We start from the raw sequence: 121,808 nt of genomic DNA on the forward strand, positions 1-121,808 counted from the left end.
AAGGGGTCTATCCATCGAGTGTCATCAGTTCAATGGTTTCTAAAGAAGGGAATTCTGACCGCATTAAATAGGACATGACTGGGCGGTCTATAGAGTGCTGAACAATGACGCATTGGCTCAATGGGTAAAAAAGAAGTGAATTCTGACCTCAGTAAATAGGACATGACTGGGCGGTCTATAGAGTGCTGAACAAGGACGCATTGGCTCAATGGGTAGATATCGGTTTATAGTGTACATGTTGCTAAGCTCATTTTACCTTGTACACTTATCCATCTAGCTCATATCTCCAAAATTAGCTCATGTAGAACGTGCCCTTTAATTATAGCCTGCCGACCCTAGCAACGTGTCTTTCTCTAAGGCTAAAGATCTATTTCCAGGTGACTTTAAAAAGTCAAACATTAGTGTATATGTTTCTGAACAATACATCATTTTGTTGAGTAATTGTTTTTTAACGATTTACATATTAAAAAAATAATAAAGTTGTGTGGGGGTAACTCCGCCTACCCCTTTTGTGACGTCAACCGAGGCAGACTTTGCCTCGTTCGAACATCTAACACACGTACGTGCAAGTCGTGAGTTTGTACGTTTCGAAAAAGTTTTTGTCTTTTATTTTTCCGGCAATGTCGACCAGGTGTATTGCTGCTGGATGCAGCAAAACAACTAAAGATGGTGTCAGTTTGCACGTCTTTTCCAGCGCTGTGCAGCAAACACTCCGAGCCGTCGTGCTTCGAGAATCCGGAATACACTACACATTTTGACATGAAGAGAAAAGTTCTTTTCTAAAAAATGACGCCATCCCAACAATTTTTTTCCAGCTAGTGGGGAAGTCAAAGAAGGTACCTGAAGACGTAACGAACCTAAAGGAGCATTTGCCTAACTTGAAAAAATCAGGTATTGTTTCAACTTTACTTGCGCCAAGCGTCACTATCTTGTGTTGGCACTGAATGCAATTCATCGCGCCTCGATTGACGTCACGAACAGCGCCCTCTCGGGTCGGGCTTATTTTCAAATTTGTAAATAACACAGAAACTAATTTTTTTAAACCTTAGTTTGTTGGTTTAATCATATTCCACTCATCATAACACATAATTTAGTGACAAAAGCTTTATTTTGACAAAATACCACTTCCAGGTGACTTTAAGATATAGGTCCTGTAGGGTCAAAACGCCAGGCTGTTTTGTTGCATACCTTAATAATTATGTCATTTCTGGTGAGCAGTTTGAAAACAGCTAGTTCTATTTTAATTAGACCGATATAAGATGTTGTTCGCACGTTTTCATTATGTTTCATTTTCTAACTGAGGTTTAATAAACATTATTAGTAGATGGATTCGAAACACAATTTGTTTATTTATTTATTTATTTATTTATTTATTTATTTATGTATTTATTTCTTGTTGGGGGGGGGGGGAGTAGGTCGCTTCGGTGCTACCCACACACTTTCGTCTACGCTACAAAAAAGGCAAAATCCTAAATTAATTTCGTGCCCAAAACTTTTCCATTTTAGTTCTACCGTGGAGGTAGAACGTTCCCAAAACCTTGCATTTTGTTCTGACCAGTTTAAATTCATACTATATTTTTTTCTTTTGATACTGTGGAAAATAAATTACCATTGAAACTTCACTTTTGTTTTCTCCTATGCAGCCAGTTTCTAATCTTCTGTTGCTCCTTGTGTTTTTTTTTTTTTTTTTTTTTTTTTTTGGGGGGGGGGGGTTTCTGTTTTTATATTTTTAGCTTCTTATTATTATTTTTAACATTGAAAGAAAGTTATTAATTTTGAATGTTTGTTTTATGGAATGATATGCAGGAGTATGTAGCGCCATCAGTTGCCACGTCTGTTACAGTGTTGATGAACCTGACACCGATTATTGTGGGATGGTGAAGGCGGGGGTGGATAGCGCTGAAGTGACTGGTAACGTGTCTTATACTGACGTCACGTGCGATAAATACTGCATTGTAAGTCTATTCTGGCTAACATACTTAAACTTATTTTATCTTGTAAACAACAACAACAACGATAACGCCAACAAGAGAACTGAAGTACGTTAATTGTTCGTTGTTCAGACGGAAGGTGTCACAGGGAAGTCTGGCCTCCGGAGATTCTGTCCCCATAATAAGAATTTAACATGGGCTGGATGGTGATTCAAAAGAGGGCGCTATAGAAGTAGTTTGTACAGTTCGTTGTACAATGGGGGTGAGGGGACAAATAATATATTGCTATCGTGCCTATTGTTGGACGAAAACAATGTTTATAACACTTCTTTGTACTTTTATTGTTAGAGAATTGTATTTAGTTTTCTGATGGCCATTGTTTTGGAAATTTCCTCTGGTTGTGTTTAATGAGTTATAATTTGTGATGACTTGATATTCTGGCTTTATTTCGATTGCCGCAATCTTAAAAAAGAAGAAGTAATTTCAGCATCTATAAAAGTTCAAAATGTGATTTCCTAAACCCTCATTTATTTTCAAACTCCTTATATCCGAAATCAAGTCTTTGTAATTGCATATAAATCAGGTCTGAGAGTTGGGAAACATTTCTAAGTCATATGCCCAGTTGTCCTATTTTTCTCTTCTCATCTTGATAATAAAAAGTAAAGCATCTAATCTCTGAGCATGGGTTGTTTTGAATTCATATAATTGTTACCACTCTTTTTTTTTACAGAAAGTAGAAGTCACCCTTGGGTCCAAGTTCAAAGACAATCCCAATTACTTACAGTCCGCACTTGTAGCCCGCACGTGTGGATCCCAATGCATCGACCATTGTTACCCAATTACGAATCCGTCAACGTATGTTCAACAGGAGGTGTGCATCAATTGTTGTGAAACGGATTTGTGTAACGGAGCAGGCGCAGTGAACTTTAACCTTTCTGCATATGTTGTGCTGATTTCTATTGTGTTTTGTGTTAGGATAATGAGTTAGCATTGAAGTTTGTATTTTACAAAAGTTTTGAGGCGTTGTAAATACATGGGAATAAACATAGTAACTTATTAGTATGAAAAGTACAGCCCTTTATCACTCCATTCCAACTCATTGTAACCAAACTGAGGCTAAACGAATTAATAGTCAATGATTGTTGGCATTAATTATTACTGTTATTGGAAACATGGAACACGACCAAGATGGTGACTGCGTGATAATGGTCTATTGTGCTGAAAGTGCTGTATGGGAATTCTGTGGACGCAAGGTGGCAGCAGACTTGCCCAAAAATCCACTGTTTTTACGCATGCTCAGACTACCTAACCTACAACTACAAAATGGAAATATTATTATAACTGTTGCCCCAAAGCATTCAAAAGTGACATGTTTTATCGCGTTTTAAACCATGGTGTAAAGAAAGGATGGTGTGCAAATTAAAAATAAACAAATTCAAACAAAAAGAACAAACAAAAGAACATAACATTAAATAGAAAATCTTTTAATTCTTATCAAAAAATATTCACATTTGACATTTGATAAGTGTCCCATTCAAAGTAATAGTCCCACCCACGTGTCTCCTACCATTCATATATAAAGGTGTATGACAAAACATATGGCTTGTGATTTTTAAACAATTGTTGGAAACGTTACATCCCTGTCACAGATGTGAATCAATTCATGAATTCTAATTTGTCTTAGTTTCTGTTTTCGCTGTAGTTTTTAATATTAATCGTATTGTCATTAGCATGCATGTGAGTAACTATCCATGAAAAACTACGAAAAGGGAAAAACGGGCAAGAAAAAAAGAGGAAAAGAATTCAGATGAGTTTTCAACTAAGTATGAGTTTGTGACATTACTCAAACTTAATTTATAACATTGGCAACTGGCTAAGTAACATTGGAGCCATTGGACACTTTCGGTAAACAGTATTGTTCAAAGGCCCACACTCTTCGTGTATCACAAGAGTCGGGAGACAGGAAAACCCACCCTTGTTTACGCCGTGTCATGACATGTGTTTAAAATAAATCCGTAATTCACGATATCGAGAATTCATATTGTTTTAATGTTTTCTCAAAAAAGTTAAGCATTTTATTTAATAATATTTCAAGAGGAATCGTTCGCCATTACCTTCTGTCAACCCTGTAAGTTATTTGTAAATCTGTGAACTTTTATGTTTTGTTCTGTTCCGAAAGTGTACAGTGGCTTTAATACTATGTTTATTTGAGGGTATTCTTTCCTAAAGTAAAAGGCAGTGTAAACCTTCGGTAATTGCCCCCAAATGTTAATGACCACAACATCTTACTTTGTATACAGCACTCACGTGCTTCGAATGTTTTAAATCATTGTTAGAAATAATAATCAAAAGTAATGCAGTTTTAGAGAGAGAGGCCATTTTCACCCTTGAAGGCTTCAGGTATGAAGCATTTATTTCTCAGGCATCGGACAGCACACATATGTTATGTGTGTGCTGTCAAATGCCTGAGCAACAAGGGTGCAACACGTTCTTTTTTTCCTTCTATATTTTCTTGCAACTTCGACGACCAAGTGAGTCAAGTTTGTTATGTAATGCATATGTTAAGATACACCAACTGGTGTACTGGTCTTTGACAACGACCAAAGGTGTCCAGTGCCTTTTGGGGTAGCTCAATTAGGGATTTACAAATTCTGGTGCATTATCAATATTGTTAGGAGACTGTGACAGAGAAGTATGTTCAAAACAATTTTACAAATAGAAATAAATTGGAACTGACAAATATAATTAAGTTGAAATAAAACAAATAAAGATAAATGTAAAATGATAAACAAACTTGAAGGACTTGTCAATTAATTATTTTATAATTTTAAGTTGAACAAAGAAAATTGACCAGCGCAAGAGTTGAACCAGAGACCTCTTAACGTACAGGCACTCCACAAACTGAGCTATGTTAGCAGTATCTTTATTTTGTAAAATTATTAGTTCAGGGGTGAGGGGTGACAGTCAGATGTGGTTTATTACTTGAATTATTTATAAAAAAATAAACCACATGGGTAACTGATTGGGAACTTGTTTTAATGATTTGGGGTTGATAAAAGAACAATCGACTAAGCAGGATTTGAACCAACTACCTCGATCTGGATTCAGATATTGGCATTCTACCAACTGATCTTTGATCAAACCCAAGTCACTGGAATTATAATCACAGAAATAAAATAAATACAATTGAAAAGGAATCATGATGAAGAAATAGAAACTTTAAAATAACAAACAAATTCAAACAACAGAATTTTTTTAAATGCTAACCCAAAACAAACAATACAAGCTTATAATTGTAACTTGTTTGATAATTGGTGAAATTATTTGTTTGTAGATTTTGAGCAATCGGTGTTTATCAAAGGTTGTCTGACAGTGACACCCTATTTGTTTACTATTGATATGTGTAGAGTAGATGGAGCCATATTACGTTCCTGTTTTCATGATTAGAGCCATGTTGCAAAAAGTTTTGCTAAACTTTCAAGTTTACATTTGTAAGTGAAAACATATTAAGCAAGTACTCCAAGGGGCACCAAGGCAATGACAAGGGGCAATGGAGACTCTATTGGCTCTGTGAAGAACAAGACCTAACCTCATTTCCATTTGATACAATCTTGTGATATTCAACACTGGTTCCATACAGTCATTTTAATCAGTGACAATAATTTGACCGGACCGGCGAGAAAATTGTCATTTAACAAGCAGGTACTATTGTATCTACAGTCCTATAGGTTACAGCTCTAGGCAGTGTGAGCCTCAATCGGTCCATGGTCAGTGATTTCAGTGTCCAGCCAGTAAGCTCAAGACAAGGTAAGTCCAGAGGTCTTGTTTTTTGTTCAATTCAACAAAATGTTGAGTTTAAGTCTCACAAATATCTTTCAATCTTGCCGAGTATTACCCCTAAAACAAATAAATAGATCATCTCTTTGTGTTTGTAAAAACAAACAATTTGATGATAAAGCTGTGTTCTCTTTTTTATTCTAGTCTCTTCTTATTTTGATTCTGGTCTTTTGAATAACATCCTGGGCAACGAGTCTGAGCTTCAAGTCCTGTAGTCTTGTGAATTTCCCCCCAAATTTAAGCCCTGAGAAAGATTATCTACAACAAGTGGGCCACTTCTTACGCTCCTTGGTGGTATGCTTAAATGTCTTTCAATAAGTTGAGCCAGCAACTTTTAAATTCATCCAGACACCAAATGAACTTTCTGATAAGATCATAGGCCAGCTATGGTCCAAAAAATATTACAATTTAAGACAATTATGAGTGACAGGGTTTGCTGTCATCATAGAGGTAAAAATGCAGGGAGACCCAAATAGGGCCAACCAAAGGTTTAAAGTCATATGCCATTGTCTTAGTGTAGCTGGAAATGGTAAAATACATCAACTTCCAGGAGGGAGGTCTTGTGTCTTTAAAATATCCAACAAAACTCAGGTATAAATCTTTGGGATTGCTTGAACCAGATCACACCACAATTATGTAAAACTTTTTCAGAACACATAAACTGTTTTGCTCCTTAATGAAGCTTCAAATCAGTCTTGCAACTACATGTACATGTATATTGAAACAGAAGTGCGTAATTCCCTGCTTCCATAAGCGACAATTCTTGGCTTGTGGTAAGCACAGCCATGAAATTAAGGGCCCTCACGGTTCAACAGCTGTGTATAGCATTGCCCACAATGGATGTGGTACTACAACATGTCTCCATGCATTTCAACAGCTGTGTATAGCATTGCTCACAATGGATGTGGTACTACAACATGTCTCCATGTATTTCAACAGCTGTGTATAGCATTGCCCACAATAGATGTGGTACTACAACATGTCTCCATGTATTTCAACAGCTGTGTATAGCATTGCTCACAATGGATGTGGTACTACAACATGTCTCCATGTATTTCAACAGCTGTGTATAGCATTGCTCACAATGGATGTGGTACTACAACATGTCTCCATGTATTTCAACAGCTGTGTATAGCATTGCCCACAATGGATGTGGTACTACAACATGTCTCCATGTATTTCAACAGCTGTGTATAGCATTGCTCACAATGGATGTGGTACTACAACATGTCTCCATGTATTTCAACAGCTGTGTATAGCATTGCTCACAATAGATGTGGTACTACAACATGTCTCCATGTATTTCAACAGCTGTGTATAGCATTGCTCACAATAGATGTGGTACTACAACATGTCTCCATGTATTTCAACAGCTGTGTATAGCATTGCCCACAATGGATGTGGTACTACAACATGTCTCCATGTATTTCAACAGCTGTGTATAGCATTGCTCACAATGGATGTGGTACTACAACATGTCTCCATGTATTTCAACAGCTGTGTATAGCATTGCTCACAATGGATGTGGTACTACAACATGTCTCCATGTATTTCAACAGCTGTGTATAGCATTGCTCACAATGGATGTGGTACTACAACATGTCTCCATGTATTTCAACAGCTGTGTATAGCATTGCTCACAATAGATGTGGTACTACAACATGTCTCCATGTATTTCAACAGCTGTGTATAGCATTGCTCACAATAGATGTGGTACTACAACATGTCTCCATGTATTTCTAGCCCAATGTCCTCATCAACACAAAGTGTCATACCCTAATCATTACCTTATTTACTTGGTTGCCATGAGTACAGTTTGACTTGCTTATCAGTAAGAGCAGCCAGTAGGTTGTGTGCGTTGTACTGGAAGGGACAAACATCTAGTACGGCTGAGTTTATCACCAGTTTCTGTACCTGTAATCCAGTTGTTGTATCCCAAATCAAGGCCTATGCAAATGAGGGTTAAAAGGGGGAAGGATACTATTAATAAATATTAATAATAAAATAGTAGTAACTAGTTCTTATATGGGCATTTCACAATAACGTCTCAATGTGCTTTAGTGCCATGGTCTTCAGGCCTATTACATTTCTTAAACCTTTCTCAGCTTCCTGGGATTATACAATTTCAACCTCTAACCTTGCAATTTATACCCCTAGGTGAAGAGAAGCAAACATCTTCCTTAAGGACACAAGTGTTATGACCGGGATTCAAACCCACACCCCGATGACTTAACCACCAGAACTTGAATTTGATGCTCCAAACCACTGGACCATGACACTCAAATGAAGACATAATTGGTTTATTTATTTCAGCAGATTCAATTGTTTTGTTGACTCTGAGTAACGGATATGAGCGCTATACTAGAAGCAACTATTATTATTGAAACTTGTTGAAAAAATTACTGTTCTGGACAGAGTTCTAGAGTTCTTTTAAAATAATTATTAGCAGCATGGCATGATGAACTTCTCCCAGACTTTACCCTAACCTCGTTATGTACTATGCTGAAATGGGTAGTTGAAGTTATGTGTACTTACTGAAGTAGTAGCCTCATCCCCAGAGCATGCAAAGAGTTGATCAGATTGGCAAGGGCTTTGATACAATGTTGAACGAGATAAAACCTTCATTGTTGGACCACCATAGAAGGTTTGGACTGGATGACAGGCTACTACCCTGCTAGATGTAGATTGTCCCTTCTCATGCTTTAATTCACACATCTACAACGAGGGAACAATCATAAACAAAATAAAGCACCCCACTAAACCCTGGTTCACACATCTACAATGAGGGAACAATCATAAACAAAATAAAGCACCCCACTAAACCCTGGTTCACACATCTACAACGAGGGAACAATCATAAACAAAATAAAGCACCCCACTAAACCCTGGTTCACACATCTACAATGAGGGAACAATCATAAACAAAATAAAGCACTCCACTAAACCCTGGTTTACACATCTACAGTGAGGGAACAATCATAAACAAAATAAAGCACCCCACTAAACCCTGGTTCACACATCTACAACGAGGAACAATCATAAACAAAATAAAGCACCCCACTAAACCCTGGTTCACACATCTACAACGAAGGAACAATCATAAACAAAATAAAGCACCCTACTAAACCCTGGTTCACACATCTACAACGAGGGAACAATCATAAACAAAATAAAGCACCCCACTAAACCCTGGTTCACACATCTACAACGAGGGAACAATCATAAACAAAATAAAGCACCCCACTAAACCCTGGTTCACACATCTACAACGAAGGAACAATCATAAACAAAATAAAGCACCCTACTAAACCCTGGTTCACACATCTACAACGAGGGAACAATCATAAACAAAATAAAGCACCCTACTAAACCCTGGTTCACACATCTACAACGAGGAACAATCATAAACAAAATAAAGCACCCCACTAAACCCTGGTTCACACATCTACAACTAGGAACAATCATAAACAAAATAAAGCACCCTACTAAACCCTGGTTCACACATCTACAGTGAGGGAACAATCATAAACAAAATAAAGCACCCCACTAAACCCTGGTTCACACATCTACAATGAGGGAACAATCATAAACAAAATAAAGCACCCCACTAAACCCTGGTTCACACATCTACAATGAGGGAACAATCATAAACAAAATAAAGCACCCCACTAAACCCTGGTTCACACATCTACAATGAGGGAACAATCATAAACAAAATAAAGCACCCCACTAAACCCTGGTTCACACATCTACAGTGAGGGAACAATCATAAACAAAATAAAGCACCCCACTAAACCCTGGTTCACACTCCCTCAGAATGCCAATGTTATACAAATGTTGATGTCACATGGCTGTTTTCGCAGCGAATGTTTCGCAGGAGCTCAGCACAAGTTAACTGATTAACTTTTCATTGCAAATTATTGGTGGCGTCAAAATTTGTATAGCCTTCAGTACTTCTTTCTGTATCAACTAAATTTTGCTTTTGTATTTACTTCACATCTCTATTAACTTTTGCTTCTCTTGTGTTTTCATCGCTTAGCGCATAGGGACCTCTCTGTGATTGTGATATGCGCTCTACAAAAGTGGTTCATTATTATTATTATTATTATTATTATTATTATTGGAAGAAAACTTGCAAACAATTCAAAGCTAATAGGCAAGCTTGATGCAGGCCTTGAATTTAGATCTTGAAGAGGCACTTTTCCTCTGAAGGAGCATTTTTTATCTGGTATGGGGCACTTCTATGAGGAAAAACTTATGTATTTGAACCTTGCATGGGGCACCACAGCAAAAGCACAGGGCACTACGGCAAATGTTGTGGGTGCCGTGGGTTAATTTGAGGCCTGTTGATGGTCTAGTGGCACTTCTAGTACGGCAAATGTTGTGGGTGCCATGGGTTAATTTGAGGCCTGTTGATGGTCTAGTGGCACTTCTAGTACGGCAAATGTTGCGGGTTCCAATCACACCCGAGTGTGTAGGTTTTGTTTTTAAAGAACATGGATAAATGCACAGTGTACACAGTGTTTTTATACATGGGAATAGGGGTAAAACTTACCACATGTCTTGTCATAGTATGGTTCTTGTTGGGTCTGAATGATGCTAAACAATGCCGACTCTTATTACTAAAGCTAAGTGAAGTGCAGATACCATCCGCTTGTAGGAGATGAGGTTTGAATTCTAGTTCCGATGTCTGTTCCCAGAATGACATACCACCAAGAGATGCCATGAGTAAACCACTACAGCTGTAGAGAAGGGACACAAGGAGTCTTAGTTTATATCAATTACATCAATAGAAACATCTGGATAATAACGATATGAGGAACTGGTCTTCACTGTGCGTAAATTACCAGGGCCAAATTTACCGTTAGTAAAGAGTTGCATGATTTGTTTTTTTTATGAGATATTGCCCAACTTACACTTAACTGATTTGGGCTACCAACCCAAATCAACTGTCACCAAGCATGCCAGGGGCATGTTGCCACCTACTCCTGGGGCTGAAATAGGGTTACCCCATTTACAGTCCGTAAGGATGTAGGCATGGGTATCATCCACTAAGAGCCACCTACTCCTGGGGCTGAAACAGGGTTACCCCCGTCACAGTCTGTAAGGATGTAGGCATTGGTATCATCCACTATAGGAGCCACCTACTCCTGGGGCTGAAATAGGGTTACCCCTTCACAGTCCGTAAGGATATAGGCATGGGTATCATCCACTAGGAGCCACCTACTCCTGGGGCTGAAACAGGGTTACCCCATTCACAGTCCGTAAGGACATAGGCACGGGTATCATCCACTAGGAGCCACCTACTCCTGGGGCTGAAACAGGGTTACCCCCTTCACAGTCCGTAAGGATATAGGCATGGGTATCATCCACTAGGAGCCACCTACTCCTGGGGCTGAAACAGGGTTACCCCATTCACAGTCCGTAAGGACATAGGCACGGGTATCATCCACTAGGAGCCACCTACTCCTGGGGCTGAAACAGGGTTACCCCCTTCACAGTCCGTAAGGATATAGGCATGGGTATCATCCACTAGGAGCCACCTACTCCTGGGGCTGAAATAGGGTTACCCCTTCACAGTCCGTAAGGATATAGGCATGGGTATCATCCACTAGGAGCCACCTACTCCTGGGGCTGAAACAGGGTTACTCCCTTCACAGTCCGTAAGGATGTAGGCACGGGTATCATCCACTAGGAGCCACCTACTCCTGGGGCTGAAACAGAATTATCCCCTTCACAGTCTGTAAGGATATAGACACGGGTATCATCCACTCGGAGCCACCTACTCCTGGGGCTGAAATAGGGTTACCCCTTCACAGTCCGTAAGGATGTAGGCATGGGTATCATCCACTAGGAGCCACCTACTCCTGGGGCTGAAATAGGGTTACCCCTTCACAGTCTGTAAGGATGTAGGCATTGGTATCATCCACTATAGGAGCCACCTACTCCTGGGGCTGAAACAGGGTTACCCCCTTCACAGTCTGTAAGGATGTAGGCATTGGTATCATCCACTATAGGAGCCACCTACTCCTAAGGCTGAAACAGGGTTACCCCCTTCACAGTCTGTAAGGATGTAGGCATGGGTATCATCCACTAGGAGCCACCTACTCCTGGGGCTGAAACAGGGTTACCCCCTTCACAGTCTGTAAGGATGTAGGCATGGGTATCATCCACTAGGAGCCACCTACTCCTGGGGCTGAAACAGGGTTACCCCCGTCACAGTCTGTAAGGATGTAGGCATTGGTATCATCCACTATAGGAGCCTGGTTGGTTGTGCAGAATGCAATACCTATTACCTTCCCACTTGTTTACAAATAAATTATGGTTTAGAGTGCATTGCTCAAGTGTCTTAATGACCGAGATTCAAACCCACACTCTGCTGCTGACAACACCAGGGCCCAATTTCATAGAGCTGCTAAGCACAAAAGTTTGCTTAACATGAAATTGTTGCCTTGATAAAAACAGGATTACCAAACAAATTTCCATATGGTTTTCAGGATAAGCAAACGAAGGCTTAACACCAGTAATAAGCGGTATGCAAAAAATGGAAATTTGGTTGGTAATCCTGTGTTTTGTCAAGGAAGAAATTTCATGCTAAGCAAATTTTCGTGCTTAGCAGCTCTTTGAAATTGGGCCCAGAGCTTGGGTCCTATAAACTACACCGCTCAGCTACAACAAGCCATGAATGCTATTTCATTAATCAGACTTACCCAAGTGATGCATCTGCAGCTTTAGGTACGTAAGTCAACGCCACGATGGGACAACGAGAATTATCCAGAGATAGTTTGTGAACCTCGCTAGCCGTCTGTCTTGTATCATAGACTAGGATAGAACCATTCTGGAGACCAGCATAGACATAATTCACATCGGATGTATTCCATGTACAGCTCCATACTGGTGCCTCTGTTTTATATCTGCAAATAGTCAGTTCCAACATTACAGCGTGATATGTCAAAGTTCAAATGGCAAGAAAACCTCCCCTATACCCAGTAATTACAACTGCAGATTTTAACAGATGTTAAAATTGCATCTGGATAAAGAGCATTATTTAGTTTCCCCTAACACCAATGTGTGTTAGCACTGTACACTCCGTGCTTTCCTGAATCTTGTCCAAAAAAAATCTATTGTGATGTAGTGTGTAAGACAACTGCTTTAGAATTGGCAAAGGTTGTGGCTTCAAATCCCGCCAGAGTTAAATGCCTGTTGATATTTTTTACAGGACTCAAGAAAGTAAAAAGCAAATAACTGCAGATTGTGAAACAAAGAAAGAAGAAACATAGAATTGTCACATGAAACAGAAATCAGGGTAGGAGTAAAAAAACAAAAAAGGATATTTACGTTTGCACCACGGTATTACTGACGAGACTTGTCATTTTCAATGTTTTATCGGTGGATCCGGTCAGCATTAAGCCATCATTCCTTCCATTGAATGTTAATGATCTGATGACTGAGGTATGAATTGGGACATATTGTGTGCAGCGATGGTCAGTAGCGCTAACCTGTCATAAGAAATAAACAATATAGTCATTACAGAAGTGATTTTGTGACTCACAGGCCTCAAATTAACCCAATGCCCATAGAGCAATCGCTGTGGTACACTATGTGCTTTTGTTGTGGTGACCTCTGCAAAGTTCCAAATTTATATTATTTCAAATTTACATTTTCTTGATAGAAGTGCCCCTTACCAGAGGATAATTGTTGTGCCCCTTTAAGAAACAAGTTCAAAGCCTAGGCTCATCCATCAAGCACACCAGAGCTTTAGGAGCCTTGGTGCCCTTTTGGCTGCTGGTACTTTATGTAAGATTTGGCCTGCGATAGAATCTTACCAGATTCCATCAAACTAACAGGCGTCGATTTCACCAAACTCTTCCTAATTTAGGATTAGTCTTAGGACTTAGGACAAGTTCAGTTTCGTATCCCAAGACGTTAGGACACATTGGACCCACCCTAAGTTAAGACAAGATACTCGTCCTACCTCGAGATAGAATTAATCCTAGCGTTTTGTGGAATCAGCTGCAGGTCTTTCAATAACGGATCAAACCAAAAAAGAGTAAAATAGGAGAAGATACTACTCTTACCTTTTTAACTCCGAAACCAGGGAAGAGTTGGTTTGGTGAAGGCATTGATACAACAAGCGCATTGTTAAAGGAATCAAAAGACATCACACGACAATTGCCACTCTGAAATCAAAGTCAAATATATCAATATTTACAAACAGATATCCTAAGTAAAATAAAATAACAAATTATGTGTAAGCGAAAATTGCAAAAAGAGTAAGCAAGATGTAAAGTAGAGTGTCAGTATATTTTAGATGGTTTTGGTGATTGTTTAGGTACATGTAGAAATGTTGGTCTGAGCATTAAGAATGAATAAACTTCTGGCTTTTTATTCTGCATCAAAAAAGTTTTGACATCCTGCTGTTATTGGCACTGTTTCTGCACACAACATATTTACGGATGTGTAATTATCAATACGAGTATTATTTTAAAAACTACTTTTATTTTTTTATATTTTAGGCAGATATTTATAAAATGGTATAATAATAATAATGATTAACAATAGTATTTTTAAAAAACTTTTTTAAATTTACCAGTCAGTTTTCCCTTGTGGTTTATTATTACTAAAACTAAAATGTTGTTTGCCCTTAGTTGTTAGTATGATCTGCTTCCCAGGTTGTATCGTTAACCTGGCAACTGTTCATGGCAGCTTATGATTGTATGGCATCTGACTAGTACATACCCTGAATAAAGATATTGACAAAATAGGCTAGATAGCTCAGTTAATCCGAAGGCCGTTGGTTGAAATCCCCCGCTCTCATAAATTTGTCTTTGTATAGTATAATGGTCCTTGAAGGAATGTTGCAATAATTTACACGTACCTGTGATATTTGAATGGTTTTGTCTAAGACGTATTGTCCTCTAGCTGGGTTCATACCATCGATCCGTTGACTGGTTGAAGATTGGGGTTTGATCGATGACGATGATTGCGATGATGAACTGGTAAAGACAAAAGAAACTCATTTCAAAGATTGGCTTAAAGGCAGTGGACACTATTGGTAATTGTCAAAAACTAGCCTTCACAGTTGGTGTATCTCAACATATGCATAAAATAACAAACCTGTGATAATTTGAGCTCAATCGGTCATCAAAGTTGAGATAATAATGAAAGAAGAAAACACCCTTGTCACACGAAGTTGTGTGCATTTAGATGGTTGATTTCGAGACCTCAAGTTCTAAACTTGAGGTCTCGAAATCAAATTCGTGGAAAATTACTTCTTTCTCCAAAACTATGGCACTTCAGAGGGAGCTGTTTCTCACAATGTTTTTTATACCACCAACCTCTCCCCATTAATTTTCACCAAGAAAGGTTTTATGCTAATAATTATTTTGAGTAATTACCAATAGTGTCCACTGCCTTTAACTTGAAGGGGTTTGAGGAAGTTGCCTTTGTTGTAGGATTTATTTGTATTTTTATTTGAGTGAGAAATTACCTTGTTCTAAAAAACTACATTACTTCAGAGGGAGACGTTTCTCACAATATTTTATACCATCAACAGCTAGCTCTCCACATGCTCATTACCAAGTAAGTTTGTATGCAAATGTATTTACAGTAATAACCAAACGTGTCCATTGCCTTTTAATGTCTGAATGTTCAACTAGCATTACTCCCTCAGTATGGCGTGTTGAAGCCGAGCAGTTAAGAGCACCAGACTTTAAGCTCTGGTGTTTCTGTTAAGCAGAGTGTGGGTTCAAGTCCCAGTCATGACACTGTGTCCCTTAGCAAGACACTTAATCATTATTACTGCATCTTGTGGATGTGAAATGCACATATAAGTCCCCAGTGCACTTATCGTAAAGAGAAAGGATTCGCCCCGGTGTTCGTGGTTTGAATGGCTGCATATTGGGACACAGGACCTTGTAAAGCATGACATGGTGCTAAGTGAAGGAATTGGTCTTATACTTGAAAACCGTGCAGATAAATACTAAACGTGGAAGCACCTTGAGCATCAATGAGTGACGGATGAAAGTGCTAAACTATTAATGCTTACCTTCTGATACGATCTTCTTGTGATTTGAGTTGACCTTTCAGTCGGTTCATTTCTTCTACAGCTAGACGATATCTTAGATTAGCCTGAGCCATTTCAATCTCAGCTTTCCTTCTCACTTCCTAAAATAGACCAAGAATACAAGACTCATTTGAAAGGCTGCATTTAAGTGAGGTTTGTGGTAGCACCATGTTTCAATCTCAATTGAAATGTGTTGGTTCTTAAATGTTCCAAGAATACAAGACTCATTTGAAAGGCTGCATTTAAGTGAGGTTTGTGGTAGCACCATGTTTCAATCTCAATTGAAATGTGTTGGTTCTTAAAAGTTCCAAGAATACAAGACTCATTTGAAAGGCTGCATTTAAGTGAGGTTTGTGGTAGCACCATGTTTCAATCTCAATTGAAATGTGTTGGTTCTTAAAAGTTCCAAGAATACAAGACTCATTTGAAAGGCTGCATTTAAGTGAGGTTTGTGGTAGCACCATGTTTCAATCTCAATTGAAATGTGTTGGTTCTTAAAAGTTCCAAGAATACAAGACTCATTTGAAAGGCTGCATTTAAGTGAGGTTTGTGGTAGCACCATGTTTCAATCTCAATTGAAATGTGTTGGTTCTTAAAAGTTCCAAGAATACAAGACTCATTTGAAAGGCTGCATTTAAGTGAGGTTTGTGGTAGCACCATGTTTCAATCTCAATTGAAATGTGTTGGTTCTTAAAAGTTCCAAGAATACAAGACTCATTTGAAAGGCTGCATTTAAGTGAGGTTTGTGGTAGCACCATGTTTCAATCTCAATTGAAATGTGTTGGTTCTTAAAAGTTCCAAGAATACAAGACTCATTTGAAAGGCTGCATTTAAGTGAGGTTTGTGGTAGCACCATGTTTCAATCTCAATTGAAATGTGTTGGTTCTTAAAAGTTCCAAGAATACAAGACTCATTTGAAAGGCTGCATTTAAGTGAGGTTTGTGGTAGCACCATGTTTCAATCTCAATTGAAATGTGTTGGTTCTTAAAAGTTCCAAGAATACAAGACTCATTTGAAAGGCTGCATTTAAGTGAGGTTTGTGGTAGCACCATGTTTCAATCTCAATTGAAATGTGTTGGTTCTTAAAAGTTCCAAGAATACAAGACTCATTTGAAAGGCTGCATTTAAGTGAGGTTTGTGGTAGCACCATGTTTCAATCTCAATTGAAATGTGTTGGTTCTTAAAAGTTCCAAGAATACAAGACTCATTTGAAAGGCTGCATTTAAGTGAGGTTTGTGGTAGCACCATGTTTCAATCTCAATTGAAATGTGTTGGTTCTTAAAAGTTCCAAGAATACAAGACTCATTTGAAAGGCTGCATTTAAGTGAGGTTTGTGGTAGCACCATGTTTCAATCTCAATTGAAATGTGTTGGTTCTTAAAAGTTCCAAGAATACAAGACTCATTTGAAAGGCTGCATTTAAGTGAGGTTTGTGGTAGCACCATGTTTCAATCTCAATTGAAATGTGTTGGTTCTTAAAAGTTCCAAGAATACAAGACTCATTTGAAAGGCTGCATTTAAGTGAGGTTTGTGGTAGCACCATGTTTCAATCTCAATTGAAATGTGTTGGTTCTTAAAAGTTCCAAGAATACAAGACTCATTTGAAAGGCTGCATTTAAGTGAGGTTTGTGGTAGCACCATGTTTCAATCTCAATTGAAATGTGTTGGTTCTTAAAAGTTCCAAGAATACAAGACTCATTTGAAAGGCTGCATTTAAGTGAGGTTTGTGGTAGCACCATGTTTCAATCTCAATTGAAATGTGTTGGTTCTTAAAAGTTCTCAGAACCTCACCAACAATACTCAAAAGAGATCTACAAATTGTACCAGCGAAAAACTCATCTTATTAGGTGTTCGGCCAACAGCCGAACAACTATTGTTATTGTTCTGGTTTTTTGGGGTTTTTTTTTTCCTCGTCTTCTTCTTTCCCTGCGAACCTTCTCCAGCAATTTTAAACAAAAGTAAAGCTTGTACAAACTTAAAACTTACTATGTGTACATAGGCAATAGTAGGTAGATGAAACCGCCACTTTTTTGGGAATGATGACGATGACGTCATGGCAAGGTTTGAAAAACGAAATTTGCTTTTCGCTGTATCTCAACGAATATGAATGCTATGATGTTCATACTTGGGCATCGGATAGATAAAGACTTGGACAACATTTGAAAAGTTAACGCCAAAATCGTATGACCTTAACTTCTGGTCGTTACCCTGGGTCAAAGTTTGAGCCTTTAAAAAAAAGTAAAGCTTGTACAAACTTAAAACTTACTATGTTCATAGGCAATAGTGAGTGGAATAACCCGCCACTTTTTGGGAATCATGACGTCATTGATGACGTCATGACAGGGTTTTTAATTTTGAAAAATGACCATTTGCTTGTTGCTGTATCTCAACGAATAGAAAAGCTATGATGTTCATATGTCAGCATCGGATAGATAAAGACTTTGACAATATTTAAAAAGTTAACGCCAAAATCGTACGACCTGAACTTCCGGGTCGTTACCCTGGGTCAAAGTTCGCCTTCGTGTATTTTACATCAACAAAACAACTTTTGAGCTTTTAAACAAGAGTAAAGCTTGTACAAACTTAAAACTTACTATGTTCATAGGCAATAGTGAGTGGAATAAACCGCCACTTTTTGGGAATGATGACGTCATTGATGACGTCATGACAGGGTTTTAATTTTGAAAAATGACCATTTGCTTGTTGCTGTATCTCAACGAATAGAAAAGCTATGATGTTCATATTTCAGCATCGGATAGATAAAGACTTTGACAATATTTGAAAAGTTAACGCCAAAATCGTACGACCTTAACTTCCGGGTCGTTACCCTGGGTCATAGTTCGCCTTCGTGTATTTTACATCAACAAAACAACTTTTGAGCTTTTAAACAAAAGTAAAGCTTGTACAAACTTAAACGTTACTATGTACATAGGCAATAGTGAGTAGATGAAACTGCCCACTTTTTTGGAATGATGACGTCATTGATGAGGTCATGACAAGGTTTTTAATGTTTAAAAATGACCATTTGCTTGTTGCTGTATATCAACAAGTATAAAAGCTATGATGTTCTACTTGGGCATCGGATAGATAAAGACTTGGGAAACATTTGAAAAGTTAACACTAAAATCGTACGACCTTAACTTCCGGGTCGTTACCCTGGGTCAAAGTTCGCCTTCGTGTTTTTTCCATCAAAAAAACAACTTTTGAGCTTATCTACGGCATAACTCAAGATTGAGATGGATTTGAACCTTGAAACTCAACAGATAGTTGAACCTTCAAAATGACGTTATCGGGTATTAAATAACAATAAAACAACGTTTAAAATTTGTAAAAATCATATGGCGCAAAAGTTTTTTGGGGAATTCCCAACAGCGCTCTCTTTTTACCCACCAAAGAGGGCGCTGTTGATTATCAAATCTGTGTACAGCATCAAGTGCAGGGGTGAGCTAGATTTTTAAAGGGCTTTCATAAGTTGCAAACAAAAAACCTGATGCCAATCTCACACAAACATATTGCATTTGTGAAGAAACAAGGCGTTCAAAAGTGTGACACAAGTTTAACTATAAAATAACGACACATTGTATAAAAAACATCTTTATGGTTCAATGTTTTTGAATTACGTCATCACGTAACGTCCAACCGAACACCGTGTTTTTGTAATTAACAAAAAACACTATGTCTAGTTATTCTTAGTACTTTATATTTTGAATTGATAAATATGAACGAACCTTTTCTTTTTTGAGATCTTCAAGAGCTCTATCTCTCTCTGTAGTGTCAAGCGTCTTGAGTGATTTACCAGCAAAGATGACTCGAATATCAGACTTCTTGGCTTTGGTGTTACATTGAGGACACTTAGGAGTTGATTTCAACCATTTCTCTATACAGCTGGATGTATAGAACAATCTTGAGGTTAACAAAAATAATTTGACACCTCACAGTGTTGAAAATGTCTGTCCAGAAAAATTTAGTGTGTACACAAGTTATCCATGTGAAGTGGTGTTCTAAACATAATCAGTTGACTGCTATGTATTAGTCTCAGGCCTTGACATAACCAATCATACCCTCAGCAATTAGTGTGGTGCCCTGTGCGTTTTGCTTCACACAGTTTAAATACAAATTTTCTCATAGAGTGCCACCCCTTCCCAGACGAAAGTTACTGTGCCCCTAGTAACCCTCTTACCATCGGTGCCTTTTTTTAACAAGTTGATACACCATTTGAAACCATTCAAGTGAACGGTTTTGAATGGTTTGATAACTGTGCACATAGTTGGTTCCCCAAATGGTTTTGAACGATGGTGCAGCTGGTACAGAATCCTATGACGATTGTTTTAAGTGGTGCTTCATCAAGGATCCCACTTTGTCATGACTGAGTGATAGCTGGCTACGAGAATATTTCTGAGAATTTCAATTACACTACACTCTAGGCTTACCTTTTGCCAAAGAGATGTCCACACTTTAGTGAAGCTAAACGATGCTCTCCGGAGTTTGTCCAGACCTCATAACAAATTATACACATTTGCTGGAAAAGAAACAACATTGTCAACAACATTAAAAACATGGTAATACAATTTCTTCAATAAATATTTCATTCAACAAAGCGCAGATTTTAAAAACCTTATTATTTTTTGATTTGGCAAACTGAAATTCGAACCGGGTGCTGGGAAGAAAAGTTATGAAAACTGTCAGGGCCTGAATTAGGGGGGGGGGGGCCCAGACATGTTTCAGAAAAGAGCCAAGTTCTGGCCTGAAAATTTTGGTGGAAACTGATGGATACAAAAATTACAGATGCTGTTATCGGACTTACTGCTTCTTCATCATCACTTTTATCATCTCGACAACTTTTAGAGTCTGATGTAATGTTGGTTTGGTTTGTAGAGGTACTTGGTCCCGGCAGATTTGCTATCGATGACGAAGGCCCTCTAGAAGATGTTGCTATTTCTTCCAATTCCATCGGTTCCTCATCAGTTGCAAGATCAACGACATCAGAGTCACTTCCATCATCGTGATCAATAACAATTTCTGCAATTCGACGACGGGCTGGGCGCTGTGCGAGTACAACGACGGTCTCTGATTGGTTGGATAGTAACTGCGATAGATCAATGGTTGCCGGGTGTTGTCGTTCATCGTCATCATCGAGGGAATCTAAAACTATCCGGTTGCGATGATTAGGAGCATGAATCACCTCTGAGGCTTCTTCATAATCCTGTGGTTCTGATTGGTTTGTTGGATTAGCATCTCTTGAAATGGAGATTTGTGATTGGTTGCTTTGAGACAGGGAATGAGCATCTGGCAAAGGAATATGAAGAAGTGATTGGCTACTTGTTGATGGAGCCTCAGTGGTTCTATTTGATTGGATGGTTGATGTTCTTGGTGGGTGATCATTTAGAAGTGATTCACTATTTTCATCTCCTTCACTTCGTGGAACCAATGACCATGCTACGGCATCTGGTGGTTCGTCAACAGGTCTTAGTTCCTCCGGTTGGTGAGATTCTAAACCAGGTTGAGCGACTCTTTCATTCTGAACTATCGGATGATTAGATGTTGCTCCAACATCATGAGTTCTTTGTTCATTTGATCTCCTTAGAGGGTTAAGAGGTTGTGATGCAAAGAGCTGGGTTTCTTCCTCTGCAATTGTCAGGGCTCTAGTTTGTGGTTGGTGGCCGAGCTCTATCGGTCTACTTAAAGGTACACCAGACCTTTGTGGGATGTTTCCTCTACCCTCATTCCTTGGGTATAACTCAGTATCTTCATCCTCTAAGCCGGTGTCACTTGTGTATTCATCCAAATCATTGTTGATTGTGGTAGAATCCGAGTCATACTCGGTGATTTCTTCACTGTGTGTGCCAGTAGATGGCTGCTCCACCACACTGGCCATCCTCATCTAGAAAGTCTGGATAAGAGACAACAAAATCATTAGTAAAAATGTTTTTAAAAAAAACAATTAATAATATCAATTTTTATACACAACCAGAATTTCACCTTAGTGGTCAACTGCTTGTCAAATGTGAGTGAAAACAGTGGGTGGGCGTCTGGGCGAGTCAAAAAACTTCCTTTTTGTGGTCATGCCCCCTTACAAAGTTGCCTTTCCCTCTGACAAAGTTGGCCCAAAACAGGATGGGAATAATGTTGTGGTGTGCGACTTTGTAGGTGTAGTTCTATTTAGTAGGCGACTTCGCTGGGGGCGCTAGTTGACTGGTTTCACGAAAATTCATATATGTAAGATTTATAAAACTTAAAAGAATAAATTTGAATGTGGGGGGGCCTAACCCCAAACTGCTACATTTTTTTCTCCCTTTTTTTTTCTCAATGTTTATGCGGTAACCCTTCTTTCTCAGGTTAGAAAAAAATTCAGTGGTTTTGGAGTTAATTAGCGGCGGATAAATTGGTGGCGACATGCGAAAAATTATCCCTGAATAAAAACATGTCCTTGCTTTGATTGGTTGGGAACAAAGTTAAAGTCAAGTATTTTATAGTTTCTTACATTTTTAACATAGTTAATCTACAATATACAAAATATTTAGGTGGTGATCCTTCATCATGTGTTCGTTTTAACCCTAAAATCGCGGTGCGGTCTTTAAAGCCATTGGACCCTTTCGGTAAACAGTGTTATCCAAGGACCACACTTTGTGTACCACAACTTCTATATCAAATAACAAACCTGTGGAAATTTAGGCTCAATCGGTCATCGGAGTCGGGAGAAAACAACGGAAAAACCCACCTTTGTTTCCGCGCGTTTCGCCGTGTCATGACATGTGTTTAAAATAAATCCGTAATTCTCGTTAACGAGAATTTATATTGTTTTGCTGTTTTCTCAAAAAGTAAAGCATTTCATGGAATAATATTTCAAGAGAAGTCTTTCACCATTGCCTTCTGTAAACCCTGTAAGTTATTTGTAAATCTGTGAACTTTTATTTTTTTTTCTGAACCGAAAGGATCCAATGGCTTTAACGTCATTGCGCGCGATGTAAATGTCCACTAGATACAAAGTTACATTTTCTACTTGCCAAACATCGACTCTCCTCCCCGGTGACAAAAATTTAGAGATAGGTAATGCTCCACCGATAAGTTGTACTTTGCAAATAAAAAAATATATATTTTTCTTTTAATCAAAACCAAAAAAATTCACAAGTGAAGTGATCAATCCTAATGTAAAACAAACTTCGAGAGCTCCGACGACCAGCAGCATTATGTACCGGTCAATGGTCCACTGAACCCAGAGTGTCAACAATGCAATGGTGACTACAGTCATGCAGCAGCTGGACTAGCCCAGGTTGGACTCCTCCGTTGCAGGCAACTACAGCTGGACAGACTCTGTAGTTAAGTTAGTGTTTGTTAACTGACAACCGAGACAAACCCGGTCCGTACTAAAAGCCGACAACGCCGACAACAAGTCCAGAGCGTTTATTGGCCATTTTGGAGGTATTTAAAACTTGTTGGCGGCGTGTTGGCGGCGTTGTCGGCTTGTTGTCGGCTTTTATGAGTTTTAGCATGGAGCAATAAACTAGGATTGCTCCATGGTTTTAGTAGGACCCAGACAACCGAACAGAAATAAAATAGTTACGTAAAAAGGATACATTTTAACATTGAAATGATTTGATACCAAACGTTTATCATATTACTCTTGCCTGTAATTTTAAGTTAAGAAGAAATACACCAAAGAATGACACCTATTAACAGGAGAGAAAGGTGAAATTGATAATACAATTGAACGAATGAAAGCAAAATAAAATCACCAAATCCAGACGATTTCAACTCCCGCGGTTCCAACCGCGCCAGCCACAAGACCTTCTCTCCAATGAGGGCGCTATGCAACATTAACTGGCGTCTTGGCCCTTTTCGAAATTATGACTTTGACTCCGCCGGTCTACCTTTTCACTGACTGACCAGAAGCCTGAACTTAAGCAGATAACGTAGTTTCGAAAAGGACCTTTGGCCGCCTGCGATGTGTTTGTAGCGCCCTCCTCAGTTGACACAGTGCAAGAATTAAGATGGCGGCCCCCATGCCACAGAAAAAGTTTTATCGACAACGAGCTCATTCTAACCCACATTCCGACCATTCATTTGAGTAGTAAGTATCCTCCTCCCCTTACCAGTTTTCACGCTATTGTGCCTTTTTCTTAAAATTGGGAAAAAAATAATGACGCCTTATATCAACCGATGCCCTAATTACGTTCTTTTGTTAATATGAAGTATGCAAACATATATTAAAACTTGATGGACATTGAAATGTTCACACTACACACCGATCTTCGATGACTTCAACTGGCCCCATTTGTTTTGAGTATTTCCTGTTTTCACGGCAAACAAGAAAGCATAGTTTCCCGGTGAAGCCATATATGGAAGAAACATATCTACAGTGACTACATCTACAACACAAGTGTTCTTTGAGACTCTCCCTCTGGCTGTGTAGAGTAATACTATACTCTTTTGCCAGCAGTTGTCTTCGTTTTATTCAAAATATTGTTTTGATGAAATTTTAAAATGACCATGGTAATTTGCAAAAAATAACAAAAATAAATAATTAAAAAAAAAGTGTGAATAATCATTGGCTTTCAAATCTGATTTTTATTTATTTTTCCCCCTTTTTTTTCTCTTAAAATTTATAATAAAGCGTATATAAATAAACAGTGATAATTGAATCAACAAGCTGATCGTTTAAATTTTAATATTAATAATAATATTGATCAGAGGGTTAAACAAAAAAATCTCCAAAAATGTTAGAAAATGATGTAAGGCACATGGCTTCTTTAAGCCTCTATTTTTTTCAAGAATGCTCAGCAAAATATTCAGTCACATGGTTTGATCATCATGATTTGTGAATTGAAATAGTATTTGATGAAACTTTTTCGGTGGGCAAATATTTTTATATGGCCTCAACATTATGACATATTTTTGTACCTTGTAGAAAAGCCTAAAATACCAAACTTTTTGCATTTACAAGTGCAAATATCCAGTGGAGCCTTACGTGTTTCTAAGTTTGGTCAAGGGAGAGGAGACTCTTTGCTTGGCAAATAAAACCACACAATTTTTATCTAGGGACTGTTAACATCGCGCACAGAGAGGTAAAATATTTGCCACGATTTATGGGAAACCTCGAAAACAGGACCTCCTACGATACATGTATACTTCATCAAATCAGTATCCACCGAAAGCTGAATATTAAGTTTGGGCGGTGATCGCATGATTAGATACACAAACAATGGTCAAAATGGAGTCAAAATTATTCCTCAAAATTTAAAATCAAATTAGGTCCTCGTCTAATTTCTACAGCACTGACCATGCCGACTGTGTGTGTAGTGTGACTGTGGTGGGTTCTCATCAAATAAACAAAGCCTGATTAGCATATCTAGCTAGATGAGGAAATGATCATCAACTGATCAAACATCATCAGACGATGTTTATGTCTGATCAGAGTGCTATGCGGTACTAGTAGTAGTACTTAGTAGAGTAGAGGGGCCTTACTCGATTCCTAGCCTAGCTAGTAAAGTATTTCCTGAAGCTGAATCCTAGAACTATATCGGTTCCGGTTTCGTTTTGCTATTGTCTCCGTTCGCGGAGGCGATGGCGGAACGAAACCGAAATAGTTCTATGAGTACTAGACTAGAGCCGAGGGGCCTTATTAAATTAATTGGATAACTTTCCGTATCATCCATATGGCGCCACCACCTTTTCAATTCACTCATTTTTACAAAAAGGGATATCACAGTTACACAGCTATTATCGCATAGGACTAGTAATCGTCATGCGGTCACATGTCAGGTTTTCATTATTTTTCTTCTTGTTTGTAACTGATGGAGAAAATGGAGTGGAGACGATAGCAGAACGAACCTCATACACGTACATGCACATACAGGTAGTTCTAGGTAGTTGAAGAGTAGGGAAAATGGTGGTCTGACTCAGACCCAGTGACTAATGTCAAAATTTTGAAAAAAAGGAATCTAGCGCCCCAGTCACTGGGTCTACGACTCCAGGTCTGACCGACACAGAATCTCATCATTCTCAAAACAAATTATTTTGATAAACATTTGTATTTTATTGTAAGTTTCCTTCTTTGTAGCCCCCTCAGACCAGACGAGATGGACTGGAGTCAAATCTATCCAACTTTCTTCTCTTCACCAAATGATAAAACTCAAGTAGCAAATGGAGACTCTTCAGCCAAAGTTGAGTTTCTAGATGTTGGATGCGGATATGGGGGACTCCTTGGTGAGAAGACATTAATACCTATTACCAAACAAATAACCGGTAGCAAGCTTGTTAATAGGTTCCTTTGTAGCTCTTCAAATGAAGGTTTGATGATTTGGGTAGGAACATTTTAGCAAAACATGTAATGGCAGGTAACAAGCAATGGAGAGCTGATTATAGTAGGTTAGATGACTCCATCTGAGGTAAACAAAGTTTTTGAGAAAGAAGCAATTTCCCCCAAAATATTTTATTTGAGAAAGAACTGAAGTCTTTCTCGGACATCTGCAAGCACACTAATTTGTGCAACATCTCTCAACTTCAATGACAAATTGAGCTCAAATTTTCACAGGTTTTTTTATTTTATGCATATGTTGAGATACACCAAGTGAGAAGACTGGTCTTTGACAATTACATGTATCAATAGTGACCAGTGTCTTTAATTAAGTGAGAATACTGGTTTTTGATATTTATTTGATATATTTATCAAACATGTCCGGTGTCTTTAATGTTACTCTATTTTCCTTTCTTGTCTTTAGTTTCGCTGTCGACGATGTATCCAAAGACACTAATGCTCGGTATGGAGATACGGATGAAGGTGTCCGATTACGTTCAAGATCGAATCAAAGCTTTGAGACAGAATCAAGAAGGTTTATATCAGAATGTTGGCTGTCTCCGAGGGAATGCTATGAAACATCTTCCAAACTTCTTCTCTAAAGGACAGGTTAGAGCCTTGTTTTTTAAGCCTTTGAGAAAGACTCTGCTAGGGTCAAAATGTCAGCCTGTCAGGCTGTTAAGTATATTTTGTATAATATAACAAAGGTCCTTTCGGTTGGTGAGGGAATCAGTTTACAACAGCAGATTCTGTTTTATAAACTAATTGAATTATATTATATTTAAGACTGATTAATTATTGCAAAGAAAAAGAAGCTCAATAAAAGTAATGTTTTGGTTGGGGAAAAGATTCATAAAATGTAGAAGTTAAATTGTAGGAAAGAATAAGTATAGTGTCCGCTCATTCCACTCACTGTCATGTTGAATATTTATGTTTTGTTTTCCAGATTTCTAAGATGTTTATTTTATTTCCTGATCCACACTTCAAGAAAACTAAACACAAGTGGAGAATTATTAATCAGACCCTTTTGGCGGAGTATGCTTATGTTATAAAAGAAGGGGTAAGTTTCATGGCTATTCGACCTATCCTGAGCAGGGGTGTAGTGAGTAGGGGCAGTTTCATAGAGCAATCAGAATAAATTGCTTTATAACAAATTTCTGCTAAGCAACATTAAGAAGGATACCAGTCACATGTTCTCTTTGTGTTTCAGCTGGTAACCTTTTTATTGGTAAGGAAAGCTTTGTTTTGTTTTGCTTAGCTATTTTTTTTTGTGTTTAAGCAGCTCTATGACATTGGGCCCTGGGTGTTTGTGGGTGGGGTGGGGGGGGGGGGGGGCTGGGTGACCAGTTGCAATATTGAGGGTGTAGCAACCAGGGAGTGCAGCATCTGGGGTTTGGTGACCAGGGGATGTGGTGACCAGGGGGTGGGGGTGGGGTGTTGTTGTGACCAGTTGCTATATTGAGGGTGTAGCGACCAGGGAGGTGTGGCGAACAGAGGGTGTGGGGTGTTGTGGTGACCAGTGTGCTGCAATATTGAAGGTGTAGCAACCAGGGAGTGTAGCGTCTGGGCGTGGTGACCAGGGGTTGTTGTGACCAGGGGGTGTGGTGGGGTGGGGGGTAGTGGTGACCAGTTGCAATTTTGAGGGTGTAGCAACCAGGGAGTGTAGCGTCTGGGGCGTGGTGACCAGGGGTTGTGGTGACCAGGGTTAGTGGTGGGGTGGGGGGTAGTGGTGACCAGTTGGCGTATTTTTTTTCCCTAGGACGAATGTGGGCAATTAACATAAAATGGACGTGTTTTTGCCCGGAAAACACACTCGCGCATGCATTAGCTTTAGTGATGACCGCAAGGGACCTTTGGCCACTGGTGTTAGTATGTCAATGTGGTATGAAAATAGTTGTGGTAAATAAATGGGGACCACACAACCTGCTTTTCTTCTACTTTCGCTTCACACAATGGTGTACAGGTTGTGATGAACCAGTCTGGCTCCCATTTCATCCTACATGGTCTAACCAAGGAGATATACCATCCATGGTCTATTTTTAAACTGGGCACATTTGGTAATTATTGTCGAAGACCAGTATTTTCACTTGATGTATCCCAACATGCATAAGATAACAAACCTGTGGAAAAAAAACATTATTTTTGTTGCATAATTTTGTGTGCTCCAGATGCATAAGTGCTGTTTGTAATGCAGTGTACTATTAAATTTCATCAAAAAACATTAGGGTTCACAACCGTTCATTATGACCGTCAGTCTATTTTCATAATTGCCCTCCCTCCCCCTCCCAACCATATCCAAACATATCATTTATCAGGCAATCAAGACTTGGCAATGAAAGCAAGCGCGACGCATTTTATGGACAAAAGGTAGAGCTAGTTGTACAAATACGCAGTTTTACATGGTACATGGTACAAAATATAGGTACATGTACATTGTACATGTAACATGTGTATGGGGGATGCGTGTATTTGTACATGTTTAATATGCGTGAGTGTATTTACACAACTATTATTACGTCGAAGTACGCATGTGCATGGGAAAATGTATAGTTAACTACGCCCATTTATGTAAATTGCCCACGTTCGTCCTAGAAAAAAAAAATACGTGACCAGTTGCATTATTGAGGATGTAGCAACCAGGAAGTGTAGCGTCTGAGCTGTAGAGGATGTGACATCCCAATTACTTCCATCACTCAACATTTTGGGCTTCATTTTGCAATTAAAACTGTGTAAGGGAATGCTGACTAAATGCCCTGTAGTTAACAAGAGACAGGTGACCTAGTCTAAATGCCCTGTAGTTAACAAGGGACAGGTGACTTAGTCCACTAAATGCCCTGTAGTTAACAAGAGACAGGTGACCTAGTCCACTAAATGCCCTGTAGTTAACAAGGGACAGGTGACTTAGTCCACTAAATGCCCTGTAGTTAACAAGAGACAGGTGACCTAGTCCACTAAATGCCCTGTAGTTAACAAGAGACAGGTGACCAAGTCTAAATGCCCTGTAGTTAACAAGAGACAGGTGACCTAGTCTAAATGCCCTGTAGTTAACAAGAGACAGGTGACCTAGTCTAAATGCCCTGTAGTTAATAAGGGACAGGTGACTTAGTCTAAATGCCCTGTAGTTAACAAGGGACAGGTGACCTAGTCTACACATTTAAGTTTTGAATTTATTGTAATGAATGACAAAATGTTGCTTGTATACAGGGATTGTTGTACACAATAACAGATGTGAAGGAGCTTCATGAATGGATGTGTCAACATTTAAATGAACATCCATTATTTGAAAGGATCTCTGACCAACAACAGGTACGATACAAACTTTATCAAACTTTCAAATAAATTATTCTGTCATCTTTCTTTTAGAAAATAATTTCCTTCTCTACATCTTCCATAGATGCAAAAACAAGTCCAGTTCGTTGAATATAATTTCTTGGATTTGGCTAGGTATTGTAAACGAGGCTTATAGACTTGCTACTTCATGGGGCTATTGAACTCTGAATAATTTGTTCCTGTCTGGTAATCTTTGAGTTTGTTCTCTATCCTTTATTGTAGACTGAGGATCCAATCACAGAGCTGCTTGGGAGTTGTACTGAAGAAGGTCAAAAGGTCACTCGTAACCATGGAGACAAATTTCCAGCCATTTTTCGACGCATCCCCGATAACTATTCATGACAAAGTGTTGGACAGGATCTGAAATTAAGTTGACTTTAAATAGACACAAAGGCTGTGTGATACTCTTGATACCATTTCCAAATTTACTGACCATTTGAAAACATTCAAACTGCACTTTTTGTATGGTGGCAGAACTGTACACATAACTAAAACTCTACACATGTGTGTGCTGTGTAGATGCATTCACTACATGCTATCATATTGGAGGCTGTCATAGTTAATGTATCATTCATAATGATATTGAAGGCTGTCATAGTTAATGTATCATTCATAATCACTGTGGATGATAATGGTCAGACAGTAGGAGGGTTGACAGTGTAGTGTAGATCTATATACCACACTATATTCCAATGATACAAGCTGGTAACCACATGAATTTGCCGAGCACAGACAAAAAACCTGCATCATAGAAACAGGTTACCAGCCACAATGCCTTAAAGTTTACATTATTATACACATGTCAAGTATATTCTTTATCATAATTATACATTTTTATTCATACTCATAATTTGCCGATAGACATAATGTGTATAGTGGCAAGTACTAAACTATATTAAAGTTAAGGTTTTGTTTCTTTAACCAGAAAGTGATCAGAAATAATTGTTTTTTAATTCAATGTATCTGAGACATGTACAATACGTGTGTGTCACATGTCTGCCATTATGTATTTACTGCCACAACGCGCTAAAACCAAACTGGATGGTAGTGAATGGAAAGACAGTAGGAGGGTTGACTGTTAACTGTACAGATGTATTCATGGTGTTTAAGTCAAAACTATAGAATTGAATGGTCAGAAAGTAGGAGGGTTAAAGTGTTTATCTGACACTGAACTTAATGACATTCTAATCAAGTAAAAACATGTATTAACATTCTTGCAAACCTCATGGTAAATGTCAAATAATCTGAAGAGAAATAAAGATTATTTTTCTGTTTTACTCTTTCACCAATGTGTATATTTGCAATGTTTAACCTTGCAGAGTTCTGTTAAATAATCATATGTACTTTTATTTGAGTGGGATTCAAACCCATGCACTTTGTTCTTCTAGAGCAGATGTCTTACCTACTAGACCACCAACATTGCAGGTAGCTATTGATATTCATGATCCCTGATGCAAACATCTACTAGAAATAAAGATGTGATAGAAAGTGATTCTAATACCAATGGAACAAAGTGATTTTTTAAGGTAATTGTTACCAAAAATAAACAGATAAAAAAGTCAAATGCCTCTCAGTTCTCAATACATTAATATTTGTTTTTTCTGAGTCTCATTTAACCCAAAAGGGCCTCATATAATATTATAATAATAATAATAATAATAATAATAATAATAATAATAATAATAATAATAATAATAATAATAATAATAATAATAATAATAATAATAATAATAATAATAATAATAATAATAATAATAAACAGGCACAAAGGAAAATGAGATCTTTCTTTTGCATGCTGTGATAAAATGAAATAATAATAATAATAATAATAATAATAATTACCCATTCTTATAATCGCGCCTATCACCATGAGGGCCCCATGCGCTCTCAGTATTGTTTCCTACAAGGTATAATGTGAAGCTACGTTAAGAAGTTTGAGACCTATTCCTTAACATAATACCTTGTACAATGTAATGATTTACAAGGTGCTGTAGCGCAATATGCAGCCACAACTGTTTATGGCAATTTTCTACCAATGGCTTACACTAAGCTACAGCCTCAGTCAGAGCTGAAGCCTGACCCAGAGCCGAAGCCTGACCCAGAGCTGAAGCCTGACCCAGAGCCGAAGCCAAAGGTTTGTAACAAGGCCAATACATGTATCTGTACACATAGTATTAATCTATCCATAGATTCTATCTACAGTAAGTTGTACCTCCTTTCCAGTTTCTTAAAACCACCCTACAGTGGGTGGGAGGAGGGGGGGGGGGGCGCTAAAAGTTTGATCAGAAAATGAGTGTCACTACTTAAATGCACTGGCCACATTTGGTGAATATTCAAATTATTTGAAGCCATTTGAAAGCACACAAATTGATTTTTTTTCTTCCATTATTTTCTTGCAACTTCAATGACCAATTGAGCCCAAACTTCAAAAGTGTGTTTGTGTTAATTTATGCATATTGGATACACCAAGTGAGAATACTGGTCTTTAACCACTACCAAGGGTGTCCAGTGTCTTTAAACAATGATCAAGATGGACAGAACCAAGTCTTTCTTTATCTAATTGCCAAAGTTAAGAATTCAGAAGGACTTGGGAGAGTATAAAAACAACAGCACATGTTCTCAGAGTGTCAGGGTTTCTGATCTTCCAAGTCCAATCAGTTGAGTGTCTAGTGACACGGGAGAAAAGAATATAGGAGGATTGAGGTCAAAAAACTTCATCTGGATTTCTACATTATATAACTTTAGTTTGGAGTTGGCAATAAAGTAATTGCATCGGTTTTTTTGTCGCAATTATTGGTTATAATGGAATGCACTTTATGTACTCTACTCAAATGTTACAAATTTGTACAACGTAAACATTTTTAAAAAGTATGACATGGTTGATTTTTAACCAAGCAGAGGGGACTCAGTCTAATTAGATTGATGATTTAAAATTCAGTCATGGTTCTTCTTTCTTTGTCAGCCACAGTATTTCTTAGTAAAGGACACCGCTATGAGTGCAACAAGAATAGAGGGGCATGTCCAGGGCTTAATTCCATGAGGTATGTTTTAACATAAAAACTTACTAAGCACAGAACAGTCTTGATGAACAGAACAGAACTTACTACCAAGCAAGTACCGTATCCACCATGCATGAACTGTATACATTATACCTACACGTCAATGCATGTGGATGCGCCCACATATGCACGGACGACCGAAAGAAAGCTTTCCATATCCGTGTTTTGATTGGCCAACTGAGGTGAGCTCAGACCAATCAAAACAAACCCAGCTACGGTAGCTTTCATTTACTGCATTTATCCAATGCTATCATTGTACCCAATGGAATCACTGGATCTGAATAGCTGGTACCTGTCTTTGCAGATAAAGACAGGGGCCCAGTCTACCGGATGGCAGGTAAATCATCAAGTTTCAGACGTTTTGGGGAACATAACATCAATCCTATAAGCCTTTTTGAGGTATGGCGGACGTGATACGCGCACGACACACACGGGACTGATGCCAGGCTCACCATGTTGGTGGTCATTAGGTTTATGTGCAAACGCTGTGTCGCCTAAAATGCGCACTTCTCTGAATAAAATACGTTCTATTTCTATGGTCAATACCCACAAATTTCCCACAACTTTACAGTTGTAGCGTTGTGTCAGCCATACCTCAAAAAGGTTTATTGAAAGTTCCACATCGCAAAATCACAGGGCCATTGGTTCATACTGCATTGTGAATTTAGTATGCTGGGCTGTACTTCACACAGCTGCTTTTAAAGTAGAGACTTTCCATGCTATTTTAATCACAATTGTTCTGGGTTTTTTTTCCAGGTTCAAAAAACATTAATCAGACTGAAGTAAGAGAAAATCATGCCTGTATCATTTGATTGTATTGCACTTACCAATGTGCCCGTCTATAGTGGTTTAATGTAGAGTTAGAAATAAATGGCTACTCACATGTCTACCAATGTACAAATTGGGAACCAGACCAATTACCTTCCTGCCTCACTTTGGCGTACATGAGTTTCAATGGAAGATGATCACATCATGGTAACTACAGTAGACTGGTCCCCAGTCCTGTCTAGGTTGTGTCTATTAGAGAGAAATGTTTTCTATTTTACTGGTTCAAACTTTTGTGTCTGGAAATTTTGAGGTTTCTTTGCCTTGTCAGGTTTCCGCCACAGCGTGATTTCCTGTGGAGAGAAAACAAAAGATACTCAATTTAAAATATTCTGAAATTTTTGAGTTAATGATGGCTTACTTCAGAGAACAGATCACTGAGCAGGGTTTTGCACACTGAAGAAAGAACATGTTTTTGTCTAAAGCTGACATAATATCGGGTCAATGTTTCTCATCTTACACAAAAATGCTCCCTGCAAATCATTGTATCACAGCGTGTGCTTGTTCTAATGTATACATCCGGGCTACTTTAAGCGAGAAACAAAGTTTTGACAATTTGTAACTTGCAAAAAAATGGTTAACGGCCTGACGTTTCGACCCAAGCAGAATCTTTCTAGACGGCTTTTTCATTTAAGCCACCGAGAAAAACTGCTAAGGTGGAAAAGTCAGGCCATTCATTTTGTTGTTTTTATTTATACCATAGGTCCTTTCCGATGGTAAGCAGTTTGCAGTCAGCTAATTAAATTTTCTCATTTCTAACTTACAAGTGCATAACAAAGATAAGTGCTGGTTTAGGAGACAAAAAGTATTTGCACTGACACAATGATAAACATTTGGAATTCAACTCATAGACTACATAGGTAATTGCTGGCTTTGACCCAATTTCGTGGAGCTGCTTAAGCAGAAAATACTGCTTTAAAAATTCTGCTTAGCAAAAATAAGCTGAATACCAGCCACATACAGTACAGGTGAGATGGTATTTCTGTTGGTAACCTTGTTCTGGTAAGCATAATTTTGTTGTGCTTAGCTATTTTTTGTGCAAAGCAAAAATAACCAGGATACCAGTCACAGAGAGTACACGAGAAATGGTATTTTGTTCGGTAACCTTGAACTGCTAAGCATTATTGCAGACATGCTTACCTGTTGTTTGAAGTATCTCCTTTCTTCCTCATCCACCAGGACTAAGTTAAGATAGTAGCGAGTAGAGAACTTCTTATTAACATCTCGCATCGTTGGAGTGAGTTCATAACCAGATAGGAAGAGACGGATTGGAATAGACTCACCTACATCAAGACAAATCAATCAATCAATCAATCAATCAATCAATCAGTCAATCAATCAATCAATCAATCAATAATAACACAGACTAAGTTAAGATAGTAGCGAGTAGAGAACTTCTTATTAACATCTCGCATTGTTGGAGTGAGTTCATAACCAGATAGGAAGAGACGGATTGGAATAGACTCACCTACATCAAGACAAATCAATCAATCAATCAATCAGTCAATCAATCAATCAATCAATCAATCAATAATAACACAGACTAAGTTAAGATAGTAGCGAGTAGAGAACTTCTTATTAACATCTCGCATTGTTGGAGTGAGTTCATAACCAGATAGGAAGAGACGGATTGGAATAGACTCACCTACATCAAGACAAATCAATCAATCAATCAATCAATCAGTCAATCAATCAATCAATCAATCAATAATAACACAGACTAAGTTAAGATAGTAGCGAGTAGAGAACTTCTTATTAACATCTCGCATTGTTGGAGTGAGTTCATAACCAGATAGGAAGAGACGGATTGGAATAGACTCGCATACATCAAGACAAATCAATCAATCAATAATGAAACATTGTCATTTGGACAGAGGCAGCATATTCTTGTGAGAATTGTGGAGGGGGCTTTAAGATTGAGTTGTCATTAAGTCTTGGAGGTCACATCTCAAGTCTTGGAGGACACGTCAATTAAAGGTGGACTGTTGTCATATTCATAACAAGTTGTGGCTGTATTGGGTTATGAACTCTAACCAAATTACTGCACATGTACATGTATGCGGCTGTTCCCGCTGGCTGGTATTCGATCTTGAACATTCATTTAAAACCTTGCACGGTCGTTGCCATGCGATACTATAAAACTATCTCCACGAAGAGCCAAAACTTGCTATGAATCTGAAAACAGTCCCCCTTAAATTGATTTTGGGTTCTGTTCACAATTCATTAAAGGAACACGTTGCCTTGGATCGGACGAGTTGGTCTATAAAAAAAGCGTTTGTAACCGTTTGTTATGAAATGCATATGGGTAGAAAGATAATTTAAAAGTAGAATACAATGATCCAACCAAGTTTGCCTCGAAATTGCGTGGTTTTCCTTTTACTGTGCGAACAAACACGGTCGGCCATTTATGGGAGTCAAAAAATTGACTCCCATAAATGGCCGACCGTGTTAGTCGACGAGGTAAAAGGAAAACCGTGCAATTTCGAGGCATGTTTGTGTGGATCATTGTATTCTACTTTTACAGCATCTTTCTACCCATATGCATATTGTAACAAACGCTTTTCAAAGACCAACTCGACCGATCCAAGGCAACGTGTTCCTTTAACTTACCTCTAACTGGTGCCCCATCCATGATTTCATACTTAGCTATGGTCTCGTTTTCATTAAAAGTGTTGGGACCTACAAAGAAGAAAACACAAATGAGAAGATGAGCCAATAATAAGCAGATCTGCAAAATAAGTAACTGTGCTAAATCATGCCATTGCTACAAAATTGATAGTTAAGGCAACTTATGATTGCCCGAGAACTTTTTGTATTAATGGATTTAACATCAGTATATTACTTTTATTAATGGTCCAGATTTAACCTTATAAAACTTATTTTGCATTCAAAAACATTATTGACCCATTTCATGATGTTCAGCACACTTACATCATCTGCCAATCTGTCCACTATTTTGGTAGTCAAAATGTACACACAAGATCTGACTCCCAGAATAAAATGGCTTAATGGTAGATTCGCATTTTGCAGACGTGCATTCTGCAATGTGCAGAGGTGTATTCTGCAATGTGCAGAGGTGTATTCTGCAATGTGCAGAGGTGTATTCTGCAATGTGCAGAGGTGCGTCCTGCAATGTGCAGAGGTGCATTCTGCAATGTGCAGAGGTGAGTTCTGCAATGTGCAGAGGTGCGTTCTGCAATGTGCAGAGGTGTATTCTGCAAGGTGTATTCTGCAATGTGCAGAGGTGCGTTCTGCAATGTGCAGAGGTGCGTTCTGCAATGTGCAGAGGTGCATTCTGCAATGTGCAGAGGTGCATTCTGCAATGTGCAAAGGGTCAATATGTAATTCATTCTTTAATTCAAGTTCCATTATTTATACACTTTCGGTACAGAAAAAAAAAAATCACAGATTTACAAATAATTCACAGGGTTTACAGAAGATAATGGTGAAAGACTTCGCGTGAAATATTGTTCCATGAAATGCTTTACTTTTTGAGAAAACATTAAAACAATATCATTATCAATTCTCGATAGCGAGAATTACGGATTTATTGTAAACACATGGCATGACACGGCGAAACAGTCGGAAACAAGAGTGGGTTGTCCTTTATTTTCTCCCGACTCCGATGACCGATTGAGCCTAAATTTTCACAGGTTTGTAACTTTACATATAAGTTGTGATACACGAAGTGTGGGACTTGGACAATAATGTTTATCAAAAGTGTATAATGGCTTAAATGCAACAAGATAAAAGATTGTAATAAAAATAAACAGAAAAAACCCAGTACATAAACAAACTGTCAATCAGTACAATCAAAAAGATGTGATTTAAAACATGTGCCAGACACATACAATCTGAACAAGATGAGGGCTGGTGAGGGAGTTAAAGGAACAAGTTGCCTTGGATCAGACGAGTTGGTCTTTGAAAAGTGTTTGAAATCGATTTTATGAAATGCATGTGGTTAGATAGATATTTTAAAAGTAGAATATAATGATCCACACAAGTATCACTCGAAATTGCGTGGTCTTCTTTACCACGTCGACAAACACCATCGGCCATTATGGGAGTCAAATTTTTGACTCCCATAAATGGCCGACCGTGTTAGTTCGTAAAGTAAAAGGAAAACCACGCAATTTCGAAGCAAATGTGTGTGGATCATTGTATTCTTCTTTTAAATTATCTTTCTAACCATATGCATTTTTTAACAAACGGTTACGAACACTTTTTAAAGACTAACTTGACCGATCCAAGGCAACATGTTCCTTTATCAAAGAATACGACAAATATTAAGAAATGAAATAGGGGGCAAATGCCTACCAACCTGATCCTGTTGTTTCTCGCTTGATGATAGCAAGCTCCATGTGTTTAATCTTGATTCGTACCAGTAAGAAATAGATCTTACCCACTATAACGTCCTTCAGGTGGTATCTGTACAAACACAACATTTTAAGGGATGGTAAAACATTGGAAATGAACTACTATTGTTTTTGACTGTTGTTCCGAACTATATTAGTATTTTGTTCAAGTCTATGAGTGCAATAAATAGTCTCACAATATCATACATGTACATGGTACATATACTGTTCAGGCTAGCATTGCCGATTGCTTGGGTTTCTTCTGTTTGTACTGTTAGTATTGTTTTGGACACCCATTGCTCCTAAGTTCAGTCAATACAAGATCGGACAAGTTGGGCAGTCTTGTCTTTTTTAATTGAATAGTAATACCTCACTGTGTAATGTATTGAGGAAAACAGTGTTCAAATAGTGATTCTGACTTTGATTATGATAAACATCTTTTTTGGTTTGTACCCTTACACCTATGTGTGCTAGCACTGTACACTCAGTACTTTCCTGAATTTTGTGCACAAAATCACAGAAGTCGGGAAAGAACATGTACTGAGTAGGCCTTCATGTATACATTTTTGACACAGAACTTGGGAAAGTACCGAGTATGCTGTGCTCACACACAAAGTAATGGGTAAAACCAAATAATGTGTAAATATTATCGATGTTTGGGGGTGAAGTCAGAAGCCATTCCACCTGTAGCTGCTGTGTTACCAGGGATCAAACCAAAGTTAACAATAACAACATGAGAAGTGACAGCAGAGAAATCACCTTAAAAGGAATGCAACGCTTATTCGTGTTTACAGTCTCAACGACCTCAAGTACCAAACTTTGAGTCATTAACCACCGCTTCCTTTCAGAACCAACACTACTGAAAAATTGTATTTACAAGGTGTTACCGCAAACCTCTAATAATTTCCCTTACACCATGCAAAGTTTATGGTGTTACCGCAAACCTCTATTAGTTTCCCTTACACCATGCAAAGTTTATGGTGTTACCGCAAACCTCTATTAGTTTCCCTTACACCATGCAAAGTTTATGGTGTTACCGCAAACCTCTAATAATTTCCCTTACACCATGCAAAGTTTATGGTGTTACGGCAAACCTCTATTAGTTTCCCTTACACCATGCAAAGTTTATGGTGTTACCGCAAACCTCTATTAGTTTCCCTTACACCCTGCAAAGTTTATGGTGTTACCGCAAACCTCCAATAGTTTCCCTTACACCCTGCAAAGGTTATGGTGTTACCGCAAACCTCTATTAGTTTCCCTTACACCATGCAAAGTTTATGGTGTTACCGCAAACCTCTATTAGTTTCCCTTACACCATGCAAAGTTTATGGTGTTACCGCAAACCTCTATTAGTTTCCCTTACACCCTGCAAAGTTTATGGTGTTACCGCAAACCTCTATTAGTTTCCCTTACACCATGCAAAGTTTATGGTGTTACCGCAAACCTCTATTAGTTTCCCTTACACCATGCAAAGTTTATGGTGTTACCGCAAACCTCTATTAGTTTCCCTTACACCATGCAAAGTTTATGGTGTTACCGCAAACCTCTATTAGTTTCCCTTACACCCTGCAAAGTTTATGGTGTTACCGCAAACCTCTATTAGTTTCCCTTACACCATGCAAAGTTTATGGTGTTACCGCAAACCTCCAATAGTTTCCCTTACACCATGCAAAGGTTATGGTGTTACCGCAAACCTCTATTAGTTTCCCTTACACCATGCAAAGTTTATGGTGTTACCGCAAACCTCTATTAGTTTCCCTTACACCATGCAAAGTTTATGGTGTTACCGCAAACCTCTATTAGTTTCCCTTACACCATGCAAAGTTTATGGTGTTACCGCAAACCTCTATTAGTTTCCCTTACACCATGCAAAGTTTATGGTGTTACCGCAAACCTCTATTAGTTTCCCTTACACCATGCAAAGTTTATGGTGTTACCGCAAACCTCTATTAGTTTCCCTTACACCCTGCAAAGTTTATGGTGTTACCGCAAACCTCTATTAGTTTCCCTTACACCATGCAAAGTTTATGGTGTTACCGCAAACCTCTATTAGTTTCCCTTACACCCTGCAAAGTTTATGGTGTTACCGCAAACCTCTATTAGTTTCCCTTACACCATGCAAAGTTTATGGTGTTACCGCAAACCTCCAATAGTTTCCCTTACACCATGCAAAGGTTATGGTGTTACCGCAAACCTCTATTAGTTTCCCTTACACCATGCAAAGTTTATGGTGTTACCGCAAACCTCTATTAGTTTCCCTTACACCATGCAAAGTTTATGGTGTTACCGCAAACCTCTATTAGTTTCCCTTACACCATGCAAAGTTTATGGTGTTACCGCAAACCTCTATTAGTTTCCCTTACACCATGCAAAGTTTATGGTGTTACCGCAAACCTCTATTAGTTTCCCTTACACCCTGCAAAGTTTATGGTGTTACCGCAAACCTCTATTAGTTTCCCTTACACCATGCAAAGTTTATGGTGTTACCGCAAACCTCCAATAGTTTCCCTTACACCATGCAAAGGTTATGGTGTTACCGCAAACCTCTATTAGTTTCCCTTACACCATGCAAAGTTTATGGTGTTACCGCAAACCTCTATTAGTTTCCCTTACACCATGCAAAGTTTATGGTGTTACCGCAAACCTCTATTAGTTTCCCTTACACCATGCAAAGTTTATGGTGTTACCGCAAACCTCTATTAGTTTCCCTTACACCCTGCAAAGTTTATGGTGTTACCGCAAACCTCTATTAGTTTCCCTTACACCATGCAAAGTTTATGGTGTTACCGCAAACCTCTATTAGTTTCCCTTACACCATGCAAAGTTTCAAATCCTACTTAGAATCTAAACCTGTTTAACAAATTTAAGGTCTGGTACCTGTACTTACTTTGATTTATTGTATTCAAACTCTATGTGAAGGCAATCTTCGATACCGACCTCCATCTTAATAGATGAGTTGACTTCCGGATAGTGGGAAAGAGTGTGAACCAAGATGTCCATTTCTTTCACTGTGTCTGTTAATCGCTTTGTAATGGTCACTCGCAGGAAATAACTGCAGGAACAAAACAAAACCAGAAACAAAAATAATATTATATTATGAAGAAATGTTTCCTAGAGCAGAGCAGAGCACTGCTTCCCTCTTTAATAGGGGTTTGCTGGCAAAGTTCAAATACCTGACACTAGTCAAAATTCTATCAAACGCTACTGTAAGCTACTTTAATTCTACTGCCATTAATTTAAAGAGAGGTTCCCAAAGAGGTTAACTCTCCTTTAAAAATGACATATCATAGCATGCAGGTTTGATTAAAATCCCCCACCCTCGCCCCACCCCCTTCCCCACCCACCCTCGCATAATAACTTACCGTAACCGAACATTAGCTCCAGTGTAGGACTCGTAGGGTTTTTCAACATTCAAAAACTCATATGAGTAATTGGTGGATTGAGTGAGTTCTCCTGGTCTAGCGAGCTCTTTGACCAATGAAGTAAACTCATGGTGGTTGCCTCTGTCGTAGTACAACTCTGGAAATAAAAACAAATGCTCAGAGTAATTTACACTTAACAGTAATAAATTAAAAATTGCATCGGGAAGTAAGAATATTAATGTTGGTGTTACCCAAACTGTAGTTTGTAAGACACTTATTAACTCTGGTTTTACCATAGTTTGTATACAAATGGTACATGTAAGACACTGCTCTAGAGTTGCAAAGGTTGTTGGTTTTTAATACCAGATTGACAGATTGACAGACAGATTGACTACAGTTGGACTTCAACCTGCCACCTCAGGCAAGTGCTCTACCAATTGAGGTAGCTTAGCCCAAACGTTTTTGTTTTCCTTATTTTGTCATAATCTTTGTTCAGGGTGCCATTCTGAACTAATACAACTTTCTATTAATTTGTTCTCTTGGCTTCGTCTCAGGAAAACGGAACACTCAGGGATCACTCTACAACAAAATCCAAAACCCAGAGTACACGAGTTTGATTCTGGTGGTATGAATGATCTAAAGTACAAAACTACATGTACTGTAGTCTACAGTCAAAAAACATGCACTATGGATTCTGTAGGGTTACCAACCTGCATTATCCCAGATTTACTAGTCACAGATTTAATACTCACCAATTTGTCCGACAAACTCAATCCGAATCCCTTGGTGCTCTAATTTCCTCCCTTTCAAGTTTACATTGACTTTCCCGGTGATTGATTCTCCGTCATAAAACAAGAAAAGCCTTTCTTTCTTTCCATCTTCTGTTTTTATTTCTGCTTGTTTACGAGTTGCAGAATCGTCCAATACGATGTCAATATCGGCGCCTTGACCGAACCCCAAGAAACTCTACGGGAATAAAAAATAACAAATAAAAATAGAAACGAGCTGTTTTGATAGCCATGATGATATTGAAAACTTAAAGCGAGATATGAACTGGGCATAAGAAACTTTTAGAAAACTCTTGATTGGGTTACCTTAAAACTCTATTGAAACACAGTAACCACTATTGGTAGTCTGTAATCCTACTGACATGACTGATGCCTTATAACTGAAAACAAAATCTGTTTTTATATCAAATAAAGCAAAGAAAGGTGTGTTCATTGTCCAACCACCTTTATGTTCAGGGATTGTAAATCAATGGTAAATTTTAGTATTTTCTTTGCTTCTCAATAAATCTATGGCACCTTGGTAACAACTACATTACTTTATCTGATAAAAACAATGATGCATTGCATTGAAACAAAATGTGATCATGAGGTTGTCTGTAGCATATTCCTCTCTTTCTGTCTTGTCTCACTGAAAAGTCAACTGAAATTTTCCAGGTCCTGCCACCACCTTTTCATTCGTTATAAAATAAAAAAGAGTGAAAAGGTAGTGGCAGGCCACAATTCCTTTTTCAATTTCAGACTTTTTGAAACATTTTCATGTGTAATAAAATATAAAATAGCGTCCCAGCCAGTCTTACCAAAATGGGTTTTTATTCCTTTTTGTCAAAATGAAAGAAGAAGTGGTGGCAGGATAAGGACAGTTTTCTTGACTAATTGCTTCAATTTGCTTTTTAATAAAATAGTTTACCACATGCACAAGAATAGTTTCCAAACAATTCACTTTATAATTATTTCAATTACGGTGACAATGTAGTGATACTGATGAGTGATGGATGATACAAGAAAATGTAATCAATTATGTGAACATGGTGAACAGGCCTACCCTACAAAAAATACAATGAACTTATGAATTAACTAAAAATTACAATTACAATATCAAATTAGGCCTAAACAAATATTCACAAGCAAATGCAATCATACGATAACAGGAAAACAAAAAAATGAAATAAAAAACCAAAAGTAATAACACAAAAACTTACGGAAAAGTTTCCGTATGGCGCCACCACTTTTTCATTCGATATGAAATAATATAGTATCTAATTTACCTCAATGAGATATCCCTTTTTGTAAAAATGAGTGAAAAAGTGGTGGCGCCATACGGAAAGTTATCCAAACTTACAAATAATGGCCAAATAATAACCAACCATCATCATCAATCTGACATGGATGATCAGGCAGGAGTGTGTTTTGGCAACCCCAACCAAAAACGGTTTCGGTTGTTGGTTGTCGAGTACGCCCCCCCCCCCCCTAACAAAGAAAGCAGTGTTAAGCAATTATATTAGGAGGTGTAATTGAACGAAAATGTTACGGCAACACAAATGTAGGAATATAAACTACACGATGAGGAACAAACACAGAACATTTAAAGCACTGTCCGGATACTGGGCAAAACATTAGCATCAATAAGGACTGTCATTGTCAATGAATACGCAACACAAAGTCACAACACAATGTCTCGACATGCTTTGCAAACAATTTTCACACAAACCTCAAAATCCCTCATAAATTCCTCCTTCACTACCCGGGACACCAAAAAGTCCCAATTTTACAATAACTACTTACCATTTTCTTTGCTTTTTAGCTAACCAGTGAATCTCACTTCCTATGCTTCGATATCACGCAAAAAAGTGGGAGGTTTCAGTCGAGATGTGAAAAAATTGCGCCCTCTAGAGTTTAGATAGCCCAACACACTTCTGAGGCCATCGACCTCTACCAGATGATTGATTTCAAGACTTCAATAAGTATTTCTAAATCTGATGGTGTCTCGAAATCAAATTCGTGAAAAATTACTTCGTTCTCGAAAACTTCATTACTTCAGAGGGAGCCGTTTCTTATAATGTGATCAACCTCTCCCCTTACTCGTTAGCAAGAAAGGTTTGGAATAAATAATGAGAAGTGTGCGATCATTCGCAACTGCGTTTTGTCAAAAGAATTAAGTGAAAACAAGGGAAACAAGAAACTAATACTATTATTCCGTTGAAATGCTCTCTCTCTTATTAATATTATCAGCACCAAAAGCATAACTGACCTGGGTACGAGTTAGATCAGTGACACTGTTTCTCAAAATGTAACAAAAAAAAACCGATGTAATAATTAATTTTTCAAACGATCCTCGGGATTTTGCTTTCTCCCAATATTAACCTATTAGGAATATTTTATTTTCTTTTCCTGGAAGTAAGCAAAATTCGTTGCCCTGATTTATACACACGCCCTCTTTAACAAAGTTGCATCAATCCGCTTTGATTTTGTAAAGGTAATGAGTAACATTGCTCATTCCACGTGATCGCCCGGCGCACGTTATAAATAAACTTATTAAACTTACTGAAAATAGTTAGTAACGTAAATAAAACCAGAGTAAAACGATAAGTTTATTTACAACATTTCACGTTACAATGAACTCGGACTCGTTCGGTGCAGCCAAAGGCTCTCTTGTGACCTTTTGGGAATAAACAAGAAATAAAACTGCCCCCCCCCCCCCTTTGACCTGCAAAAAGTAAGAAAAAATAATTACTAATTTCTGCTAGCAGAAAAATGAAGATTTTGGGGAAAAAAAGGTTTTTACTTGAAAGTAAATTCTCGTTTTCAACTTTCAAAAAATTTGAAAATAATATTGCGTTGTCCACTTTTGATCCTCCATACCTGACCAAGAAGTATGAAATGGAAATGATTGACGTACATAATACGGTATAGGTAATGTGCTGGTATAGGTAAGGTGCTGGTATATGATTAGTAAACTAATGAGAATACCATTTTTATGAAGATCCCCTGACTTTTTGGGGATTATACGATTGGGTTTTTTTTTTTAAGAATTAAAATTGCATCGTTTTAAGTCTTTTTTTACCTAAAGAAAGTGTACCATGCCACGAACACGATCATAGTTAAAGGCAGTGGACACTATTGGTAATTACTCAAAATAATTACGAGCATAAAACCTTTCTTGGTGACGAGAGGTGTCCACTGCCTTTAAAGCCATTACACACTTTCGGTACAGAAAGCCAAACAAAAGTTCACAGATTTACAAATAATTTACAGGTTCACAGAAGGTAATAGTGGAAGACTTCTCTTGAAATATTATTAGTCCATGAACTACTTTACTTTTTGAGAAAACATTAAAACAATATCAATTCTCGATAGCGAGAATTACGGGTTTATTTTAAACACATATCATGACACGGCGAAACGTGCGGAAACAAGAGTGGGTTTTCCCGTTATATTCTCCCGACTCCGATGACCGATTGAGCCTAAATTCTCACAGGTTTGTTATTTTATATAATAATAAGTTGTGATACACGAAGTGTGGGACTTGGACAATACTGTTTACCGAAAGTGTACAATGGCTGAAATCTGATTCGTTTAAAAAAGCATTATTATTGCTTATCTTAACTAATCCATCGCATGCAACTCACAGTCTATGAATGTTTAATAACGATTTCACTATCTTTTGAGAATGAGTATCTGGGAACAAATAGTAGGGATGACAATCTTGCAATGACTAGTTAGAAACCGCAAAGTTTAAGTAAGTCACATTTTGGGTGCCCTGTTGGGTTCCCTGTATGGGTGAGATTAGATTATTATTTTTGGCTTTTCATTATTTTAATTATCCGTGTAAACCTTGGTACTCTGAAAAATTTACCCAAAGGGTTCATTACACATACGCTGATGAAACCTTTTAGCGACCAAGCAACTGCTACCGCCAGAAATCTTACATTATTGGTCAAAATAATTAGTAAGACCCCTATCCTTAGGGTTTAAAGGGCATAAAATACATGTTTATTTGTACTGCAGCCACAACTCGTCCTTTTCGATTCGATACATTATGTTCCAATGCTTCCCAGCATTAGATAATTCGGGAATTATAAGTGAATTCTTTTTTGAAACTGGGAGTAAAAAAAGAAAATGTATTCATCCTTTGTCCTAAAACGCACGGTAAAGAATTCATATTGAGGCCCTTTGCGCTGGTAGGTTTAGCTTAATGAGGATAATATCTTTATTGGATTGTATAATGATGATCCATATAACCTTATAGGATTATTTCGAACAATTTCATGGCATTTTTGCTGGTGCCTGAGGAAATCTCCTTCTCATACATAAATTTAACCATAATTAATAAGTTTGTTTTATCATAGAGCTTATCGCAAATACCGGGGCGCGCGCGTAAAGCTTGGAATTAGGTGCATTGTGGTCTTGCTGGTATCAAAATTTGATCCATATATATCCCACAATGCACCTCATTCAACAGTCTGCGCTTGCGCATTGGTATTTGCGATAAGGTCTATTCACATTGCGTTACAATACATAAAGTGCTATGGTTTTACTCAACCTTAATGCATAATGAGCTCAACCTCAATGCATAATGAGCAACAACAACAGTAGTCTTGGTGCAAGACGTTTCTCGTTTCCCTTTTCACGCACACCGCGGCCAATTCACCAACAGCGCCCGCACCGACTCAATCCGCACCGACTCACGTGACCTAGTTCACTCACCGCTCCCCCGGAGAAACGGGGGAGCGGTGAGTGAACTAGGTCACGTGAGTCGGTGCGGATTGAGTCGGTGCGGGCGCTGTTGGTGAATTGGCCGCGGTGTGCGTGAAAAGGGAAACGAGAAACGTCTTGCACCAAGACTACAACAACAGACGAAGAAAAACATGGTAACGTGCGTTGGTAGCGCTAGGTTGGTTTAGTCGGTTGCTGGTTATAGTAAAACATTCAATGTATAGTAATTATGACAACATTTTACATTGGTTTATCCCTGGTTGGTTACTTTATTTCCAACAAACTCAAGGCTTTCTGTGCTTGTGTGGTCGTCTGTGTGTGTGTGTGATACTTATACCATGGAGGAAGGAAGAGAAGGAGCTCGAACGAAGGGACTTCAAAAGTCGAACCCGTGGTACCGCGGTCGTTTAATGACAATGGGCGACCAGGGCCCAATTTCATAGAGCTGCTTAACGGTCGATTTTGTGCTTAACGGGTGCACCTAGCAAGTTTTTCATTTCATAGCCTTGCTTAAGCAAGTTTTTTGCTTAAAACGGCGAGGCAAGCAAGCAAAAAGGGTCCTTACAAGCCCCATTGCTTAAGCACCCTGTTTAAGCGCCAGGCCCAGTTTCAAAGAGCTGCATCCCGTAACGGTCGATTTTGTGTTTAACGGGCGCACCTAGCAAATTTTTCATTTCATACCCTTGCTTAAAGCCATTGGACCCTTTCGGTTCAGAAAAAAAAAAAAAAAAAAATCACAGATTTACAAATAACTTACAGGGTTTACAGAAGGCAATGGTGAAAGACTTCTCTTGAAATATTATTCCATGAAATGCTTTACTTTTTGAGAAAACAGCAAAACAATATAAATTCTCGTTAACGAGAATTACGGATTTATTTTAAACACATGTCATGACACAGCGAAACGCGCGGAAACAAGGGTGGGTTTTTCCGTTGTTTTCTCCCGACTCCGATGACCGATTGAGCCCAAATTTTCACAGGTTTGTTATTTAATATAGAAGTTGTGATACACGAAGTATGGGCCTTGGACAACACTGTTTACCGAAAGGGTCCAATGGCTTTAAGCAATTTTTTTTGCTTACATAGGTAAGCAAACAAAAAGGGTCCTTAAAGCCTCTATTTTGCTTAAGCACCCTATTCACACAGCGCATAGTGCAACACTCATTCAGACGATGTTATTGTGCCGGTGTGGTGGTTTCAGTCTTCCGCCGTGTTCAGTTTTCCGGGTGACGTAGTCGGACATATCAGCACGTTGTTCGAACGGTTTTAGCTTTCCGGCGTGTTCAGTTTTCCGGGTGACCTGTCAGATACCGCCGCGAGCACCCAGGCGAGTACTGTTGTTCTCTTAGCAGTGACCCCACATTGTTTATTATTACGATTCTTTTCTGTGTAGTCACATAATGTATTCATGGGTACAACTTTAGGCAGGTCACACTCTGCTTGCATAAAAAACAACTCATACGATCCACGCGTTTGCCGCTAGTTGTACTCGACTCGTGGACGCCGCCATCCAGCTACAGGAGGGTAACGGATGATTCAATACGGCACTAAAAATGGACTACATGTACTTTCTTGCTGTGCGCAGGCTTCGCATGACGTAATGCTACCGTATTTGGTCATTCGGAAAACTGACCACAGCGAAAAGTTGAAACCGCCACACCGGCACAGCGGTGATTGTACGTGCGTTTGTATGGTAGGTGTAGCGAATAAACGAGTGTCTAAAATGCTTCAGAATCATGATGTACAATGTATTATCTTCTTGTTTACTTTCAAGATAGTGTGTAACAACATGCTTCCGAGCAACAGTAATCAAGTTTACTTTTGTTGTTCCTGACCCACATAAGTTGTTCTTTGTTGGTCTGTCCAGTTGTTTCCTCAGTTGATTTACTCCCCATGCCTGCATGCTCCTCTTCAATTCGTTCCTGTTTTTGCTCATCTAGTTGCCCTCCTGTCATGTTCTGTTCTGGGTTTTTATTTCTATTTTTTGTTTTTATATTTATTGTGTGCTTTTTGCTGGTTTATTTATTGTAATCGTTATTATTTTGATTGGTTCGTTGCTTTTCGTTTAACTTTTGCTGTACTTTTTGATGTACTTGTATTTTTTGAGGTCAAATAAATAATAATAATAATAGTAACAATAATAATAAACCTTTCGAGGGGCACTTTGAACCATTACAAATAATACATATCAGACACAGAAGGTGATGAATTTTTGTTTATCACCACTCGAGTGCACTCCGCATTGTGCGCCATTTTGACAGCACCTTCTTCTTTTTCGCTTAAGCAAACGATCTAAAATGTTGCGCGCGCAGTTTGTTTACGTGCTTAATAATAATAATAATAATAATAATAATAATAATAATAATAATAATAATAATAATAATAATAATAATAATAATAATAATAATAATAATAATAATAATAATAATAATAATAATAATAATAATAATAATAAGACTTGTAATGCGCACATATCCACCCTGCTGGGTGTTCAAGGGTGCTTAAGCTAGCAACCGCTGGTGAAATAGGTTTACGCTTAAGCAATTTTTGTTGCTACGTTAAGCCAACATATTTGCTTACCGTTAAGCAGCCCTAAGCCATGCACACAGTGCAAAATACACTGCCTTCTTCTGTTTTGCTTAAAGTCACCTTGAAGTGGTATTTTTTCAAAATAAAGATTTTGTCCCATGTGTTTTGATGAGTTGAATGTGAATAAACAGTTAACTAAGGTTGCAAAAAATCAGTTCTTATGTTATTTAAAACTTTACGAGTAGACCCCGACCCGAGAGGGCGCTGTTTGTGACGTCAATCGAGGCAGACTTTGCCTGTAATGCGTAGAGTAAACACAATTACAAAGTACATGTACGGACCAAGTCGTGAGTTTGAAATGTACCAACTCACGACTTGGACGTACATGTACTTTGCACGTGTGTTTACTATACGCATTGCAGGCAAAGTCTGCCTTGATTGACGTCACAAAAGGGGTAGGCGGAGTCAGCCCCCTAAACAACTTTATATCTTTTTTAAACATATAAATCGTGACAAACAATTACTAAAATAAATTGTTTTATTGTTCGTAAGCATATACTCTTATATTTGAAAGGAAAAACAAATTTTCAGGTGACTTTAAGCAAACGATCTAAAATCTCCGCGCGCAGATTGTTGCATGGAATCCGAATGGTTTTAAGCAATTAGTTTTGCTACGTTAAGCGAAAAAATTTGCTTACCGTTAAGCAGCTCTATGAAATTGGGCCCTGGCGTATGTGCTGTTAGATTTTTCAGCTGCATTTGACACTATCAACCATGAGCATCTCATCCAACGTTTATCTTCACGCTATGGAATTACGTGTTCGCATCAACAATGTTAAATCAGATCGCCATCATCTCTGGTGTGGTGTTCCACAAGTTTCTGTAGCTGGGCCACTTGAATTTATATTGTTCAGTGCACCCTTGCAAGACCTCATTGCTGCCCATGGTATTTCTAGTGTTGCTTACGCTGACGACACCCAGCTTTACATTACATTTGATCCAGCTGATCGCGCTTCTGCCATTGCAAAAGTTAAAGTGTGCATTCAAGATGTCAAATCTTGGGCGTTGTCAAATAAACTTGCTTTGAATGACTCAAAAACTGAGATTTTATTTTTGAGATCTCGTTTCGCAAAAAAGATTTCGCCGCCAACAGTACAAATTGCCCAGTCTGTCATTGAACCATCTGAATTTGCCCGTAACCTCGGTGTTATTATGGATTCATCATTGTGCATGAGTAGACATTGTGATAATGTTTGCAAAGGAGCTCTCATGGCTATTAGGAAAATATCACAAATTCACCGCTACCTGGATGAAGCAACTACATGTACTCTTCGTCTTGTTCATGCCTTCGTCACTACTAGACTTGATTCCTGCAATTCACTTCTGTATGGACTCCCCGATAAAGATCTTGCTAAAATTCAACGTGTACAGAACACTGCTGCTCGCCTCGTTTCTTGTCTGCCTCGTTCTCACCATATTACACCTGTACTAATGCAATTGCATTGGCTCCCAGTTAAGTTTCGAACAGTTTACAAAATTCTACTGTTAACTTTCAAGGCTCAAACATGTCAATCTCCTGCTTATTTGTCTGAACTTGTTCATCATTATTCCCCTACTCGGACTTTACGATCATCTCAACAGTCATTGCTTTCTGCTACTAGAGCTTCTTCCATTTTGTATGGCCACAGATCTTTTTCTTACGCCGCACCGTTTCTTTGGAATAGTCTTCCTGTACATATTCGCCAAGCTAATACTTTACAATGTTTTAAGTCCTTGTTAAAAACTCATTTGTTTAAAGCTTCTTTTTTGTAATTTGCCTATTTGTATCTTTTATCTTTCTCTAATTATTTATTTGATTGTTTCTTTAATGCGCTTAGAGGCTTTTGCATTAGGCGCTTTACAAATGTCTTATTATTATTATTATTATTATTATTATTATTATTATTATTATTATTATTATTATTATTATTATTATTATTTCATTTTATCACAGCATGCAAAAGAAAGATCTCATTTTCCTTTGTGCCGGTAACTCCTCGAGCCGGGCTACGTCCCGTAGCCTTAGATCTCAAGGGTCTTTCTCAGGATCCTCGCTGTTCCCAAAAGCGCTGCCTTCTGTAATAGATCTACCCTCACATTTGTCCCTATTTCATCTAGATGTTTCCCCAGTGCTTTGGGAATGGTGCCAAGTGCTCCAACCACCACGGGGACTACTTTTACCTTTACCTGCCAAATCTTACGAAGTTCCCTGGCCAGGTCCTGGTACTTCTCGATCTTTTCCATCTCCTTCGAAGCTACCCTTATATCACCTGGCACCGCTATGTCAATGAGATGACACATCTTCTTCGTCTTATCTAATAGCACAACATCCGGACGCCTATGTTGTATAACATGATCGGTCTGAATGTTAAAGTCCCATAGGATCTTCACCTGGTCGTTCTCTACAACTTTCTCCGGAACATGGTCGTACCATTTCGCAAGTACTTTGACACCATACTTCTTACACAGATCCCAGTGAATCACCTTGGCCAGCTTGTCATGTCTTCCTTTGTACTCCGTCTGGGCCATCTTACTGCATTCGCTAACAATATGAAATACAGTCTCCTCTGCTTTATTGCACATTCTACACATAGGAGAGACGTTTGCTTTCTCTATCCTTGCCTTCATTACATTTGTCCTTAGAGACTGGTCTTGCGCCGCAGTAATCAAGCCCTCTGTTTCCTTCTTTAGTTCTCCACTCTTTAACCAATTCCATGACTTGCTGCTGGCCACTTCCTCAGTACACCTCAAGAACCGGCCATGAAGTGGTTTGTTCCTCCAATCTTGATGTCTTTCCTCCTTCCTTTCCCTGTTGTACTCTTTCGGCCCAACTTCGTCTGCCCTCGTGTACCTTTGTGCAACTTTCAACAAGCTCTCCTCGGTCCTCCTGACATGACAATGCAAGCTTCTGCACTCGATGTTAACACTGTCCGCCACGCTAAGCAATCCCCTTCCGCCCTCTGACCTCGGAAGATAGAGTCTACTAACATTTGACCGCGGGTGTAGCATGCGATGCATGGTCATTAGTTTTCTTGTCCTCCTGTCAGTGACATCTAGATCTTCCTTAGTCCACTCGACAATACCCGCACTGTACCTCATCAAAGACACGGCCCATGTGTTAATCGCCTTAATCATGTTCCCCCCGTTTAGTTTAGACTTCAAACATTTCTTTACACGCCTGATGTATTCTGCCTTCAGCCTTACCTTTGATTCCTTGTGAAGGACATGGTCCGGTTCAAGTACACCAAGATACCGATAACTCTCCTCCTCACCCAAAGCCCTCAACTGTGCACCATCTGGCAGAGCAATGCCATCGGAATGTACCCTCTTCCCCCTCTTCATGGTCATTGAAGCACATTTCTCCAGACCGAACTGCATCCCAATGTCATCACTGAAAATCCTGACGGTCTGCACCAAAGAGTCGATCTCGGCCTCATTCTTCGCAAACAACTTCAAATCGTCCATAAAAAGCAGATGGTTGATCTTACATCCGTCCTTCTTCATTACATAACCTGCACTCACCTTCCTTAGAATCATCGACAGGGGCATCATCGCAAGAACAAACAGCAGCGGAGACAGAGAGTCACCTTGGAAAATACCTCTTCTTATGCATACCTTGCCCAGATTATCATCGTTGGCTGTCAGATTTGTTCGCCACGTCTTCATGCTCTCACCTAAAAGACGTTTTACTGCATCAGCCACTCCAACCATATCCAGACATTCCATTATCCATGTGTGCGATACCATGTCATACGCCTTCTTGTAGTCAATCCACGCCATTGCCAAATTAGTCTTTCTGCTCCTGCAGTCCTTCAGTACAGCCTTATCGATGATAAGTTGATCCTTCGTACCTCTGGACCGCTTCTTACAGCCTTTCTGCTCCTCCGGAAACAACTGCTGGTCATCCATATGGCGATATAGGTCTTCTGCAATCATACTGGTCAAGAGTTTATACATCACAGGTAAGCACGTGATTGGTCTATAATTACTGGCAATGTTACCTTTCTTGACATCCTTCATGATCAGCACTGTTTTTGCCTCAGTCATCCAAGATGGGACCTTACCCTGTACTAGACAGTCTTGCAATTGTAGGGCCATTCGCTCATGCAAACTACGGAAGTTCTTCAACCAGTACCCATGCACATGGTCCATACCCGGGGCTTTCCAATTTGGCACCTTCTTTATCTGTCTCTTAACCTTGTCCACGTCAATCTGGAACCCTTCTTGCTGTTGTACCCCTCTCAATTCATCTTTCACATCTGTTAGCCATTCCGCTTGTCGGTTGTGTTTTACTGGTTTGTCCCAAATACCACCCCAGAAAGTTTTTGCCTCTGTTGGTCTCGGAACCGCTTGCGTGCTGTCAGCCTTCCCATCCAATTCCTTAAACAACTGACGCTGATTGGTGTTAAATAATCTATTCTGGTGAAATTGTCTAACCCTGTCGTCATACCTCTTCACTTTTGCAGCCTTAGCCTTAACCCTTTGCTTAATCTCCTCTATTACAACACTCACACCCTTACGTTTGACGTTGTACTTTGTCATAATTGTATTCCTTAAGTCTGAACTATTCAATAAACCCTTATTCATTTGTTCTATTCTACTGAGATCTCTTCGCAAATCTTTAATTTGACCCTCCAGCCGACGTTTCCACCATGGTGTACTGTTCCCTTGTTGAGACACCTCTACCCCTAACTTTTCCCCTACTACAACTGCCCCTGCAAAAATAAGACGGTTAGTTTCCGATAAATTATCCGTACTTACCGACCCAAGGACTTTACTTACCACGGCTGACATTTCTGTCAGCCTTTTCCTTGGGACCCGGCGCAAAGCTGGAATACTCCACCCGTTTGACCCCTTCGCCGCTTCCATCACCTCTTGAAGCCTAGCCTTAATCTGCACTTCCTCCTCCGTGAACTCTACGCCCCCCTCATCGTCGATGCCATCATCATCCTGACCATTTCGCAACCCTGGCTGGTTCACCTCATCTTCACTCTGTGAGCTAGCAGCAGCCGCCTCCTCCGGTATTTGGTGGTTAACAATATCTGTTCCATCACTTTCAGCTTGTACTATCCTCCTCATCTCCTCAATTTCCACATTGGTTAACCACTGGTTCCGTTTGATAGTACTTATCTGGTCTGCAAGACGCTGCTCACTAATCTCAAACATTCCTTTATCTTGCCATAGGCTTATCATTCTCCTTCTGTATCCTCTCTTGTCCGGTTCACTCTTAATATAACAGTCCATCGCAATTTTGTTATCGTTCTTACTCCATTTTCTCCTGGTTCCACCACGAATCCCGTTGTGAGCAGTTTGGATACGATCTGGTAGCACCTGCTCAGGCATACCAACCAGATCGGGTGAAGGACTTCCTCTCTGGGAGTTTGTCACTCTTTCACCGTTGAATTGATGCTCCACAGCACTCATTATTAACATCACAAAATTGTGAGAAAGTTTATAGTTTCAGGGAGAATTACATACAGCAACGCTGTAGAATATCCAACCCTACGAAGACTTAACACTGGTTGTAATCAAGATGTTCCAAAGGACGCGGATGATGCGCGCCTCCGTTCACTGATTCAGTACACACGGTGCGGTCTACGTTGTAGAAAGTTTTCCGAATACGAAAAAAAAATCCAACCTTTTTCCACCAAAAATAGCAACAAGGTGTTAACTAGTTGCCTTCAAACTTACCCTGCGGTGTCTACCAAGTAGTACCAACAAGGAGTTAACTTTTGGTGCAAAACAAACAGCGGGAAACAATATTTATCTTCTATAAAATCGAGAGCCGATCTGAAGCAGTGTTCCTTGTCTCGTCGCCATTATCGAGAATTATTATTATTATTATTATTATTATTATTATTATTATTATTATTATTATTATTATTATTATTATTATTATTTCATTTTATCACAGCATGCAAAAGAAAGATCTCATTTTCCTTTGTGCCGGTAACTCCTCGAGTCGGGCTACGTCCCGTAGCCTTAGATCTCAAGGGTCTTTCTCAGGATCCTCGCTGTTCCCAAAAGCGCTGCCTTCTGTAACAGATCTACCCTCACATTTGTCCCTATTTCATCTAGATGTTTCCCCAGTGCTTTGGGAATGGTGCCAAGTGCTCCAACCACCACGGGGACTACTTTTACCTTTACCTGCCAAATCTTACGAAGTTCCCTGGCCAGGTCCTGGTACTTCTCGATCTTTTCCATCTCCTTCGAAGCTACCCTTGTATCACCTGACACAGCTATGTCAATGAGATGACACATCTTCTTCGTCTTATCTAATAGCACAACATCCGGACGCCTATGTTGTATAACATGATCGGTCTGAATGTTAAAGTCCCATAGGATCTTGACCTGGTCGGTCTCTACAACTTTCTCCGGAACATGGTTGTACCATTTCGCAAGCACTTTGACACCATATACTTCTTACACAGATCCCAGTGAATCACCTTTGCCAGCTTGTCATGTCTTCCTTTGTACTCCGTCTGGGCCATGTTACTGCATTCACTAACAATATGAAATACAGTCTCCTCTGCTTTATTGCACATTCTACACATAGGAGAGACGTTTGCTTTCTCTATCCTTGCCTTCATTACATTTGTCCTTAGAGACTGGTCTTGCGCCGCAGTAATCAAGCCCTCTGTTTCCTTCTTTAGTTCTCCACTCTTTAACCAATTCCATGACTTGCTGCTGGCCACTTCCTCAGTACACCTCAAGAACCGGCCATGAAGTGGTTTGTTCCTCCAATCTTGATGTCTTTCCTCCTTCCTTTCCCTCTTGTACTCCTTCGGCCCAACTTCGTCTGCCCTCGTGTACCTTTGTGCAACTTTCAACAAGCTCTCCTCGGTCCTTCTGACATGACAATGCAAGCTTCTGCGCTCGATGTTAACACTGTCCGCCACGCTAAGCAACCCCCTTCCGCCCTCTGACCTCGGAAGATAGAGTCTACTAACATTTGACCGCGGGTGTAGCATGCCATGCATGGTCATTAGTTTTCTTGTCCTCCTGTCAGTGACATCTAGATCTTCCTTAGTCCACTCGACAATACCCGCACTGTACCTCATCAAAGACACGGCCCATGTGTTAATCGCCTTAATCATGTTCCCCCCGTTTAGTTTAGACTTCAAACATTTCTTTACACGCCTGATGTATTCTGCCTTCAGCCTTACCTTTGATTCCTTGTGAAGGACATGGTCCGATTCAAGTACACCAAGATACCGATAACTCTCCTCCTCACCCAAAGCCCTCAACTGTGTACCATCTGGCAGAGCAATGCCATCGGAATGTACCCTCTTCCCCCTCTTCATGGTCATTGAAGCACATTTCTCCAGACCGAACTGCATCCCAATGTCATCACTGAAAATCCTGACGGTCTGCACCAAAGAGTCGATCTCGGCCTCATTCTTCGCAAACAACTTCAAATCGTCCATAAAAAGCAGATGGTTGATCTTACATCCGTCCTTCTTCATTACATAACCTGCACTCACCTTCCTTAGTATCATCGACAGGGGCATCAGTGCAAGAACAAACAGCAGCGGAGACAGAGAGTCACCTTGGAAAATACATCTTCTTATGCATACCTTGCCCAGATTATCATCGTTGGCTGTCAGATTTGTTCGCCACGTCTTCATGCTCTCACCTAAAAGACGTTTTACTGCATCAGCCACTCCAACCATATCCAGACATTCCATTATCCATGTGTGCGATACCATGTCATACGCCTTCTTGTAGTCAATCCACGCCATTGCCAAATTAGTCTTTCTGCTCCTGCAGTCCTTCAGTACAGCCTTATCGATGATAAGTTGATCCTTCGTACCTCCGGACCGCTTCTTACAGCCTTTCTGCTCCTCCGGAAACAACTGCTGTTCATCCATATGGCGATATAGGTCTTCTGCAATCATACTGGTCAAGAGTTTATACATCACAGGTAAGCACGTGATTGGTCTATAATTACTGGCAACGTTACCTTTCTTGACATCCTTCATGATCAGCACTGTTTTTGCCTCAGTCATCCAAGATGGGACCTTACCCTGTACTAGACAGTCTTGCAATTGTAGGGCCATTCGCTCATGCAAACTACGGAAGTTCTTCAACCAGTACCCATGCACATGGTCCATACCCGGGGCTTTCCAATTTGGCACCTTCTTTATCTGTCTCCTAACCTTATTATTATTATTATTATTATTATTATTATTATTATTATTATTATTATTATTATTATTATTATTATTATTATTATTATTATTATTATTATTATTATTATTATTATTATTATTATTATTATTATTATTATTATTATTATTATTATTATTATTATTATTATTATTATTATTATTATTATTATTATTATTATTATTATTATTATGTGAGTTTGCGCGTGCGCACTTGGTTCTTCACTCAACCATAGTGTCGTATGTCGTATGGATATAATACAGAAAAAACAACTTTGTTGAGTAGGAATTGAAACTTTGCATGGTGGAAGTAAGATATAGAAAAGTTTGCGGTAACACCATGTAATAACAATCTCTAAATGAGTTGGGGTGGTTCTGAAAAGAACTCATTTAGAGATTGTTATTACATGGTGTTGGGTGGTTCTGTAAAGAACCGTTGGAGTTCCAACGGTTCTTTTTAAAGAACCGTTGGAGTTCCAACGGTTCTTTTCAGAACCACCCCAACTCATTTAGAGATTGTTATTACATGGTGTTACCGCAAACTTTTCTATAACTTTGTTGAGACCTGATAAAAATTGTGTACACTAGTTTGTGCCCACCAAATCGAAAAACACAATTGAATACCAATCGCCCTTGTGTGCAATACCCAAATTTTGAACCACCGCTAGTGACCGGAAAGTCACAAAAAATGTAAACATATGCCATGATGTTTCAGTGAAACACCACAAACGGTAAATGAAAACGTGTATTATTCACAATTCTTGTCTCCAATGATTCAACTTTACACGAAGGCAACGGTGCAGAGCGGCGGTACCGCACGTTCTGAAATGAGATCTAAGTCCTGCTCGTTAATCGGCCGTCCAGCTGGAGGTCTCCTATCTTTTTCCACTGGTCAGACAAGGGCATTGTCAGGGTATTCTTTTGTTACTCTGCGGTTTTGCGGGTCGTTCGAGCTCTGTCCATGTTTACCGCCTCTAAACTCAGGCTAGACTTGATGAAAAGTCGTAAGGGGCCACCGTACTATTGTCTGCCTTATGCAACAGTCACAGTGTGGTCGAGCAAGGTCGTAGGTATAGCGCGTGGCCACTCTGCTGACTCACACCATGGAGGAAATTCTAATTTATTCCTCCATGCTCACACACACGTCATACTGGGATCGAGGGATTGGTTAAATCATGGGGAAATTGCTTATAAAACTTTCTATCGCAAAACGTCACATGCACAGCCTGCCTGAGTTAAGTCTTGAAGTCAATACGGTAATTTGTTAAGCACTGTGCAGTTGCAGGCTGTGCATGTGACGTTTTGCGATAGAAAGTTTTATAAGCAATTTGCCCACAATCAAATCCCAGTGGTTGACTTTAGACCCGCCCACTTAAACAAGGCCTTTGCATCATACAGTTGAAACTATTATTACAACGTGTAGTTAGTGTTTTTAAAGTGCGGTACCTGTACTGTTTATAGGTTAACCTAGTACATGAAGTATATTAAACCAGTCTACTGTACGATTAGAAGTCAACCTCGTACTAATACGATCCCCCAGTTGTTCGAATCCTCTTTCCGCGTTTTGCCGGGGGTGACTAAAGAAGAGTGGTAACCATAGACGTGTCTGTGGTGGTAACGACGTGGTTAATTGCTGCACACACACATGCGATTTTAGATATAACAACAACCCCGAGTAGTTAAAGTTGTACTGTACCCAGTTAAAGTTCAACAAAATAACCGTAACCAACCGATATTTCATTAAACACTGCACCAAAGAAGGCAATAACCCTGGCTTGAAAGATGGCACGGGTTTCGTTTTCATTGCAGAAATGTGTACTGCGTTTGTGTCGTTTTATCGTTTTGACCGAGGTGATTTTCTCAATCGTGGCTGTTGATGATGCCACGTCGACGGGGTCACGCAACGCGATAGACGGCCAAAGGAAACGACGAAATGCCGCTGAGCGTGACGAGAACACCGTTGCACTTCTAAGTTCGGAGTTTTTCATCGAGGAAATTGTCAACACTTTTGGTTTAAATGGAAAAATTAATCAGGAGCAATTGCAGGTTTTGCTACAACGAGTCGGCGCTGAGGTTTGTTTGAATTTGTTTGTTTGATTTGATATTTTTTATACTTATATACTATATATATATTATACTATATACTAAATAATGTACTATATACTATATACTATATATATAATATAGTATACTGATTTTGTTTAAAAACCCATAATAATTAGATCAACAGATTAAACTTGATAAAACAATATTCATGAAATTGATGAAAAACACTTTTTTTCTGGTTTATTTATGGATGAGAATGAGAGTTTTTCTTTCTATATGTAAAATGTTGGATACATCATACTGTCAAAAAAGAGGAATCATTTAAACTAAAATACAAGTATGGACACCATGAATGTTATGCCTGATGGACATGAGTGCTCTGAGAGTCCACTATATTATTATTATTGTTATATTTGACTTTAAAATTACATAAAGCTTTTACCAGCACATTTTTTTTTAAATTATCAGGTATAACTACAGTGTAATTCACTTTCATATAGGCATATTATGATCAGGGTCAAACAATTGACTTTTTATTTCCCAAAAGGCCTTTTTTTTTAAAAGCCATTATACACTTTCGGTAAACAGTAATGTCCAAGTCCCACACTTCGTTTATCACAACTTAGGCCAAACAAAATAATGTGTGTTTCCGGTTACCCGACCGACGACCCTAGAAAAACACGCCGACCCTACGGAATTTTATACATTTACAGACGAAATAAAATAAAACAACCCCGATCCCACTCCCTGTTTGACAAAATACCGCACGATTTTAACGTTATTATATTTAATGTTTCCTTTTTTCTAAAATGTTTTCACATTTAAAATAAAGCATTAGAAAATACACATTTTCTTACGAGAAAAGACGTCGTTGATCCATGGTTGATCAAGTACTACAGACGACGTGTGTAGCGTGTGGGAGGTCGCAGCATGCATTTTACACGTGCGAGTTCGTAATGCTAGCAATCTGTTAATTGCGCTGCTCAATCTTGAGATTGCACAACAGATGTTGATTGAGCAATGTACGCCGACGAGCTGCGCTACGCCTTCGCATTTGCGCCGTCTGGAAACCCGTTAAAATTCCCACGTGACACGTCGAGTCTTGTCTCAATGCGTTTATTGCCGGTTGGCGTAGATTTTACCAGTAGAGGGCGTTTTATCTCACTGTATAGACCTTATTGCAGATAGCAATTTTGAACAACTGCGCATGTGCACGCAAAGGACTGTGGGAAAAATTTGGCACCTCGCTCAAAAAAGTAAACAACGTTCAACGTTCGTACACGATCGACCGGTTTGCAAAATGGATGTGGCAGGAGTGACCGAGAAAGAGCTGCTTGATAGAATAAATAGTTCTGCCATAGACGAACTAAGGTAATCTTTAGCTAAAGTGAATGTGCCAAGACACAGTAGTTAAAGACAAACTCCAAAGGCGACATTTTTTCGCGATAAAATTACTGTTTTTAGGTTTGCCCGTCTACGTCTGTAGGGCGTCTGACATTGACAAGGTCAATGGCGAGAAGTTGCAACACGGATCAGGGACCCTCTCCCGCAACCATCAGTCACCCTCGAGGGATCGGAAATAACAACCAAAACTTCCCACCAGTGACTCCGATTTGTGCTGATAAATACTTCGACAAAAGCATGGACGACCTCCATGACAAAAGTAAGAAATTTGTTTCTGTTACAAAACAGAGAAACATTGCCAAGGTCATGATGATCGAGGACTGTCATGACTGTTTTACAAAAAATACAATCATTTCTTATTCCTGGTATAGACTAGAGTCTAGATATAGCTCTATGGATAAAGCCCATCAATGGTTACATTGTCTTGATTCGATTGTATCTGTAATTGGTTATGATAGACTAATAAAAAGCCATATTGAGAGGACTATGTATACAGTAACTCGCTTTTATATTCTTTATAAATAATAGGCTATATTTGTACATCTGTTAAACCTGATGCTAAATTTATATACTGATAGGTCTCATTTTGTAGTTTAAGTGGGGGAAAAGTCATTTCAAACCTTGCCATCAAAGAAGAAGTATTGTGAGCACTTAAATGTGATTCTCTGCAAACTCTGCATCTTCAAAATTTGGATTTAAATTAACAAGTAAGTAAACTGGCACTGTGGTCAGGTGGTTCAGGGCCCACTAATAATGGGTTCAGTACTGCCAGAGGCAATTTGTAATGTATTAAGCTGTCTCATGACTTCACAAAGCCAACATTAAAACGATTGATTTTTATTAAGCTGCAGCCAACTTTGGCAAACACGTCATGCATGTCAGAGTCCTTGTTCACAAAAAGACTCTAGAAGAAGGGTCAGACTATCTGCTACACCCACAGGTTGGAATAGAATCTAAAGATGACTGCGCCATGATAAAACTGCAGCTATGTATATATAAAACCTGTGACAAATTCTAGTTTGTGAATGCTATATCATGCATGTTGTGAATTTAACTCCCGGGTTGGTGTGAAAACAATTGTTCACAATCTAACCAGCATCTGTAATTATTTGACCCATTTTATGGTGAGAGTTTAAAGGTTTCATTAATAACTGTGGGTACACATAATTTAACTCTTGCTGAAAATAAATCCAAACTTGTCACACTTTTTGTTCCATATATTTGTTTACAAACAATTTTTTATTTACAAGTTCCATCCTTTAATTTTTTTCCTCAAATATTTAAATTGGTAATATTAACTTTATAACACACTTGGTATTTTCATGGCCCCTTAAAAACACTTACATTGCAGTTTACTTCACTCAATTATTATCTACCCTTGTTTGCCTCAGGTATTGTTCATGTTGACTGTACTGAGGCGGTTAACTACAACCCTCTAGATCTTTGCAATTGCAACCCTTGGTATTATTTAAATCTTTGCATTATGAAGTATTATTGTATGATTTAAGTAACCAGAATAAATGAAGCTTTAAACTCTTCAAGACAGTGGAAATGGACGTTTGGACAGTGTTATTGTTTGTATTGTAAACTTCTACTTTCTCTGAGAATTGTAGCCTACAACCGCAGGACGCCACGCACAGGCATATTTAGAAGCACTTGCGATACCTTAGGTGTTTTCAAAGCCCAACAGCCGACAGAACGCTTGCGTCACAGTTCACTCTGCAATTAACATTTATGTCTTCATCGCCAATTTACGTGTCATCAGTCAAAAATGGCCTCAAGAGCATGAAGACACACACACACAGTCACACACAGCCTTTAGTCAATTCAGAAGATGGTCAGTGAGCTCTCCTGCAGCAAAAGAAGTAGGATGTGGTTGGTCGAGTCCACAAAACAACAGTACAGATCACATCTTTGGAGTGAACACAGAACTGGGAAAATAACTGCTTCCAATATGAGTGCTGTCACGAAGCATGTTGATGCACAAGTAATTATCTGAAAGATAAAGCAGACAAAAACTAAGGGAATAAATGAGTGGTTACAAGTTCTTAAAAAGGCGTTTAAAACAGGCAGGGTCGTGGTCGTTCAGGCCTTGTTTCCTCTTTTACGTATCTTATTTGATGACCTGACATGTGTTGCATTTTAATGACTGAGACAGTTTTCGGATGCATTGTGTGGTGTGTGCGTAGTTAGTCTTGGTGCAAGATGTTTCTTGTTTTGCTTTCACACCCAGCGCGGCCAACTCACCAACATCGCCCGTAACGGTGAAACATCTAGCACCAAGACCAGCGCATATTATGCATCTAAACATATCCGAAAACAACCGGTTATAAACAGCTCCAGCTGGTCTTTATCACTCGTTAACTTTAAACACTCCCACCCCACGTGAAGCGCTCTCCACCACAACAGGAATGCAGTAGTGAAACTGATTGAGGTATTTATGAATGATCTTTTGCCTTGGAAATCATTACCAAATACTCTGCCCTGAAAGTCAGTCATGACCAATATGACTATGAGCTAATTAATGAGCAGTATCATTATCAGAATATTGATATTATATTCTGAATATAATATCAATATCTGTCATCTCTAAAAAATGTTGAGGAATATATAATTGAATAGGCCTATGTTTCTTTCTTAGTTTCTACCACCAATCACACATACAATAAACATCTAGCCTATACAATACTCAATTTGTAGCCTACAGCTTGTTGGGCTTGACATGCTTGATGATTTAATCATGACCCGGTCATGATTAAATCACCAACAAGCTTTATTGATATTTTATTAAACTATTTTGTGTTCATTCAAAGTAAAAAAAAACATGCATGGACCTAGGCCTACCTACGTATGTACGTACTTCTTCCGTTGAGTCGCAAAGCACACTGGTCCGATGGCATTATTGTCGTAGTTTTTTATATTAATAATACACATCTGACATGGCTAAATAAAGCATGGAGGTACACCCATTCGTGGCTGAAACTGTCTTCCGCCACAGAAGCATGACCGTCCACCACAAACAATGTCAATGTTTACAAACTTATTGTTTACACAAAAACTTTGTAGAACACGTTACGTGACGACCGTATAATATAACTGGAGGTGCAAAATATTTCCCACGATCCTTTGCGGGACGTCGGATTTTTGCTATCTGCAATAAGGTCTATTGCAATGTTCCAAAACGACTTCTAGCGTTCAATGTTTCTTGTATTTTGTTGCCGCACGCAAAGTAACAACGACTACAGGCGTAGAATCTGCTTTTGTGTTACGTGAAATTTACAGACCTCGGAACGGTTGCTTTTTGGGGCTTATTTTATGTGTCATTTTAAGAGATTTTCGAGTCGAACTTGGACATCGTTGAATTTACATGCAAGGGCAAAAATATCTTTAACATTTGTTCCTACCCTAAGTTTTGAAGCAATAAAATAATTCAACAAAATAAAATGTGTTTTCGTCCCTACCGACCCTAATTTTTTGACCGGTGTAATAGGAAACACATATATTATTTTGTTTGGCCTTACATATAAAATAATAAACCTCTGAAAATTTAGGCTCAATCGGTCATCGGAGTCGGGAGAACATAACGTGAAAACCCACTCTTGTTTCCGCACGTTCCGCCGTGTCATGACATGTGTTAAAATAAATCCATAATTCTCGCGTACGAGAATTAATATTGTTTTTATGTTTTCTCAAAAAGTAAAGCATTTCATGGACTAATGTAATATTTCAGGAGAATTCTTTCACCATTACCTTCTGTAAACCCTGTAAATTATTCGTTAATCTTTGAACTCTTTTTTGTTCTGTACTGAAAGTGTATAATGGCTTGAAGGTCTGACTTGCAAAAAGAATCATTTATTTCTAAATGCCTGAAATATTGATTAAAACTATTGTCACTGAACATTTTTAGCTTTTGAACATATTTTACACTAAATCACACCTACATGAAGAAATGTTTTGTGACCAATGTTTTTCACATTAATTTAAGGTCAAATACTCATAATAACAAACTGAACCAGATTGAGGTTTCCTTTTTGTTTTACTGATTATACAGTATCTGCTCTTGCGGCTATCGTTGTGCGCTTAAAAGTGTCGTCAGCCACTGACTGCATTGTTGGTATCCAGGGTTGCCCACAGTAACAGACTGCAAAGAGTAGGCCTCCTATAAAACACCATTTTACTTTCTTAATTCATGGACAAACTAAACTGAACTGTGTCAAGACTTACTCCTCTTATTAAATTTTAATAAAAAATGGCACAATATATCATAAATTTGCAAAGTAATTTGTAGCCACTAGTTCGTTAACGAGTCATCACAGTATGAAGATTTATTGAGGATTGAAACGTTAGAGTTCTTAGTAGAATGTACTTGGTGATCTGGCTCCACATGTTTAAGGTCCTGTCTAGCAAGGCTAAACTTGGGATTTACGCCTTGCTACATGTAGCCCAACAACCCACAAACCAGCTGTGTGGAATATTGCCTCTGTTTTTGTCTGGCACCATAATACATGCTCCAGAAAATCTTACATTAACTTTTTCATAGTTTTGTTTAGTAATAATCAAAATGCATTGTCAGATGACAAAAACTCATATTATGAACAATTTTTTTGAAAATGACCTTTTATGTATGTACACTATTCATCTGAATATTTCACAAGTGACTTTTATTGACTTAAATTTGCCAATTATATAAAGCCCGGTTCACTCTTTCTGCAAATGCTTTGTGCAAAATGAATCTCCTTGCGTCACAATTGGAAAGAGAGTGCGTACCGATTATTGCCTCTCCAAAATACGCTTTGCATTTGCAGATGAACCGGGCTTCTAAAAGCATTACATTGACAAAAAGCAGTGTGTTTTATGTAACTTTATTAATTTGGTCTTTTGTCATCCTACAGTGCTATACGTCATCAGAACTGTTGAGCATTCATTCCTCCAGTGAGGAGCAATTACTGAATGATACAGTAGACGTTATAAAGGCCATATGTCCAGCTATAATGTACCAGGCTTCAACTGATGAGTGTGTAGCTTTAGATGATACAGGGCCTGCTAAAGATAGAGGACCTCCAACTACTGCACAAGGTACGTCAAACTCACTGATGGAGTACACTTCTCTAAGAGATGGTACAATGTACATGTACATGTACATCATCCTGTGCTGGCCGAGCTGATATCATTGGATTCAAGCTACACGTACATGTATCTCTCTCTGATCACCAGAGTGTGGATTCAAGTCCTGGTCTTAAGGCCACTGGATGCATTTGGTAATTGTTAAACATCGGTATTCTCACCTGGTGTATCCAAACATAAAGTAACAAACCGGTGTAAATTTGGCTCAATTGGTCATCTACATGTAATTTGCAAGAATTAAAAAACTACGTTCCTACTTCAGAGGGAGCCATTTCTCACAATGTTTTAAACTATCAACATGATCAACAGCTCTCCGAAGTGATCGTTAACAAGTAAGTTTTTATTCTTTTGATAGGGTTCAAAGGCTCTGTGTGTTGTGTTGATGCATGTTAAAGAACCCAGTTCACTTAAAACCAAAGCTAGTAGAGATTCTTTCTTTGTTTGGATCACTTTGCTTTAAATCTGTTAAATTCTTTTTCTACATAGCTTACTCCATAAACTTGTATTGTTTTTCTACAGTACAATGCAGTATGGGGTGACACAGTCATCCAATCATCAAATGACATTATGTTATTGTATACCCACAGTATGGGGTAACAGAGTCCTCCAATCACCAAAGCTAGCTTCTTTTGACAATACTTAATTGTTTTCCCACAGTATGGGGTAACTGAGTCCTCCAATCACCAAGGCTAGCTTCTTTTGACAATACTTAATTGTTTTCCCACAGTATGGGGTAACTGAGTCCTCCAATCACCAAAGCTATCTTCTTTTGACATTACTTTATTGTTTTCCCACAGTATTGGGTAACTGAGTCCTCCAATCACCAAAGCTAGCTTCTTTTGACAATACTTAATTGTTTTCCCACAGTATGGGGTAACTGAGTCCTCCAATCACCAAAGCTATCTTCTTTTGACATTACTTTATTGTTTTCCCACAGTATGGGGTAACTGAGTCCTCCAATCACCAAAGCTATCTTCTTTTGACAATACTTAATTGTTTTCCCACAGTATGGGGTTTTGGAGTCCTCTTTGTAACAATCATAAACGCCAGTGCACTGATGGGAGCTTGCATCATTCCCTGCATGAATAAGAAGATGTATAAGATGGTACTGAACTACCTCATTGGATTGGCTGTTGGAACATTGAGTGGTAATGCACTGCTTAGTCTAATACCAGAGGTAAGTACCCATAGATAGATAAAAATACAAAAGAAAACATCACAATCAGAAGATTGACTTGTATTGGTGGGCAAGGCACTTATGGCTAGAGCACTAACTCCCGTTTTTTTGCAATCTCCTATCCCTGAACATCTGACTTCACACTTCAAGGTTCATGTATTACGCCACAGATCTGTCTTGAGCTTCTGTCAATCCCCGTCCATAAGTATCAGGCACCTTTGACCAGGCATTTATTTCACATAGAGATTCCAAATCAAATCCTACGTGCATGTATTCAGTAAAATAGTTGCTTGCTGCTGCACGCAGCAACCAAAAGTGCAGCTGCCAAACTTTAAACCTCGGACCAATCAAAACACAGATGTAGAAAGCTTACGTCACTGCACGTTTATCCAATGAAATCATTGTATCCAGCGAAATCACTGGCTTTGTAAAACCAATACCTAGATGTATCATTATCCTTGCGGATAAAGACGGGGGACCAGTCTAACATACTCCTGGGTGCAGACATTCTTGTTACATATGACTGAGGAACTTTGTCATAGTAAATGTCCAGTGCCAAGTTGCAATTAGCTGGGTATGATACAGTTGGTACAGTTCTTTCCCCTGTTCCAAGTCTGACATGAACCAGTCACTTCTGATCCACTTGTTTCATTGTGTTACTAATTTATGTGAGGTATGGGTTTCATTTCTACTGTGTTTTGCTGCATTGAGCAGAGGTTGGGGTTGAGTTTAAAGGGCCTTACAAATCAACGTCACATGTAGCAAAAAGGGCATTTAAAACAGCAGTCCATAAGAATGCAACAAGATATTTATGTTTATATTTATAGACACATGGAATGCTAGTCAGTACACATGGACTGAACTTTGTCTGGAGGAATACCACAATCCTTGGTGGTATTTATCTCTTTTTCTTCGTTGAGCGAGTTCTTAAAATGATCTCACTGAGAAAGGAGTCTAAACACAAGGTAAGTACAAAACGATACAAAAACTTCTGATATTTAACGGAGGCAACAGAACTGCATAACCAAAAATGTAGCTAAGTACAAAAGAAATGTGCTTACCAGAAAAAGATTTTAACGGCTAAATGTGTACTAGCACTGTGGTTTCCTGCAAATTTTTGCTGAGCAGAAATTGATTGTTTGAAACACAATTTCCCGCTTAAGTGGCTCTTTGGAATTGGACCCAGGGCCAAAACCTCCATAACCTGTGTGTAAATCCATGCTTGGTAAAACCAAAGTAATTAAATTAAATTCAATATAAAAGTTATTTCCATCTTGAACAGTACAAAATGTACACAAATCACAATATTGTGAAGGCACAATCCTAAAAAGCCAAGGCTTGTAGTGGAGTGCCTCTGAAGAAAAAACAGAACAAATAAACTTGTTTTATTTATGAACAAATTTACTTTTACAAAGCTAATTAATTTTTACAAATAAAGACATCATGGGGAAGATGATCTGACACAAAAGAAGCTGAGAAAAGTGAGGACTTTTAAAATACTGCAGTGGAGGAAGCAACTATGGAGAATAAACCATTGTGTTAAACTATGATATCGGGGGTTGGAATTGGTCATGAATTTCATTGATTCTGATTTTTGTTTCCTACACTATAGCAGAAGCATTTGCAAGCTGACGACACAATGCATGTGACTGCTATGCATGATTTAGAACCTCGTCATGATATGTATAAGATCACATCTGGAGACAGTGCGCTGGGTATTAATAATGGCATCATCAACTCGGATAACGGCTTAGAGGCTACTGCTACAAATCAGGTAATGCTTCATTTTTTGAAAGGGCCATGGGCACCAAGGCATTTTCTCATTAGTAAAGGGCACCTTACAAGAAAATTGTAAATTTCTAGAGGAGCATTGCAAGGGCACCAAGGCAATAGAGGCAATCGCATATGTTGCCTTTGTGAAATATCAGGCCTGCAGTCATGATTGGATAAGACTTCAGCCCAGTTCAAACTTCCTGCGAAAGCAAACATGCGATTCAAATTTTGATGTAACAGTCCTGTTTTCGGCGCAAATGTTTCGCAGGAGTTGAGCAAATTTCAACTGCTGCGAAGTATTCGTTGCAAATTTGTGACGTCAAAATTGGTATCGCAGGAATGATGAAGCGGGCTTTAGTGTCACAGACCATCAGCATGTTTGCAAAGTAACTACATGTACATGTATGCTCCTAAATGGGTTAAGGTGCTGCCATAGACATCAAACAATGTCTGCGCCCAGGGTGGCTTCAAAACGCAGAGCAAGTTAGCACTCTAGTCAATACATGTATATGTAGCTCTGTGGGTGCTGCATACTCCTAAGGCATGTAAGGAGTATAGATAGTTTCAGGAATGCATTGCGGGGTCCAATGAACAAGGGAAGTAATAGCATGAATAGTGTAAGCTGCTTTTAGAGGGCTACTCTACTGTTTTAAAGGTTGAGTCTTACTTTGGTAGTGCCCCTTTTCCCCCTACAAATAATTGTGTTTACTTAGTTCTACTGAAATCTGAAAGCCTTGAAAACCATTGTTATTTATAACATTACTATCATGTCAGAATGTGTAGGAGTTGGTTTCCTCAAGATAACAGTTTTTCCTATTATCAATTGACTTGAATGATATTTTTATCCGTAAAAGGAGGTTTTTTTACAGTTAAATGGTGATAAACCAGGGTACCAACGTATGATAAAAACACAGAATGCTGACCAACAAAACACACAGGTAAAAGTGTGTATTTATCATTTAAGTGTTTTTCACTCAGCTCTTCTCTGTAGTGGTATAAAATCAGTTTTACTTTCAGTCTTTGTCTTGAAATTTTAACATTCTGAATTCAGATTCTTAATTCTCTGTATTTTTGTTTTCATTTTCAAACCCAAACCTCCTGTTGTAATTGACTGAATTGTCCTCATTCTAACAATGTCCACAATATTCATAGTCTATGTGTTCATATTAAGTCTTGTGCCTTTTTTCCTTCCTCAGTTCCCCACTCGAACAAAGTCTAAAACCATTTCATGGTGCTTCAGGGGAATACATGTTGGTCACATTATTTCAATATGAGCTCTCCATACCTTGCAGGGTTTGATACGCCCCTGTGGTGTAGTATTAAAACCCAAAGTGTTGTGACTCTGAATCCTCTGATTATGGTTATACACCAGATACCTTGTAAAGCATATTGGGATATACATGTACATTGTAAGTGCAGTCCTCAGTTCAACAGATTCAAAAAAAATATTATGTTGGATTTGAGAGGTTAACATGGTGATACAATGTACTTGAGTGGTACAACAATTCTCAAGATCTTTCTTTGTGGACTACATGTACATACATTTACAGTTGTTTGTAATAATTGTTTATTTCGCTCTGAGCATGACTAACCATAATCTTTACAAATAGAGTTGTTCACTTCCTTACTAACATAATATATGTGTATGATGTAGCTTTTTTTGTTAAAGGGTGGCTGCAATGTTTTTTTTTATAAATTTGAACGATTAAACATGACTTTTTAAACCTGAAATATTTGTTATTATTTTTTATTTAATGCGCTAGTATTTTAAAAGTGGTTTTCAAGAGATGAGGGGGACCCACCCCGCCCCTAAAAGGGAGCCTTCATGTGACGTCATGTCGGGAACCCGAGCCGTCAGGCCCCCTAGCTGTGTGCACATAGAGACGTGTGCACTGTGTGGCCTGGTACCTAGGCGCGTGTAGTTAGGGACCAGACTCTTTTTGCCGACGATATGTTTGAATTCCCGACTGAATTCATCGATGGTAGGGGGCGGTAACAATCCACAAAGGGGGGGGGGCATGACTTATTCGCTAATTACGCAAGTGAGATATGTCGGGGAAAAACAAAACACATTTTATTGATGTTCAATACATATATCAGAAATAAATGACAGCAAAATTAACTGTTTTATTTTAATTCACTGCAGCATCCCTTTAAAGTAAAAACCTCATGGAATTGTGAACAAACCCATTTGGGTAAAGTATGAACCCTTCATAAGTTTTGATTAAATATCTACCTTTTCTTTCCACCGAAATGTACAGAATGGAACATCTAAGCCCCAACATGAAGACGTACATTCTCATCTACCGATGACAACAAAGTCAGGAAAGATTCGCATAGCATCAGTGGCTTACATGATTATATTCGGTGATGGTCTTCATAACTTTGTGGATGGATTAGCGATCGGAGTGTCATTTTCTACGTCAGTCTTCCAGGGAATCTCGACTTCCATTGCTGTCATTTGTGAAGAATTCCCTCATGAATTAGGTTTGTTGGCAAAACAGCCCTTGTGAATAATCTTACAAATGAATACTTATAGGAATGTATTGATAATTGGAACCCAGTGCTTGTTTCAACCGTAAATAACTGTAGATATATACCATAACATGAACCTTTGGGAACTTCATTACAAAAGGTAGGAGCATTTTTTAAATATTGCTGAAAATCGGCAGGGGTTATGTCTAAATGTCTTTATCTTCCAGTATGCGCTAATCCACCAATCAGAAGCTTGAACTACTGGGGGATAAAAACATATATCTTCCAGTACGCGCTAATCCACCAATCAGAAGCTTCAACTACTAGGGGGATAAAAACATTTATCTTCCGGTTTGCACTAATCCACCAATCAGAAGCTCGATTTAGTAGGGGGATAAAAACATTTATCTTCCAGTATGCGCTAATCCACCAATCAGAAGCTCGATTTAGTATGGGGATAAAAACATTTATCTTCCAGTACGCGCTAATCCACCAATCAGAAACTTGAACTACTAGGGGGATAAAAACATATATTATGCTACGACCTATGTTTTATATCCCACTTCCTCTGTTTTTATTACACAGTGCGTATTGTGAAATGTCATTTTGTCACGCTCCGTATACCCGTATACGGGCTGTGAAAAAATTACATTCTAAACTTTGTGCGTGTGAATGCCGTTCGTCCTGAAAAAATGTTCTGATATTTTAAACTTTGCGCCACTTGCGCTTGTGTGATAACTTATAGTAATCCAATTGCAAGTTATTATTTTCTTATTAGACATAACTAAGCATGTTTAGGAGCGCGTAATGCAAATAGCATTCAAACTGTCTCTAGCTAGCGGGCATTGTAGGTTGTCTAGTTGGTAAGCCACTACTCTAAAATTGTGAAGGTCGCAGGTCAGAATCCCTAACGATTATTAAGCCTTTGATTTCCTTTTTACAGAACTCGGAAATGTACCGAGTATACAGTGCTTACACTTATCGATGTAAGGGTAAAACTAAAATGAATGTTCTGTATCCCTGATGCAAATGTAACATACATTGATAATACTGTTGCGAGTACATGGAGCCTAATGATCATTATATCTAACTTGATACTTATTATTTCTACAGGGGACTTTGCAATTCTAATCAAGTCTGGCATGACAGTGAAGCAAGCTTTGACATTCAACTTCCTATCAGCGCTTACGTGTTATGCGGGGCTGGTTGTTGGCATTCTAGTTGGACAGCTGACGTCTGCTGAGCCGTATATATTCGCTCTGGCCGCTGGAATGTTTCTATATATCTCTTTGGTTGATATGGTACGTTATATCCACCCTCCCCTCCAAGAATTACTATAATAATAATAATAATGAATATATTTATATAGCGCTTTATACTAAAAATAAGTTTCTTAGCGCTTCACAAAGTAAATAGAAACGATTAAGTAAGCAATCCAACTATCAATGCAAACAACTTCGAGAACACAATTAAAACAGGACTTGCTCCTTACAGACTTGAAGAGTGAACACTGGGGATGGGCTGGGGTGGGGCTGCTTTAGAACTTGGGGGTGGGGTTAATTCTGGAGAGTACACATTGACTGTCTGTGCAGGTTGGTAATACAGCCCAAACCCACCAGTTGTGAAAACTGCTCATTTGCTTAAAATCTGGCAACACTCCTTGGGTTTGATAATGTTGTTATTATTATGTGCCAGAAATGTTAAATATGGCGAATATTGTGCTGTATAAGTTTTATAGAACTGATTTTATACTGATTTTATACTAAGAGAGGTTTTTGGTTAGCACCATATGAAAATCTATTTTGAGTAGTGTTGGTTCTCAAAATAACAACGGGTGCACAACATTTCGTTCAATATGCTCTGATCGTCTTCAGGAGAATGCTTACTTTGAAATTCAAACTTGTGTAACTCTGTTGTGTTTGATTCTGTTTTGACTGTAGTTACCAGAGCTCAACGCCACCACGGATCAAAAAGAGTTCAACTTACGGAGTTCCTTGAAAACATTTGCAATCCAGAATGCTGGTCTGCTGAGTGGGTATGGCATTATGATTCTACTTACTGTTTATGGAGAACATATACAGATCTTATAATGGTAAGTAGGAGTTGAAACTTTATTAGTATTTTTTTTTGGAGGGGGGTTGGATTGGTTCTAGTATTGAATGGTCATAATAAGGGTGCCCCCAAATTGACACTTTTTATTCAGTGCTTACCTATTCTTGTTTTTGTTTTGTTTTGTAGAGTGTACAAACGGAACCAGAGGATGGTGAGGCAAAACTGCTGCAAGACAACAAGTCTTTGAAAGGAAGGAGCAATAATGGAAAGTGTATTTTAATCCAGATCATTATAATGGGTCACAAAAGCTTTAATCGTGCAAATCTTAGTCAATTGAGTGGAAGAAGTTCTTGTTACCTTATATTATGACGTGTTTGTTGCCCAAATTCTGCCCTTGGGTGATGGAGAAAAGTAACAGGTTTATAACTTTATATTGAGGTTGATGTGGTTTTGAATCTATTGTTGATGTGTCACCTTTATCTATTGTAGATGTTTCTCCTTAATTAATTCTGCACAATAAATATTTACCTCATGAATTACAAAATGTTGTGTACATGTAGGTAAAATAAATAGTATGTCTCATTGATAATGCAGCATCAAACTAGTTAACTATTCCTGGAAATGTTGAAGACTAGTTTTATAAATTTTTGTTATTTAGTTATGAGACCCATTAATACAAAACCCTACAGGGGTTTTCTTGAGCACTCAGTCCCTTTCTTGTGTGAGGTCCCAAACACATGTAACGCGCCAGCAGTCACATTAGACAAGTGCGCCCCCCATTGTCAAAATGTATAGTTAAAATTGCAGCAGCGATCAACAGGTTTAGGGCCCGGAATACAATTAGTTTCTCTGGTGATGGCACAGGATTGGGACTGTCAACCGTGCATTTGAATACCACCGCAAATCTCTTCACATAATGATTTCAAATTAAGTGGATTCTTTGTTGCTTTACATCCTAACTGAGGAACGAAGCAATGATGGTTTAAAGGAACACGTTGCCTTGGATCGGACGGTTGGGTCTTTGAAAAAGCGTTTTTGTAACCATTTGTTATAAAATGCATGGTTAGAAAGATGTTAGAAAGTAGAATACAATGAGGTTTCTCGCAATTGCACAGTTTTCCTTTTACATCGACTAAAACTGCTCATTTCACGTAACACCTTATTGTGACCTGTATTTTAAGTACATCGATCAATTAGAGTGCATAACACTGATATCAAGGCTGTTACATGTAATTCAGTTGTGTCCACTGTATAATAATGTTGCCACATTATCATGTTATTCACTGTTTCTAAGAAGTGTATTATGTTAACATGGGACCTCACATTAAGCCTAGTTCATCAAAATAAAAATCCAATCAGATGTCCCCCAATCAGAATGAATGGTTCAGTTTGTTTAATTGTGGTCAACACTTACTGCAAACAATATTTACTGCAAACAAAGAGATTTGACTTGAAACTCTCCTTGTGTTTACATGAAGTATTAATTAACAGCTACAACCAGTAAATGTTACTCCAAAATAGTTATTAATGGTACATGTATAATGGAAGAATTTGGAACAATTTTAGGTTCTATGGTGAAGTCGTCAATTGTCATGTGTCACTTTAAAGGTGCACATTTCATTATTTATATTAACAGGTAAAAATGCACAATCAAGGTAAATCTTTGCATGTATGCAAGCCAGGGTGTGTAACATCAGATATTTAGGTTATGTTTTCATCAAATGTCTCATGACGCCACCTTAAAGGTGGAGCTTTAAAAGGAGTGGCTCTCTGTGTTTCATTTGCAAATAAACACTCAGCTTCCAGTTCATTAAAATGTTGTTTTTATATGGTCACAAGCACCATTCTATATTTGAAGTATTTATTTTATTGAACCTTTTAAATGGTTATGTTTTTACAATTTAATCTTAGAATTTGGGTTTTTGAGGTGATGTTATTTGTGTATGTGTAGTGTTTTACCTGCGTGTTTTTAATCCTGTTACTGTATATACTCACACTTCCCTGAAATAGTTTCATATTCAATTATGATTGAAAACATCAGTTGGGTGATAGTTGTTAACAATGCAAACGATATTTTGTTATACTTAGGGTGTATTACTTGTGTATGTTTGATTTGTAACGTAGGCGCCTTTTTATTATAATTTTTTTCAATGTAGCGCTAGTTTGTAGTCATAAATTGTGATGAAACACAATGTATGTAGTCTCAGGATAACAAACCACCATTTTATACAACCACCATTTTAATTAACCACCATTTTAATTGATCACCATTTCATACCAATATGGGCCAATTCACCACACCACATTCACAAATGGTTCTATGTTTTGAGCAAGTTTGATATTATTTTGATTCTTGCAATAAACCAATTGATTTGAGGGTCATCACTATGACTATTTTGGTCACATGATTGAAAAAGCACTTAGATTTCAACACTTGTCTTCTTTAACCTTGTAGTTTTACATTTCCTGTATTAATGTTTTAACCAATTAGTCATTAGTTTTAGATAGTCATGCATTTTCCATCCATCACCAATGTGCATTAACATAACTGTAATAACAATGTCATGATGTTAAATTAGGTAATAGACAAATGCAACTTGAAATTTTGTCAACTTTATTACATATCTTTTAAGTTGTTTTACTACACTGTGTTTCTGCATGTCCTTTCTAAGAATCTAAACCCTCTAAGCACAAAACCTTGGTAAGCACAGACAAATTCTGCTTAGCAGAAACAGGTCACCAGCCAACATTCAATAAAGTTGATACTGTTGCCATTGGTGCCCCACTTCTAGCTCAGCAAGGAACGAATTCACAGCTTTATAAAAATGGGCATAGGGCATCACATCATAGTTGTTGGTAATTATTGTTTCTTCGAAGCATCTTTTTTTCTTTTCTTGCAGCAGCCACATAGTCATTGCTGCAATTAATGTATCTTGTGCAATTTTGGTTTCTTTTTAGTATATTTTTAGCTATACTTTCTTTGTCTACAAAGCAACCGACCCACTGTTTTACTAAATTTGTTTTAGCGAAAGTTTACGAGTGTGCTAGAGTATACAGTACAAACATCTGGGGGGGGGGGGGGACTTCACTAATACACATTCCGTATGGTGTTCTAAATAAATGGAACGTGCCTGTCTTGTTTCTATGGAGTTGTAAAACTAGATGTCCATAGTTTTTGTTTGGCGATGTTGATAGCAAAAAGCAGTGTGTAAGTCTTATTTTTTAACAAGTGTGAATTTGTTTGCTTTCCGTGTTAAAGTGTTATCCATGGCAACCAAAAGTTTCAAAACTGTTTGATTTTGCTACACTTGCACCTAGTTTATTTTAAGTTGTTTGGGTTTATTATTCACTACATGTACTGGTACAGGCCTGATACTTCAAGGAGGCAACAAAAGCAATTACCTTGTTTACCTTCAAATTCTTTACAGTAGAAATTTACAATTACTACATGTATTGATACAGGCCTGATACTTCAAGGAGGCAACAAAAGCAATTGCCTTGTTTACCTTCAAATTCTTTACAGTAGAAGTTTACAATTTCCTCATACATGTAGGGTGCCCTTTACAGAGGCCAAAATGCCTTGGCCTTGCCCTTTCAAAAACAAAGCATACAGGCCTGCATACATGTAAAGCCCTTTACATTTTCTTTTAAGACTTTAATTAATATTTTAAGATTGTATTGGACCAACCATATTTGTCTTTATGATAATAATTGTGCACTTTTTAATTTTAGATGCTTGTAGAAGAATAAGCATAAAATGTGTAAGGCCAAAAAACTAAATAATTGGGTCCTTTATTTAATCACTGAGTCACCCTCCGATGTCACCCTGAAACAAAACAGAATTATACCCTAATTAAGTAGAACTGAACTCCGATGTTGTAATATAATGCAAAGAATCAAACTGCACATTTATTTTCATGACCTCACTCTTAAACCAAATTATGCAATGTTGACTCAAACCACCTGTTTTTTGTGTACAGTACATGTTTTTTAAGCAAAGGTCACTACAAGAAAATTAACTAATTCTGAGGGTTACACATCAATGTTCATAAAACCCTAATTATGTCCCGACATCTACAAATTGTGTGTCAGGCCTGGACTGTGTTCATATTTTTGTGCTCTTCAACAGTTTCCCTATTGACTTTAAGATTTCCAAATGGAAGTGCCCTTTTTGCAAAATAAAAATGGCTTTGCCCTAACAATATGTTCAAAAATCAAGATATAATTTTCATTGATTTGCTTTCTTTAAATTGCATTGTGTTCATAATATTTTGCAGGATAACATAAATTCAGTAATAATTGTATTAATCTGACCTTTGACCTCATCACAGTGTGTCTTTAAAAATTGTAAATCTTGAGATGAATTAATACAATGTTTCTATTCAATATAATTATTTAAACTATCTTGTTTTAAGACTCATTTATTTTGTACTTCGTTTCAAAAAGTCCTCGTTTCAAAAGACCCTTTCCATGAATTACTGTATACATGTATGCTAATCACATTCACGCAGACAGTAAACCAAAATGTTAGTGCACACGACCCGTTATGTGCAGTTTAATACAATTTGTATTGTTGGAAGGGTCTATTCAACATGCTATGAAATTTTGTGCAGACCAGAATGCCATTTTGTACAATTCCTTGTGAGAACCGTACATGTATCATCTAATGTATCAGTTCCCAGACTGTAACTTGATTCTACATGAATTGAAACTATCCAACGAATCTGTTTTTAATAGTTGATCGGTTGTGTCTTACATAACAGGGCTCAAAATTAACACTTGACCACAGGCCTGACCACAGGCCTGACCACAGGCCTGACCACAGGCCTGACCACAGGCCTGACCACAGGCCTGACCACAGGCCTGACCACAGGCCTGACCACAGGCCAAGGCCTGTCATTTTAGTGTGGGGCCAGTAAACAGTACACATTGTTATACCTCGGTAACATATTGTGAAGTTTGATTGGTCTAGAACCAATCACGTGCCGTGCAACAAATACGCATGGACCATGGCTGCACAGCGCAGCGGGTAACATGAGTGATGTTAACCGGTGTACATCAACTTGATCGTTCCCACTGTTGGTCAATTTCCAGCGCTTAGTAAGAAACGGCCCCGGGTTCGAGGGAACAGTGAAGAATGGTTTCTTATTTGAACAACTGTTTGTCTGCTTATTAAACTATGCATACTCCGTCGTTATAAAGTTTGAAGATGACAACATAACTTTGAGAAGAGGAATAATCGTGTTACCATGGTATAACAAGACAATTGTTGCACGCTGTGATTTGGGGTCCATGGGTTTTGCTTCACCTCGGGTGCAATTTCCCCCTCGGTAATGGACCCCGTCACAGAGTGCAACAATTGTATACTATAGGACAGGCCCGGTGGTCTTGTGTTTTTTCAATTGAATACATTTTCTCATTGTGCAATTTTCTTGTGACCAAATATTGACGGTAAATAGTGACTCTTTCAAAAGTATCGAAGAACACACACTCATGCATAAAACACAAATGGGACATATCTTCTACGAGTGCTTGTTCAACTCATTTTGATCCTGGCATTGTAAAATAAATTATTGTCATTTTTTGTAGAGCTACAAGCCCTGCAGTCTTGTAATTTGTTTTCTTCAGTTTTGAGCCATGCATACAAATTTTTAAAAACCAGTGGTATACAGATATTGACTGCTTCATGTGTTTAAACTACGATGCCCGAGGCGATCCCTGGCAGGTTCTATTTTCCCTCCACTTCATCTAGGGATAGTAGACTGCTCCAAGAATCAGTGAGGGCGTCCTAATTTAGTTTTAACCGTAGCACGAATAAAAGCAGTCAATATTTGTTTAATAACACCCCAATGCCTAGGCGTCTAGGTACCAAGAAGCTGCTGTTGCTAAGGGTATAGACAATTGGTTGCATGGGTTAGTACATCAGTTGCCATGGGATAGTACATTGGTTGCTACAGGTATAGTATCTTGCCGTTCAGCCTCCTAGTAAAAATAAGACATTATTTCAAGCACTCTTAACCAATTAAAAAAAAGATAATCTTTGACAATGTTCTGAGAGTTCATAACTAACTGTCATCAGTCCTTTCCCTAAGCCGCTTTCTCTGCTTAAATTTCCTGCTCTTGAAGCTTGACTCTTTATCCTGCTCTGACTGGTTGCTCATTGATTCCTCTTGTGTGAAGCTGTCTTCTGATTGGTTAATACCAGTCTCTGTTTTGTCACTGAGATGATCCAAGACATGATCGTCGGTCTTCTGCTTCAGTGAATCCATCAACTTCAGCTTCTTTGGTTTCTGCACTGAAGAACTCATACCTACTTCATAGTCTGCCATTTTGTACACACTGCCATAAACCTTTCTCTTGGGAGATTGTTCCGTCGACTCTTTGGATAAAACTGGTTTCTGGAAGACATGTTTACCGTCTACACAAACCTCGGTTTCGGTGGATGACGTTGACTCTTCCTCCTTCCTCTTCTTTAAGTCATTCAGAAAGCCTAAAGCAACACTTCTATTAGCTGCATTTCCACACATGTTAGTCTCTTCTAGTGAGTACTTGGTGTACTTTTCAGGATTCATAAAGTGGTCAGGTGGTTGACGTCTTCCACCTCTAGGCCTTCTATTCCAAGCTCCCTGCCTGTGTCCTCTACTCCAATCAGGAGGTCTGTTGGTAGTCGTTTCCTCTTTAGACTCTTTGCTCTTTGGGTGGATGCCAGGTTTAAGGAAGATGGTTTTAGTATCCCGTGTTGATCTTATTGACTGCTTAGCTTCAGTACCTGGAGAGTGAGACTTGGAGACGAGGCTGCTGTGATGTCCAGGAACATCTCTGTCTTGGTTTGTCTTTAAGTCATCTTTCCCTGACAGAGTGTCAGATTCAGATCTGACAGGCTTCTTAAAGATACAACCTCTCTCAATAAATCTTCTTTCCTCCTTATCCCCACCTTCATCATCATCAACGACTTTGAAACTTTTGGTTTCAGATTCATACTTCTGCTCCATCACCTCCAATGACCCAAAGATGTCTGCACTCTTAGATTTAAAGTGACTGTCTCGGGCTGAGCCAGTCTGCAGCTGAAAGATCTTGGATGTCTCAGCCGTGCAATCTGCTGAAGAACATTGACTCATGTTACTTTCTCTATCCATTTTGATACAGAGTAGACATCTACTGCAATAAAGCTGCCTACTGCACTGCAATACTTGACATCTGTTTGTTAATAATACAATAGGAAAGTTGTCAAAGATTGTTCAAAATAAGAAAGGTCAAGCGTGAGCATTGAGAGTGAGCACTGCCTACTAGCTAGTACAAGTGTTTACTACTGACTGTAATATACATGTACGCTACGATAATTAATGATGTTACAATACAAAGTAAAGTAATACATGTATCATCATGACCATGGAGCAATAAACTGTTGTACTTGTTAGAACTTTGTTGAGATTAAAATTAGTTAATTGAGCAATAGTCAATTACTATACGTAGTATACGTAGCGTTTCATAGGCGGTCCTGTGTTCGTTTTAACCCTAAAATCGTGGTACTGTCTTTTTACGTCATTTTTACGTCATTGCGCGATGTAATGTAACAACCGATAAGTTGTACTTGTTAATTATACAAAAAGTTTGGGTATTTCCGCTTTTTCTACAAGGTACAAAAAATTAGTCATACTGTCAGGGCCATAAGTATTGTTTTGTGGCCGCTGCAAAAGTTAAAACAAACATTTTTGATGTACAATTCCTGATGATCAAATCACAAGACTCGGTTTTTAGCTGAGCATTCTGGGAAAAAAATTACAGAGGCCATGTACCTTGCATCAGATTATTTTTATTATGTAAGAAGATGTTTGTCAAGAAGATGTAACTTTGTACCTAGGGGGGTCGTTTACATCGCGCGCAATGACGTAAAAGACCGTACCGCGATTTAAGGGTTACGATACATGGTGCTCCACTTTTTCATTCTTTATCTTCAAGTACAATACGTGCTAATGTAACAATCACTCAGATGCTCGAATTACTAGGGGGATAAAAACATACTACTTTTATATCCTACTTCCTCTGTTTTTATTACACAGTGCGTATTGTGAGTGTCAATGCGTCACGCTCTGTAGGATACGGACAGTGCGAGTATTACGTTCTAAACTTTGTGTGCATGCATGCTGTTCGTCCTGAAATACGTTCTGAAATTTTAAACTTTGCGCGTTGCATGTGAGTCTGGAAGATAAATTTGTTATTCCATGCGCGCTCGTGGTACACAAAAAATATAGGCCTAGTTCGTCTGCTTCCCATATCCAACTCGGCCTTCGGCCTCGTTGGATATGGGACGCAGAAGCGCTATATTTTTTCGTAGGCCTATCCACTCGCGCTTGTGTGATTACTTATAATATGAAATAATAAAGTAATAACAAAACCCTCCTCACGACGGCAGAGACGGAGGGTTACGAGATTCTCTCGAGCGGCAAACAACAATCTGGTCCAACACGTACAATTTTGATAGCCTTCACCAGATTTGCCCCATTTTTACCATTTTCAAATATCATGACACAAATTCGAAGGGCACGAGCTTGATCCTCAATGTCTAATGCATCCTTTTATAACACTCAAAACACCCTTGAGGAAATATTTTGAAAAAAAAGGACAAAAACTTACCAGAAATGGTCACAAATGGGTCAAATCTGGTGTACGTGTTGGACCAGATTGTCGTTTGCCGCTCAAGAGAATCTCGTTACACGACGCGAAGAGGGAGGAGGGTTAGGTTATCACAACTACTACTATACTAATTTACCTCAATCAATGATACATGTAGGCCTATCTATATAATAATCCCTTTTTGTAAAAATGAGTGAAAAAGAGGTGGCGCCATAGGCCCTATGGAAAGTTATCTTTTTTTTCAATTCAAAGAAAAAGCCATGACGCCGCGAAATTTGGGCTGACAGTCTACATACAGGATACTTGTTCATACATGGCTTTAGTTGAATTTGTCTATGATTTGGAGGAAAGTATGGGTGTGAACATTGAAGGCAGCAAACAAGGCCAGGACAGGGTCGCAGGGAAGGGATGTCAACCGAAGGGCACATATAGACCTTTTGCAAACAAGGCCAGGACAGGCAGGGTCGCAGGGAATGGATGTCAACCGCAGGGCACATACTCCATAGACCTTTTGCAAACAAGGCCAGGACGGGGTCGCAGGGAAGGGATGTCAACCGAAGGGCACATAGACCTTTTGCAAACAAGGCCAGGACAGGGTCGCAGGGAATGGATGTCAACCGAAGGGCACATAGACCTTTTGCAAACAAGGCCAGGACAGGGTCGCAGGGAAGGGATGTCAACCGAAGGGCACACATAGCATAGACCTTTTGCAAACAAGGCCAGGACAGGGTCTCAGGGAAGGGAGGAAAAGTTTCCGTACGGCGCCACCACTTTTTCATTCGAAATAAAATAATATAGGGATAACTTTCCGTATGGCGCCACAGGTAAATTAGATACTACCTTGGAAAAGTTGCCGTATGGCGCCATACGGAAAGTTCTCCAGCATTTTAAGTAACTAACTAGGTAGTACTCTATTAGTAGAGTGTTTAAAAATAATAATAAATGATATTTCATACCGAAAACTTAAACAAATCTGACAAAATCATAATACCCTTGCTAAGAATCATCAGATGTGTATTACAGCTCTCCACTTACCATTCGAGTAGAAATCTTGGATAAACCATGATGATAAAAAATTCGTTTAAAACGGGAGTTCTAGTTATTACACTGCAACTATAGAGTGGTCTAGCGCCCCCTGTTGACGATAATGCGCTCTGCTAATACTAGCGCCCTCTTTTGAATCATTCATCTTTAGTCCATAATAATAAAAATCCCATGGCGGACAGATCGATTTGCCGGAGATCGGACACGTACATAATGTGGTTTTGTTTTTTGTCTCCTCGGTTAATAAACAATATTTTAAAACGGCCAAGCAACGATCCGATCCAAGTGAGAATACTGGTCTTTGACAATGATTACCAAACGTGTCCACATGAAATAAAATTCAATTTGTTTCAAGGTTTATACTTTGTTTAACACACTAATGAGATTGATAACCAACTTACACAAACTTACATTCTGGTTAAATATAAAATATAAAATGCCTGTAATAAATTTAGATCTATGAAATCGATTTACATTAAAACTGCGATGTAAACATTGAACTGACTTCATAACACCGTCCCACCATGTGCAACTGACTTCATAACACTTCTACTTCTACTTCGATACTTGGCATAGTCCTTCAGTCAGGATATAAACGCCATAGATAGCTGCTTATGTGCGGTGCCAAGTGTTGCAGGTGCATTTTATTGTACAAGGTGCGAGTAAAAAGTTGGGAGGTAGCTAAATGATTGCTCCAACCGCCCCCTTAAAGACCCCGATGGATGGGAGCTCGAGGATCTGGCTGGGGAGGGCATTCCACCACAAGACTGTTTGTAGAGCTGGAGACGTGCTGGGATGGTTTGGTATTTACATTTTGTGGTAGGATCGAGTACTGCTTGGGATCATGGGTATGAGGTATTGGGTTGGATTGATGGCTACTAGCTGATAGCGGATCTTGTACATCAAGGAGATACTAGCAGCCTGTCTGCGTTTTTCAAGAGAGTCCCATTGAAGATCATCTATCATTTTGGAGACGCTGTCCCTGCTGTGGTAGTTGTTGAAGATGAATCTGGCAGCTTGGCGCTGGTTTTTTCTATTTTGGTGATGTTTTTCTTGGTGTGCGGGTTCCAAACTGTACTACAGTATTCGAGATGTGGACGGTCATAGTGGGTACTGAGTCCCATCTCAAAAACGCCATTTTTACATCAGAAATTACCCCGCCAGGATTTGTCACTTACCGACGAGATAGAATCCAGGGGAAGAAAGGAGGGGTGTTCATTATGGTGAAAGATGATCTAATTGCCAATGAATGTAACATCATTACAACGGAGGCTGAATTAATTTGGGTAGAGCTACATATTAAAGGGTATAAACCTCTCATCATAGGTTCTTTTTACAGACCTCCCAACTCACCACCTGCAAACATCCAGCATCTGTCGGATTCGCTAGCCAGCATCCAGTCAAAGTTTAAAAATGCGATCTTGATTGTTGGGGGTGACTTTAACCTTGCAGACATTGACTGGACCAATCGATCTGTAAGACCTTATGCTGTGGAGTCGGCAAAAATGTTCTCTGTTACTGGATGTATGCAATGATTTTTTCCTGGACCAACTAGTCAAAGAGCCCACAAGGATTTCTGAAGCTGCTCAGAACATTTTGGACCTCGTCCTCTCAACCCACCCTAATTACATTGAAAATGTAAAGTGGTTCCAGGTATCAGCGATCATGAAGTGGTTCTCTTCACCCTTAATCTTAAACCCAAACTCAACAAGAAAGTTCAAAGAAAGGTTTACTTGTATGGGAAAGCAAACATGGAGAATTTAAGAGCTGACATGACAAACTTCCAGGACAGCTTTCTTAATAGTGACCCAGATTCCCGCAATGTGCAAACCAACTGGAACATGTTCAAAGAAAAGATCAGTGAACTCATGGAAAAGCACATTCCCTCCAGAACATCTTGTGCCAGTCATAAAAATCCCTGGATTACGAGAGAAGTGAGGCGTATGTCCAAAAAGAAACAACGCTTGTATAAAAAAGCGCGACTCTCCAACAATCCTAAGGACTGGGATAGCTTCAAAGTGCACCAGAAGGCAACTCAGAAGAAACAGCGCAAACATTTCTGGACCTTTCAAAATAACATGTTTGATGAAAAAGATAAATCAAATAAAGCTTTCTGGAAGTTCATCAAGTCCAAGAAACAGGACTCCACCAATAACACCGTCCCACCATGCGACGACTGACTTCATAACACCGTCCCACCGTGCGACGACTGACTTCATAACACCGTCCCACCGTGCGACGACTGACTTCATAACACCGTCCCACCGTGCGACGACTGACTTCATAACACCGTCCCACCGTGCGACGACTGACTTCATAACACCGTCCCACCGTGCGACGACTGACTTCATAACACCGTCCCACCATGCGACGACTGACTTCATAACACCGTCCCACCATGCGACGACTGACTTCATAACACCGTCCCACCATGCGACGACTGACTTCATAACACCGTCCCACCATGCGACGACTGACTTCATAACACCGCCATGCGACATGCGACATGCGACGACTGACTTCAAAACACCGCCATGCGACACGCGACGACTGACTTCAAAACACCGCCATGCGACATGCGACGATTTACGATTTTGCTGGTCACCTACTTCCAGCATCGAACAATGGCAGCAATTCGGGATATTCGTCGGTGTGGAACATCCCTGAAGCTACAAATAATCACCAAATTTAATAATTAAGATACATGAGATTTTGTCTTCATTTATTCCACCCCACCCGCTACAGGCATTACACTTTCCAATGTTGGTAAACAAACCACTCTGGTTGGTATGGTCGGCCGCCTGATAATAAAACATTCAATTTTGCTTTGATATTCTGACAAACAAATATCTCCCATGGTTGGATGGTTCGTTTTCAACAAATTCAACGCTTTTTGAATTAGTTGTATGTGATATTGTGTCGAACTGTGGCAATCTGTTGTTGTTTTGCACTTGTGGCTTTCCATGGTTTTCCCACCTTCGCCTGTAGGCAAAAACTCAGGCTGTGACGTTGCGATAAAAAGTTCTGTTATCGTTAATAGCATTGTCATAATAAAACCAATCGAACCCCAGTGGGTGACTGTAGGCCCGCGCCCACTTAAACAAAAAGCCTTTCAGTTGAAACCAATAAACAAGGCCTTTGCATCATTCAACTGTATGATGCAAAGGCCTTGTTTAAGTGGGCGGGTCTAAAGTCACCCACTGGGGTTCGATTGGTTTTATTATGGCAATGATATTAACGATGACAGAACTTTTTATCGCAACGCAATTAACATTCAGTTGTGAACAGTTCAAGCTAAACCAACGCAACCATTGTCACTGCACGTTTATCATAATATCTTTGTATCACTGGATCTAGCGACAGGGACCTGTCTTTATCCTTGCGGATCCTTAGCGGCCCACTAAGCACGATTCCGTAGTTGTTCGAATCCTCTTTTCACGTTTGGCCGCCAGGGGTGGCCAACAAATAGTGGTAACGAGGTGGTTAATTGCTGCACACATGCGATCCATTAGGCTCCGCCCACGGCGCCCGTGTGAGCAAGAACACGTGAGCCTCTCCCATCATGGTATTATTATGCTATACTCTGCCGCACGTGCCAAGCATACGCGCACGTAATGTCGGACTTTTGGTTGTGACTGGTCAATGCGCAATGGGGCGGAGCTTAACCCTTTGCACGTTATCGGCGACCACAGTCTAGTCGCCGAGCGTGTTTTGCGCTGTCGGTGACTCCAGTCGCCCACAGTACTGCAAGTAAATAGATGAGGAATTCTGGGAAACTATTGACCCCTGACCCTCATCCAGCTGCATGTCTCTAGCTAGCTGTGTATGCAACGATATTTCATCTGGAAAAAACGATCTTTTGTCCCAAATTTTCTCACAGTTTCCGATCAAAAAGTTGTACGCTAAGACAAAATGCGGACACAATGGACGTCCATGCAGCATTTCTGGAAAACTTTCAGGACTCAGACTCCGGAGAATCAGACTTTGAAGAGCTTTTTTCGAGAGATTTTGATTTGTTGAAAATGCTGTATGTGTACTGTTTACGTGTACTGTGTATGTGTCAACGATAACGATTATTATTATTCATGGTTTATTTATTAAAAAAAAACACTGCAATGCAGCGGCTAAAAAGCCGAAATGCACAGTTTACAAAAAAATCATTGAAAAACATTACTATTATATATATAAAAAAATATATATAAATGTATAAACTTAAAAAGAGCACAAAAACAATTTGATAAGATTAGAAAACCAACCATCGCTCACTTAGAAAAACCAATATAATTGTCATTAAAGTTACAGCAATGTTTACTAATGAGACTATGGAGTCGCTACATGGCAAAAAATAAAGAAATGGCAAATCCCAGTTGGCAAGAACACATTTGGTAATAACAATTAAAAAAAAAGGCAATTTACAATTAAACCATCCATTACTATAAAAAAAGAAGATAGATATTTTAAGCTGAGGGGATTTGGCCAGAAGTTCACAAAATGCGGGCAAGAGCAGGAATAGTGGATCGTTTGTACCTTTCAGTACGACACTTGGGAATGTGAAGCCCGGTTACTGTGCTGGCTCGAAGTACCCTATCACGTGTATTAGTTTTTTCCGGGGGAGCATGTTCCTAAACTTAGAGGATCCAAGTAAGTTCTTACCAAACTTTATAAAAAGGTCTTCTCTTCTCTTCGAGTAATTCAAGTGCCATGGTATAGGACTGATATTGAAGGCCAAGAATAATGCGGGCGGCACGTTTCTGAACATTTTCAACAGCAATAACCTGGCGCTCAGTAATAGAGCTGTGCCAAACTTGACTAGCGTATTCCAGAACAGGTCTATATATAACAAGTATAAACTGCCACGTCTGTAGTAGGTACTTTGGATTTACGTAGTACGCACAAAGTGTACAACCTACGGGATGCCTTAGAAACAACTTCCGCAATGTGTATGTCCCATTTTAAGTTGTTTTGAACAGTCACACCAAGCAATTTAATTGAAGTTGCACACCTGAGATGTATCGAATTGAGAGAAACCGAAGTTTGAGGTACATCGCGCTTCAAAAAAGATATCGTCATTGGGTTAACGATGTACATGTACATGAACACGACAATGGGTCGGATGGTAGCAGCGAGGGGTCTGGATCAGACGATGGCCCCGATAAAAATCGACAGCAACTAGGCTTGGCGGCCGGTGATAGAATAGTGGTAATGAAACAAGCGTATCTCGGTTATTCTTTATCCAAAAAAACATAATGTTTACTGCATTAGATGGGAAACAAAATACTGAGTATAAAACTTATTTTGCAATTTAGCCCAAAACACTTCCTTCACAGAGTAAAGGTCTTGAAGAAAAAAAAAATGTATGGGCATTTTAGTAGCCTCACACAGGAAATTCAGCGGGGAATACTGTGTGTACAGCTTCGTAGCGTGCTAAGGGTTAATGGATTGGTCTATTGCTGGGCTCACTTCAGCTTGGTTGATTTTAGATAAAAGAACAAAACAAAGTCAACAAAAAATGTGAGCTCAGTTATACACTGTCTTGCTATTAATAACCGTAACCAACCGATAATTCAATAAATACTGCATCAAGGGATGCATTAATCCTGGCCTTAAATATGGCACGGGTTTCATTTTCATTGCAGAAATGTGTACTGCTTTTGTGTCGTTTCATCGTTTTGACCGAGGTGATTTTCTCAGTCGTGGCTGTTGATGCCACGTCGACGGGGTCACGCAACGCGATTGACGGCCAAAGGAAACGACGCAATGCCGCTGAGCATGACGAGAACACCGTTGCACTACCAAGTTCGGAGTTTTTCGTCGAGGAAATTGTCAACACTTTTGGTTCAAATGGAAACATGAATCAGGAGCAATTGCAGGTTTTGCTACAACGAGTCGGCGCTGAGGTTTGTTTGATATTTTATGTCTACTTTTAATATGTCGCAGTGCCCAAATGGAAACCAGTATTTTTACTGATTTTGCTTACCCTGGTTAAATAAAGGGGGAAAAAGGGGGGACAAATTATTATTGATTTTGTTTTAATTATTTTTTGTAATTTATTTGTACTAAAGCCACTGGACACTTTCTGAACAGAACAAAAATTAAAAGTTCACAGATTTACAAAATAACAGGGTTAACAGAAGGTAATGGTGAAAGACTTCCCTTGAAATATTATTCCTTGAAATGCTTTACTTTTTGAAAAAACATTAAAACAATGATCAACTCTCGATATCGAGAATAATGGATTTATTTTAAATACATGTCATGACACGGCGAAAAGTGCGGAAGCAAGGGTGGGTTTTCCCGTCATTTTCTCCCGCGACTCCGATGACCGCCTTAATTTTCACAGGTTTGTTATTTATAATAATGTAAGATGTGATACACGAAGTGTGGGCCTTTGGACAATACTATTTACCGATGTTGTGTGATTGCTTTAAACCAACACAAAATAAATAAAACATCAGCCTGGCTTTATTTAGTTTAAATTTATGTATCATCATATTCATGATAACTTTATGATTTGATAATATTTCTTTATTGAGAAAGCTAGATCCAATTATGAACAATTATTTTGAAACTGACCGTCTACACTATTCAGCTGAAAATTTCACAGCTGATTTTATTGACTTAAAAACAGTGTATACTGATGGTAATTACTACCATAAAACCTTACTTGGTAACGAGTAATGGGGAGAGGATGGTAGTATAACACTGTGTGAGAAATGGCTCCCTCTGAATTGGAGTACTTTTCGAGAAAGAAATAATTTTTCACGAATTTGATTTCGAGACCCCAGATTTTGAATTTGAGGTCTCAAAATCAAGCATCTGAAAGCACACAACTTCTTGTAACAAGGGTGCTTTTTATTTTATTATTATCTCGCCACTTTCACAGGTTTGTTATTTTATGCATATGTTAATGTACACCAAGTGAGAAGACTGGTCTTTGACAATATCACCAATAGTGTCCAGAGTATTTGAATTTGCCCAAAAGTAAAGCCCGGTTCATACTTCCTGCGAATGCTTTGTGCAAAGCAAATCTCCTAGCGTCACAATTGGAAAGAGAGTGCGTACCACCAATTATTGCGTCCCAAAAATACGCTTTGCATTATGCAGATTACATTGACAAAAAAAATGACTGTAACTTTTGTTTTTCATCCTACAGTGCTTTACGTCATGAGAACTGTTGAGCATTCATTCCTCCAGTGAGGAGCAATTACTGAATGATACAGTAGACGTTATAAAGGCCATAAATGTCCAACTATAATGTACCAGGCTTCAACTGATGATTGTGTAGCTTTAGATGATACAGGGCCTGCTGCACAAGGTATGTCAAACTCACTGATGGAGTACACTTCTCTAAGAGATGGTACAATGTACATGTACATGTACATCATCCTGTGCTGGCCGAGCTGATATCATTGGATTCAAGCTACACGTACATGTATCTCTCTCTGATCACGAGAGTGTGGATTCAAGTCCTGGTCTTAAGGCCACTGGATGCATTTGGTAATTGTTAAACATCGGTATTCTCACCTGGTGTATCCAAACATAAAGTAACAAACCGGTGTAAATTTGGCTCAATTGGTCATCTACAATTACCGTATTGACTTCAAGACTAAACTCAGGCAGGCTGTGCATGTGACGTTTTGCGATAGAAAGTTTTATAAGCAATTTGCCCATGATTTAACCAATCAAATCCCAGTGGTTGACTTTAGACCCGCCCACTTAAACAAGGCCTTTGCATCATACAGTTGAAACTATTATTACAACGTGTAGTTAGTGTTTTTAAAGTGCGGTACCTGTACTGTTTATAGGTTAACCTAGTACATGAAGTATATTAAACCAGTCTACTGTACGATTAGAAGTCAACCTCGTACTAATACGATCCCCCAGTTGTTCAAATCCTCTTTCCACGTTTTGCCGGGGGTGACTAAAGAAGAGTGGTAACCACAGACGTGTCTGTGGTGGTAACGGCGTGGTTAATTGCTGCACACACACACACATGCGACTTTAGATATAAACAACAACCCCGAGTAGTCAAAGTTGTACTGTACCCAGTTAAAATTCAGCAAAATAACCGTAACCAACCGATATTTCATTAAACACTGCACCAAAGAAGGCAATAACCCTGGCTTGAAAGATGGCACGGGTTTCGTTTTCATTGCAGAAATGTGTACTGCGTTTGTGTCGTTTTATCGTTTTGACCGAGGTGATTTTCTCAGTCGTGGCTGTTGATGATGCCACGGCGTCGACGGGGTCACGCAACGCGATTGACGGCCAAAGGAAACGACGAAATGCCGCTGAGCGTGACGAGAACACCGTTGCACTTCTAAGTTCGGAGTTTTTCGTCGAGGAAATTGTCAACACTTTTGGTTCAAATGGAAACATGAATCAGGAGCAATTGCAGGTTTTGCTACAACGAGTCGGCGCTGAGGTTTGTTTGAATTTGTTTGATTTGATATTTGTATACTTTATATACTGATTTTGTTTAAAAACCCATAATAATTAGATCAACAGATTAAACTTGATAATACAATATTCATGAAATTGATGAAAAACACTTTTTTTCTGGTTTATTTTTTGGATGAGAATGAGAGTTTTTCTTTCTAACATATGCAAATACTAAGTAAAATGTTGGATACTGTCAAAAAAGAGGAATCATTTAAACTAAAATACAAGTATGGACACCATGAATGTTATGCCTGATGGACCTGAGTGCTCTGAGAGGCCACTATATTATTGCTATTGTTATTAATCATCACAACAAAATAATAGTCATTTATCAAAATGCTTCTCTATGCCCTCTATATTTGACTTTAAAATTACATAAAGCTTTTACCAGCACATTTTTTTTAAAATTATCAGGTATAAGTACAGTGTAATTCACTTTCATATAGGCATATTATGATCAGGGTCAAACAATTGACTTTTTATTTCCCAAAAGGCCTTTTTTTTTAAAAGCCATTATACTCTTTCGGTAAACAGTATTGTCCAAGTCCCACACTTCGTGTGTCACAACTTAGGCCAAACAAATGTGTGTTTCCGGTTACCCGACCGACGACCCTAGAAAAACACGCCGACCCTACGGAATTTTATACATTTACAGACAAAATAAAATAAAACAACCCCGATCCCACTCCCCGTTTGAAAAAATACCGCACGATTTTAACGTTATTATATTTGATGTTTCCTTTTTTCTAAAATGTTTTCACATTTAAAATAAAGCATTAGAAAATACACATTTTCTTACGACAGGGACGTCGTTGATCCATGGTTGATCAAGTACTACTATTGCAACGACTGACGGACGACGTGTGTAGCGTGTGTTGGGAGGTCACAGCATGCATTTACACGTGCGAGTTCGTAATGCTAGCAATCTGTTAATTGCGCTGCTCAATCTCGAGATTGCACAACAGACGTTGATTGAGCGATGTACGCCGACGAGCTGCGCTACGCCCTCGCATTTGCGCCGCCTGGAAACCCGCTAAAATTCCCACGTGACACGTCGAGTCTTGTCTCAATGCGTTTATTGCCGGTTGGCGTAGATTTTACCAATATAGGGCGTTTTATCTCACTGTATTGCATTGTTCCAAAACGACCTCTAGCGTTCAATGTTTCTTGTATTTTGTTGCCGCACGCAAAGTAACAACGACTACAGGCGTAGAATCTGCTTTTGTGTTACGTGAAATTTACAGACCTCGGAACGGTTGCTTTTTGGGGCTTATTTTCTGTGTCATTTTAAGATATTTTCGAGTCGAACTTGGACATCGTTGAATTTACATGCAAGGGCAAAAATATTTTTAACATTGGTTCCTACCCTAAGTTTTGAAGCAATAAAATAATTCAACAAAATAAAATGTGTTTTCGTCCCTACCGACCCTAATTTTTTGACCGGTGTAATAGGAAACACATATATTATTTTGTTTGGCCTTACAATAATAAACCTCTGAAAATTTAGGCTCAATCGGTCATCGGAGTCGGGAGAACATAACGTGAAAACCCACTCTTGTTTCCGCACGTTCCGCCGTGTCATGACATGTGTTAAAATAAATCCATAATTCTCGCGTACGAGAATTAATATTGTTTTTATGTTTTCTCAAAAATTAAAGCATTTCATGGACTAATGTAATATTTCAGGAGAATTCTTTCACCATTACCTTCTGTAAACCCTGTAAATTATTCGTTAATCTTTGAACTCTTTTTTGTTCTGTACTGAAAGTGTATAATGGCTTGAAGGTCTGACTTGCAAAAAGAATCATTTATTTCTAAATGCCTGAAATATTGATTAAAACTGTTGTCACTGAACATTTTTAGCTTTTGAACATATTTTACACTAAATCACACCTACATGAAGAAATGTTTTGTGGCCAATGTTTTTCACATTAATTTAAGGTCAAATACTCATAATAACAAACTGAACCAGATTGAGGTTTCCTTTTTGTTTTACTGATTATACAGTATCTGCTCTTGCGGCTATCGTTGTGCGCTTAAAAGTGTCGTCAGCCACTGACTGCATTGTTGGTATCCAGGGTTGCCCACAGTAACAGACCGCAAAGAGTAGGCCTCCTATAAAACACCATTTTACTTTCTTAATTCATGGACAAACTAAACTGAACTGTGTCAAGACTTACTCCTCTTATTAAATTTTAATAAAAAATGGCACAATATATCATAAATTTGCAAAGTAATTTGTAGCCACTAGTTCGTTAACGAGTCATCACAGTATGAAGATTTATTGAGGATTGAAACGTTAGAGTTCTTAGTAGAATGTACTTGGTGATCTGGCTCCACATGTTTAAGGTCCTGTCTAGCAAGGCTAAACTTGGGATTTACGCCTTGCTACATGTAGCCCAACAACCCACAAACCAGCTGTGTGGAATATTGCCTCTGTTTTTGTCTGGCACCATAATACATGCTCCAGAAAATCTTACATTAACTTTTTCATAGTTTTGTTTAGTAATAATCAAAATGCATTGTCAGATGACAAAAACTCATATTATGAACAATTTTTTTGAAAATGACCTTTTATGTATGTACACTATTCATCTGAATATTTCACAAGTGACTTTTATTGACTTAAATTTGCCAATTATATAAAGCCCGGTTCACTCTTTCTGCAAATGCTTTGTGCAAAATGAATCTCCTTGCGTCACTGCATCTCCAAAATACGCTTTGCATTTGCAGATGAACCGGGCTTCTAAAAGCATTACATTGACAAAAAGCAGTGTGTTTTATGTAACTTTATTAATTTGGTCTTTTGTCATCCTACAGTGCTATACGTCATCAGGACTGTTGAGCATTCATTCCTCCAGTGAGGAGCAATTACTGAATGATACAATAGACGTTATAAAGGCCATATGTCCAGCTATAATGTACCAGGCTTCAACTGATGATACAGGGCCTGCTCAAGATACAGGACCTCCAACTACTGCACAAGGTGCGTCAAACTCACTTAAGGATAAACAAGTTAGTTCTATAAGATTTAGTACACCATCCTACAAGATGTGGTGTGCTGGCATAAAATAACACAAACACACCTTTGAAAATGTGGGCTCAATTGGTCATTGAATTTGCAAGAGAATGACGAAAGAAAATCGCCCTAATTGCATTACACTGTGTGCTTACAATGTGCATAATAAAATACTTTAAAGCTGAAGTCTTTTTATAATTTGTCAAAAACTACGTTCCTACTTTAGAGGGAGCCGTTTCTCACAATGTTTTAAACTATCAACATCTCTCCATTGCTCATTACAAAGTGTGTTTTAATTTAAACAATTATTTTGAGTTATCAATAGTGTTCAGTGCCTTTAAAACGTTTGTCCTTTTCGAGGCAAGATACCTTAACTATTGTTACTTTGTCCTTTGTATAGGGTTCAACATGTTCAAAGGCTATGTGTGTTGTGTTGATTACATGTTAAAGAACCCAGCTCACTTAAATTTTTTAGGTGTTTTCTGATTTGATTGGCTGCTGGTCGCAGGAAAACCAAAAGGAATCTTTTTCTGGTTTTGATCACTTTGCTTTAAATCTGTTAAACTCATTTTCTACATAGCTTACTCCTTAAAAGTGTATTGTTTTTCATCAGTACATCGCAGTATGGGGTAACTGAGTCCTCCAATCACCAAAGCTATCTTCTTTTGACATTACTTTATTGTTTTCCCACAGTATGGGGTAACTGAGTCCTCCAATCACCAAAGCTAGCTTCTTTTGACATTACTTTATTGTTTTCCCACAGTATGGGGTAACTGAGTCCTCCAATCACCAAAGCTAGCTTCTTTTGACAATACTTAATTGTTTTCCCACAGTATGGGGTAACTGAGTCCTCCAATCACCAAAGCTAGCTTCTTCTGACATTACTTTATTGTTTTCCCACAGTATGGGGTAACTGAGTCCTCCAATCACCAAAGCTAGCTTCTTTTGACAATACTTAATTGTTTTCCCACAGTATGGGGTAACTGAGTCCTCCAATCACCAAAGCTAGCTTCTTCTGACATTACTTTATTGTTTTCCCACAGTATTGGGTAACTGAGTCCTCCAATCACCAAAGCTAGCTTCTTTTGACAATACTTAATTGTTTTCCCACAGTATGGAGTAACTGAGTCCTCCAATCACCAAAGCTAGCTTCTTCTGACATTACTTTATTGTTTTCCCACAGTATTGGGTAACTGAGTCCTCCTATCACCAAAGCTAGCTTCTTTTGACAATACTTAATTGTTTTCCCACAGTATGGAGTAACTGAGTCCTCCAATCACCAAAGCTATCTTCTTCTGACATTACTTAATTGTTTTCCCACAGTATGGGGTTACGGAGTCCTCTTTGTAACAATCATAAACGCCAGTGCACTGATGGGAGCTTGCATCATTCCCTGCTTGAATAAGAAGATGTATAAGATGGTACTGAACTACCTCATTGGATTGGCTATTGGAACATTGAGTGGTAATGCACTGCTTTGTCTAATACCAGAGGTAAGTCCCCCTAGATAGATACAAATACACCAAAAACCCCATCACAATCAGAAGATTCGGTAAGGCACTTATGGCTAGAGCATTAACTATTGTTTCCGTGCAATCTCCTACCCTCAACATCTTATGTCCTCCTTCGATGTTCATGCATTACGTCACTGATCTGCATTGAGCTTCTGTCAATTCCAGATTATAAAGTACCAGGCGCCTTTGACCAGGCATTTATTTCACATAAAGATTTGCAGTGAAATCCAATTGTTGCTGTTGCATAGAAGACCACCGGAAGTGCAGCTGCCAAACACTAACCCGAGACCAATCAAAACACATGTAGAAAGCTTATGTCACTGCACGTTTATCCAATGAAATCACTGACTCTGCAAAACCAATACCTATACATTATCAGTATCATTATCCTCGCGGATAAAGACGGGGACCAGTCTAGGGTGCAGACATTCTCGCTGCATGACTGGGGAAAACAGCAATCCATTATAATAACACATTGTATGTTTGTATTTATAGACACATGGAATGCACGTCGGTACACATGGACTGAACGTTGTCTGGAAGAATACAACAATCCTTGGTGGTATTTATCTATTTTTCTTCGTTGAGCGTGTTCTGAAAATGATGTCACAGAGAAAAGAGTCCAACCACAAGGTGAGAACAAAACAAAACAAAAAGTCATGATATTTAACGGAGGCAACTGGTGATTGGTTTGGTGTTCCATGCAACGTCAATGTCCAAGTGTATCGGCATTTAGCAAAAATTTAGCTAAGCACAAACAAATTTTGCTTACCAGTTCAAGGTTAGAAGCTTTAAATGCCATTCCACATGTTCTATTGGGCTCACGTTTCCTGCTAATTTTTGCTAAGAATTTTTTTATTAAGCACACTAAAATTTACTGCTTTTGGGCCTTATGAAACTTTGGAAACTTTTGACCTCCGTGTAATTCCAGGTCTGGTAAGAGTATACAGAACGAACAACCTTATTCTATTTATAAACAAATAACTAAGCTAAATAGTTTGTAAAAAATGAAATTATGTACATGGAGACGATGATATGTCATGAAAGAAGTTGAGATAAGTGAGGACTTTTAAACTGCAGCGGAGGAAGCAATTATGGAGAATAAACCAAAGTGTTAAAACTATGATATCGGAAGTTGGAATTTATCCTGAATTTCTTGGATTCTGATTTTTGATTCTCACACTACAGCAGAAGCATTTGCAAGCTGACGACACAATGCATGTATGCAACTATGGAGAATAAACCAAAGTGTTAAAACTATGATATCGGGGGTTGGAATTGGTAAGGAATTTAATAGATTCTGATTTTTGTTTCCTACACTATAGCAGAAGCATTTGCAAGCTGATGACACAATGCATGTGACTGCTATGCATGATTTAGAACCTCGTCATGATATGTATAAGATCACATCTGGAGACAGTGCGCTGGGTATTAATAATGGCATCATCAACTCGGATAAGGGCTTAGCAGCTACTGCTACAAATCAGGTATTAATAATAACAGTCATAGCACTGTATGCTTCGTTTTTGACATTAAAACCAAATGTGTTGGACTCTGATTATGGTGATACGCCAGATACCTTGTAAAGCTTAATCAGTTATAAGTGCAGTCCAACAAAATCAAACAAAACATTAAGTTGGATGTGTTGATGAGAGACTTGAGTGATTCAAACATTCTCATCAGATCTTAATTCTTTGTAGACTAGCGTTTTATTTTTAAATTGTTTTATTGGCTGTGAGCATGACTTACCATAACCTAATACATGAAGAGTTGTTGACTTCGTAATGCTAGCTGATTTTGTTTATGACCTCTGGGTATTGTAAACACACCCATCGGGGTCAAGTATGAACCCTTAGCCATTGTAAACCTGTTTTTGGTAAGTGACCAGCATGTTGTTGCATCTAGAACCATCCGAAAAGAAAAAAAATTCATCCGTTTTGGTTAATAATAATTTATATCTAAATTTTCTTTCCAATGCTAAGGTACAGAATGGAACATCTAAGCCCCAAAATGAAGACGTACATTTTCATCTACCGATGACAACAAAGTCAGGAAAGATTCGCATAGCATCAGTGGCTTACATGATTATATTCGGTGATGGTCTTCATAACTTTGTGGATGGATTAGCGATCGGAGTGTCATTTTCTACGTCAGTCTTCCAGGGAATCTCGACTTCCATTGCTGTCGTTTGTGAAGAAATCCCTCATGAATTAGGTTTGTTGGCAAATTAGCCCTTGTGAATAATCTTACAAATGAATATTTATAGGAATGTATACGATTGGTACTTGGAACCCAGTGCTTGTTTCAATCATGAGAATTTCATTACAAAAGGTCGTAGCAGTTTTAAATAATGCTGACAATCTGCGCATATGTAAATGTTTATCTCACAATTCTCTTATTATCCATGCCTTCATCACTAGCCGTCTCGATTATTGTAACGGCTTGTTTTTTGGTCTTCCACTTGTTCAACTGGCAAAATTACAAAGAGTTCAGAAATCTGCTGCAAGGCTAATTGGTAATACAAACAGTTTTTTGTCATATAACCCCCATCCTGAAGGAACTGCATTGGCTGCCAATTAAATTTGATTTTTGTTTTCGTTTGGATCAATTAATTTTCATAATTTTATTTTTTACAGGAATTGTGTTAAATTGTTAAGCGCTCTCGAACAGGCTGGGCCTGGAGAGAGCGCAATAATAAGTTATTATTATAATTTATTATTATTATGTATGTCTAATAATATGTCTGTATCCCAACTGCGAATTATTCTGCCTTCTTATAAGACATAACACAGCGGGTTTAGGAGCGGGTAATGCAAATATGATTGGAATTATCTCTAGCTAGCGGGCATTGTAGGTTGTCTAGTTGATAAGACACTGCTCTAAAATTGCGAAGGTCGTGGGTTAGAATCTCAACCGAGTATTAAGCCTTTCATTTCCTTTTTACAGAACTCGGGAAAGTACTGGGTATTGGCCTACAGTGCTTACACACATCGATGTAAGGCTAAAACTTGTTTGGTTTATTTATTTTTGTTGTATTAACTCAAAAACCATGATTATGTCACGCTAAAATGTATACATAAATATTGATGTTTTTTTATGTATGTTATCTCAATTTCTTTGTACTACTTCCCGTAGCTCATTGTATCTGTCATAAGATAGCAGTATTTATTGGAGCTTGTTTTATTGATGTATGTTGTTGCTGATGTAGTTGTTGAATAAACGGAGTAGTATAACTCCACAATAAGACAGGAGAAAAAAGAAAAACAAAAAATATATATATTCTTTATCCCTGATGCAAATTTACATACATATAAGGATTGTTGTGAGTACATGGAGCCTATGATCATTATATCTAACTTGATACTTATTATTTCTACAGGGGACTTTGCAATTCTAATCAAGTCTGGCATGACAGTGAAGCAAGCTTTGACGTTCAACTTCCTATCAGCGCTTACGTGTTATGCGGGGCTGGTTGTTGGCATTGTAGTTGGACAGCTGACGTCTGCTGAGCCGTATATATTAGCTCTGGCCGGTGGAATGTTTCTATATATTTCTTTGGTTGATATGGTACGTTATATCCACCCTTCCCTCCAAGATTTACTATCAATCCAAACAGCTTGGAGAACACAATTGTAAACAGGACTTCCTTCTTGCAGACTTGAAGAGTGAACGCTGTCTATACAGCTCAAACTCAGCAGTTGTGAAAATTAGTGATTTGCTTAAAATATGGCAACACTCCATGTGTTTGATAATATTATTATTATTATTATTATTATGTGCCACAATAGTTAAATATGGCTGATATTACTACGAGAGGTTTGCGGTTAGCACCCTGTGAAAAACTCTTTTGAGTAATATTGCTTCTCGAATTAACAAGTGGTTGACAACTCAATGTTTCGATCAGTATCCTCTGATAGTCTTCATGAGAATGCTGGATTCTCGTTACTACATATGCTACTTACTATGAAATTCAAACTTGTGTAACTCTGTTGTGTTTGATTCTGTTTTGACCGATAGTTACCCGAGCTCAACGCTACCACTGATCAAAAAGAGTTTAATTTAAGAAACTCCTTGAAAACATTTGCGATCCAAAATGCTGGTCTGCTGACTGGGTATGGCATTATGATTCTACTAAATGTTTATGAAGAACAAATACAGATCTCATAATGGTAAGTAGGAGTTGAAACCTTGTATGGTGCGATGACAATAGGTCATTGCAATAACACCATGAACATTAGGATTTAAACAATTTCAGGGTTTTTATTCTTTTATTCCCTTATTAATGAATACCCCTGACAGTTTCGCTATTCCGATTGGTGGAGAGCACGTCACATGGGGGCGTTTAAACGGCTGATAAAGACATAGCCTGAACATCTGACGTCACACTTCGAGGTTCGTTAATAACGCCAGAGACCTGCCTCGAGACCTTTGACCTATCATTTCACATAGAGCTGCAGCAGCTGCAGCTAAGCAGTCTTATTCTATTGCAGACGTGACAGCAGTGACTGTTTGGGCATCAATGTCACTGCACGTTAATCATAATGTCATTGTATCCAATGGAATCACTGGATCTAGCAGAGGCAAGGGCCCATTTTTATAAAGACACAGCTGGAGCTGTTTAAGACCGACTGGCTTCGCATGTTGGGCTTGCGAGGTCATTCACGAGCACACACAGCCAAACGCGCACAAAACAAAATTATGTAAAGGCTTATGAAAAAGTACAAACTAAAAAATTTGCTGAAAGAAACGATTGTCACAATCTGTAAACCATTTTTTATTTTTATTTTTGCTTTTTAAAGGCATTTTTGAATGGTCGAGACAGAGTGATAAAGGCCCTCGCCTGGCAATAACCCTGCCGGGCGGAAAGCCATTTAAGACCTCATCCCCACTCTTTTATTCCCTTATTTCTTGGCTTTTAAAATACCTCAGTTTGAGATATTTCTGTGGAAGATTGATTGAAACTTTTTATTGAGTGATTACCAATTCTAGTTGTTATTGTTGTTGTAGAGTGTGTACACTACTGTATTGAACAACGCCAGAGAATGGTGAGGCAAACTGCTGCAAGTAGACAACGAGTATTTGAAAGGAAGAAGCACAATTGGACAGTATATTATAATCCAGATCATTATAAAGGGTCACAAAAGCTTTCATCATGGGTAACTATTATATAATTGAGTGGAAGAAGTTCTTATTACGCTAAGTTATTACGTGTTTGTTGCCCAAATTCTGCCCTTGGGTGAGGGAGAAAAGTAATAGTTATTTATAATTTGATATTGAGCTTGGTGTGATTTTGAATCTATTGTTGATGTGTCGCCTTAATTAACTCTGCACAATAAATATTGACCCCGTGACACAACAACATAATATGTAGCATTGATAATGCTGCATCAAACTAGTTAACTGTTCTTAGAAATGTTGAAGGCTAGTTTTTTAAAGTATGTTTATTTAGTTATGATACCCATTTTTACAAAACCCTACACGGGTTTGCTATAGAGCACTCTGCTGCCAACCATGAATCTGAATACCACCGCAAAACTCTTCTCATATTTAAAACTGAGTGGGTTCTTTGCGGCTGCACACCCCATCTGAGGAAACGAAGCAATGTAATGATGGTTTAAAGTGTCTTGACTGGGATTCAAACATCCATTCTGCTGGACAGAAATAAACACAGGAGCCTGAAGCCCAGTTCATACTTCTTGCGAATGCTTATTGCGATGCGCATTTCACTGCGTCACAAAGGAAAATTTAGCGCGTACCAAGTGTTGCGTCACCAAAATTCACTTCACAAGTATGAACCGGGCTTCAGTCTGTCGCATTTGACTGCTCATACCTTTCAAATAACACCTTACTGTGACCTGTATTGTAAGTAAATCCATCAATTAGAGCAAATCATTTTGATATCGAAGCTGTTCATTCAGTTGTGGCCACATTATAATAATGCCATTTCACTGTTTCCAAGAAGTGTCTTATGTTGGCATGGGACATCACATTAAGTCTAGTTCATCAAAAGAAAAGTCCAATAAGATGTCCCCAAATCAGAATGAATGGTTCACTTTGGTGAATTGTGGTCAAAACAAAGAGAATTGACATAAAACTCTCTTTGTGTTTAAATGAATCATTAATTAATCTTTAAACATTTACTTCAGCTACAATCAGAAAATGTTATTTAAAAATAGTTATAGTTGTTGAATGGGAGAATTTAACTCATTTTTAGGTTCCACTATGATGACATCATCAAGTGTGATGTGACAATTTAAAGAGGCAAATTGTATTAACATTAACAGGTAAAAATGCACAATCAAGGTAAATCTTTGCATGTATGCAAGCCAGGGTGTGTAACATCAGATATTTAGGTTATGTTTTCATCAAATGTCTCATGACGCCACCTTAAAGGTGGAGCTTTAAAAGGAGTGGCTCTCTGTGTTTCTTTTGCAAATGAACACTCAGCTTCCAGTTCATTAAAATGTTGTTTTTATATGGTCACAAGCACCATTCTATATTTGAAGTATTTATTTTATTGAACATTTTAAAGGGTTTTGTTTTTAAAATTTACTCTAAGAATTTTGGTTTTTGAGGTTATGTTTTTGTTAATGTGTAGTGTTGTATTTGCATGGTTTTAAGCCTGTAACTGTATACTCACACTTCACTTATTATTATAGTTTCATATTCAGTTATGATTGAAAACATCAGTTGGGTGATAGTTGTTGTCAATGCGAACGATATTTTGATATGCTCTAGTTAGGGGTGTATTATTTTTGTATGTTTTATTTGTAACGTAGGCCCCTATTATTATTATTTTATTTTTATTTTTATTTAGTGCTAGTTTGTGGTCATAGAAATTGTGATGAAACACAATGCTATTATATAGTTTCAGGATAACAAACCACCTTTTTAATCAACCACCATTTTATACCAATATGAGGCAATCCATTACACCACATTCAGTTAATGCTGTCTGGCCTATGACCATTAAAATCAATGTTTTATTACCCACTATGGTTTTTAATGAACCTGAAATATTATGATAATGTAGTGCATGCATCTACACAGTACAGCGTCAATGATAGTGCATTATGCACCCCGCAATACACTACAGTTGTGCCAATGTTTCAATTGGTTGGTCAACTCACTGGAAAATTAGACCAAAAGTAGGAGGGTTAATAAATGCTTGTAAACTGAGGAATAAATACCCTCAATGTTAAGCTAAGCTAGCAAAAAAATGAAGTATTGTGTAAAGTTAATGTAAATGAATTACTGACATGTGAACAAATAAAAATATTGGTTCTTTATTGTTAAAGTGCAAACAATAACAAATGGTTCTATGTTTTGAGCAAGTTTGATTTTGTTTTGATTCTGGCAATCAAGATAAGCCGATTGATTTGAGGGTCACCACACGCTGTTCTAGACTATTTTGTCAGATATGATTGAATAAGCACCGAGATTTCAAACTTGCTTTTTTTTAACCTTGTATTTTTACATTTCCTGTGTTAAGATTAAACTAGTTGTTAGTATTATATATTCCTGCGTTTTCGATCAATCACCAATTGAGCAATAACATAACTATAATAACAATGTCATGATGTTAAATTAGTTTATTATGCAACTTTCAATTTTGTCAACTTTATTATATTTCTTTTAAGTTGTTTTGATACATTGTGGTTCTGCATGTCCTTTCTAATTATCTGCCCCCCCCCCCCACAATAACAAAAACTGCAGCAATGAATAAATTAAATTAAAAATGCAATGTAAAAACCAATAAAATAATAAAGGAGGTATACATTTTAGAACATATTTTTATAAATAGTATTCGGTTTCTCAAAATGGCGGTACCATCAGGGGTCGATTTCACAGAGAGTTAGGCCTAGTCCTAACATAGGACATAGTCCTTGGAGATATAAGAAACATATGACTAGTCATAAGAGATAAGACTAGTCTTAACTCTTTGTGAAATCCACCCCAGGTTCAAGAACTTGCATGGGCCAATTCCTTTTTAAATATCAGTCGGTTTAGTAATTAAAACATATTTCTTTACCGTTTTGCCAAAGCCAGTATTGGCATGATTTGAAAAAAAATGGTGTGCAGCTACAAACCAGTATTGGCCCAACAGAGGATTTCTGCCTGTTTTCCCAAATGGTGTGCCGCAAAACCAGTATTGGACCACTGCAGGTTTTCTACCACTTTCCCAAAATGGTGCACCGCTACAAAATCAGCATTGGCCCATTAAAGGTTCATCATTTTGCCGAAATGGTGTGCCGCACAAAACCAATATTGGCCAAGACAGGCAAACCTCCGACTTGGTCGACCTTTCCCATGTGCAGCAGTAAAGCCATTTTCCCTTGCAAAAAGCCATCACCGATCCCTAAAGTTGACCAACTGCAAAAAGCCAGCATCGATCCCTAAAGTTGACCGATTGCAAAAAAACCACCACACTTATTATGAATAAAGTTTTTTGTTGGATTTTGTACTTTTCGTTTCCAAGTCTTTCACTATTATTTTTGAAATGTAAAATTATGACAATATTATAAAATAAACATGACAACTGACGACTTGAAGAATCAACCCTGACAGAAATTTCCAGTTAGACTAGTCTCCTTATTAAAAGGCATTGTTGGCTTCGACCAATATGCACATCAAGAAAATAATGCAATGAGACTCTGAAGACAACCTGGAAGCTAAGCAACGACATCAACAAGGTCGCCGAGCATCGTGGGGGGCGGTACAAAGGGGAAAGGACTCTGAAAGAGAACGGGTAAGATCTTCTCTTACCATTCGCAGACTTCGCCTTGTCTTTATCTTGAATTAAGTCAACTTGCATTATCCGACCTCCACTATTGCGCTCTATTAGTATAATTGCTTTTTAGATTAATAAGGTCAATAAAAAAAATTAACAACCAGCATTCTTTTTCAGAGCGCTCACAACTCATAAAAAACTTAATTGATTTTCATTGGACATCTGTTAAAACTGCATCAAGAAACTTGTTGAATATGGATTTATATGGAGTCTCCATAAAACTGACTAGATATAGTGTCGAAGTCCTTCAATTATCAAAGTGGTGAATCGCACATGCTAAATTAAAAAGTGGAGGTCAGATATTCTGCACAGTTGTTATTACCTTGGTCCTTTGGCAAACTCCAATAATACGTCCACATAACCACATTATCCATAGACAACATAGCAACTGTCTTTAAAGTCTGTAGTAAGATCTATACTGAACTTCGTAGGGTCTATTTTAAAGTTTCAAGGTAATCTTTGTATTGAATACTGCAGTTTTTAGTAACAAGTTTCTGGCCAGTGACAACAAATTACACATTAAGGTTCATACTTCCTGTACTTCAAGATTTGGCCCAGGCTTAGGTAGAAAATATCACAATAATATAGATTGTTATATAACGTGCAACAGTTATTGTCAACAATTGTACATTATTAATTGTTCCAAATGCACATGATTGGCCATAGTAAGGAAAAGGCGACGTCCAAACCCCAAGCTATAAAGCCAAGAGATGCGACCATTGCTGCTGCTTTCCACTACACTGTGCTATACACAGTCAGTCCAATTCTGATTGCCCCTGGAATGCCATACGATTCGCCACAATAAGCATTTCCAAAACAGCGGCTAAACCCCTTGTTTGCATAATCACCGAAGATTTTGTGGGAGGTGCAATTCCAGTTTTCACCTGTTTTCACGTTCTGTCTTTTTTCTTTGCAAAATAGGTTTTTGGGTAGGCAGTTTGCAACAGCTAGGCCCTAATTATTTTCCAATAAATCAGAGAAACTAAGAAATATAATAAATAATAAACAAAATAAACAAGCTTGAGCTCGGTATTTTGAATTAACATTTGATTAAAATTTGTAGTCGGAGAAATTGCTGATGTTATAATATGTTTGAAGAAAATCAAAACACAAAGGGGCTTTCGTCATAATAGAGCTATTATATTAGCTCTATGCATAAGTATACGTTATCGCAAATACTCGGGCGCGCGCATTAGGGTTGGAATTAGGCGCATTCTGATCAGCTATGGATCTAGACCAGCATGCAACTCATTCAACAGTTAGCACTTGCGCAATGGACATTGCGATTAAAGTAGTCACGTCATTGTACATTGAACTACACGCGCGCGCTGGCCATCACTTCATAATGACGGTGCGGGCGCCCTTTGTGATATGATGGAGTGCAGGGGCCTTTCTCAAACCACGGCTTGGTGCCTTTCTCAAACCACGGCTCGGGCTCCGGCTCAGGCTCCGCGTGCTGATATCCGTGCAAAACGCGCTGCTCCAAAATGCAGGTTAGGGTTATGGTTAGGGCATGTCAGCACATTGTACCAATGCTTACCCGAAGTGTGTACGATTGAACAAACTTAGGGTTATATGTCAGCACATTGTACCAATGCTTACCCGAAGTGTGTACGATTGAACAAACTTAGGGTTATGGTTAGGGCATGTCAGCACATTGTACCAATGCTTACCCGAAGTGTGTACGATTGAACAAACTTAGGGTTATATGTCAGCACATTGTACCAATGCTTGCCCGAAGTGTGTACGATTGAACAAACTTAGGGTTATGGTTAGGGCATGTCAGCACATTGTACCAATGCTTACCCGAAGTGTGTACGATTGAACAAACTTAGGGTTATGGTTAGGGCATGTCAGCACATTGTACCAATGCTTACCCGAAGTGTGTACGATTGAACAAACTTTTGTTTCACCGAATATACTGCATCAAAGACTTGAACTTAAGTTTCGAACATTTATGTACATGTTCAAGTTCAAGTCTTACATGACTTCAGAGCGAGAGTAAATTGTTTGAGTAGTTCCTTTCATAATGTTTGTTTAAGACGATTTCTAGAAGGCATAAGTTGATGATTCGAATCCCACTCGATGTAACAGTGTTTTTTTCTTCTGTTGCATGGCTCTCGAAGCTCGGAGTCTACCGAGCTATCTATCACGAGTGTATTCAAATGTTTTATTTGTCTATAAAGAAGAAACATGAATTAATTTTTACATCATTACTCAGGCATGAGGCTTATTATTAGTTTGTGTGGCCTTAGGGCTGGCTGATGTAACTTTTGTTGATAGTTTTTAACTATTGTTCTTGTATTTTACGGCCTACTTCATTTTTAAATATAAAAAAAACTGTAAGTATCTGTATTTGTTTAATTATTGTATTGCGCATCTGAACATAGTATTTGTTATGAAACTTGCGCATATAAAAAGTAAACGATTATTAAGCATCAACATAACGCGTTTTTCTTTTCCAGTAGTTGTTGTCATGTACAAGGTCACAGTGTTTAGTCAACCTTAAAAAACATATTGTTTTTTTTCGAGATCATTGAATGTGTTTTGTTGGCTATAAAATACCCACCCCCTCCCCCATCATAGTTAATCTCTTTCCACTCTATCCCCTTTCACAGTTTGCAGTAGTGGCTTCTTGTTTATTTTGGCTTATTTACTATGTACTGAAGTTGACGCTGTTCACATGGTAGCTAATTTGCATTGGACTGGTTGCTTAGTATCAGTACACAATACACACCAAGGTTGGGTTGGTTGATATTCACTCAACCACAGTTGCCATTGCCAGCCGTTAACTACTTCATGTATTGTAACAGTTGGTCCTCGGTCTCCCCACTAGACTCGGTAGTTCGGTCAGCTGTGTTAATTTTTAAGACATTGTAACAGTCGATAGAGCCAAATGCGACCTGCCCAGTTGTATGCGTATGTAGTTGTCACTCGTTTGTTAAGGCATTGCTACACCATCAGCCTAATTAATGTTATGACAATCTGAAGTGAGTGATTTTGTGTGTGACCGATGAAACGGAACTTAGCATAATTATTTGCCAATCTCAGAATTCACTGGAAAACAACATTTCAGCTTCAGTTCGTTTAGTGACATGCGGAGCTGTTAGCCTGCTTGGGTCATCACTACAGGTAGGCTACTCTATGGTTAGTCCTCTGAGTTTGACATTGATACTTTTATATAACCAGTTTTTATAAGTAAGTATTTTTATCTTTAATCTTAATTACTGATCTGACTCTTTGTGCTAATCAACTTTTTTTGCGGATGAGTTTTACTGCGAATCCCAAACACAAACAAAAGAAAAAAGAAACACGCACAATAAAATCATCAAATCTTAGCTAACAATAAAATTATAATGGAAGCACATTTTCTACTCACACCTTCGATTGAATTGTTTCTAGTTAGACATATGTTTTTTTAATTGAAAACCGAACGATCGGTGATGATCTTCTCCAAACCATGATATATTATCTGAAACATCTAAATTTGTTTATTGCGTTAGTTATAACGTATCAATTGGTAATGACTTTATAATCTACAGGGAGGAGATTTGATTTTTAAGTGTCATGGGTTCAGGTTCATCAACAACAACAACAACGACTGCAGTGGAGACTAACGGAAAACCAGCAAAAGGGCGGACTGGAAATGTGACGAATACAGACACAGATATAGGACGAAATGGAAGAACTCAAGTAGTTAAACAGTTGTATGCACCGCCAGGGGCACCGGTAAGTTGTCATAACTGGCCACAGAACCAAACTGAGAATGGAAGGGAATTGTGCTTGCGTTGTGTGGTAGTGATGTATTAGTGCGTGTGCATTGCGGCTGTGTGAAAAAAAAAAAATTATTATCAAATTATTATTATTATTTATTTGTCAATTCACATCAAAATACAAAAATACAAATAATTTATACGTAAAGGATAAAACTCTTAAAAATATATAAATAATTTTGATATACATCTGGATTGGAAAACAGTAAAAAGGGAGATACATCAAGATATAAAAAAAAGAGGACAGGCAGTAAAAGAGAAGACAAAGTACTACACGACTGAGGACAACAGAAATACAACAACAATCCAGGTTTGCCAGGAATGACAAAAGTGCCTGCATTTTAAATATATAAACACCGGGTTTTGTGTAACATTCCGTTTGATTAAGATTTTCCCTTTGAAATGTGTCCACTGGGACAATAGAAGCGCTTGACCCTTTGTCTTCTAAACATGTTTTGTCATGACAGGCAATTTATCATGGAACAGTTCGTCCGAGACCAAACTTCGACGCCTTGAAAGAAGCTGAGAATCTTAATATAGCCATGCAAGGCTCAGGTAATAATATGTCCATTCATAAGTAACATTTAATGACACAAACTATTGAGATCAATTCGTATAATGAGGTACACATCATGTAGGGGAACACTTGCACATCCCATTCTTTTAGGTGGAGTTGAGCCCCGATGACCAAAGGAAGACATACAGATTGGATATTGAATATTATAAGTTCAATCCGTATGTTAAGCATTATGAATTGAAACATTGTACAATGTATATCCTTTATTATACATTTCTAAAACATTAATTCTGGTTTAAAAAAATAGGAACAAAAGACAATCTACTGATCGATGTGTTGACATCATGTGACAGAAATCAGAGAGAACTTATTGCGCAGGCGTACGAACAGAAGTACAACAAGGTTTGTAGTTTCACCCCATTTATTATTTTGGTTTGTAGTTTAATCCCAGTATTGTTTCGGTTTGTAGTTTAATCCCAGTACTGTTTCGGTTTGTAGTTTAATCCTAGTATTGTTTCGGTTTGTAGTTTAATCCCAGTATTGTTTCGGTTTGTAGTTTAATCCCAGTATTGTTTAGGTTTGTAGTTTAATCCCAGTATTATTTTGGTTTGTAGTTTAATCCCAGTACTGTTTCGGTTTGTAGTTTAATCCTAGTATTGTTTCGGTTTGTAGTTTAATCCCAGTACTGTTTCGGTTTGTAGTTTAATCCCAGTACTGTTTAGGTTTGTAGTTTAATCCCAGTATTATTTTGGTTTGTAGTTTAATCCCAGTACTGTTTCGGTTTGTAGTTTAATCCTAGTATTGTTTCGGTTTGTAGTTTAATCCCAGTACTGTTTCGGTTTGTAGTTTAATCCCAGTACTGTTTAGGTTTGTAGTTTAATCCCAGTATTGTTTCGGTTTGTAGTTTAATCCCAGTACTGTTTAGGTTTGTAGTTTAATCCTAGTATTGTTTCGGTTTGTAGTTTAATCCCAGTACTGTTTAGGTTTGTAGTTTAATCCCAGTATTATTTTGGTTTGTAGTTTAATCCCAGTACTGTTTCGGTTTGTAGTTTAATCCTAGTATTGTTTCGGTTTGTAGTTTAATCCCAGTACTGTTTCGGTTTGTAGTTTAATCCCAGTACTGTTTAGGTTTGTAGTTTAATCCCAGTATTATTTTGGTTTGTAGTTTAATCCCAGTACTGTTTCGGTTTGTAGTTTAATCCTAGTATTGTTTCGGTTTGTAGTTTAATCCCAGTACTGTTTCGGTTTGTAGTTTAATCCCAGTACTGTTTAGGTTTGTAGTTTAATCCCAGTATTGTTTCGGTTTGTAGTTTAATCCCAGTACTGTTTAGGTTTGTAGTTTAATCCTAGTATTGTTTCGGTTTGTAGTTTAATCCCAGTACTGTTTAGGTTTGTAGTTTAATCCTAGTATTGTTTCGGTTTGTAGTTTAATCCCAGTACTGTTTCGGTTTGTAGTTTAATCCCAGTACTGTTTAGGTTTGTAGTTTAATCCCAGTATTGTTTCGGTTTGTAGTTTAATCCCAGTACTGTTTAGGTTTGTAGTTTAATCCCAGTACTGTTTCGGTTTGTAGTTTAATCCCAGTACTGTTTAGGTTTGTAGTTTAATCCTAGTATTGTTTCGGTTTGTAGTTTAATCCCAGTACTGTTTAGGTTTGTAGTTTAATCCTAGTATTGTTTCGGTTTGTAGTTTAATCCCAGTACTGTTTAGGTTTGTAGTTTAATCCCAGTATTGTTTCGGTTTGTAGTTTAATCCCAGTACTGTTTAGGTTTGTAGTTTAATCCTAGTACTGTTTAGGTTTGTAGTTTAATCCTAGTATTGTTTCGGTTTGTAGTTTAATCCCAGTACTGTTTCGGTTTGTAGTTTAATCCCAGTATTGTTTAGGTTTGTAGTTTAATCCAAGTATTGTTTAAGTTTGTAGTTTAATCCCAGTACTGTTTAGGTTTGTAGTTTAATCCCAGATGTTCGTTTGAAAGTTTTTTTCCGCCTTGAAGTAAAAACACAAAGTAAGTAAATAAAGAAAGAGAGGAAGTTTTCTCTATATTGAATCTGGTATAGGAACTTTAATGATAGATACTTTTCAGATTACAAACATTTTTTTTCTTTCATAAGAATGACTAAATCCTGTAACTTTTGTCGTTAACAATTCATTAATAGAATTGTTTGAAAGAACTGAAGTCTGAGCTAAGTGGTGATTATAGTGACGTAGTGGAGAAATTAATGGAAAATGCAGCTGAGTATGACGCGTGGCTCCTTCACGAAACGCTTGATGTGAGTATAACAAGAAGTATCATAAACTGACTGCTTTGTTAAAAAAAAAAGAGAAGACATTCAAATAACCAATTCACTGTTCAAGAATTATAGAATATTTACAAACTTGAGTTACTTTGCCGAAATGGTGGAATTGTACAAAAGTGACCACTTGAAAAACATGTTTTGTTTTTTTGAGAACACCGTATTACTAGCTACATAACGGTTGATTGTTTTTCGTTGTTCGTGCAAGGGAAACTAGAATTAGTTGAATGCATTATAGACTCCGTTTCTTCTGGGATTTGTCGATTTTTACCGGCAATGTTTCCCACAATGCGGCCTGCCAGTTTATTATCATTATTGCATATTTCATGCTTTATTGTTCTGCAACCATTAACACTTTGCATATTTATGTAGATGTTACATTGCATAATATTACTGGTATTGTTAATGGAGGATAATGATTGAATGATAGGGACTTGGTACCGATGACGATGGTCTCATTGAAGTTTTGAGTTTCAGAAATAAGGAACAGATCGAGTCGATTCAACGTGAATATCTTAACAGTAAGTACACCTATTTAAAAGTGCAAGTCTTGTAATAACTATTATAACATTTTTTTGAAAGATTTTGAATGCGTCAAAGTTTTTGTTAAACACGTAAAAGTATTAGGTTAAACGTTTTAAACAAGCTTTAACGCGTTGAAAAGCTTAAGCCTACCATTAACTTGTGTAGCGATCTTAAAGGTATCTGTTCGATCCCTTGGCCAAAATTCTTGGTTAAAAACATGATTATTTTCTCGTGTGTTTATTTAAAACAATATTGAACAGTCATAATGAACTTTTAAAAAAGAGAAATTTAATTTGTATTTAAATGTTAAAGGTTCATAGATTAAAACAAATCGCAACTTTTTCAAATAAGCATTGTTAAAAGTTCATGATAAGTGATCAAACTAATCCAGAAACTGGCTACGGCATTGTAATGTTTTTCTTGGTCATAAACGAAGAATATTGTAATCAATCTACAATAACACGTTGGTATTCTTTGTATTGTAGGATTTCAGAGACATTTATCTGACGATATCAAGGGAGATACAAGCGGAAACTTCGAGAAATTATGCCTCAAACTAATGCAGGTATTTATTATAAAACCCTAGCGAATTTAATATTGAACTTCAAACAGACCCCATTATGTATCATCAAATTTGGAAATATGTTTGTTGGCTTCATTGAGAAAATGTATGCAAACAATGCTCGTAACAAACAATACCAGCCAAACAATGCTATCACCAAATTTCAGCATTGATAAGCAAACAGAATAAATAAAGCGATATACGCTTTTACCCAAAAACGAACTGCATGTAGTTCAACCGCTGAATATGAAAATAGTGAATTCGAATCTGATCCATTTATTTCAGGGTAAGAGAGATGAGCCACATGTATTAGTGACGTCATTTGCTGAGGCAGACGCTAAGATGCTGTATCAGGTAAAATTGAAATTAAATTATTTCTTCCAATACTGCAGTTTGATACGACGAAGTCTCGGTACTTTTTTCAAACAGATTTTCATAAGTTCCCTACCCCAAGACACACCTAACCACTGCAACCGGTTTATGTTTTTTTTTACTTTCTTAGTGATTTTGTTTTGATAGCAATTTGATTTGTTTGATTTAAAGGAAGGGGAAGACAGGATTGGAACTTGGGACGATCTATTTATAGATGTATTCACTTCCAGAAGTTGGGATCAGTTAGGAGCTCTCTGTGACGCATATAAAAAGGTATAGACCTACCATTTAAGGCCATTATACACTTTCGGTACAGAAAAAAAAAAAACATAATTATTTACAAATAATTTACAGGGTTTACAGAAGGTAATGGTGAAAGACTTCTCTTGAAATATTGTTCCATGAAATGCTTTACTTTTTGAGAAAATATTAAAACAATATCAATTCTCTTCTCGATAGCGAGAATTACGGATTTATTTTTAAACACATGTCATGACACGGCGAAACAAGCGGAAACAAGAGTTGGTTTTCCCGTTATTTTTCTCACGACTCCGATGACCGATTGAGCCTAAATTTTCACAGGTTTGTTATTTTATTTATAAGTTGTGATACACGAAGTGTGGGGCTTGAACAATACTGTTTACCGAAAGTGTATAATGGCTTTAAAGCTATGTTCTTTGCTGGAATATAATGTTTTTAAAACCAAAATCCAACGTTCTTTATCAAGACGAGTTTCATGATTATTTCTAAAAATCAGTTTGTGATAAAATACATCGAACACTGTTTTGGGATAATGAAATCAGTTTGTGATAAAATACATCGAACACTGTTTTGGGATAATGAAATCAGTTTGTGATAAAATACATCGAACACTGTTTTGGGATAATGACAAACATTTGTTTCTTTTTGTTTTTGTTTTCAGCTTTATGGTAAAACAATTGAAGAAGCTTTAGAAAGTGAATTCTCTGGTGATATCCTTTTTGGACTCAAGAAGCTAGGTGAGGTTGCAAAAAAACAAAAAAATGTTTGCATGCAAAATTCGCGACAGTTGTACACCTCCTCTTGGTTTTTTTATTTTTATTTTTTATTTCTTAACATTTATTTCATCGTTGTCCATTCATCTTACAATACATAGATTAACATTACATTCACTTACACAATAACATGTTTATGATAAAGTAGGCTATTACAATGTATACGCAATATAAATAATAGATTAATAACAATTGTATATGTAATAAGCGGTAAGACAACAATTAGGTTCAGGTGAAGCCGTGGCTTTTGTTCCTTAACCTATGGACAGACGAACACAAAAATAACGGCACCAGCACATATTGTACAGACAATAGACTTGACAGACAAACACAACAACGGCTAATGTAAGGTGTGTTGAAAGATAATATAACCTAGGCAATGCAGAAACAGTCATAATCTATGAATATCCATCAAGTAGTTGCTTTTTCAAATTTCTTGTAAAGACAGGTAGTGTAATTGACTTTTTAATTGAGTTACTCAGACCATTCCAGAACCCAAGTCCACGCTGAACAAAACTCTTTTGGTATAATTACTTGGTTTAACAACTATGCACATCATGAAACAAACTGAAATATGATAATTGTTTCTTATTTTCTTGAATAAGCTAAATTATTTACTTTGAATAACTAAGACTATTTACTTTGAATAACTAAGACTATTTACTTTGAATAACTTAGACTATTTACTTTGAATAACTTAGACTATTTACTTTGAATAACTTAGAATATTTACTTTGAATAACTTAGACTATTTACTTTGAATAACTTAGAATATTTACTTTGAATAACTTAGACTATTTATGTTGAATAACTTAGACTATTTATGTTGAATAACTTAAGACTATTTACTTTGAATAACTTAAGACTATTTACTTTGAATAACTTAGACTATTTACTTTGAATAACTTAGACTATTTACGTTGAATAACTTAGAATATTTACTTTGAATAACTTAGACTATTTATGTTGAATAACTTAGACTATTTATGTTGAATAACTTAAGACTATTTACGTTGAATAACTTAGACTATTTACTTTGAATAACTTAGACTATTTACTTTAAATAACTTAGACTATTTAATTTGAATAACTTAGACTATTTACGTTGAATAACTTAGACTATTTACTTTGAATAACTTAGACTATTTACGTTGAATAACTTAGACTATTTACTTTGAATAACTTAGACTATTTACGTTGAATAACTTAGACTATTTACTTTGAATAACTTAGACTATTTACTTTGAATAACTTAGACTATTTACTTTGAATAACTTAGACTATTTTCGTTGAATAACTTAGACTATTTACGTTGAATAACTTATACTATTTACTTTAAATAACTTAGACTACTTACTTTGAATAACTTAGACTATTTACTTTGAATAACTTAGACTATTTACTTTGAATAACTTAGACTATTTTCGTTGAATAACTTAGACTATTTACGTTAAATAACTTAGACTATTTACTTTGAATAACTTAGACTATTTACGTTGAATAACTTAGACTATTTACGTTGAATAACTTAGACTATTTACGTTGAATAACTTAGACTATTTACTTTAAATAACTTAGACTATTTACTTTGAATAACTTAGACTATTTACGTTGAATAACTTAGACTATTTACGTTGAATAACGTAGACTATTTACGTTGAATAACTTAGACTATTTACGTTGAATAACTTAGACTATTTACTTTAAATAACTTAGACTATTTACTTTGAATAACTTAGAATATTTACTTTGAATAACTTAGACTATTTACTTTGAATAACTTAGAATATTTACTTTGAATAACTTAGACTATTTACTTTGAATAACTTAGAATAATCTTACTTTGAATAACTTAGACTATTTATGTTGAATAACTTAGACTATTTATGTTGAATAACTTAAGACTATTTACTTTGAATAACTTAGACTATTTACTTTGAATAACTTAGACTATTTACTTTGAATAACTTAGACTATTTACTTTAAATAACTTAAGACTATTTACTTTGAATAACTTAGACTATTTACTTTGAATAACTTAGACTATTTACTTTGAATAACTTAGACTATTTACTTTAAATAACTTAGACTATTAACTTTGAATAACTTAGACTATTTACGTTGAATAACTTAGACTATTTACTTTAAATAACTTAGACTATTTACTTTGAATAACTTAGACTATTTACTTTAAATAACTTAGACTATTTACTTTGAATAACTTAGACTATTTACGTTGAATAACTTAGACTATTTACTTTGAATAACTTAGACTATTTACTTTAAATAACTTAGACTATTTACTTTGAATAACTTAGACTATTTACGTTGAATAACTTAGACTATTTACTTTGAATAACTTAGACTATTTACTTTGAATAACTTAGACTATTTTCGTTGAATAACTTAGACTATTTACGTTGAATAACTTATACTATTTACTTTGAATAACTTAGACTATTTACGTTAAATAACTTAGACTATTTACTTTGAATAACTTAGACTATTTACGTTGAATAACTTAGACTATTTACGTTGAATAACTTAGACTATTTAAGTTAAATAACTTAGACTATTTACTTTGAATAACTTAGACTATTTACGTTGAATAACTTAGACTATTTACGTTGAATAACTTAGACTATTTACTTTAAATAACTTAGACTATTTACTTTGAATAACTTAGACTATTTACGTTGAATAACTTAGACTATTTGCTTTGAATAACTAAGACTATTTACGTTGAATAACTTAGACTATTTACGTTGAATAACTTAGACTATTTACTTTGAATAACTTAGACTATTTACTTTGAATAACTTAGACTATTTACGTTGAATAACTTAGACTATTTATGTTGAATAACTTAGACTATTTATGTTGAATAACTTAAGACTATTTACTTTGAATAACTTAGACTATTTACTTTAAATAACTTAGACTATTTACTTTGAATAACTTAGACTATTTACGTTGAATAACTTAGACTATTTACGTTGAATAACTTAGACTATTTACTTTAAATAACTTAGACTATTTACGTTGAATAACTTAGACTATTTACGTTGAATAACTTAGACTATTTACTTTGAATAACTTAGACTATTTACGTTGAATAACTTAGAATATTTACTTTGAATAACTTAGACTATTTATGTTGAATAACTTAGACTATTTATGTTGAATAACTTAAGACTATTTACTTTGAACAACTTAGACTATTTACTTTAAATAACTTAGACTATTTACTTTAAATAACTTAGACTATTTACTTTAAATAACTTAGACTATTTACTTTGAATAACTTAGACTATTTACGTTGAATAACTAAGACTATTTACGTTGAATAACTAAGACTATTTACTTTGAATAACTTAGACTATTTACTTGGAATAACTTAGACTATTTACTTTGAATAACTTAGACTATTTACGTTGAATAACTTAGACTATTTACTTTGAATAACTTAGACTATTTACGTTGAATAACTTAGACTATTTACTTTGAATAACTTAGACTATTTACGTTGAATAACTTAGACTATTTACTTTAAATAACTTAGACTATTTACGTTGAATAACTTAGACTATTTACGTTGAATAACTTAGACTATTTACGTTGAATAACTTAGACTATTTACTTTAAATAACTTAGACTATTTACTTTGAATAACTTAGACTATTTACGTTGAATAACTTAGACTATTTACGTTGAATAACTTAGACGATTTACGTTGAATAACTTAGACTATTTACTTTAAATAATTTAGACTATTTACTTTATATAACTTAGACTATTTACTTTAAATAACTTAGACTATTTACTTTGAATAACTTAGACTATTTACGTTGAATAACTTAGACTATTTACGTTGAATAACTTAGACTATTTACTTTGAATAACTTAGACTATTTACGTTGAATAACTTAGACTATTTACGTTAAATAACTTAGACTATTTACTTTGAATAACTTAGACTATTTACGTTGAATAACTTAGACGATTTACGTTGAATAACTTAGACTATTTACTTTAAATAACTTAGACTATTTACGTTGAATAACTTAGACTATTTACGTTGAATAACTTAGACTATTTACTTTGAATAACTTAGACTATTTACGTTGAATAACTTAGACTATTTACGTTAAATAACTTAGACTATTTACTTTGAATAACTTAGACTATTTACGTTGAATAACTTAGACGATTTACGTTGAATAACTTAGACTATTTACTTTAAATAACTTAGACACTTTACTTTGAATAACTTAGACTATTTACGTTGAATCACTTAGACTATTTACTTTGAATAACTTAGACTATTTACGTTGAATAACTTAGACGATTTACGTTGAATAACTTAGACTATTTACTTTAAATAACTTAGACTATTTACGTTGAGTAACTTAGACTATTTACGTTGAATAACTTAGACTATTTACTTTGAATAACTTAGACTATTTACGTTGAATAACTTAGACTATTTACGTTAAATAACTTAGACTATTTACATTGAATAACTTAGACTATTCACTTTAAATAACTTAGACTATTTACGTTGAATAACAAATAGACCATTTATTTACTTTGAATAACTTAGACTATTACTTTTGATAGGTCGGCTGTTTTCAACATAACTGAATACCCTGACTTGTCTCTTTGCAGTCGCCTTTGCAAGAGACAGAGCTGATTATTTTGCAACTAAGTTGTATAGTTGTCTGAGTGGATTAGGAACTGATGACGAAACACTGCAGAGGATTATTATAAGTCATTGCGAGGTATGTTTTTATTTCTTAAATTCTTCTCAGATCATTTCCCATCCAGTCATTTTTAGATACCCCATCTCAGACTCATCTTCTCTCTTATTTAGTAACTTAATGAAATATAAACTTACGAGTGGAAACTAGACCATTTGCTTTACCGCAATCTGTTCTCTTCACTTAAGGTACTATTCGATACCAGTCAGTTTCCCATTGACAATGTATAAAGGTTTTATACCCACAAATTGTATACAATTGAAACGCTGTACCATCCATGTTGCAGACCTTATTACAATGTATTGACAGTATTGAGACCAACCCCGAGTATGCATCTATACAGCCTGGTTTGTGATCTAACTAACAGTCAGAAAGACTGCCTTGAAAAAGGCGCAGAAAAAGCCTTTCGTGCCATCCTAATAACCATGTTTACACTCAATCGTATAAGGACGCTTGTCGGCTTCTTGAAATTCTCCCATGGTATATAGGCAAAAAAAAAACTATCCCTCGGTTTGGGTAACAGCCTCCTCAACTCCACCATGCACCGAGACTGGCCCCATGCAGCAAGAAATAACAATTTAAGGAGTCCCAACATGTTGTCCATGTAAGATTCTGTGTCTAATCGACTTAACAACAGTCCTGTTCAACACCTGCATGCTCTTAAAGCCCTCCCCACTTCACATTAATTAGGTGCAATTGACAACACTTTTACTTGCCTCTCGCCGCCAGCCCTGCTCTTAGTGCAGTTATTTGCAGTTGTTTATTGTGATTCTATTTGTGTTACACTTATTACAAAATAATTGTCCTTTAATTGACATTTTCATTTGAGTGTTTTAATGATAATCGTTCATCTAATTTTCTGTTATGTTCAGACCGACATGCTTGAAGTCAAGGAGGCATTTAAGAATAAGTTTGGTAAGACTTTGGGCAACATGATTCGGGATGACTGCTCCGGAAACTACAAGACGATACTTCTAGCTTTAATCAACTAAGTCGAAATTATTGTGCAACAAAAAACAACTTCATTATTATATAGGATTTGAGGACAGTTCTTTTCAGAACTGAGAAGTCTCCCGAACCTCCGATAAACCTGCTCCGCTGTGGTAGTAGAATAAAGAACGACAGTTCTCTAAAGAACAACTCTACACCTGGCAATTAGATACAAACATGGTGTGGCGGCAAACCAAATTAATTTCATTTATTATAATCATTCAATTGTCTTTAAAGACTTCCGTTGTCGAACTGAAGTGAACTGTCGTGAAATATTTTTGTTATCGACTATCTGTCAATACTTTCGTTACACAATCAACTATCAAATGAAATCTTTCGTTATCAATTTACTGTCCTGAAATACTTTCGTTAATGAGTTCAATAATCTATAGTTTGACAAGTAATCAACTATCAAATGAAATGCTTTTGTTATCGATTAACTCTCAATACTTTCGTTATTGAGTTCAATAATCTATAGTTTGACAAACAATCAACTATCAAATGAAATACTTGTGTTGTCATTTAACTATGAAATACTTTCTTTATGGAGTTAAATAATAATAATCAAACAATTAAAACTATCATAATAAATAATTTTGTTATCGATTAACTGTCATGAAATACTTTGGTTGTCGAGTCTTGTTATCTGTAATTTTGTCTTCTGAATGTGTTGTAATCCTCTTTTGCACTAAGTAACAATTTTTGGATCTTCTTTTTCGACATTAAAGTGACATCAACTAACAAGTTTAAATTAACTTTACACTGTATACACATTTATGTACATAAAGTTCTAAACTAATTAAACAGACTCAATACTTTTAAGCGTTTGATGTGTTTCGTCATTATTTGTTTAATGATTCAAATTCTGTTTGCAAATGTGTAGAAAAATAGTGCTAGTCGAGCAGGTTCGTCAAGTTGTGGACTTATCACGTGTTAGTCCAGCAGTTTTTATAAAAACTTAGTAAAGTAGTTGTAAATAAATCACAAGTGATAAGTTAAGCTGTTTTGTTGAATTTAGGCTAAAAATAAATAATGATAATGATAATGATAATGATAATGATAATGATAATGGTAATGATAATGGTAATGGTAATGGTAATGGTAATGGTAATGGTAATGGTAATGGAAATTGGTTCGGGTAATGGTAATGGTAATGGTAATGGTAATGGTAATGGAAATTGGTTCGGGTAATGGTAATGGTAATGGTAATGGTAATGGTAATGGTAATGGTAATGGTATTGGTAATGGTAATGGTAATGGAAATGGAAATGGGTTCGGGTAATGGAAATGGAAATGCGTTCGGGTAATGATAATGGAAATGGGTTCGGGTAATGGTAATGGAAATTGGTTCGGGTAATGGGTTTAGGGTCAAGGTGAGGGTGAGGGTGAGGGTGAGGGTGAGGGTGAGGGTCAGGGTCAGGGTGAGGGTGAGGGTGAGGGTGAGGGTCAGGGTCAGGGATAGGGTCAGGGTCAGGACTAAAAATTAATGTCATGGGCACACAGTTCGACCCCCCAGGCTACATCCCCAGTATACCCTGACGTTATTGACAATTATTGTTCATCTTTTTGCGGGTTCAACTGTACACCTTGTCTATGCCCACTGTCATTTATGTGTACATCGCACTTGCATCGTGCTGTCAGATTTCTTTTCTGTCACAATGTTGTTAAATGCATTGGACACTATTTTTAATTACTGAAAATAATTGTTATCGTAAAGCATTTCTTTATTACTAGTAATGGTGGGAGATTGATAGTTGAAAACATTGTGACAAATAAATCCCTATGAAGTGATGTATCCACGATTTTTCAATTTCACATGCTTGTTATGTTTAATGCATTCTGTTGAGATACACTAAGAGAGCCGGCACGGTTGGCTTGTGCGTGAGGCTCTCGCCTCTCACCAAGGAGACCCCGGTTCGATTCCCGGTCGGGGCCATAAATGATTTGAGTTGTAGGGTTCATGGTTTAGGGGTTGGGGTTTGGGGTTTGGGGTTTAGGGGTTTAGGGTTTGGGGTTTAGGGGTTCAGGGGTTTAGGGTTTGGGGTTTAGGGGTTTAGGGGTTTAGGGGTTTAGGGGTTATGGGGTTAGGGTTATGGGTTAGGGTTAGGGTTAGGGTGTTAGGGTTAGGGTTAGGGTTAGGGTTAGGGTTAGGGTTAGGGTTAGGGTTAGGGTTAGGGTTAGGGTTAGGGTAG

At 37.7% G+C, this 121,808-nt stretch overlaps 7 protein-coding genes across 18 annotated transcripts; 4 read left to right on the plus strand and 3 right to left on the minus strand.

Moving 5' to 3' along the window:
* Positions 1 to 6,576: 6,576 nt before the first annotated feature.
* On the minus strand, positions 6,577 to 23,609 carry LOC117299488 (E3 ubiquitin-protein ligase RFWD3-like). Of its 3 annotated transcripts, none has more exons than XM_033783030.1 (12): positions 23,567 to 23,609; positions 20,638 to 21,723; positions 20,264 to 20,352; positions 19,562 to 19,718; positions 15,817 to 15,935; positions 14,647 to 14,764; positions 13,847 to 13,948; positions 13,107 to 13,267; positions 12,479 to 12,682; positions 10,324 to 10,510; positions 8,304 to 8,483; positions 6,577 to 7,715 (listed from the first exon to the last, which is right to left on the minus strand). In XM_033783030.1, exons 2-12 carry the CDS (start codon positions 21,712 to 21,714, stop codon positions 7,557 to 7,559), a joined length of 2,553 nt encoding a protein of 850 aa, XP_033638921.1. In that variant the 5' UTR covers positions 21,715 to 21,723; positions 23,567 to 23,609; the 3' UTR covers positions 6,577 to 7,556. The 3 variants fall into 3 exon arrangements, with proteins under 3 accessions (XP_033638921.1, XP_033638922.1, XP_033638923.1); XM_033783031.1 differs by lacking the exon at positions 23,567 to 23,609 and adding an exon at positions 23,459 to 23,557; XM_033783032.1 differs by lacking the exon at positions 23,567 to 23,609 and adding an exon at positions 23,027 to 23,128.
* Positions 23,610 to 23,816: 207 nt separating this feature from the next.
* On the plus strand, positions 23,817 to 30,742 carry LOC117299695 (tRNA (guanine-N(7)-)-methyltransferase-like). Its single transcript, XM_033783248.1, has 6 exons — positions 23,817 to 23,901; positions 25,891 to 26,036; positions 26,552 to 26,736; positions 27,074 to 27,187; positions 29,332 to 29,433; positions 29,680 to 30,742. Exons 1-6 carry the CDS (start codon positions 23,822 to 23,824, stop codon positions 29,797 to 29,799), a joined length of 747 nt encoding a protein of 248 aa, XP_033639139.1. The 5' UTR covers positions 23,817 to 23,821; the 3' UTR covers positions 29,800 to 30,742.
* Positions 30,743 to 32,008: 1,266 nt separating this feature from the next.
* Positions 32,009 to 43,720, minus strand: LOC117299445 (vacuolar protein sorting-associated protein 26B-like). 2 transcript variants are annotated; one of them, XM_033782980.1, is made up of 8 exons: positions 43,629 to 43,720; positions 41,811 to 42,024; positions 41,059 to 41,215; positions 40,584 to 40,748; positions 37,663 to 37,769; positions 35,952 to 36,020; positions 34,482 to 34,624; positions 32,009 to 33,634 (listed from the first exon to the last, which is right to left on the minus strand). In XM_033782980.1, the coding sequence occupies exons 1-8, from the start codon at positions 43,629 to 43,631 to the stop codon at positions 33,554 to 33,556; spliced, it is 939 nt and encodes a 312-aa protein (XP_033638871.1). In that variant the 5' UTR covers positions 43,632 to 43,720; the 3' UTR covers positions 32,009 to 33,553. The 2 variants fall into 2 exon arrangements, with proteins under 2 accessions (XP_033638871.1, XP_033638872.1); XM_033782981.1 differs by lacking the exons at positions 32,009 to 33,634; positions 34,482 to 34,624 and adding an exon at positions 35,030 to 35,161 and having other exon boundaries at positions 35,950 to 36,020.
* A 14,811-nt stretch (positions 43,721 to 58,531) lies between these two features.
* On the plus strand, positions 58,532 to 74,402 carry LOC117299250 (zinc transporter ZIP14-like). Of its 4 annotated transcripts, none has more exons than XM_033782727.1 (10): positions 58,532 to 59,368; positions 65,638 to 65,821; positions 66,877 to 67,046; positions 67,874 to 68,011; positions 68,659 to 68,820; positions 69,674 to 69,757; positions 71,081 to 71,306; positions 72,408 to 72,595; positions 73,235 to 73,386; positions 73,533 to 74,402. In XM_033782727.1, exons 1-9 carry the CDS (start codon positions 59,078 to 59,080, stop codon positions 73,382 to 73,384), a joined length of 1,593 nt encoding a protein of 530 aa, XP_033638618.1. In that variant the 5' UTR covers positions 58,532 to 59,077; the 3' UTR covers positions 73,385 to 73,386; positions 73,533 to 74,402. The 4 variants fall into 4 exon arrangements, with proteins under 4 accessions (XP_033638618.1, XP_033638619.1, XP_033638620.1 ...); XM_033782728.1 differs by having other exon boundaries at positions 68,662 to 68,820; XM_033782730.1 differs by lacking the exon at positions 58,532 to 59,368 and adding an exon at positions 60,991 to 61,004.
* Positions 74,403 to 78,573: 4,171 nt separating this feature from the next.
* LOC117299066 (protein TSSC4-like) lies at positions 78,574 to 83,104 on the minus strand. 2 transcript variants are annotated; one of them, XM_033782469.1, is made up of 2 exons: positions 83,016 to 83,104; positions 78,574 to 80,543 (listed from the first exon to the last, which is right to left on the minus strand). In XM_033782469.1, the coding sequence occupies exon 2, from the start codon at positions 80,480 to 80,482 to the stop codon at positions 79,412 to 79,414; it is 1,071 nt and encodes a 356-aa protein (XP_033638360.1). In that variant the 5' UTR covers positions 80,483 to 80,543; positions 83,016 to 83,104; the 3' UTR covers positions 78,574 to 79,411. The 2 variants fall into 2 exon arrangements, with proteins under 2 accessions (XP_033638360.1, XP_033638361.1); XM_033782470.1 differs by having other exon boundaries at positions 82,972 to 83,062.
* A 4,381-nt stretch (positions 83,105 to 87,485) lies between these two features.
* Positions 87,486 to 103,699, plus strand: LOC117299291 (zinc transporter ZIP14-like). 4 transcript variants are annotated; one of them, XM_033782784.1, is made up of 12 exons: positions 87,486 to 87,665; positions 88,661 to 88,921; positions 90,178 to 90,339; positions 91,183 to 91,449; positions 94,287 to 94,452; positions 95,809 to 95,978; positions 96,495 to 96,632; positions 97,325 to 97,486; positions 97,982 to 98,213; positions 99,379 to 99,566; positions 100,017 to 100,168; positions 101,007 to 103,699. In XM_033782784.1, exons 3-11 carry the CDS (start codon positions 90,316 to 90,318, stop codon positions 100,164 to 100,166), a joined length of 1,497 nt encoding a protein of 498 aa, XP_033638675.1. In that variant the 5' UTR covers positions 87,486 to 87,665; positions 88,661 to 88,921; positions 90,178 to 90,315; the 3' UTR covers positions 100,167 to 100,168; positions 101,007 to 103,699. The 4 variants fall into 4 exon arrangements, with proteins under 4 accessions (XP_033638675.1, XP_033638676.1, XP_033638674.1 ...); XM_033782785.1 differs by lacking the exon at positions 87,486 to 87,665 and adding an exon at positions 87,894 to 88,223; XM_033782783.1 differs by lacking the exons at positions 87,486 to 87,665; positions 88,661 to 88,921; positions 90,178 to 90,339 and having other exon boundaries at positions 90,487 to 91,449.
* A 3,989-nt stretch (positions 103,700 to 107,688) lies between these two features.
* On the plus strand, positions 107,689 to 120,685 carry LOC117299069 (annexin A13-like). Of its 2 annotated transcripts, XM_033782480.1 has the most exons (12): positions 107,689 to 107,922; positions 108,333 to 108,519; positions 109,031 to 109,118; positions 109,388 to 109,482; positions 111,236 to 111,349; positions 111,804 to 111,894; positions 112,384 to 112,463; positions 112,746 to 112,814; positions 113,004 to 113,105; positions 113,755 to 113,830; positions 118,535 to 118,647; positions 119,499 to 120,685. In XM_033782480.1, the coding sequence occupies exons 2-12, from the start codon at positions 108,358 to 108,360 to the stop codon at positions 119,616 to 119,618; spliced, it is 1,110 nt and encodes a 369-aa protein (XP_033638371.1). In that variant the 5' UTR covers positions 107,689 to 107,922; positions 108,333 to 108,357; the 3' UTR covers positions 119,619 to 120,685. The 2 variants fall into 2 exon arrangements, with proteins under 2 accessions (XP_033638371.1, XP_033638372.1); XM_033782481.1 differs by lacking the exon at positions 113,004 to 113,105.
* Positions 120,686 to 121,808: the final 1,123 nt, after the last annotated feature.

This window comes from Asterias rubens, chromosome 14 (assembly GCF_902459465.1).
Source record: "Asterias rubens chromosome 14, eAstRub1.3, whole genome shotgun sequence".
NCBI lineage: Eukaryota > Metazoa > Echinodermata > Asteroidea > Forcipulatida > Asteriidae > Asterias > Asterias rubens.

Bases quoted from the DNA above. Each gene is read 5' to 3' on its own strand.
- LOC117299488 (XM_033783030.1), bottom strand. From the start codon at position 21,714: ATGAGGATGGCCAGTGTGGTGGAGCAGCCATCTACTGGCACACACAGT. The intron at 13,949-14,646 runs GTACGTGTAAAT...CTTTGATTTCAG, and splicing joins AAACCATTCAAATATCACAG to AGTGGCAATTGTCGTGTGAT. The intron at 13,268-13,846 runs GTAAGAGTAGTA...TTCTTATGACAG, and splicing joins CTGGTTTCGGAGTTAAAAAG to GTTAGCGCTACTGACCATCG.
- LOC117299695 (XM_033783248.1), top strand. From the start codon at position 23,822: ATGGCGGCCCCCATGCCACAGAAAAAGTTTTATCGACAACGAGCTCAT. The intron at 26,737-27,073 runs GTTAGAGCCTTG...TTTGTTTTCCAG, and splicing joins ACTTCTTCTCTAAAGGACAG to ATTTCTAAGATGTTTATTTT. The intron at 27,188-29,331 runs GTAAGTTTCATG...GCTTGTATACAG, and splicing joins CTTATGTTATAAAAGAAGGG to GGATTGTTGTACACAATAAC.
- LOC117299445 (XM_033782980.1), bottom strand. The intron at 40,749-41,058 runs GTAAGTTATTAT...TTGTTCCTGCAG, and splicing joins GGAGCTAATGTTCGGTTACG to TTATTTCCTGCGAGTGACCA. The intron at 33,635-34,481 runs GTAAGCATGTCT...TTCTCTCCACAG, and splicing joins GGAGATACTTCAAACAACAG to GAAATCACGCTGTGGCGGAA.
- LOC117299250 (XM_033782727.1), top strand. From the start codon at position 59,078: ATGGCACGGGTTTCGTTTTCATTGCAGAAATGTGTACTGCGTTTGTGT. The intron at 65,822-66,876 runs GTACGTCAAACT...GTTTTCCCACAG, and splicing joins ACCTCCAACTACTGCACAAG to TATGGGGTTTTGGAGTCCTC. The intron at 72,596-73,234 runs GTACGTTATATC...TTTTGACTGTAG, and splicing joins ATATCTCTTTGGTTGATATG to TTACCAGAGCTCAACGCCAC.
- LOC117299066 (XM_033782469.1), bottom strand. From the start codon at position 80,482: ATGGATAGAGAAAGTAACATGAGTCAATGTTCTTCAGCAGATTGCACG.
- LOC117299291 (XM_033782783.1), top strand. From the start codon at position 91,156: ATGGCACGGGTTTCGTTTTCATTGCAGAAATGTGTACTGCGTTTGTGT. The intron at 95,979-96,494 runs GTAAGTCCCCCT...TTGTATTTATAG, and splicing joins TGCTTTGTCTAATACCAGAG to ACACATGGAATGCACGTCGG. The intron at 99,567-100,016 runs GTACGTTATATC...TTTGACCGATAG, and splicing joins ATATTTCTTTGGTTGATATG to TTACCCGAGCTCAACGCTAC.
- LOC117299069 (XM_033782480.1), top strand. From the start codon at position 108,358: ATGGGTTCAGGTTCATCAACAACAACAACAACGACTGCAGTGGAGACT. The intron at 112,464-112,745 runs GTATTTATTATA...CATTTATTTCAG, and splicing joins TATGCCTCAAACTAATGCAG to GGTAAGAGAGATGAGCCACA. The intron at 118,648-119,498 runs GTATGTTTTTAT...TGTTATGTTCAG, and splicing joins TTATTATAAGTCATTGCGAG to ACCGACATGCTTGAAGTCAA.